We start from the raw sequence: 141362 nt of genomic DNA on the forward strand, positions 1-141362 counted from the left end.
TATATATATATATATTCTTCTTTTCAATTCTTCAAAAATGCCTTTTTAACAATTTATGTGTCTTTTCACATACTTGATGTGAGAATATAGATGGTTTATATTGAACAAATATATATTAAAAAATTGAATTTATAATTATTATACCAAAATTATGGTATAATACTTATTTGAATCAGTAATTTTAATTTGTGCTTTTTTCAATAGGAAAGAAAAAAGTGGTGATAAAATGTATATCCTTTGCGTGAGAATTTAAATTATTTTATTTGGTGGAGATAGCGTGAGAATTAGTTGATGTGAAAAAAGATAGTGGTAATGAATGTGGACAAGGATTCATCGGGACCAGACCATTCATCTACATTGCTCTCTTCTTTCACTATTTTTCTGTCACTTCCACTATGTTACATTTTTGCACCACAAAAACGTCTCAATTTTTTTTATTTCTATTACATTATTTTAATATACATTTTTGGCCCTAGTTAAGATTTTTTAAAATATAAACAACTTTTCTAAGTGAAAAGTGAGACTTGAATCATTTTGTATATAAAAAATGTGTTATGAATGCTCTTAGAAGTAACTGGCAAGACACATTGATTAGTGTGTCAAGTCAATGCAGTCCAATTAATTCCCAAGACATAAGAGTTAGATATTGCCATTTAACTTTAATAATAAAATAATACTAATAATAATGATATTATATATAGTCATTTATGGCGCTGAGGCTTTAATTTCTGATTTTATATATTTTAATGATAGAGATGATACTTTATTTATAGAGTCTTGAAATACTTTTGTTTTTATAAAATCAAATATTAAAATAAAATTTTGGAATATAGAAAATAGAAATAGTCTCGAAGAATAAAGAATAAAGTAAAAGTTGTGTCGTTGTCAAATCAAACAAATAACCAGATATATGTTAATACGATATATTTCCGATCGTAGGAACGAAAAAAAGAAACAAAGTACACGAAAAATAAATGGAGGAGAAGGCGAAGATTATGAAAAAGCTGAGGTGTTTTCTTTTTCTGAAAAAAAGTTCTATAGTCAGTTAATCATTTCAATTCAGAGATGCTTATAAACAATAGGTTCCATTTTTTACTTTATATCTACTCAGCATCACAAAATTATATATATTTTATTTTAAAATAACAAATAATTTAATAAAAATAAATCAAAAATGAAAATATCAGCATTTTATTAAATGATAAATATATACATTATTTCTAAATAATATTTGAAATGTAAGAAAATTGAGAATATTCTGTGTGATAAAATGGTGTAATTTAATATTTGTTATAAAGACTAAGATTATCATCTCAGTAAATACATTATTTTTATTTATTACAAATATTAATTAATGTATTAATGTAGGGCTTTTTCATTAGAAGTATTATTTTAAAACTCAATTTATCCATATAACAGTTTTCTTTTATAAGTTGTCCATTTTCATAATTTTTGTTTTAAAAAATATCTCTAAAAGGTAAGAAAATCTCTATCCATCATACATTACCTATGAAACATGACCAAACATCCTTAGTCATCTGACATCTTTCGAAAATTCAATATCGACTGTTAAATCAAACAACACATAAATAAAAATTCTGATGATGATGCGCCAAAACACCACCACCTGATCTTACCTGTGTTTCGCCTGTTTGAAACAATCACTGAACAAATCAAATCAAAATACTTTTACGCTCTATTTTACTTTTATTTATGTTCCGAATTTACCTTAACTTTTTGTTACTCGATCGAATAATTGTGATGCAGCAAAGAAAATGCAATGCTTTATGCATTATTGGGGACGTTTAGTCCATTCTATTCGGATCAAACATGACTAGTTTCCGGATTTGTAGCTTTATTTTTTCAAAATATAAACGCCGATGACATTTTAAACAATTCAATAAATTACAAAATATACATGCTTACTGAAAGGAATGAATTCCTATCAATAAATGCTTGCACTAAATTAAAATGATCAGATGATAAACTTTTAAACTAGAAAACTTGATCTATATTTGAAATTTAAAATCATCTATTGTGTGTGTTCGTATATATAATATTGTATTAAATTATGCAGTAGAATAGGAACGCCTCATGCCTGGTAATACCAAATGAACTGAAGTGATAATAAAGATCTCTCAGGTTACAGCTGTGTCTCCCATGTCAGCTCAGTACCTAAATTTGGGGGAGTTAAATCTTTTATACAGTATTTTTTCAAAATATATATATGGTAAGTCATGATCTTCAATATGGTAAGTAAAGTGCGATTCCACATGACAGTCCATTTTCAAGAAACTTCAAACTATGGTTAAAATCGAGTATATGACCTCTCTTGCAAAATTGTGTCAAAGACATCTCCTTTTCTATAGGTCCTGATCAAGCGGAACCGAGACAGCATTGGGCATAAATAATCACCGACTCACCGTGGCACGGTGCAGGGACCCTCCCTAAAGAATTCATTTTCTACCGACAATCATACAACACACACTACGACGAATTATCACCATGTTGATGAGTGGCGACAACCTTTTCTCCTAAAAAAGAAAAGGATATAAATATGCAGAGCACAAAGAACGGTCAGAAAAAAAATTCAATTATGAACCAAACACAAGGAATACCTAGCTACATAGTAAGAAGACTGACTAATTGGCACTATGAAATTCTGTACAATAAATAATGTGCTCTTTTGTCTACATCAAATCTCATATGAAATTCTCTGCTTGCAGCAATCCAGGATAGACACACGATATCATCTGTTTCAGAGAGTTGCGAGATGCTTTTAGAAAAGCATGACCCTCCAGTGCTGCACAAGTCATCAAGAAATATTCAGCACAACAGAAGACAAATATTGAAAAAATGACAAGGGCAGTGGAATCAAGCACATGTGCTACAGATGAACGAAGAATAATTTTACCACTAAACAGAGATTTTGCTTCCTTTGAGAAATCCTCCACACGCCCCAATACAGGTCTTATGCGACAAATTTGTAGAACACAAAGTTCCAAGTGCAAGGCCATTTCAAGTATTTGCATCAGTAAGTTGCAAACATCCTGTATTTCTGGAGAGACCTTTTGTTTGTTGGCTTGACAGAGTTCCGTAGTAATGGCAATAGCTTGATCCTGCACCCAAATGAAAGTCAAGCTCAGACAGACATCTAATTATTAGCTTCTAGGATTCAGGCACCCCACAAAGAAACAATCTTTGGCATAAACCAAAGCCTGCTCATCAGTAAATCAAACCATTAACAGTACTTCACATACTTCTAAATTTGTGCATATTATGAACTTGTAAACATTATATACATGGGTTGTTAAGTTCACGGTACCTGTAATCCATGCAAGATTTCTGGCATTGGCAGCTCAGGAAAATGTGCAAGATCAACAAACCCAACCTCCTCAGCCCTTTTAGCAGCACCCTCAGTTTGTAAACAGAGAAACTTTAAAAGAAGAAATCCTATTCTATATACCTGCAGGGCTACAGTATCAGAGAAGCACGTTTTCGGAATAAGATCAGTGCTCTCAGTTGCTTGGCCATTGGTAGAAGCGGTTGAGAAAGAAGAGATCTTTGCTTTTGGCACACATCCAAGTGGGGAAAGAGCAAACCATCCATTTTTGCTACTCACAAAGGAAGGTTTTGAGGAAATTTCAAAATCTTCTTTCAGGGTAGGTGGACATAAAAGTGGGGCATTCCTGCTTGACAATTCACCAAGGCGTTGAGATCCCCTGCTAATGAAGGCTAAAAGATGGATACACTTCTCTCTAAGCTGTCTATCCACATTTCTTATTGCCTTAATCCACGAATTCCAATGTTTTGCTAGCTCACACATGAGCATTAAAGTATGTTCTGTTTCTTTAAGAGTAGCTAAAGATATAAATGCCCTCTGTGCTCGAGGTCTTTTCTTGTCACGATCATCAGAAGGAAAGTCTGGGGCATTTAGAGAATTAAAGATAAAACGAGCTTTCTCTGAAAAAAAGTAAGGTATCATACTATCCACAATAGCAGTTCCAGAAGAACTGTCTCCCAAGGATTTAACAATAGCTGTAACCACAGCTAATCCAAGCCCCCAGATATCCTGGGGTATTACAAACTTCTCGCATGAGCCCCCAAGATTCTCACTAATGCTCGACAAATCCTCACCAGATTCAGCAAATAACACTCTCACAGATGACAAAAAGCCAGAACAATAAAGCATTTCAGCACCTCCTCTAACTCGTGCAAGGGTCAAAAAGAACTTCATTATTACTGGAATAGAAGTTGAACTTCTATCGTGGAGTTTAAGCATAACTACTGGCAATTGGAGATGATTCTGCAGGACAGGTAACCAAGTCCTGGGTGTCAAGAAGCTTCTCAGTATTAAATCCATGACTGACAGGGATAGCATGCAATGATCAGAAGTCATAACGCAGTTGCAAAGAATGGGTAGTAGTCCCAGGGTTGCATTTGAAACCTTTGATAAGTCCTCACCAGAATTGTCCTTGGTTACTACACCTGAATGTGCATTAAGGGAGTTGGACTGTAATACTGAAAGCAGTAATGTGAGTAAAAGTTTCATGATCACATTAACCTCAGAAGGTGCCGGCTTAAGTGAACCCAACACTCTAAGACCCGAACTAGCACATTTCAAAACAAGTAGGGATACATCTAGCGAGAGGCTTTTACTGACAGTTCTAGTCAACTGGAAGATTAGTTCTACTTCACATGCAAGAAAATTGAGAATATCCTCGGAGGCATCAAGAACAGATGATAATATCTCCATGTTAGAAAGGAAAGATTGGCATATATTATCCATGAAAGTGAATGTGAGTTCATCTGAGATCCTCCCTCCAGCAGTAGCCCTCCCTTGTGGCTGCAAGATCATGTGAAAAAGGAAAATTGAACAGAGACAAGCCAAAAACCAAAAGGTCATACATGAAAACTGGAACATCAATGTTTAAATAACTTTTCACGCTAAAATGTTTCCAATGTTCATAGTCAAACTTTCTTTTCCCCCACCCTACGTAACTTAATATTGGGATAAACCCAGGCAAAAACTTCAATGCATATTCATGTTTAATTTTTTTTTTAGTTAAAACAGAAAACATTTCAACCTATAAGAACCATGCATAAACCAACTGCATGTCTCAAACTCAACCATATGGCATCAATAACAGAATAGTTGGGCTAACACATGAATGTTTCAACATTTGTAACTTGCAACTCTAATTTTATTATTCAGACAGGGATATGCAATGAAAGGAAATCAGAAATTTAAATTCTCACATCATGGTTGACAGCCAAAACAGCTATCAGTCCTTTTAATGCAGAAAGCTTTGAACTTGAAAGCAACATGACTGAGTTTGCATCCTGCAGGAAACGTAACATGACTTCTGCAACCTCCTTGGATGTTCTCCAATTGTTACAATCCCACACATCTAATCTCAAATCTTCTCGCAAGTGGGCAAGGTCAAACAAGTATACATTCTTCGTAAACATATTCTTTGTAAAAGCATCTTTATTGAACTGGTGTTGATAGGATCCCAAAAAATTTGATTCGACAAGATACTGAGATAATTCTTTGAACGGTCCAATACCAATTTTTCTCCCTTCAAGCTCTCCTTGCAAATGATAATAGAGGTCACTGAGTATCAATTTCTTTAGTTCCTTACCTTCACTACAAAATTGAGAAAACAACCAGATTGTGGTTGATGGACATTACGTAAGAAAATAAACATTTGTTTGTGTAAGACAAAGTAAATCCAATACATGAACTGTATGGTGGGGAGAAAAAACATGACTTAGACTGAAATTGAAAGTACTGAGCATTTACTAAAAAATGTTGTTACCTTAATTCTCAGTCTCCCAATTCTTTGTGATACAATACAATAATAACGTAAGGTGTCTATTAGTGTTAGATTTCTGTTACCATTTATCCGTTTGATGGGGGAATTAGTTTGTTGGGCTGAGATTATTAGAAAAGTTAGAACACGTTGCCTATAAATAAAACGTAGGGCTGAGGGGGAGAGAATTGGGGTTTACAGGCATTGAGAAAATCCCTTACCCTTTCTAATAAAATATTAGGTTTCTATCATAGAGAAATCAGAGTGTTCTAAATATTAGTTGATTTTCCATGAAAAGGTCATGCATGGCATATGGAAAGCAAAATGAATTGTAATGTTCCATCTTGGACACAAATAATATCTAATTGAAATAAAAGCCCAATAAGTTATGACATGTGAAGTAAAAAATAACACATGGATAAGTCTATATCACCTGTAACCACGTTGTGAATACTGAGACAGCAATTCAGAAAAAGCAGGATGAATGCTCAACTGCAAACATAGGAACGTTTCTATACATTAGAAAATGTTGACAAAATAGTAAACTAAAAACAGAGAGTTCAATGCGTAAATAGAAATTTAGACATGAAATTTTTTACTTTTTTATGTGTAACATATTCGCAATGATTTGCATGACATTAAAGATAAATATATGAATTTGAATACCCTTTACCACATTACAAAGTATATTAGAAGAAATGACTTTCTTAGAAAATTAGAAAAAAAAAGATTAGACATTGAACCTTAGCCAGAATTTCATGAATCTTCTGAAGCAATAACACAGATAAACTTCCAGAGTCGCAAACTGCTAATTTCATCATCACATGAACAGAGAATAAACTGGTGGCGACCTGAAAAATTACATGCGGCAAGTAAATAAAAAAAAGGAAAGAGAAGTTCATAATATATCTATAATTGCATCGCATACAATTAAAAGAATACTTAATGAGTTTTATCTTTTGATTTACGTTATGCAAAAGACCATATTACAGACTGAAAAATAAAATCAGAAAAGAGTGGAAAACCATTGAATGTTGAAAGTATTAACATACATCAGCATGACAAATGCAAGTAATCGAAAAATATATTACAAAATTAACCCAATAATAGAAAATACTATCACACCCATTAATTCAACAAGGGAAAAAACATCAAGCTAACCTTTGCACCATTATATATATCATTATTATATCCATAAGAAGTGTATGACTTTATTAGTTTCTCTAACATGGAATCATTGAACAATGAAGACCAGATTCCATTAAGATCATGAAGATTCGTGGCTTTAGATTTCTCAGTTCTTGTGACATTTTGCTCCTTCTCCTTAGATTCTGCTGCATCCTTCACAGTTGACTCTGCATGAAACAACTTTCTCTGCAAGAATAGTTCATATGCCATGATTCCTAGTATCGAAGACTGACAATGGAAAGTATATGCCAGATTGAAAGCATCTTTTTCTTTCACACTTGTGGGCGAGGAAATTCCACTGCTAGCAATATTTGAGATTGCATTAGCTAAGTGTTCCCAGAACTTTCCATGCCTTCTTAAGGACTCCAAGAGATTGGCATATAGGGGAGCCCCTTGCCATAAGGCAATCATGAAGTTAAGTACACAAAGCAGTATGCGGGGATTGCTGGAGAAAGAAAAATACAGTAAGTAACGTATTCATATTTCAATGAGCATTACAATTGACCAGCAAAAGCACAAGCAATAAGGACGGAAACTAAGCAAAAACAGATAAACAGCCACTCCTTCCCCCCAAAAAAATACACATTAAACAGTTTGAACCTCTTGATCAGATCATCCGCCCTTTCAATATAGTGCACAAGTGCATCAATAAGACTTGGTTTTCTAGAAACTGCATGTATAGGAGAGGTTTCTTCTTTTTGCAGCTTTGCATTACCAATGCTCAAGTGGTCTTTGGTGTTCTCCTCAGGAGCAAATATAGCAACAATGAAAGAAGGCTGCAAAAGGAAAATTCATATAAGACAATGGCGATTGAACACAACTTAATGTGGTGAAAAATTTACCTTGAGACCCCTTCCCCCATAAAATAAAATAAAAACTGAAACAGTTCTGAAATAATAATTTAAATTAGCATTAACTTTACTCAAGGCTTGTGAAGATCTGAAAACACCACATTTGGTGTCAACATTTTCTTTCATGAAACCATTTTGAAAATTTGGAAGAGTTTTTAGTACGAAAGTGTGACTGGCAGATAAAGAAACAAAAATAAAATGAAATTATAATATTAGTAATAAAAAATTAATAAATTTTTAATATGAGAACTCAAACGGTGTATTCATTTCTCCATTAAAATAGAGAAGCAAAACTCGTAGAATCCATTTAGAAATTTACAAAAAGAAATATTGCTGCTGAGATTGTGATAAATTGTAATGAATTCTATGATATAAGCTGACGTTGTGTTAGAATATTTGATTGGTTTTATTATAATTATTTGTTTTTTGTTAGTTGCACATATTTAGGGTAGCTAGAAAAACTCTTGTAGATCGATCTTCTTTCCCTAATTTTGGGAATCTTCCTGTACAATATTGTTATATATATGATAGAACAGGGAGACTCTCAGCTAACAAAGTTTCACACTCAAATCATGTGCTTTTCTATCTGTTTTAAGACTGATTCAAGATTGCCAGAAATTAAAAAAAAAAAAACGAATCAGACTCAGAGCAAGTAACCTTGTAATTTCTCCACAAAATGTGAAAAACAATTCTTTAATCTACTATACAAATTCAAACCTGGTAATGTGCAGCAGAAGTAAACAGATTTACGGTAGCAACAAATAGATCTTCATTTGACACTGATTGCTCCAGAAGTATGTAGCTCAGAGATTGTCTCAAATCCATGATCTAAGACCAATTACAAAAATTACTTAAGCTTAAGAGCTAAAGGAAAAATAAATATGAAGACACCAAACATAACACCCCAAACCTCATTATCAGGAACGAAGCATGAGATTCCATATGAAAATGGTTGAATACAATCTGCTATGGCAAATAACATTGAAATAAACCTAACAGCTCCATATTGGATGGCCTACACAGACAATAAGATGTCAACTGTCAAGCAAAACAATAGAAAATCAGCTATAAACAGGTAAACATCCACTGAAAGGATTGTAAAATAAGTAACAAATAATCTATCCAGAGATATGTAGGACCCGCTGTATTATGCTATCAAATGCACAATGAAGTGCATCCTATTGTCAGCAAGCAAGCCTAAAAAGTTTAGGCAATAAACACAGAAAAGAGAAACAATAAATGGGAAGCCCAAGTGTAAGTCCGTAACTTTAAAAAAGGACAATCAAGCAAATGGACCAATATCAGTTCTTTGATCCGCTAATACTAACAGAACATGTGACTAATTAAGTATATACTGAAGAGCTCACAGATATCTAATGGAAGAAAAGGGAATACAGACAGATGCTCATTATTGTTCAATAAAAACTCTATCACATAATAATGTTAAGAAAGATGTTATGACACTCCAATTTGAGCAAGGAGAATGTTCATACCGGATCTTGAAAGTATGAAATCAGGGACAAAACAGAAGTGACAACGGGGACTGGTTTGGTCGTGCAAGAGAACACTGCTTGGAGAAAAACTGGAAAGTTCAATGAAGTATCCTGGACAACACACTTATTTTCAGTATTTCCATGAAGAAAAGATCACATATATACACAGTAACTAGGAGAGATTTTATAGTGCAAAAACAACGTTTATAAACTTCTATGTATAACAAGAAGAATATGCCATTCCATCAATACGAATGTCTGTAATCCATGCAACTAAAAAAAACCAAGCATATTACAGTATTTTGTGCACCTTAGAAAGTTTGGTCAACATGACGGAAAGAATGTCTAAAACAGAACTTATAGCAAGCTGTAATCCTTCAATTTCCATTGGATCAAAGATGCGGCTTATATGCAATTTCTGTTGAAAAATAAATACTCTTCTCGATTAAACGTAAGAATATGTAAAATAAGCAAACAAATGAATGGAATAATAAACCCAAGAAGTTTTAACATATGTCACCTCCAAAGCATGTGAAGTAGTGCAAACAACTTGGAATAATGTGTTATGGATGGAAGAATCAGAGAATAACACATTGCGTATGATCTCACCCATTTTTCCATAATTAGGCGTTGATGAAATGCATTTTTTCATCAATTCAAGCACCTGCATAGTACCCCAAAGTTTGAAATTAATAACAATGGTTGAGATTTATGCTTTCAATCCTGCATAGTATTCCATTAAATTGTTAAGATTTAATGATTCAACTGGAGTAGAACTATTATTATTAATAAAATTGTTCTTATAATTGAAAATACAAAACAATTTAAAAAAAATATATACCATAATTTTATGATTCTAAAAACTAAAATAAAACATAGATCTCTAAACATTTAAAATACATATAAAAGTTTAAATAAAAAGTTAATCATATTTAAATTAAAATTTCAGTAATATACACAAATATTTAGTAATATTGTTAGCCAACTGCAAGAATCTCGAGATGCAGCTGGGATAGCAATTCATCCAATACAGGAAATGTTTGCATGCTTAGAAATTATTTTAAATTGGAATATAAATTGCACATTTGGAGACACTCTTAGTTTCTAACTATCATGTTTCCTGCATTTATCTTTATTTTCTTGCTCATGCTCAATTGTTTCAGTGATTACCAGTCACTACAAAGAATCTTAGAAGTGTTCCAGTAAAGATTTAATAAAAACCAAGTCGAGAGTTAGGTTACTTCGAACAGAAGTAGGGCATACCTTAAGTGTTATTTTCCATCTAATATGCTTCATCTTGTATTTCCAATATTCGTGATTGACTAGAACATACTGCAAAGAGAATATGATCAACGCCAGCAGATCATCATGCTCTACTCCTGTTTCTACAAGCCGTATGGTGAAGTCCAGCACTACAAGATTCAGACCACAAATAAGACTAGAGAGAAAAAAGATGGAATATACCACATAAGTTGAGAAAATCATGCAAAACCATCAGCTCAGTTGAATTAATCATTTATTGCAAGTCTAAATTAGGATAAATATACATCAAAATATTTTCATAAAGTGCAACTGCACTAGAGTGGATTATAGTCTCTTTACCTTTTCAAGCAACCACTGTAGTAAATTTGCAATACAGTCAAAGCAAAAGGCGTCGAATCTTATCAGAAATGACTATTGTAGCACTAACACTTGCAAAATCAAATAAGTAACCCAAATAAAGTATCCCTAGTGTTGACGAGGCAGACTGTGTACTAAAAAACAGGGAGAAGAAAGAAGAAAGTGAGGTCAACCTGTGCAAAATCAACCTGTAATATAAATAAGAGTGTTCACTCAGGAAAGTGGAGGTCCTTGGTTTTTCTTTAATAAAACTAGATATGCAACGAAATCACCTCACAGAATGCAATCCCATCTGATGCCACCCCAATCTATGACAATCCTCTGAAGCGCATGATATCATATAACCATTAAAAATAAAGAAAATACAAGAAAAAGTGAGAAGACCAGACCTATAACTAAGCAATTGGAACCTATCCCTAAAGAAGTAAGTCTGGAAGACTCTCCCGCCAATAATCGCCCCATATACTAACCCCATAATTAATCAATCTATGTGCACTTTCACTTCCTTACCTAAATATGCAATAAATAACTACATCTGTTGAGAATATGATTAGGTTGAACGTAAATAAGAATATAAGATATATTAAGCAGATATGCAGGGATTTTATTTTATTTTGTCAAATTGATTATCCCATACACAGGAGGATTATAAATGGATGCACAAGAAATTTAGAGACAAACAATTACAAAAAGACAAATATCATCACAACAATAAAGTGGATAAGAAATCAATGTTAGCCATACCTGATATTGCCAAGGGGCAGTCATTACTGTTTTGCTCACAGTCAATTGAAAGCATCCTAGCCAGTTTAGAAGAAAGCAACCATGACCCGCTGAAAAAAAAGACATGAGAACTGGCAGATGTAACTTCACACTTTAAAATTGATAAAAAAAAGAAAAAACACTTTGACACTACTCATCACCAGAAAAATATATGAAAACGTCAAGCCATACAATAAAAGACAAAAAAAGGGCTAATTAGTATATGCATGTTATTTTAAAAATAGGGCTTTACCTTGATAAGCCATTACTGCCTACATTGAACATAGGTGTCTGCAAAGTCATGTCAAACAGGTTTGCATTTAGAGTAGCCACTGCAACGTTAGATGGAGAACTGGATTGGAAAGGAAAAGAGATAGTTAGCCTTTTTCTCAATTACACTATGAATTCAAAAAACAAACATACAGATCAAATATTTTATTAGCACAGTTTGATCTACATGCAGAAAAGAATAAATTAAATTACCAAATCAACATAACGGATAAAATCTTGATACCCATTGACATAAGTGCAGCACCACCGGAATTCAGAGGCAGCTTTTTAATTAAATTGCAAATTATTTCAACCACCCTGTAAAGAAAAGAAAAATATCATTTTAAAAACAAGAGATAAACAGAATATATCAAAAAATTAATCAAGGAAAATACATGCACATAAAGACAACCATTCAAATTGAATAATTTACCAGACCCTCTTTTCAACCTGCTCATTCACCAAACCAACAGCATCAAATTGCAAAGAGTTGCTGATGTCCATCACAGCAAAGCAAATACCCTGCACGCAGTAGGAGAATCATTGACCAGATTTCTTATGCACTCAGGTCAACAGAGGTTCCTGCCATAACTATTAACTGGATTTGCAACAATTATCATGCAGTGGCTGTGTCCTTACAAAGAACCAAATTGAAAATAAATGGTCAATTAAACTTAATAAACTTACAGTATTAAAGGACACCAATCTACTAAGCAGATCAAGTATAAAAGAAACTTCATCCTTGTTATCCAAATACATTTCTTGGGCCAAATGTAAGAGTAATACGAATATTCCAGATGATGAATACTACAAAAAACAAGATTTAGTCAGTGTGAATTCAGAAATAGAGATGATACTGATAAGATAAGTATCCCACTGCAAGTAATAACATAACCTCCAAATTAAAGTAAAAATAAATTATTTGGAGTGCAAAGCACAAGCAACATTTAAAATTTCCACCTAAACAACAATTGAAGGTGCCAATAAAAGGAAAAAGGAAACAACAATTAACGACTGGAACATCATCATTTATTTGATTATCACTGTTGAAATTTTATATTTTTAGATATTGAGGGAGGAAAAGAGAAAAAAAAAACGAAACACTGATTTGATAATGCATTGTTATATTTGGTATATATTAATAAAACCTATAGTACTAAACCCTTCTTTATATTTGACATGTAAGGGTTGTTCCCCACTTAAATACTCTGTTGGTCGTATCTCTTGTAAACTTGAGAATTGAATTTTTTTCCAATACACCCCTTCATGTTCAACATTATAGGGTTTGGTGCACGGACAATAATAAGGTGAGTGAGCTTTTTTTATAAATATAAAATGGCTCAAACACACCACCTTAACAATTTGGATTTAAGTCTAACTCTACCTCACAAAACAAACTTCAAAGGTTAGAATTCTCCCCCACTTATATCCTCTTTTCAAGTACTATCTTTAGTCAACGTAGGACTTGAGTTTTTTCCAATACCCTATTTACAGTAATCAATAATCCCAGCTAATTATGGTAACTAATCGTAAGGCATAAAGAGGAGAAATAAGGAAACTAATATTAAAGCATAACTAAAAGATATGATGAAGTATTTTTCACATATTCTATCAATCACTAAAGAATAATATTTCAGATTGCAAACCAATTACTAAAGAATTTAACGAGAATTTCTATTAGGAACTTTTGGAATGAGTCTCACTTTTATACATAGTCCAATGCAAAGAGGGGACAGAAAAGAAATAATACAACAAGCAATAAAATTTTAAAAATAATAATTCAACTATTTCAACACCAACAAAAAAAGTGAAGAAAATTAATGATTATAAATCTGGGTACAGGAAGCACTGAGAAATGTAAAATACAGCATAGCAAGTTAGTAACAGTATTAGCATAATTCACCTCCCATCGTACAAGGGCAGTATTCTCTCCAACAACTCTCAAGACACGACCACGAGTTCCAGCCGGAATAAAGAAACCTTGAACCCCGGGAACTTGCACTACCTGTTGTGCTTCAACTATCTGTGAATCACCATAAACTTCAAACAAAGATGATATACCAACAGACCTATTTAGAAAGTTATACCTGTAGAAAACATGCATCCATAAGAAAGGCTACCAGGGACTCAAGTAACAAAAGTCTATCTTTGACTTTGAAGGACCAATTGTACTCTAATTCCATTCCAATGAGATAAAAAAAATAACAAGCGTTGTTCATTTACTTACACACACTCCGCAGGCCAAGTTCCTTCACCAAGGGATGACAGGAGTTGAACAAGTTCAGCAGTCCTGAAAGGGAACTCACTCTCTAGGTTGCAAAGAAGAGACCGAATTGGACCATCAATAAAACTTTCCTTGTCCCAAAACTGAATACATAACGATTCCTGAAAGTTAAGGAACACAGTCCTTGAATTAATATATCATCAGTGGGAGATATAATGAAAATTAATGAATGAATATAATGGAGAACAATTATACATCCAAACCTCTCCACGATAAATCTTGCATAGAATGTCCAGTATTAGAGTCGGGTTACCATCATCAGGCTGTAGATTTGTTGAAGCAGAACACATGAGAAACACATAAAGATATCATAAAAATTAACTGCAGACTTTACAACCATACCTGAAGGTTGATTTCATAAGATGCAATGAATGCAGAAATGAATGTCCTCAAAACACTGCGATATCCAGACATTGGGCCCTGAATGGCAGATGAGTGGCAGAAATGAATGGAGGAAATTATTTATGATATAATTTATACAGACAGCATACAGAATTAAGTCTATATACGCCATACCACCAATATCATGCTTAGTTTTCTTTCTATAAACACAATTTAGTTAGTAGAAAGCTTAATGATTCATGAGAGAAAAGAAAGGAATAACTCAAGATTTAAAAAATATCAATCCACTACAACAAGTTATGCTGCTCAAGTTCAAATGACGCACATCATAATCTTTCAAAATGTCACATTCCAGAATTTCAAGACAATAACGCAAGGATCCAGCTTCATAGGCTTGACGGACATAACTAATGTGATCAATCTCCTGGATGCAGACAAAAGAAAAAGGGTCAACTTTGTAATACAAACCTATGAAAGTAAAGAAAAAAATCACATAAAACTTAACCGCATACCATTAGCTCATTGTTTTCATCTTTTTCCAGAAGTGTCAAGAGCAGATAGAGAAATACTGCCCAAGCTAGAACTAGAGGACCAGCTTCATTCATTTCAAAAGCATTGAAAGTAGAAACTAGTGCATCCATCTCTTGGACATCGGTCATGGAAAAAGTAGACACGCCTTTCCTGGGAAATCCAAATTCAGAACAGATTTTACATCATTCAACAAAACATTAATTTAAAAAATCAAGTGTAAAATACAGACTCAATTAACTTTTTGCCATGCTATATAGTTAACAAACTAAGGATACCACACAAGGAATGAAGAATTTGACTGAATACCCATAGCTCCAGACAAAGAATATCACTAGATAAAACGAAATAAATGGAAATGTTCCATATCCAAAGCTTACAAATAAAAATTGGTAAAATTATTGGTAAAATTAACAAATTTTAATAATGATGCATAGCATATAACTTTAATATTCTTAATATCCCAAAAATTAGAAGCTACAAAGAGTCTTAAAGGTGAGAGACACCTGGATTTCACTACAGAACAGAATAGGACAAACTATGTAATTTCTAATGCAGTTGCAGATTGCAAATATACTTGGTTAATGAATAAAATGACATATTTAAGAAAGGTGGTCCAATGAAGAGATTATTTGCCTCGTGATTACTTAGATCACAAGATATTTTCTGTAACAATTTGTTTCAGATTCAAGAAAAAAGCCAGGCAGACCACATTCAGCCAGTCATTGCATCAAAGATGAGGTTTCAGATTATAGCCTTGCAATCTGCAGCACATCCTAGTTTAACCAAACGGTTCACAACATGCTTTTGCTATAACTTCGAAGAACTGGCCACAATATAAATAAATACTAGGCGAACCTATATGGTACTTCATCATGAACCATTTGAAGAATATTCTCCAGGTTCAGTGTTTCAATTAAAATAAGCAGCAGCTGAACTTTAGCATGATAAGACAATTGTTGTGTTTCTGTAGTAATTGCTAGCTTTCCCAAGTTATAATCACCAGCTAAGATCCCCTGAAACAAAAAAAAAAGTATATATATATATAAAAAACAAGGATTTGATTCAAAAACATATCCCAAGTCAAGTCTTAGAAGATATATTATTAAAAGGATTGTTTGTAATTGTATGATCTATACAAACATGAGTGTTCTTTTATATAATGGAGAGATACAATAATAAGGAACAAAATCAATAATGGGAAATATCTGATACATATTCCCCTATCAAATCAAATCATATCTGTAACACTCCTCTCGAGCTCGAAATTATGTATTGTATGAGTCAAATTTGTTACAAATGCCATCAATTTGAGAACTCTGGAGAGACTCAGTGAGCATATCAGTTAGTTGGCGATTGGACCTGACAAAATTGATAATAACAACTTCATACATCAACTTGACACAAGTGTTTGAAGATGATGTGCCAAAGAACTAGCAACACACGGTGATTGTTAGCTGTGCGTTGGGTATTGCAGTGATCAATAGAAAAGGGTGGTTTCAATTGCAAGCATTAGAGGTCCAAGGATGCAGCGACTGCTGGAGAGTAAAAGGTTCGGAGGGCACAGTAACTACTGAAGAGAAAAAATGCTTAGAGTGCATGATGACTACCAAAGGAAAAAAAGTTTAAAGGGTATTAAGAGTGCCGAAGAGAAAAAAAATGCTTATAGAGGGCAGCAACTGCCGAAGAGCAAAATGTGTTGCTACAGGTATTATTTACCCGAGAGAAAATCTGAGTGACAAAGCCACAGAGAAAAATTGCATATAAGAAAAAAGTCATGGCCTAACTGATTAGTGACAAAAGAAAAAATCACAAAAGATGGTACTACTCGAATACCGTCTTACAAAGAGCACACATTTAACTCAATCCTACAAAATTAACTTGTAAGATTAATATTGCCCTTAATAATATACTGTATTTTGGCACAATTTCCGTGAGACTTGGATTTCTTTCCAATACATCTCCTCACGTCCAATACAATTGGATTTGGTATATAACATGGTGAGTGGTCTTTTTTCAATGGATCTAGGATAGACTTTGATAGCATATTGAAATGATTGCTTGCAATTGTGTGATTTGTACGTACATAAGTATTTTCATTTATAATGAAGAAGAGAGACAATAATAAGGATCAAAATCAATATCAAATAATGGGAAATATTTGGTAAGATATTTCCTCGTTAAATCATATAATATTTCCCTTAATGTAATCAATCAGGTTATAATTTTTATACCTTGTAAAGAGAACCAAACTTCTTCCAGATTTCCCCGCTACAGGTACAAAATGAGTCATAATATGCCAGGAAAAGGATGTCTAAAACCAAGTTGTCTTCGATTAGAGTCTCCTCAGCCCACAGTGTAAAAAGCTCAACATCCTTCAAGCATTCCACAATTAACAATAGTTAAGTCATCAAGCAATATATTTTCCAATTATCAATCATATTAGATACAAATCAAAGAAAAAGAAAAATCTCATTAGAGAGTAGAAAAGGACTATTCCAACATCTAGTGTTCGCATGGTCCAGATGAAAATATACAATTACAACATCTCAGAGCTTTGAGACACATAGCACATGAATCCAGAACATGAAAGAATAGTCCAAGAAGGGAATGTGATAGAACAAGACTCACCTATTAATGTTACATCATGCACATAGATTATTGCATTAAAGTTATATAAGGATCACATACAAAATACAAGTCATCTACCCATTTAAATTATGTAATGTAATGGTGCAAATTAAAGAAGACTGGTAAATGGAATCTGAACGTACCATTTGTTCTGGGTAGCTACAGGACAGAAGATTGTCAAAGAATGATATTAATTTACTTTCAAGACCATCATGAAACAATTTTCTTGCCTCCTCCTTCATAGTATTATCTTCAGACACAGGACCATTATGTACTGATGTAGAGTCAAAACCCAAGAAATATCAGCAAGAAGAATGAATTAACATAAAGTATAAATGTTTACTAAACTTGCACAAAATGAATGTGTGATCAGAATAGATAATTAACAAAACAAATACTATAAGTGGCCATAAAAAGAAACATGATACACTTACTAGCATGCATGAGAATCCACCTGATACACTTTAGCAAGCACTGTCGCTCCTTGTAATATTGAATTAACATCTTCATAAAAAGAAAGAAAATAAATAAGAAACATGAACTAAAAAGAAAGCATCACAGAAAAAAAACACTGTGGCAAATATATTTCTAAATGAACTATGTATATCAAATTAGACCTTAGAAAGTTCAGAAGCAGCTAAAATACCAGTACATTTGAACTGTCCAATCTAAAGAAGCAGCCTAGAAACAACCAAGTTTTCAGAGAGACCAGAAAAACAAAGAAAGCAAAAAATATCACTTTAGTATTATTTCTTAAATTACATGCATGGGACCTTAGGAGAAAAGTTTCCTTCCAAAGGATTACCCTTCACAAAGGGTTGGCCTTTCCACAACAGAGCCTTTGCTCTGTGATCAAATCTAAACTCTGAAATGCCTCCCTTGTACCTTGATCCAGCTACTTAAGCCTCTGTGCCTGACTACCTATCCACTAAATAGATTCTGACTATAACTAACTAAACAAACATCCAACCATCTAACTAAATCTGACCCTCTTCTCATTTATTCTTTTGGGTCCTATCATGAACCCACTAATAATAGAAGACAGAAAAGGGAAGAACCTGAAAGGTTTCCAGTTGACAGAAAACAAGCATATCATGTAGTGGGATTAGCTTACAAACTTTATAAATTATATTTAAACGTACTTGTGGTCAATGAGAAACTAAACATTCACCTTTGAGACTGTCATTAAGCCAACTCCACAAGGGCCGCAACTAATGGTAGCTAGGGATGACCACAATTAAGACGTGTTCCAACACTACCCATGCCATCTTAGATAGGCTCTCCAATACCATCTTAGAATTCAGACTTCAATACTAACACAATCCCATAAAACAAACTTGTAAGACCAGGATTTCCCAAGTCTTATAAGAACTACATAGATCATACCTGTAATCAACGTGAGATTTTAACCACCAAAGAGCTGTATCACGGACGCTGACTCTGTGACACTTGACTAAGCCTTACAAGTCAACCCTTCCGTAGGAAGGCCATTTCAACATACCAGTGACCACAATTAAGGCACCTTTCTAACACCTGGAAATTTGACAATGTAGGTGGCCCAACATTGGATGCAACATAAACTCTAATACCATCATAGAATTTGAGTTCATGACCTAACTCAACAAGTTAAAGATTGTCTAAGCCTTATAAAGACTAAAAAGTCAAAATCTTGGCGGCTCCACACTAAGAAACCTAACTCAACCTTTCTAGTCAATTCCTTCATATGACTCTAGTCGCAAGCTTTGGAACCAGTACACCCCTCCTTCAAAATCATTTCTAATATGAAGATTGCAATATAATAGATTTTCTACTGATGATAATCTTCTTAAATGTTGGTTGGTATATGGTTCCTAGATGTCATCATTGTCAAAATCACATTAAAATTGTTGCACATTTCTTTTTTCATTTGTTGTTAACTTCTGGTATTGGCTTTAGTTCATGTGTTCAAGTTCATATTGATCATCAAAACCTAGATTTGGTGTTGCTATGTATTTATACTGCATGGAGCAAACCTGTAAAGATAGTGCTTTAAGATGCTACCACTTGGAGTTTGTGATATAACCTTACAAGCTGATTTTGTGATACTGACTTAACTTTAAAGTCCACTAAGAAATCTAACATCAAAATGTTTGGCATTTTTAAAGAATATGGCAACTCCAAAAAATTGAATCTTGCCCCTTCTGTGACACCTGTTTTGTGGCTATCTCCACCTTGATTTTGGATGAAGTGTAACATTGATGGAGCTGCTCGTGGTGTTCCTGGTCTTACTGCTTGTGGGAGTTTATTTCAAGATAGAGATACTGCCTTTGTTGGTGGTTTCACTCACTACCATTTATCCAGAACTTTTTGGTGTTATTTGAGCTGTTGAAATTGCTGTTGAGAAAGGATGACATGGTCTGTGGATTGAAAGTGACTCTATGTTAGTGGGTCAAGCTATCTCCAATCATCACATTATTCCTTGGCATCTTCAATCTCGGTGGCAGAATATGTTGGGGCTTAGGAATATGAGATTTCATGTATCTCGAATATATAGAGCGGGGAACCGTTGTGCTTACAAACTTGCTTCTTTTGGTGTTAGGCATAGATGTACTATGCGATGGGATCTTATTCCAAATTTTACTAAGTGTGATTTCTAAACCCCCAACCACAAATCTTAAGTCCTGAGCACCAGCTGCCACATAAAAATTAAAAAAAAAAAATTGGAATTCGTCCAACCATGACTTCACAGCTCACATAATCCACTTAAGTTACTTTATTTGAAATTTGTTTGTAAAAACATACTGAATCAGCCAAATCCTTCTTATTATGTACAAAGTATGATCATTCTAGAAATAAGCACTTGACTAATACAGAAATGCAGTAAGGCGATAGAGCAACTGACCATGTGAAGAAACTCCGGAGCCATGGAATCAGCAACTGCATCGTTATGTTTGATGGACCTTTCAACAAAAATGTATGATTGGACCTCGTCTAGTAGCTGAAATAAACAAGAAATGGGAATAGAAAGTCACTTTGAGGTATCAGCATAACTCACCGACAGTGAATAACTGACATTAATAAGTAAATTCCCCATAATACAGATAATGAAAAAACAACACTCGTCCCCACACAGTAGAAACACAAATCAAGGACAAAATCATTTCTGAGACCATAGAATAAACTTTCAAATTTCAATGTCAAAAACATTTCTCTCAGCAATCAAGTAATTTCACCGCATCCTAAACTCTTCACCACTACAAAAACTTCAACAATGAAACTTATGATACAGTATTAGCAATGATCACTAAGCAAACACAAACAAGGAACTAGCTGACCAGTATGGAACTGATCTGTAACGCTTTATCTTTCAGGTGAGGCTGAACAGTGAGCTGGTGAGATCCAATTTTCAACGTTTTTGAATTCAGAGCTTTCTTGGAACTCTGATTGGGCGGTTTGAAGCGCGAGAGTGTATCCACGAACCAGGCATGGTTGTCCTTCAACTTCTTCGCCTAAATAAACATGAAAATGATTCGTGTAAGTTCACAAATTCAGACTCACACAAAGGCACAAATATTATTGAGAGTGTACCAAGTTCGGTGGGAGATCTGAGGACAGAGAGGAATTCTCAAGCTCTGTGAGGAGCACCGTGAATGAGTCCCACCACAAAGAAGCATCGACGGAACTGATATCGGCCATTGTTGGAGGAGAGAACAGCAAAGAAGAAAAGAAGAAAGTTAAACCCTAACACTGCAAGAACACAGCAATGGAAGGGTTTAGTTTAATTTTTTCATTTGATTTTTCGCGCTTTCAATGTTCTCATGGCCTGAACTAAGTCTTCTTATATACCTGGTTTATTGAATCGACAATTGCTTTCTAGACTTAACATTTTTATTTTTAATTCATATTTTTATTTAAATTTAATTATCTACACTTAATTGTATACTTTTTAATAAAATTCGGTTTAAGAATAAAGCAACAAACTTTTAATAATTAAAATAATATGAAAATGTAATTTATTGTTAACTTGTATAACTTAGTAAATAAAAAGATAATTTTTCCTTATTATATATTTGCCTTAAATATAATTTAATTACATTTATATTTTGTCTCAAATTTTCTTCAAATATATATATATAGTTTTGTGCAACGTTGGTTCTTACAAAAATTTAATTGCATGTGTTAGACATTTGATTCTTAAGATTAAGAAATGTTAGTCTATTATTACTAGTTTCCTAGTTTTTAATAGGAAATATTGAAAAAAAAATGTAAATGGTGATAATGATAGTTACCTAAAATAGTAATAAATATTAACATTTTTGTTAGAAATATGTGTTAACATTTTCTTGTAACAATTAAATTATATATGATATATTGTATTAAAATTGATTATCTTTGTAAATTTAGAAGACTAAATCTATTATCAAAATGTAATATAGAGCAAAAGTACAAATTAACAAAATTATGAGAACTAAAAATGTAATTAAATATTACATTTTCTAGTTCGATAAAAAAAAATTACAGTTTTTATTTTATAGGAAATTAAACATTTTTTTTGAAAAAATATTAAACGTAAGACATAATATAATCCTAACGGCATAAATAAATTTTAGATGCAAAAATAATTATAAAAAAACTCCTATTTTTAAAACTAAAACATATAGGTTAATTTTTTGTAAGTAATCATATTTTATATATAGGTTTTATTTGGTATTCTTAAAACAAATGTCGGGATTTTAAAAAGATGGGGAAATTGAAGTAGAAAAACATGTTATTTGACTTTCATTTTGTTTAGTTTGTTTTATGATCGTGAACAAACATATTGTAATGTTTTATAATTTTACATAAATCGTGTTTCAGTGTAAACTTTATATTTCTATCCTTTAATGAATATGTTATATTCAAGAATATCATTTTAGAATATTTGTCACAGATGTCACATTTTAATAAAATTAATGGGGTTTAAAACCAAAAAAAATTACAAGAGTTAATAAATCCCATGAAAGTTTATTTATTGTTAATAAATTTTTCGAATTTTGTTTTCATTTATTTGTTAATTTAAATAGTAAAAAAATGTTTTAAATTTATTTTAATCTCTCAATTTTGATATTTTTTTTCTTCTACGCCTCATTTGAAAATATTATTTACTTTAAAATTTTTAGATAACTTAATTTATTAATATTTATCAATTTTATTTTTTTAATAAATAAATATATGTAATTTAGATTTAATTTATTAATAAAAATAAATACAAATTTTAATATTAATAAACATTTAAAAATTTAAAAGTTAAAAATATATAAACAATATATAATTCTATAAAATTTGAAGAAAATAAAACAAATTTATTAAAAATGATTACCTATATTATTAACAAACATAATAAAATTAAAAAGTATGTTCAAGTAAAAAAAATGTAATACTTCAAAGACTTAAAAATTATATATATATATATATATATATATATATATATATTAATAAATTGTTTTTCACGTAAACATTAAATGATAAATGTCAAATTTAATTTCATACTAAATAAATTTTATTATTAATTTTTTTATAAATATATTTTTTGTTATTTCACATAATTAATAGAAATTAAATAAATTTTTCTAAATGATTTATATATAGCATTTTATATTATTTTTAACATTAGCGATATTTTGATAATCTCATTTTTTTAATTATTAAATTTTTTTTAATATGTCACATCATTTAATTCAATTACAAATTTTCATTCTCTAATCTATTTTAGAATCATCTCCTAATCCTTTAAAAAAAACATCAACTTCATCCTCTAATCATTCTCATCTCTTCCTCTTCCTCCCTTTCTAATCCTTCTTTTCAAGAAAAAGAACCTAAATCTCTCAAATCCTACTAAAATAATTTTAGTTGTAGTGATGTCAATAATTAATATTTTTATTAAGAAAATCCAAATTATACCTCCAGAGAAAATAAAAAATATATAAATAGTATTAATACCTAATATATATATATATATATATATATATATATATATATAATATTTATATGGACATTTGTCTTATCCTTCTCAATTAGTAGAGCACAAGGTGTGTCCATATTTCCTAAATTTGTTACAATTTTGCATTTTAAGACTTTAGTTAGGCAATAAAAAAACATATTAAAGGTTGTGACTATTAAATAATCATATATAAATATACATTCTTATTCTCTGAAAATGACATAATGAAGGTTTAACTATCCCATCACACTGCACTTATCTACACCAGAAATAATTATTGAAGGACAAATAGAATATCTAGGGTTCCCCTAACTTTGCTCATTCAAAACAACACCTTATCACACTCAAATTCAAATAAACATTCCAAACTCGTCGACCAAATGCTCTATTTTGTTTTCTCTATTCTGGCTGATGATTTTCTTCACATCACATCCTTCGGAGGCTTTATTAGCAACAATATAGACTTCCTCAATCCTTGATCATAGGGAAAGCACGTAAAAAAAAAAGACAGAAAAACATGCACGCATTGTAGACCCAAGAGTAATCTAGCTCTGCGTTATAGTTTAAGGATGAGATGAAGATGGGGGAATCGGAGGCCATTTGGGGTGATGGAAAAAGTGCTTTGGAGGGAGTTTGGGAAGAGGTGGAAGTGGCTTGAGTGGAGGAAGTGGGTGTGGCTTAAGTGGAGGAAGAAGTGGATGTGGATGTGGCTTGAGTGGAGGGAGAAGTGGATGCTTTGGTGGGCATGGCTTCTTTGGAACCGGTGGGGGGAGAGGCTTAACCGGTGGTGGAACAGGAGGCTTGACCTTTGGTGGTTTTGGTGGTTTTGGTGGAAGAGGAGGTTTAACCTTTGGAGGGCATGGCTTTGGTGGTTTTGGATGAGGTGGCTCCTTTGGTGGACTTGGTTTTGGTGGTTTTGGGTGAGGCTTGGGAGGTTTTGGATGAGGAGGCTCCTTTGGGGGGCATGGTTTTGGTGGTTTTGGATGAGGCTTAGGTGGTTTTGGATGAGGAGGCTCCTTTGGAGGGGATGGTTTTGGTGGTTTTGGAGGTTCCTTTGGTGGGCATGGTGGAGGCTTAACAACCTTAGGAGGAGGAGAAGGTTCAACAGGTGGAGGAGAATACACAGGTGGAGGAGTATATACCGGCGGAGGAGTATACACCGGTGGAGGATGTTTATGGAAAATCTTCGGTGGAAGCGGTGGAAATACTATCGGAGGAATGGTGATAGGTGGATGAGGAGGAAGCTTAGGAAAGAGAGGGTGGTGCTTCCAGAAGAAAGCCGAAGCACATGTCTCAGAAGAAAACTTGAGTTTTCCAGAAGGACGAAGTGTGTGTTTCTCAACACCTTTTGACTTGATCACAATTTTGGTGCTGAAAGGACCATCATGGGAAGGACAAGGAGCAGCTGAAGCACTAAGCAACTGAGCATAACACTCTTCTTTCAGTTCATCACCTTTCACAATGTCATGTGGAAGAGACACTTTGAAGTTTCCATTTTCGTCAACCTCACCAACCCCTCTCCTTTCAAAGTCCCCACTTTCTGCTTTGCACTCTACTGTTACACGTAGTCCTGTAGGAAAAAAAAAAAAAAAACAATGCACGTTGTTATACTACAAAACTACAAAACCCTACCAAATTTATACTATGCATATATAATGTTTGTGATAATGTACCTGAGAAAGCCTGGCTAGTTTTAATATTTTTGGCATTGCAGTCTGTGCATTCTCCGAGTCCAACTAGCTCCACTGTACTGTGGTCGCCATAGCAGAAGCCTAATACCAGAAATGACAGAGACAACCAGAAGCACAAAAGTGCTCCTTGGCGCCGGGTAGAAACCTGCATGAGGAACTGCAACCACAGTTCCTGATGAGTATAATAACGATAGAGAAAACAATAAGGTACACACTTAGAACTAAGAAGCGATTAAGCTTCTATGGTGAGAAGTGTGAGTATACTGTTTGATTGGAATGCTTAATATATAACCCTCTTGGATGTTATTTCACCGACACTGAAATTAAGAACTTCACATGGGTGCACGGGACCAATATCAGTGGGATCATCAGAGAAAAAGACGATAACGTGCACACACCAGTTTCCATAAACAAATTACTATCTAATTCATTCAATGCATGGTTTCTCAACCGCACAGCCAAACTCGTATCTTTATTTGAAATATCTGTCACAACCTACTCTTAAATGCCACTAATAAATGCGTTTTACGTTACATTGCTAAATGATTGCTGTTTTGACAGAAGAATTCCAATGTTTTCTACTCATGAAAGGATGAAGTTTTTTGCGGACAACAGAAGATTAACGTGAACTACTGAAGTCAACTGTTTCTTTATCTCCGTACCGCACATTCAGAAAATTTTGCAGAAGTTTGATCGTGAAAACTGTGTTGTTCCTGCCACTAGGATAGAAAAAGAATAACATATAACATCATCAACACTTACTCCCGTGGTTCTTCACTTTTGTTGCTGGAATCATCACAGTGAGCCTCTGAATTATCACTTTATATTTTCTTTTACAAATTTATTTAGGCTAACTCATTCATAGAAGACGAGATTTACATCATAACATCATTTTATATATCGAAAATTTGTGTATTTTAAACTTTCAAACATTTTTGTCCTCAAATTATAGATGTATATGGTTTTCTTAATCTAATGACGTTAAATTTTTGTATTTGTTAAGCAATTTCAAAATTAACATTTTCAATTGAAACATGTCAATTTAAATAATTTAAATATAAGGTTAAAACACTTTGACATATTCAACAAATTTTAATTCAATTGGATTAAGAACTAAATCAAGTCTATTCTCAAAATTTGAAGTTCAAATTACATCAAATCAAAGTTTGAGATAATAATGAATTCTAATTTACTATAAAAATTTAAGAATTAAAAAAATATTTATCGCTTCAAATTGTTTCCATGGTTTTGATATAAATTTATAATGACTTTAGTATAAGTTTATAAAAGTAGTTGTTTATATTTATTTAAAATATCAATCGTACAATGAGTAAATATTTTACAACTAAACAAAAGGTGGTTAATAAACACAAAATTAAGTCCAGACCAGAGGAGTTGGATTTTTCTTCATCTCATTAGGAAATTGGGTATCAAGAGATAGTTTAACAGCTATCAACTTTCCACACCGATAAAGACTTCACGAACTTATAAAATTGTTTAAAAATTATAGAAAATATGTATTTTAAAAAACGATTTAAAACTATTAAAATTATTGATTAAAAATATAAGGAAGTGAATATTTATTTAAAAAATATATATGAATATATAGGAGTGTCATTATATATAGTGGGTTTATTTTAAAATTAAAGAGAACATAATTTCAATTCTAGGAAAATGATTTTGAATAGTTAATTAGTATTATTAAACAATATATGCATGTGTATGCCAGATATACATATATAATAAGTGTATAACATTGAAATCTAACTTTTGTTTAATCAAGGTGGCAAAGTTTTGGTCACGATCTTATATTTAATAGCCGTTTTTCCTGTTTTTTAGGGTTCATGTCAATACTCCAAAACATGCACTTCTATCTCTTTCATTGTTTGACGAGGATACGTAATTGATGGTTTTAGGTGCCTATAATTAATTCAATTTGTGTCCAAAACATGGAGATTTCAATCAATTTTAGAAACAAATGTGACATTTTGCTTGTTGCCACCAAATTAAGTATTGTTGGTGGCAATCACTTTTTACAAATAGGCTTGTTAATTTTAGTATCACCTTATTAGTGCCTAATCACATCCTCCAAACATCATCATAAGTATTTTAAATATGAGCATTTAATGATTACAATAAGTGAATGGAGCAATGGCATGTCACAACTTTTCTTTAACGATTATAATTAAAAGAATTGCTAGGCTGTGTGCATATGTTGGTGTGATTAATCGTTATATGAGCGTTTATTATTTAGATTCAACAATAATAAAACTTGAACTAGCATCACCTAATAAAATAATATTATCTTCGATTCATAATATTACCATAATAATTTGATATGAGAAAAAATGAAAATAAAAACATTTAATTAAAAATAATGCAAAAAATAAATTGTTTTGGCACTGTGTTTACTATATTGGAAGATTTGTCTTTAGAATCGAATCCAATATTTTTATATTATTTATTGATTATTTGCAAACCGAAGGAATAAAATATAGTGTTGAAAATTTTATAGAAAATAATTTAAAGGTTTAATTAGTCGGATGATATCTACTATTGTTCGGATATGTTAATTTGATAGTTGTTTTGAAATTTTTTAAAAAGGTGTCAACTAAGTCTCAACTTTTGAAAATATGCATTAATTACATCTCTTTCAGAAAAAAAAAATATATGAACGTCTGGTATTGATATCTAAAATGACTTAATAAATTAAGTATTGATATTTATATTAATATTAAGTGGTAAAAGTCATTAATAAAAGTAATGGCGTTAATATTTTTTGTCTTAAAGTGACTTAATTAAGACACTCCTTCAAAAGTTGAAACTTGATTAACACATATTTAAAAGCAAGTATCAAATTGACACATATGAACGAAAGTGGATATCATCTAACTAATTAAACATGATTTAAAAGAATAGTGTTAAGTTTGAAAATTTTGCCAAACTTGTAGAACTAAATTCTTTACAAATTAAAGCATGCAGGGTGTATAGATTTCATTTTCTAGAAGTCGAAATCTATACCTCTTTATTAAAGTAAAATAATAAAAAAAGAATAACAATTTTAAAAATTTTGTGAATTTATAAATTTCGGTTATTTAGTAAATGAAACATATAGGTAAATAGGTTTCAATTATCTCAACAACCGAAATTTCAAAACTGATACTACATTTTTATATGTTTAATTTGCAAAGCATAATTTAATAAGTTGATTTTGTAGACTTAAATTATCTTCAAATTCGTGTATATATATATATATATATGATTAATATATTTTATTTAAATTAATATTTAGAAAATCTTTAATTTTTTAAATATTTTTTTATATAAATAGGAAAATATATTTAATTTTTATTTAAATTTAAAAAATTAAGATTGAGACAGTGTTAGAATGAATGATAAGTTTATTGATATTATAATCTGAAGTATAACTTTTTTAAAATAAAATAATTTCAAAAAGTTATCTAGTATTATATTTATCTCTAATAAAAGAAGCTTTTTGTTTTTACAGTATTTTGTTATCTACATCTCTCGTTTTTTTTTTCTTGTGTACCTACTTCCTCTGCTTCTTTCTTCTTCTTCTTCTCCATCAAATAGAGTTGTTAATGAACATGTATTCATTTTCAAATAGAATGAAAGAAAAATCAATCAGAATGAAACAGAGTTCATTAAATGTTGATAACGTGGTTGTTTGATCAATAATTTGTATTAAAATATATTCCAAATTTGCATTAATTATTGAAACATATCAATACCTAAGCAATTGCATGGTGGTGAACCATCCATTTTTTTTTCAGTACGGATAAAATTAAATGTTTAATTAGCAAATATTTACCTTTTTTGGCTGGAAATAAAAACAATTGGAGAAAGATTTTTTTTTTACTTTATTTATATCGCTATTATTTGTTGACTTATGTTTTAATTGAGTTGAAGACAAGTAATTTGCTTCCAGGAATCAATTTTGAAAATTCAACTTCAACATTATCCTTAACACGAAAACTGGTTTAGGAAGAAACCCAACAAACTGCATTAAAAAACCATGATTTTTTGTTTCTTCCGCATTGTATTGCATTTTTTTTTTCGAAACCAACGAAGATTTCACCTTTCTTGTTTTTCCAAAATTTCGCGTCATCCAAAATGTCGATTTTATGTTGGATTAAAATCAAAGATGCCAACTTTGAAAGGAGTGTTCTTGCTAACTTATGTTCTACGGTTCCAAAGAGTAAACACAAAATGTACGTAAAACAAAATGAACATTATCTAATAAAAACTCTGCCACATCGCAAAAGTCGTATCATTCCTAACTCAAATCCCTGTTAGTTTAGAAAAAAAAAAAAAAAAAAAAAAAAAACTCAACTTCATTCGAATGTAGAAACGTAAAAAGTCTTAAGCTACAACAGAAAGCTAGATCTTTCAGCCAAAATTTCACAGCTACTTCCTCGTGCTCTCTCAAACTCGAACCTAGTCAGTAACATGATTCTGTATTCCATGGCACAAATCTTGTGTGGCTGAACGTGAGAATTTGCTTATCTACTTCTTCTTCTTTGACTTGCTCGACAGAGATTGAGTAAATGCAGTTCCCTGGGTGTCAAAACAAAGGGCAGAACCATTAGTGTTACATTAAAGGTTAAAGCATCAAACATGAAATCCAACAAGTACAGTACAAGGCATAAGAACAAACCTGTAGCCATTCATCAGTTGAGGCATCTGTAGACCTTGTTCCCACTTCAACTTTTGGAGCCCTCTTTGTTTTCTGAGCAAACATGAATCAGATTATCAGAATTGTGATATCATGTCATATATTGTAGTTAGCAAATAAAACAAGTACAAAGTCTCGGTATAAATCAAAACAAAATAGAGGGTGACGATTTTATGTAGCAAATAACAATGCATCCTTGAAAGCACGTTATTTGAAAAAATAATGATTTTAGTACCTTGGAAAGGTGTTGTATTTGACCATGAATCCATAGCCCCAGAAGGACAAGGAGTGCAGCACCCAGTGTAACAAGAAAAACAGATTCCATGCTAAGAAAACCACCAGCTTCAGCAACTTCAATGGTGCCATTAAAGAAGGTGCTTTGGAATGGATGATCATCTATCTCATAAATAATAGTGCCCACAAGATCAAAATTTCCAGGCTGCATAACAGAAAAAGTATGCATAATGAGTATAATAGTCTCCTGTGATGCTTACTCGTTGAGAAACTAAAAGCATTGACCTTTGAAGCCATAATTATACCTGCATGAACTTACTGACTGCAAATAGATATGGGAAAGTAGCCTGTGCTGAGGCTGGTACAGAACCATTATTGAAACCCTGCAATTAAAACAAAAGATTGAGTTTAAAATATTCATGCAATACCATTTGCTGAATCAGAATAGGTTGGAGTGATACTGATGTAACACTGATGTAATATCATATATAACTGTTTCCTTCACATTGTGAATGTACGAGCAATGAACTATTAACCATAAGTTCCACGTAATTGGTTCATGATAATTCATTGTTCCCAAATACACTTTTAGATGGTTGGCTATGATCTAAACTGACAAAATCATACACATTAACTAATGTTTTATATAGGGAAGAACAGGAACTAAAATAAAAGGAAATGAAAATATCACAAATACATCCCATGCTCCCTTTCAGCATACAAGGATGGAAGAATCAGATCTATGCATCCAATCTTCATACACAAATAAAGCAATCCTTCTCATGCGAAGATTAACAATTCTAGCATTTTTAAACCTAACTTTGTCAATGATTTATCTTCAAATTCTTGTCCAGGCAAACAATACATACTTTATATTTTACAACCCAGACTATTTTCATGAAAATTTGAAATTCTCTTTCTAGAACAAATAATAAATAACATATTTCTATTGTTGATTCTAATTCACTAGAATATTCATCAATTTTTATCGAGCATAACTAATCCTTTACAGTAACACAGGCAGTGTAATCCTTGATCACAAATAAATAACTACGTTTTATTTGGATAGTCAGCAACTTATTACCTGGGTACTAAGATTTTGAACCAGGAGACGGTGATCAAAAGGAAGGTGAATACTAGCCTTGATTGCAATAACATTCAAGCTTGAATCCCCTGTTTCATTCCACACAATGAACAAAAATAAGCTATAATCTACTAATGAACGAATAACGTAACAGAATCACAATACATCAATCAGGAAATAATGTAACAAAATCACACATGAAAGGCTTAGTATCAGTGACAAACACAAGAGTTAAGAATGTTAAGCATCAAATTACAAACTAAAATACAACATTGAGTGTCAAATTTGATTGAATTACCATCATTTTTAACACCAACAAGCAGCTCTGACTCTTCTCCAGCTGTTATCACTACAACATATTACAAGAACAAAGAAATTCAACCCACTATCAAACATAGAATGAATTATGAACCACATTTTGTTTGGTGCACTGAGCAGTATGATTCTTACATCGTGCGCTATTTTTTGGAAATACACTTATTGTATCAATTCCTGGAGCGGAAGAGAAGGTCCCATCACCAAAGTCTTGGGTATCATCACCAACAATGCCAATATCATTTGATTCTTCAATGGTATCCACAGCATCATCGGAGTCTGACTGACACCTAGCAACTAAATAAAGAAAAAAAAAAAAAAACATCAAATCATGGTCGTGCACAAAAGGCATGAAAACATGGGTACCAAACTATTTGAGAGATCCAGTGGGGAAAATAAAACAAATAAAACAATGAATAGCAGAGTGTATACATCGTTCTGCCACTAAAAAAGATACCAATTTTAACATCCAAGTATCATAAGCATCAAAACTTAAAGTGCATAGAACAGAACCAGATTCCACATAAACATTGCATTACAACATCACTTCACCTAGCTTATGTATTCAATTTCAAATCTACCGAAAAAAACACATATTTTCGATAATTGGCTCAATCATTAAAAGAATGTAAATGTCAAGTGTCTGATTGTAAATTGCCCATCACTAAAAAAACAATATTTTCATTATCTCTAACATCAGAGCAAGAATTAAGAGTAAAAACAAACGATTCCAACAAAGATCAGAACCCAGAAGATTCAAAATTTAACAATCCAATAGCAGATCAGAGTTGAAAAGGGGAGCTGGAAAGGGAGTAATTGGGTCGGCAGAAAAAGTAAAAATAGGATCTTTTCACATCAATCCAACCAGAAATCACGATAATTGTGACATGCAAGGCAAGGAAACAAGGATAGAAGGTGAAATAGATCTAGATCTAGAAACAAAAGTGCAGACCTTGGAGAAAAGGGGAAGCGAAGAGGAGAAGGGCGAGAGAGAAAACCAAAAATTTGTGGATGGAGGCCATGGTGGTGTAGGGCTGGAGTTGGTACCAAATTTCAACGTGTGAAATTTCAACCCTGAAACACCAGATTTGTAATTTGTAATGGGGACTTCCAACAACGATGTCGTTTACATGTGGGTCATACTCTATTAGCTTATATGTCTTAAATACTGTTTTTCATTGGTTGTTTCACGTGGCACATGCTGACTCACTTAGTATTTTGTGCCTATGCATAAGATAATTTATCTTTTTTCAATGATTTATTTTATGATATATGGTTAATGATTACTTTATCTAATATTGTGTTGTTCATTTTGTTATTCGTTGAAGTAAAAAATAAATAAATAAGCATCTATTTTTTCAAATTTGAAAAAAGTGATAATTTAGGTTCGTTTATCTTTATATTTTTTTCTAAATCATAGTTGATTTTATTATAATTTTCTAAAACCAATTTTTCATCATTTAATTAGATTTGTAAGTTGTTTAATATTTTAAAATTAAGATATAAACAACTTTTAAAAGCTATTATATTCTAAATTGTTGTTTAGAAAAAATTGCTACAGAAGGAATGTTTATTAATTAATAAAATTAATTTGTATCATTAACTATAATATTTGAATATAGCCACATAATAAAGTACTAATAATTATAGTATTTTTGAAAAGTAAAATCCAATAAATTATAAATATAAATAATTCTTTTATGGTCAATCTTTTTCTTGCTATTTGTTTAATTTTTAAAAAATAAATATATTCAAATAAAAACTATTAACAATTAACAATAGATAACATATAAAAATCACTTAAAGATAATTAAAATACACATATTTATTGCCTACAAACATCTTTTACAAATACTTGTTCAATTTTTATTGGGAATTTTATTAACAAAATATTAACGAATACAATTTCTTTTTTCATTCTTAAAAATATTACATAGTCTAATTTTAATTTCTCTCTACAGTGAAATTTGTGGGATTTTCTTACTTGTGATTTAATTAAAATATTTGTGTATTATTTTTGAATTCAAATATTATGAGAAAATCATATCTTTAAATGTTAGTTAATATGTTATGATAACATTATATCAGCTATTATTTCCTGAATGAATGTCTCGGTTTAATATGTATTAATTAATTAATGTTTTGCAATGGGATGCCTTATAAAATTAGTAAATACCTAAATAACTCTTAGAGATATTATTAGGCTAATTATCAAGTTTTTAGTTGGGTCTTATAATATTTATTTTGCTATGGTGCAAATCCATTTGTTAAAATAGTAGATTAATAACACTGAAATAACCATTGGGTTGAGATGTGATTAGTACTATTCTCTCTTTTAATAATGATAAAGGGGTTGTTAGTTGGTTTGAATTATACTTATATATTTTAAAATTATGATGAACGGCATTTATATCCATAGTATTTTTTTTAATACGAACACTTTTTTTATATTTTTAAAAATATTGGTCATTTACTTTAATATTATATAAAACAATATTAGTGAAATTTAATTAAAAAATTATACAATTACAGCTTACAGCTTTTAAATTTAACAAATCAAGTTGTTTTTATTAATAGAAAAGGAATTATTTAATGGTGACAAAATTGCATTCACTGCTCGTATAAAGATTTTTATATAAAATAAATATTCACATATCTTATATCATAAATAAAACGATCGTTAAACTCTTTATTTTATTTATATTCATACGTGTATTTCTTACAACATATTTATATTTGTAGTATAATATTATTTAAATACAATAATAAGTTAAGAAACTTAATCACACATTTATTTGTATATTAATTTTTTTTTTCAAAAAGATCATTTTTATAAGAGAATCCATGATTGAGTGAGAATATAATATTTATAGACATAGTTAATATATAGTAATTAAATAAATTACTTTTTGCAAAAAGAAATATTAATTTAAGTTTTACTAATAAATTATTTTTGGAAAAAAGAGATAAATATCACTCTATTAAAAGAAAGAAGATAAATGTCACCTATATGAACTTTTTAAAAAACCAGTGAAAGGAAATTATTATTATTTCATTAAAATATAATGAATATATATTTTTTAATTAAAAAAATTGAAAGGTATTTAGGATGTTATTTTTAGGGGTGGCAATGCGGGCCGGCCTGCATAAGGCCCACACAACGCGGGCCGGTCCGTCCCACTCCGCATATTTTATGCGGGCTGAAAACATTGACATGTCCTACATACTCTATGGTCCGCAGGCCCGCGGGCCGGTCCGCTTTTTTTTTTTAAAAAAAAAATTTGTGATAAAACTTTCAATGTTTAAAAATTGGGAAACTTTAAGAAGTTCACAAAATTAAGTAAAGACTTTGGGGAATTAAATGATAAATTGATAATTCAACATTTTCATCATACTCATACTCTGACATACACAATGTATTCTTTAAATTTTAGCACATTAAAAATTACATAGTACGTGTCTTTTCCAGTTATACAAGAATTTGAAACGTTAATGCAATAGTCCATAAAAAAAGTAATTAATATACACAAGTGCAAGTTTTTTTTTTATGAGGCTTGCGGGCCGCGGGCCTGTGGGCTCACAACCCTGGCCTGCCCCGCGTTTTTTCTACGGGCCTGCGGGCCGGGCCTAGGCCTAATTGCCATCCCTAGTTATTCTAATACAAATTTAAATATTTTAATTTGATCTTGATTTTAAGATCTCATTTGTTTTGCATCGGTATCTTTGTAGAATATTGGTTGAGTTTTAAACTTATATTATTATTATTTTCTAACTATTTTAGGGGTAAGGTTTTACCATAATAACTAATTCATCTTAAGCTAAAAATTTTATCACTGTGTGTGATGTTTAAATAATGACTTCAAATCGAGTGAGGGTTCTTTTAATTGTTTATATATAATAAAATACATTGGAGTATTAACATTTCATATTCTTTATTTGTTTTTAACATAGACTAACATATCATCTAGTGTGTATTTGTTCCTTGACAAGCTTTAACAATGGATCTATATAGGATTGGATGAGGGTAGCAAAGATGTTGAACTTTTAAAACGTTAACGAGTAAAGTTCGTCAATCGAGTTTCCTTAATTAATGAATACCTTTTGACTCACCAATTGGCTATGGTGATCGTGACAACGACTCAACATTGATGTTGAAGTATTCATTCATAAATGTGAGATGTTAATAGACTCAACGAGTTTATACTTCAAGATATATTTTCTTCTCTTGCTCAAACAGTCTCCCTAAACAAATCCTTCTACAACAGTGATAATAGTCCATCTTACATCATCAGAACTTTATGACGAAGCTCCATTTGTTCATGCTTAGGTTGAGGCGTTGCTTCATCCTTTGGCGATTCCTCCTTTTTTGATCTTGGAATCCACCACATAATCTTGAGCCTCAACTTTATCCACCTTTCTAACTTTGATGTTTTCATCCTCATTTGGCTTAACCGTTTTTTATGAAACATCACGTGGTCCTAACTAGACTATTTCTTCATAAGGTATTGTACATACTAACACTCTTTTGTAGTATGACCTTAGTTTATATGATACTTGTACCATTTAGTTGGATAAACAAAAATGGGAGATTAGGTTGTGGGAGTTATACTACTTTAAGATTAAACCCCTTTTAGATGATGACGTCTCAACTGGAACACATGAGGGTGTAATTTTCATATTTATTGATGTGCCTTATCGTAAAAGATTGTTTTGTGTTTGGGGTAAATAAAGATGAAGGAACTTTCATCACTTATTTCCTTACATTGGAGTTTCCTTCTATAATGATGTACCATGCTACTTATTTGAAGAGCTTGTTCATGTTGGCATGTGGGACAACGTACATCGTGTTAAGGAATTTCCCTAAAAAGAGTCCTACAAGTAGCATGTACACAATTATCATTAACTATAGGTCGCGGATGTGAACATACACTTTAACAAATTAGCTAAGTATTGTAGAAATGAATCAATATATCCTTGTATGACATTGTGTAAAAATGTTGAGGTGGCTATAAATTGAGTTGTGAATCTTCCAAAGAGAGTGTCAAATGAATTTTTTGAATTTTTGGGCAGAGAATAGTACCATTCTAGGGTTGGTCCCTTGAAAATAGTTAAAAAGAGTTTGTAGTGTGCTCTTAGTTCTTCGGAAAAAAAAAAGAAGAAGTTAACTTGGGTTAAGTATGTCTTAAAGTATTCATTTAGGTCCCATGATCCATCACACTTTTTAATACAATGTCACCTCCACTTTGTTAGATGTTAGGCCTTCATGACCTCTTTATTGAAAGGATGAAAATTAGACAAATATGCTTTTATCGATTCATTCAGCATGGATATTGGAACAACTATAACAAGGTGTTGTTGATCACATGTTCGTGATTCCTTTTATGGCGAGACCCCTCGAGCGTGATTAATAAACTGTCATTGTTGGTTTGTTTAGCATATGTGGATTGATTGTTAGACTAAAGTTGTTGTGTTCATGTCTCAATTACAACCCTTTGCTACTAAGTATTGTGTTGATCGTCCCCATTCTCAATAGGTTTTGCTATTGTGGTTGGATGATATCAAGTGACCTATTTAGTGCATTGAGTTCGGGTCTGCAAGTTCGACTCAAAATAGTGTGTATTATGATATAGGTTAAACATGACAAGTTACTTGTTGAGAGCTTTCAATTTGACCTTAACTCAATCTTGTGCTAGTTTTGCAAGGGTTCCATGACTTTAAATTTGTCATGCATGCTAGTTATTGAATTTTGAAGATTTTCCTCATTTTTTTTGAAGAAAAGTTTTCATATGTGTCTTGAAGGCTCCAATAATCAATGGATCAAGTTAGGATATGATGACAATAACAATGCAACAATTATACTTATAAGTATTATAATACTTTTGATATGAGTTTTACCTAACCTAACAGTGGATGTAAGATACTTTTACTTGAAAGAAGCGTGGTTTTTTTCCAAATGGAAAAAAAAATTATTATAGAAAATTGAATTTGTATAAAATTAATTTCCAAGTTGTTGAGATCGGCTATATATATACTACTTTAAAAAGATTTTCCAATCTTTAAATAAGAATTAAAAGAGTTATTGAATATATAATATAAAAAGTGAATAATAATTTAGTAAGTATATCCTGTTGAATTAATATATATTTTTAGGTTTTTAGATCCTTTTATTAGTTACTTAGTGTTTGAAATTTGTTACGTTATCATTGGATCATAATGTCAATATATTCGAATTGTTCAGATAAATATTGTTATGTATGTTTTTTATTAAATGTAGAGATATAGAAGTATAATAATAATTATTAACACACGTAATAAACAGATTATATATATATATATATATATATATATGTATTTTGTTGATCATAAATTTGGTTTGCCATGTGAATTTTATATGAGCGAGTCTCACTTATATTTGAAAGGTTAAAAACAAGACGGGGAACATTGCAATCCCTACAAAATTCTGTAACCAAACCCAGAATTGCGAAATACATCAACCCTAGGGAATATGCTTATGTGGGTATCTCCACTGTAACACAACCCATTAGGAATAGTAGAATGCAAGCGACATTTACACTAAAAACAATGTCAGTGACTTGCATTTCTGATTAGGAATCGATTCCTTTTTTTTTTCGTCAGGAAGAGACAGCAAGGGAAAGTGAAGAACAGTAGATTTTACCAGTGGATTTAGCAAAATTGTAGATCATCGAACATAGATAACGAGGTAAAATCTCTGATCATACTTTCTCTATCTAGCTATGTTATTTTTTTTTATTATATAACGTTCTTCACATATCCTTTTCTGAATTCCTTCCATGAATTCGAGCTACTCCGTTCTATTTTTCAACCCAATTATGGGTACAGCATTTTTATCTCACTTTGTTGTTTACATAGGATTTTGTCCTGTACTCCTGTTGCAACACTATGCAGTAAATTGATTGTACATTGTGAGGTATTGTTTAAAGGAACAAAGTGACTCAGTGGTTGTGCTTTGTCTTGTAAGAAAAATTAAGTTAAGTTTGTCAATTACTTGTACTGTCTGATAATAATTTCAATGCATCTTGTCATTAAATCATTTTTTAGCTGGTGGCAGTAATGCATGTGGACAATTTTCTGTGTTCCTAGATCCTATTCTTCCTTAAGCAGTAACTGAATAACACTAGTATTGAAATAAATGAAGAAAAGTAAAAGCTCTCGAGAGTTGTTGAACTGGAATGACTCTACAGGAGTATTAGCTACTGAGAATTCAGGTCATACTTATATAAAATTAAGTGCCTATATCCAAACAATGTGTTGAAAACTAAAATACTTGTATTATTTTTGATAATTTTGGTTTTTGTTATTCTGCTAAGCTGAAATCAATGATAGAAACTTTGATTAAACTAAATTTCTGAAACTTATGTATCCTCTGCCAAAGGTCTGAAGTTGAACCAATGGATTGTACAGCTGCAAGAAGGACACAAAAGGCTGACCGAGAAAAGCTAAGGAGGGATCGACTCAATGAACAATTTGTAGCGCTGGGCAACATTTTAGGTAAATCAAATTTCACAATCATCGGTGAAAAAATTGTCAATTTTTTATGTTCGTTGCTTTTCCTGACTTACTACTAAGGATATCCAACTGCCAGATTCTATTTTGTTGAATGACCAAATTAATGATAACTAAACCGTTGTAACCAACAGTGCCCAGATTGTATTTGTTATGGAAGTGTTAGCATCGGTTTGTATATTGTTAATGACTTTAGTTTTGGAATAGAACTGGTTGGATTTTAATTATTTTCAACCACATGTCTCAGAGATTACTTTGGGTTATACATATGGTGATAGTTGTGATAGTTTGGATCTAACGAGTTGTTCCTTAGATATTCCTTAAAATTTATCCATGTGTTTGTCACTTGACGAGAACTGTTAAAACGGTACTTCTACTAAATTACTCTGCCTGTGACGATTCTGAAGTGCAGATCCTGATAGGCCCAAAAATGACAAAGCAACCATTATAGGTGATACCATTCAATTGCTAGAGGACCTTACTTCTCAAGTTAGTAAACTTAAAGATGAATATGCTGCACTAACTGAAGAATCTTGCGAGGTAATATTTTCTCTTCTTGCTTTAATGAATCACCATGATGCTTTTGGAACATAAAATAATCAAGGAAGTAATGATATTTTATTAATTTTCAGTTGGCTCGCGAGAAAATTGATCTTAGAGAAGAAAAGACTTCTCTTAAATCGGATATTGAGAAGTTGAATTGTCAGTATCAGCAACAGCTCAGGACTGTGTCTCCATGGACTGCAATGGATCATTCAGTGATGGTAGTTCCATCATCATATCCATATCCAGTGCCAATGCCAATACCTCCTTCTCCAATTGCTATGCAGCCATACCCCTTCTATGCTAATCAACATTCTGCTATTATCCCTAGCCCTTGTTCAACTTATGTTCCTTGTTTAGTCCCTAATACCCTTGTTGAACAGCAATCCATCCAGCACATAGCCCCACCTCTTCATCCAGGTTTCCAGTCCCACATGTCGGGTAAACAAGACTCCAGAAACAAATGCAAGGAGAGCATGGTTGAAAAACATGAGGATTCAAATGATGTCACTGCAGACCAGACTTACGGGTCTTCTGCAGACCAGGTTAGTGTTGCTTTGCTTTCAAAGAAATGTTGTAACCTATAGGCTATAGCTGTGATAAAAGAGGTATGGATTCAAGTGGTGTTTGTGTTGTGGGTTTTGTAGGACTTGCCATCTGGGAAAATAAAATCTAGCGAATTGTCAAGGAGGCAAAGCAGTTGCGCTGAAGTGAGTTCGTTAGGTAGGTGCTCTTCATCTAGTAGTGTTCAGGAGAGTTCATCAAGTAGTGTAGTTCACGAACACAAAGGCTAGTGAGTGAGAAAGGGAACAATCTGAGTCAAGTGCTTATTTCTTTGGAATTGAAGTCATGATGGGGTTTCTCCGGTGTTTAGCTCCTACTACTGCCCGGAGGTACAAGACCCTTGTTTTCTTGAAAAAAATCACTTCTGACTTCTCTCCGAGACTAGGATTTTATTAAAATTTGGATTAAATACTATATGAATAAGCTTTTCCTTGTGGGTAAAAGCTTGTCAAATCTGGTTTATATACCTATTCTTGTAAAAAATTAAAATTGCAGCCGAAAAACCTTCCAACTTGATTGGTGTGGCTAATGAATGTGTAGGGTTTGTAAATCACTTCACCTCTTGACCTTTGACCGGAAATTGTACTTATATTATGAGAAATGCTAGTTATACACTCTTTCTAATATACTCTGTTATTGTATGAAATTTGATAAAAACACTTAAAATTGTGTTTATACTTAGTTTTTCCTTTATTTTTCTCTCTTAGAAGGAGCATATGGAAAAGTCTTTCCAAAGATGCCTTTGATTCTTCTTAATTTTCAAATGACATTTAATGAAACATTATTAATTTTTGTCATAAATTTTAAAAATAAATACATGTCATGTACAACTCAGTGTAACTATAAATAAGTGATCGTTCTGACTAGTTAATAATGACAAGCTTGTCGAGATGTGGAAAAATTATAAAAATGGTGAGGTGAGATTGATGATCTGATGAGAGAGATAAATATTCAAAGTAATACCATAACAATTTTGTAGAAATACTATTTAAATAGTATAACATCATAAACTACACCGTTGGTGGTGCTATGTGTTAGTTAGACCACGTGGCAGTAAGAGAGTGGCCCCCACTCCGGAGGTATAGAAGTGTTTAAGAGAAATAAATAAATTTAATACAGCTGTTAAGAGACCCGTGGTTATTGTAGATTTATCATGAACAGGTAAACGGCTATCTTTCACCATGATGCATTGAAATGAACTAAGGAGCTATATATTGTAGATTTATTGTGAAGGGAGATCAGCTAATGAGCTAACTTACTATCTTTCAGAGTTGTCATTGGATTCTTGACTGAATCTTGAAATGGTTGTAAACAATAGAACTAATGCCAGCACGCAGAAACACACTTTCTTCACGTTTTCTCTTTTTGATCATTGAGTCAAATTCAAGTGTTTTGCACAGTATTCAAATCTATTTGATGGGTTATGTTTTTTTGTACTAGACTAGAAGTAAAAGCTATTATTGGCTTTTCTTAGGTAAGTGGAAAATTTATCTAGCAGTGTGGCTGAAATGAGAAGATTAGCCTGATCAAATGCTGAGAATAATAAAAGTGTACCCACTGCTACCAGACACAACTGTAATATATATTGTTGCTTGTGATATAACGAAATTCGAATTTGGTCTTTCGTTCCTTTGAAAATAAAAGGACAAGAAATATAAAAACTATATTACAAGAGAGTACATTATCGTTACCAATATTAGAACATTATTGTGCTTCCAGAATGTATGATTTTTGTGTTGTGCTGCTAATGTAAGTATTTTCTGAATACCATCTGTTATAAAAATTTATCCAAATGATTACACTTCATTCTGTTTATGTAACAACGATAAGAAATAAAACAATTAATAACATGATTGATATAAAAACTAAATTTGTAAGCACTTATAGTACAGAGAAAAGAACAGTGGTTTAACAGAAGTTGCACTCAAAGAATATATGCCAAAGCCATTCTGATATCAGAAGCTAAAGAAGCTTATATAAATCCTAGAAGACCACTTAGTGTGCTTATGATATGGTATAGTTCTTCTCTGCAAGTCGCATTGATTGAGAAAAAAAGAGAGAAGAATGGGATGGTTCTACCCTAAGAAAAGTGCAGAATGGAAGCAGGAACTCACATTGACAGAGCAGACTATGGAGACTGCTTCTCTTTCTGTAAATCTTCACTTATTTGTGATATTTGGCATTGTCCTTAGCTTGTTGTGGCTCTCCCATTACACCACCTACAAGTCTCAGCAGAATCACATAGCCCTTTACGTTCAGTTACTCTTGTCTCTTTCGCCCATCCTATTGATACTCTTCTTGCTCTCATATTCCATCTGTGGAAGGCTCAACTTTTGCTTCATGCCTTCGACTGCGGTGTCTCCCTGGAATCTTGCGGCTACTATCGCCACTGTTATCACTTTGTTACTGATCTTTATTTTATTCTAAGTGGTTTTTAGGATCTCTCAGACAAGGAGACAGAAACTCCATATGGTATTACCGCACAACTCAAGTATGAGGAAACTTTTGTCGGAAATTTTATGTTCTTTGTTCATATTCAAGTCATATACTGATAATTTCACTGAACTATTTGCTGATATTCTGTATGTAAATTAATTTGAAGTCCTCTCATTTGTGAAAAAAATGGAATTTGATCTCCATGCAGCAATTCAACGGTTTGTTTTTGCTATCTTTTTCTTGTTCTTTGTGTTGGTAAGATTTATGAAAGCAAGACAAGTTAATTTAGCAGGACATAAAATGAATTGCATTCTTTTTTCATTATGCAGTAACTGGTTATGCATTCCATTTGTTTCTCTCTTCAAATCTCCGGTTGAAGTTGATACGCAATAAAAGGGTAATGTTAAATTCAAATTTACCCAAGCAAAATTTTTTAATTGATTTGAGAGTTTCCATAACTAGTAATGATTAAAAAGAAATTGGTACGAGTAACCAAACTTGTTAAAAAGGTTAAGGAATTTATGAATCGTGACATCGCTTCTGTTTATAGTCAACTTGAACTGCAAATAACGTAACCTTATTCAACAGACTTATCTTTAAACACTGAAAATCTAGATTTCATCTTTGCCATCTTTTAGAAGGGACACATAAAAATGTGAAAACACATTGAACACTTTCATATATTTATACAGGCATCATCACATCTGTATCTACATATTTAAGAATTACAGTACTCAAAGGATTTTTACACTAACTCTTAAGTTAAGAGCAAAAATAAAAAGACAGAAAAGTAAAACCAACCTATGGAGAAAATTTTCAAATCACACAAACCAGCTATTAAGAAAGTTGGATTGGTATCGAGCCATTATGAGCAACACCAGGATCAAAGCAGCCACACCCCATGGAGAGCTTCCTTCTGAAGGGCCCTGGTGGGTTCTCCTGCTACTCCCCCACGAAGCAGAGAACCAATCTGAATTCTCCATAGAAGATAACCAACGAACTATGAGTATTAGCACCACTGGGGTAGCAAATAGTACCCAACCAAATTGTTCTTCAGCAGTTTCAACAACTTCTTCATAGGAAAAGTACCATGAAACGGCAAAGAAGAGGAAGATGAGTGCTAAGATTAACAGAACAGGGTATGGCAGGGGATTCAGAGTGAATCCATCCAAAACAGAAGAGGTTCTGCTTCTGTCATAAGCCATTGAATTGGATGGTCTTTTGGGTATTGGAATTCAGAAGTGAGAAACTTAAAGGACTATTTTTTACTTGTGGAACCAAGTTGTAATAGTTTGATTTTTGGAACTGATTGATAAATAAGATGAACAAAGTGAAGACAAGAGAGGTAGTGTCAGCTGCAGGTACAACAACATGCTGAACAGTTAAGAAAAAGAGTGATAGAATTTACTTAATGAAGAAGGTTTATGCTATTGGCATGCTCCAACATACCATGACAAATATATGCTATTTTTTCAGTTTTTCAATTAATTGATTTTGACCTGATTGGTTGGATTGTAAATGGCCATTATGATGAGCCTTATCCCATTTTGCATGATAAAGGAAGATACCTTTCCGTTAGTGTCAACCACGATCTCACCAAGGAAATTTTAATCAAATAAGTTATACTAAAAATATATTCAAACTAATTTTTTGAAAAGACTGGTTTATATTTAGACATAGTAATTCTTTACAAAAATTAGTGTGACCTTTCTATCTTGTGAAGGAAAACCAGAATACCTTTCTATCATAAAATGGGACAACACTTACATTAACAAGAGCGAGATTAGTGAAAGATATAACAGTTGTTTTTTCTAATGTTATTTGATAAACTATTTTTATTATGATTTCAAGATAATTATATTAAAATTTAATAAAGGTGTCATTCATAATAATTAGTGTAAAATATATTTACATGGTGTAGGTGCATCTTTTAATTATTCTTATAATCAGGTTAGTTTTAGTTTTATTTATTTTACTAACATTAGAGCTTGATGTGAATGATGTTTTCTAAAACCAAAACTAGTGTGAAGTTTTGTAAATTTTGAAATGTAAACACTTTACTACTATTGAGTATGTAAATAAATCATATTTCGGCAAAGTTTTATAATCTGCAACAGTACTTTTTTTTGCACTTTTAACCAGTTTTGCATGGTCCATTTCAATGCTGATACTGATACCACATTAGATTGGACCAGATATACTTATCATCACAAAAAAATAATGGAGCTAGTGTGGGGACATATTAGGTAATGGATGATGAAATAAGCCATTACCTGCTATAAACATACTCACACTTTTTTTCCCATTCATCCCACTCCTCTTGACCCTTTCTCTGTCTATGATCAATTTTTTTAGCAAAATCAACTCTTTCAAGTGTTGCTTGAGATGACATTTTAACACCAATTTCTGGTCTTTTTGGGTTGGATTTTTCTTCTGTACAAAGTTCTAATAGTTGGTTTTTTTTGTTCGAGAGTTAGATTATAAAAACTATGCAAACTGTTTCCTTTTTCACTTACACAGAATGGCCACTTCAGAAATGCTTGAAGATTATTCAATCATAGAAACATTACAATTACTCTGGTAAAGCATCACTGCGTAACATACCATCGTATTACATAAAACATCAGCAAAAGTAAAAATAACATAAAACACAACACCATTCATCGGTTTAAGATTGTTTCACACTTCTGAACACATGTTTTTTTTCTGATGCACCATCTGTAACACTATCTGTAACAGTAGCAGGCATACGTACAGTGACAATACGGTGGTTTGAAAGAAACAACCTTTGTTCTTGAAGTTCCCAACAAGGACAACAGAAGCAGAATGAATACTAGGAGTATTAGTGCGACAAAAGGCGAGGTGTAGTTGGTTTCTTCTTCTTCTTCTGGTTGACCTGAGAAGAGCTTTGGTGCAGACAGAAGAAACAAGGCCAGAACCAAAATCAGAACAACATTGGGAGTACGAGCATCACCATTCCTTGGTTTATAAGTGTAGTAGTAACCCATTGAAGCCCTGAGAAAATAACAGAGAAATGAAGGTTTTTTATGGAAGAAGGGATTCAGAATGATAAAGTCAAAAGGAAGGAAAATATTGTAGTTGGCATTATTTGTCCTCTACACACAATTTGGTACGCATTTAATGTTTTTATAATATCAAATTACGTGAGAATGACGATATTATCATCAACTACCACCTATTCATGATTTTCAATTTCTCACAAACAAACAATTCTGTGAGCATGTTTGGTTTGAAAAGAAAAAGTAGTTCTTTATATCAGATTCAGTTGAACCAAAAAGATCAAATCTGATTTCTGTATGTTCATATGTTTCTTAAGATTTTTGTTTTCATTACTGTAACTTTTTTCAAACCATAGTTGTATACAGTATTTTAAACACGATGTTAGTTGGTTGACTTTAGATGGTAAAATTCTTTAGCTTTTAATTTATGAAATCGACCATATGTGAAAGTGGGTCGTGGCTTTTTCTTTCTGTACCCGTATAATTTCAAAGTGCACCTATATAATTTTCAGAATGGTCATAAGAGTGACTTTCAGATTATCTATTTTAAAAATGATTTTGAAATATGAATTTCTGAAAAGGGTTCCTAGAATAATCTTTTCAAAAAATATATATAAAATACATTTAGCAACAAAAATTCTAAAACACATTAAATGCATTTTAAAATAGGTTTTTCAGAATAAATTTCCAGAATATAAATTTATTGTTTAATAACATTACAAAAAGGTATGTTATGTTTTATATTATATTTAATAATATAAGTATAGCTAATTGATTGCTTTGAAGTGTGGCAAAGATGAAAAGTTCTTAGAGATTACATGAGTTATACTTAAGAACCCACTTTAAAAAAGTGATTTTCTTTTATTTGAAAGTAGAAAAAGAATCAGAATGTAAAATAGAGAATGTCAAGGGAGTGAATTGTTTTTTCAAAGTCAAAATAACATTATCTTTGCATAAATCTCTTAGTGATAATAAAAGCATGCTATAATTATGCTAAATCAACTTTGTGGACGAAAATATAAAAAGAGCATTATCAAATTCATTTTTAAATACAAACACAATTTTAAATATAAATTTATGCTTAAACCATTTAATATTAAGTGCAAATAGGATTTTAAAGTTGTTAGTTTCTGTCATTATTAAAACCCTTTCATATAAATAGAGTGCTCTTGAAGAAATAGTTCAACAATAAATACATCACATATAATATAACCCATTAAAACAACAAAACAGTAGAAAATATAACTTGTTACTATAAAGTTCGGGTGGCCTTGACCCGATCCAAGTTCAGTTAATACAATTAGTTATTATTATTTTTCTGTTATGTTATTATTATATTATTATTATTATGATATATAAATATTAACGGATTTAATGAATGAATTGAACCTTATATACTCACAGGTTTTATTAACTTAAACATCAAAAAGTAGTTTGCAGGTAGGTAAGTAGATCTCCTATAAGAACAAAAATAGTTTAAAAATAATAATTTTGAGACAATTATTCGAATTTATTATACATATATATATTTTGTATATAATCAATATTTTATATTGTTTTTTTTTTTAAAATCATATCCTTAGGGTTTAGGGCACTTGTTGGTGGGTGTTTCTTATGAAATTGTTTTGAGTGGAAACTTTTGGATTGGAGAGAGAAAAGAAAACAAAGAGAAAGAAATATCGATCCATTTGTTTTGTCTCGAGTCTCCGTTGTGGCATTGGGCTATTGTTTACTCTGTTTGTTCCAATCCAACGTTGGTTGTAGTTTAGGCGTGCGTGCGTGCGTGTGTGTTGGGTGTCCAAAAAGTTGAATCAGCGACCCCATGAGACCTCAGAGAACGTCGATCTACGCCGTCACGTCATGGGTGAGGCGACAACCCCCAAAGGTGAAGGCTTTTCTCGCCGTCGTTTCCGGCATGGCGGCTCTTGTCCTCCTCCGCTTTATCGTCCACGATCACGACAATCTCTTTGTTGCTGCTGAGGCTGTCCACTCCCTGGGAATTTCCGTCCTCATCTATAAGCTCATGAAGGAGAAGACTTGTGCTGGTAACACTCATAGTTATTTTTTTCTCTCTTGATCTTTCAACACGTATCTTCTATTTATTTCTATTTGTTAATTGGATAGGGTAGGTTAAGAGTTTCTCCTTTTAACTTATTTTAAATGTCAAAGGGAATGCTCAGAAAATAAATTTTGAAGCTTCAATTTTTTGGGACTGGTTTCTTCTGATTTTAATTTAACCCATCTAGATTTCCTTTGCCAAATTTTTATTGTTTTTTAAGGATTGTTGTTTTCTTTTATCCTTTGCAATTTTCAATTTGTTTTGACAATCTGGTCGGCATTGTTTGGCTGATTTGATTTGTGTGTGTATTTTGGCTTACTCAATTCTATGTGTTGTTGAACATGTTAGAGGTATATATTTCTAATGGTTTTGAATTATGAACAGGGTTATCACTTAAATCCCAGGAATTAACAGCTATATTTTTAGCTGTTAGGCTTTACTGCAGTTTTGTCATGGAATATGATATCCACACCATACTTGATTTCGCTACTTTCATAACCACACTGTGGGTTATATATATGATTCGTTTTAAGCTGAAGGCTAGTTACATGGAGGAGAAGGATAACTTTGCAATATACTATGTGGTAAGCTCCAATGCCTCCCCTACCTATTGTTTCATCCTAAGATTAGAAGCCCACCACCATCTAAAAGATAGTGACATTTTATTAGTTCTTATAGGTGAATCATTTTTTTCTTTTTCTTTATGCCGGAATGGGAAACTTGACCATATTAGTGTTAGAGTTTTATATAGTGTCTTAAGATGGTAGCCGTTTCATAATCACAATTCATTAAGACATTAGCTAGGTGTGGTAGTAGACATTGCTGGTACTGAAAATTATTCTTTCAGTATAATTATTTTCCAATTATTGAAATAGTTGTATTGACGATATGATACCAATGCAAACATCCTTCTGCATGAATAAGAACAGAAAGTCTGGATCTGTAAAGTCATGGGAGAATTGTTTACCGTGACATGATGCATGTGAAGTTAACTTCCTATCACTAGTTTATAATGGCAGTCACGAAGTATGACTTACTACTTGCTCTTATTTTGACAGAGCCAAGTGCCATTGCATCAAATAAAACTGCAGCTGACCATATATTTAGTGTGGCTTTCCTTTTACTCACTCCTTCTGTCTACTTTGAGAGATTTAAAAACCCATTCCCTTTCATATGTTTGTTATTTTGTCTTACATTGCTTGTAGCTTATAAGTTTACCAAGAGTCAGTTTGATGTTCTTTACTTCTGAATTGAACGCAGGTGGTCCCTTGTGCTGTGTTAGCATTGCTTATTCATCCATCAACTTCTCATCATTTATTAAACAGGATTTCCTGGGCATTCTGCGTATATCTGGAAGCTGTCTCAGTCCTGCCCCAGCTGCGGGTCATGCAGAACACCAAGGTGTTATTTCTTAACTTAAAATTCCATCTTCAAGATTTTGTGTATGGAATCTGATTCTCTCTTTTATTTTCATTTTACACTTTCAGATTGTTGAGCCATTCACAGCCCATTACGTATTTGCACTGGGTGTTGCAAGATTCTTGAGCTGTGCACATTGGGTTCTTCAGGTCTGATCATGAAAACTTCAAAATTCATTTTTAAATTTGATGCTCAGTTGTTTTTTGACACATGCTGGTTGTCAGAGTCCCTAGGACAATATTTGTTTTTCGAATGTCTATCTTGTTGAAAGGTCTGAAATTTGAGCATTCCTTTATAAGTTTTAGTTCCTCTTTCATTTTAAATTGTATTAACTAAGACATCTTTCCTCTACCAGAATTTTAACCAGGACATGGGTTCTACCTGTATCTAATTTTCCATTTGAATCAACGTGTTCCGAGTTTCTCAATTAAGTTAAAACCAATTTGATAGCTAACAGTTACTTGATTGCTTGCTGCTGTTATTTTGTTTGTCTCTTTAATGGTATATCTTACTGAATTTTCTAACTGTTGGTCTCCTACTAACTTACTGTTTCTTTCACAGGTATTAGATAGCCGAGGGCATTTGTTGGTAGCCTTAGGGTATGGTTTATGGCCATCAATGGTTCTTATCTCAGAAATTGTCCAGACCTTCATCTTGGCAGATTTCTGTTACTATTATGTCAAAAGGTTGGTTTAGTTTCTGATGCAATTCTTTGTCTCCCAGGCATTCTACAATGCTTTTTGCTCAGTTTTTCAAGATCACTCCAGCATTTCCCTTGTATATTTGACCTCATGATTTTTATTTTTATTTAATTGCAGTGTTTTCGGGGGACAGCTTGTTCTACGTCTACCCTCTGGAGTGGTGTGATTGAAGATATGCTTTGGTGTGAGCTGTCTGTCACACTTATTTTAACATAATCAGGCATTATGGTCGGTTACCCTTGTTAGAGTACATTTTGTGTTGGCTCACTTGTTTGGTTCTTTGGTGGAGTGTAAAGTTGGGGATGAAAGAAAACCAAGTATATTTATTTTAAGTTACTACGGTTATTTATAGTTGGAAGTGCTTTACACAAAGTCTATTTATAGTTGGAAGTGCTTTACACAAAGTCATTTATAGTTGAAAGTGCTTCACACAAAGTCTAAGTACTACGGTATTTATCCTATGTGTGGTTTCGCAATGCACCATAAAAATCAATTTTCGGAAATCATGACTCTACGAAAAGAGTTTTTCGACTTAAGTTCTTCCTACAACATTTTACCACACGCTTTTCTATGTAGAAGGGAAACCATCTGTGCAAACTAAACTAATTTAGCAGAAATTTGCCATTTTCTGAAAGAAACACCTAATCTATTTCTCTAACGGCCCCTCTGAAGTTATTATGTAGCATTCCGATATTTTTTCAATCACTGGACTTATACAAAGTAAAGATGTTCTGATAAATATGTGATTCATTATTGAAGTTTTCCACTTTGATTGAGTCATGTCTCACACAAGTACCTGTGATAATAATAACAGTAAGCATTGGTCGCACTTATGTGACTTTTAAAGCACACAAGTTCCTAGCAAGAATTCCCTCAAATGTAATTCCAGGTCCAAATGCAAGTATCAAACCCCATTCATGATCTCCTCCACCATCTTTTCTAGTTTTGAGACCCTCCTCTATCATATACTCCAGCACATACACAATGGTATTACTGCTAGCATTGCCATAGTCCATGAGAGCCCTTCTACTCGCACTTAGCTTCTCTGGTAACAAATCAAGTCTTTTCTCAATGCGATTCAATATGGCTGGTCCCCCTGGATGAACAGCCCAAAATAGCTCGTTGTACTCCTTATTCTTGAATCCAACAACACTCATCAATTTGTCACAGAATCCTTCAACAGAGTCTTCAATTATCTGAGGAAGTTCCCTTGCAAGCTTGAAGCTTATCCCCTCTTCTGTCAGCCTCCCATCAATTTTCTTCTCAGTGTGTGGCAAAAACTCCTGAACCGCAGTGTGAAGCTCAAAGAGAGGCTTCTCATACTCCAATATTGGGTCCGTGCCAATTATCATGGCAGCAGCACCATCCCCAAAGAGTGCCACCCCCACAAGATCATAGGGTCTATCTGCACTTGGTGGCTTGAACCCAATAATCGTAGTTTCCGAGGTAGCAAGCAGCACCCTACTTCCAGGGTTGTTCTCAGCTATGTCTTTTGCAACACGAAGACCAGCCACACCTCCTGAACAACCAGCAAAATAGAGCATGATTCGTTGAGTATCAGGGCTGAGTCCTAGTCCTTTCGCCAGGTAAAGGTCACCACCTGGTAGTCTTGCCTCACTTGATGACACATAAACCAAGTGTGTTATCTCTGATAATGATCCACCCCAGTTCTTCATGCAAGCTTGTGAAGCCTCAATGGCCATTTCTGTCACTGCCTCGTTACATATCTCTAGCCGCTGCTTCACTGTGGGGATCCCTTCAGAAACAAGTTCTGGATACTTCATCAGTATTTCCTCCGACATAACCACGTACCTTGTTTTCACTGTCGTTGTTTTGCCTGTTTATACCACATTAAGCCAAAGTCAGTGTCCCAGTTTGAAAGGGTAACAGGTGGTGGAAATAAAGAGTGCACAAACTCTGGTGAAAACTTGAAATTTTGATTCTCTACTAGATTTTACTGAACTTAAAATGTATTAAAAAGATTTTTAAAGTACAATATAGGGTATCTTTTATGTTAAGCAGATGACAACACAAAAATCCAACAGAGAAGTAGAGAATCTGGACTCGAAAACTTGTATGTACTTACAAAGTCTAGTGAGCTTCTGCTTAAGCTCAGGATTGTCACAGTTTGTGCTTCTGAAATATCCATCAACTAAATATTCTTGCATGACAAGCTGAGGAGGGAAAGCCTTGCCAAGAGCTAATATGGTAGCCTTCCCAGGGTTGATCCCTTGCTTTGTAACATCTTTCCAAATACCTTCTTCTCCCATATTTCTTCTTAGGTGGTGATATATATCAGATGCATGTAATTTCTTGTACCTAGAGAAAACAGAATCAGTCGTATATATATACATATAATCTTCCAAGCATGTCTATGACGTTGTGGCGTGACAAGTTTGTATTAGGTGAGACATGATGCACACAACTTTTGTTATATGCATGAAATGTTGGTTAGTTAGGAGGCAAGTCGTTCATGGAGATCATATTGTATTATAGTTGATGGGAAGATGTTGAGGATTTGTTTTTGAGTTGAAGTTAGATTAAGCACACGAATTGCAGCAACCATCAACAATCTTAATGTACTTCAACTATCATCACTAAGGTGGTCAACTTAATTACCTGATAAGAAAAATCCCCAACAACAATATTCAACCGTCCAACATAATTCAAAAGTGTTGTTCGTGTTTCGACGTCATGGTCAATCACCATATCCAAATCCGAGGTATCTTTAGGGTTGCACGGATTTCAAATATGTTCGAGATATCATTTTATATATGATTAATTATCTGATATAAGATATTGTTCTCTTTAAAATTTATGTCAAAATTTTTTCATTAAAAAGTTTAAGTATTGAGTGTACCGAAACACCTACCAATCTTATATTTTAGTAGGTTTAATAGTATTTTTTGTTCATTTATTTATAACAATGATTTATTATTTTTCCTCTATTTATTTTTGACTTAATATGATTCTATATTCAATATAATTTCTATATTCTAACGTCGTTTAGAATTCATATATATTAGATTATTCATTTTTATTTTTTTTTACTAGTTTAAGAGGTAAGATAAGATGGGAAAAAATAGTGTTAATGTTATTTATCGGAAGTAATTCATATTAAGTATAAACAAATAAAGAAATCATATCAAGGGAAAAAAAATCAAATCATTATTACATATATAAAGAACAACAAATACTATTAAGTCATTTTAATATATCATTAAGAAATACTGAGTCATTTTAATATATCATTTGAAGTACTATAAACATCAATTATGTTAAAATATTGTAACGTAAAAGGCTCAATAGTTATTTTATCGTTGGTAAAAAATAGAGCGTAAATTTATATATATTTTTTTTACAAATGAAGGAATGAACTACGTGTAATAATTAATAATTTCTACAATTGTGTTTTTAGGAGAATAACATAATCCTATCTTGCAAAAGAAAAATATCATTCATGTCATTTATAATTAAATGTACTAAATATTCATATGAGAGTATTCTTAATTGTATATGGTACTTTGTATAACTTGTATAATCTTTGTTGGAGTATTTAAATTTCGATAAACATGTCTTAATAATAGCACAAACACATTTCCAAGGAATGTGCATTCAAGTTACTCTAATTTTAATTCAAATAGACGCGATGTGATTTCAAAATATATTCGTATTAGAGAAATAAATTGTAATTTACATAAGAAAAATTTTGCTATATTAGATTTAATAATATAAGGAATTTTTTTTTTTTATATATAAGGAAACGATGTTGGTAACCACCAATTGATGGCCCACCAAATTGGGCCCACTTGAAACATCGTTCATTGCATTTCCGTTGAGAATTTTTCAACGTAAGAAAATGCTGAGAAATCTCCGATCCCGGCGTCGTCCCCGTCGCGGGGTGTTCCTGTGCGTCGTCGTTTCGGGTCTCCTTCTGTTGGTGTGCGTCTCCGTCTCCCTCCTCGTTCGCCGCGCCACCCTCTCCCACCCTTCCCGCCATGTCAATTTCGACTCCCTCCTCTCCGACTCCGTCAACGACGACTTCATCGCCGGCGAGGAAACCATCGACACCATCGACGCTCTCGACGTGGTGGAGGAAGAGCCGGAGGACGCCATAGACGCCGACGCCGACGACGACGAGCCTCTGGATCGGAACTCCGGCGTGTCCGGGTACTTCTTCAATCACGCGGAGGGCGTGATCCGTCGGGCCATCAGCAAGAGCTCATTCATGGAAGACGACGACGAGGGGCCCTTTGTGGACCCGGAGGATGGCGGCAAGACCGTGTTTGGGTCCGATGACGTGGCGGTGGAGGAGAAGGTGCGGTCGAAGGTGTTGCAGGTGAAGGGCGTTGAGGACGCGCTTTTGTTGAAGGGCATGGGAAGAAGGGTTTCACCGTTAAGAGAAGGTTGGGGCGATTGGTTCGATAAAAAAAGTGATTTTTTGAGGAAGGATAAGATGTTAAGGTCGAGTTTGGAGGGATTGAATCCTCTTCGTAATCCCATTATTCAAGACCCTGATGCTGTTGGTGTCACCGGTATCACCAAAGCTGATAAAATTATCAGGAATTTCATGTTGCATGACGTTAAGACCAGGAAAATCACTCACCAATCCAATTTTTAACTCTTTCATTCCTCTCAAATTATGTACAATCATCGCTTCCACTCATATCTTTTCTTTCTTCTTAGTCCTTAGTTCAACCAGGTTGTGTTATTGCATGCATTAATGTGATAATTGATGTCAGAATTTAACTTTTCAATTTATTACCTATCTGTTGAAGATCACAGGTTCTCGTTGAATTAACTAAAAGTTCAAATTTTGAAATACCATGACAAAATGCTTGTTCTAGTCTGATATAAAGAAAATGAGGGTGCAAATTTGGCTATCAGTTTTTTGTTTTTGAACTTCTATATAGATTCATTCGTTATTGCATCTGTCATAGTCCTTTTGGTAAGAGTCTTCTCATTTTCCAGAACATAAGAAATAAAATCAAAACAGAATTTCTCTGTTTGATAGTGTTCTGCTTCAGTTGTATTGTTGTTATAGATCAGAAAAAAAAAAAAGTTGGATAAGCATTTCGTTCCAAAATCATGCATAATAGCTCGGTGATTGCAGAGGATAACTGATCCTGTCAAGACTTATCTTTTCAGTATATACCTAAAATATGCCCTCTAAATACAATGCAGAAGCTTTGATCATAACTTCGTAAAAAAGAAACAAGCCAGAAAGCAGCAATAACTACAAGAATAATACCAATGTTTTTTCAGAATGTCCATTTTAAATAGAGTCTTGATATTATGGCAATGTTATTCTACATATTCACGAATACTGGTCAACTTTTGAATATTTCAATTACTGGAATTTGCATAAAGCTCCAAAACTTGGCTTTGTTCACAGCGAAGAAGTTGTGGAGAACTAGAAAGAAGTGAGCTCAAACCTATCCATGTCTTAGACATTCACGCAGACACACATTATTATTCCACCAAACCATTATGCAGTAGTCACTGTGATATATATATATATATATTGGTGACACTTAAGACGAATTAACGCCATAACTTATTTTGGCACTATAGGTCTCTATAAATAGCACTTTGTTCGCAGTTTCAATCACAAACACCCTTATGATTAAGGTGGCTAATTAATATGCTTTGTAAAAATAGTTTCTACAACTAGAATCCAGCCACCCCTTTGTTCTTGAAACCCTGGAAACATGGACTCAGCTAATTCCCATGTAGTAGCTGTTAAACCACTTTCCAGATCTGTTCATACTAACAAACCACTCACTTCGTTGTTCAAGAAATCTGTAAGGCGAAAGTGTTATGCTTTCACCGGAGCACATGAGATTTTCAGACCAGAGGTAATTATGTTCTTCTTATTAAATCCTCTAATGTTGGACTATTCCCAACATTAACGATAATAAAAATTCAGTTTCCTTGTTTCAGATGTGGAAAGCAGCTTTAACAGAATTAACAGCAACTGCATCTCTAATGTTCACCTTGACGACTTCCATTGTTTCATGCTTGGACTCACACGGGACGGATCCTAAGCTTCTTGTTCCCTTTGCAGTTTTCATGATAGTGTTTCTGTTCCTACTGGTCACAGTTCCTCTCTCCGGGGGCCACATGAGTCCCGTTTTCACATTCATCGGTGCTTTGAAGGGTGTTGTCACTCTCACCCGTGCTCTCATCTACGTCTTAGCACAAATCATTGGCTCAATAATTGGTTTCTTCATACTAAAATGCGTCATAGACCCCAAATTAGCCTACACATATTCCTTGGGAGGTTGTGCCATTGATGGACAAAAAGTGAGTTTTGGCATTAAGCCACAGAACGCTTTGCTTGTGGAATTCGCATGCACATTTGTGGTACTCTTTGTGGGTGTCACATTGGCGTTTGACAAGAAAAGGTCTAGGGCGTTGGGCTTGCCAATGGTGTGTTTGGTGGTGGCAGGGGCCACGGCACTCGCAGTGTTTGTGTCCATAACTGTAACTGGGCGGGCCGGGTATGCTGGTGTGGGCCTCAACCCAGCAAGATGCTTGGGCCCGGCATTGCTTCATGGAGGGCCACTCTGGCATGGGCATTGGGTTTTCTGGCTTGGGCCTTTCTTGGCATGCATGGTGTATTATCTTCTGTCTATGAACCTGCCAAAGGAGGATTTGGTTTGGCTTGAGGAAGAACATGATGTTTTTGATACTTCTTTCTCAAAGAATCTGCCAGAACAATGCAATGCAGGGTTCCAACTCCAAGTCTGAAACAAAATATATTTTGGCTGGTCAATTTGGTTTGACACAACCAACATTCAAACCATGGCAAGTTTTTGTTGTCGTATTTGGAGTGAAGAAATTAAGGAGCTGTATAAAATGATTATTTCAGTTCATGTTTTTGGTGTTTATCTTAATCCTTTACTCTGAATGTTTGCTCCAACTATTTATCTGAGAGAATGTGAAAAGGTTTAAAATATTAAAACTCTCCACAGATACAACGAAAAAGCTTATGGCGTTATGGAATAAACCTTTTGATCCGAGGAAAAGTAAAAAACCAGAGAGTCCCAGTGACAGAGGTGTTTCGTTTGCAGAATCAAAGAATAGTTTGAAAATGTTAGTGGAACAGTTATTGCGTGTCCTTATTTATAACTGTGACCATTCAATTTCAATTCTCGTTCTGGCTCAAACGATGAAACATCTTTATTTGGAAATATTCATTTAAAGATAATTGGGTTCTTCATCGCTTCTGGTAACTTTTGTGCCCGTTTATTAATATACTTATTCCACTCAGAATGACTTATTCGACTCCTTTATCTTTTCATCCACACACACCGCATTTATACTTCCCCTCATCGTTTTCAGAGCACTCCATCATTTTATCTTCCATCCTTGTACCAGTTTTCCTCTCCCACCCATACTATGTGTCTTCTTTCTCTCACCATAACCTAAAATGAAAAAAAAAAAAAAAAATCAGTGGAAATTATTTTTAATCTTTGGTGAAAGATGCCATGAAAGCGATTCCACAATGATTGCGTTTGGCAGACTCAGTGATAAATAGAACGCAGATATCACATAATAGATACATAAAATTCGCAAGTAGTTGAAATGAACGACCAATTTTCAATGCCCGTTAATGGTGGTGGTGGTGACACAAAGCCTAGGGGTCTGGTTCATGACAAGTTTTCAGACTCCAAATTTCTTACCTTCATCGGTGCCCATGAAATTTTCACAGTGGAGGTTTTCGAATTCGTGTCTCCAATTATCATTTTTATGTGCTTTTTTCAGTAATATATACCGAGCGGCAATAACATGCTTTTAATTCCTTTTTTCAGACGTGGAAAGCAGCTTTGGTAGAGTTAATTGCAACTGGTGCACTAATGTTCACTCTAACCAGTTGCACTGTTGCATGTTTGGAATCACACGAGTCCAATCCCAAGCTTCTTATTCCCTTTGCAGTGTTCATCATAGTGTTCGTGTTTTTAATTGTGATAGTTCCTCTATCCGGGGGTCATATGAACCCTATTTTCACATTCGTCGCTGCTCTAAAGGGTATTGTCACCCTTTCTCGTGCTGTCCTTTACGTCGTAGCACAGTGCATTGGCTCAACAATTGGTTTCTTTGTACTGAAGAGTGTGATGGAGCCAGAATTAGCACAAACATATTCATTGGGAGGTTGTGCAATTGGTGACAAAGGACAAGGTTCTTCGATAAAGCCGCATGATGCTTTGTTGTTGGAATTCTCTTGCACACTTCTGGTACTCTTTGTTGGTATCACGCTCGCATTTGATAAGAAAAGGTGCAAGGAATTGGGCTTTCCAATGGTGTGTCTCGTGGTAGCAGCATCCCTCGCACTCGCAGTTTTTCTGTCCTTAACGGTAACAGGGAGGCCCGGTTATGCAGGCGCGGGCCTGAACCCGGCAAGATGTTTGGGCTCGGCGTTACTTCACGGAGGCCCACTATGGAATGGGCATTGGATTTTCTGGGCCGGGCCTTTCTTGGCCTGCATAATCTATTACAGTGTCTCCATTAGCCTACCAAAGAAGGGTTTGGATTGGGTGGATGGAGAATATGATATCTTGAACCTGGCTATGGGTTTTTGTGGAACCATCCCTAACAATGCCGTTTTAAACGATCTTCCATGACTCTCACGAAATAAAGCGAAAGATACAAATTTGAACAATGCTTCATTCACAATGTTTGATAATGTATGCAGCATATCATTATAGTAAAATAATCCTACTTGAGAGTAATCATTTATGGTTTGTATATTTTCGAGATTCATAAATAGCTCCACATGAAAAAACACAAGTTATGGGAGTAATGATAATTTACATAAATAAAATTTTTATTATATATTTGATGGTTGTTCATTTAGCCGTGAATAATATGTTAAACACGTACGTACAGCTAGGGTGCAGTTTCACTAGAGGATGGTTGAAGAAGTGTAGAAGATGAGTCTAGAGGCTCGTGCACCACTGAATTTGAAGAAACCGATATGGGACTTCCCTCCAACTGCAACATAATGCTCCCCAGTATTTCAGTTAAAACTTTCTTGAACTCCTCTTCTTTCACCATCTTCGCTTCATCTGCATTCACCATCTTAAACACTTCACCAATAACCTTATCCATCTGCACAACCAAACACCTCAATGTTTCAATAAATGGCCAAGGAACCACCTTAGTAAATCCGAAATAAAAAAGAAATTGAAGATAAGTGTTGACACCATATATATATATATATATACCTCTTCAATTGCACCAAGGGGAGGTAAACCAGCGGATGGAGCCACAATGTCCAGTGCCACCCGTAGATACTCTTTTGACATCTTTCCATTTCGATCTTTAGGCAAAGTCTCTAGAGCTGAGTTCAAAGTCTGCAACATATGTGTTCAATATAAGGAGGTTGAAGAAGAGAAGAGAGAAAATACTAATAGAAGATATATTACAAAAAGCTTAGACCTTGTCCAATTCAAACTTGTTGGATAGTAGTCTCTTAACACCACTTCCATCAAAGGTGTTCTCACTGTGAGCAACTATGACTGGTTGCTCCTTAAGACGATTCGCCACAGCCAATGCCACTACCTTAAATTCCTTTAAAAATGTCTCCTGAGAAACAGGCTTATCCAAACCAGATCTATCTTGAGACAGCAGTGCCGGTTCTACAATGTTGCTTAAAACCTAAACCGGCAAAAAACATGAGAAACTGTTTTGGTCGTGTTTGAAAAAAAGCAAACATGTTACATTTGTAAAGAAAGTCAACGACATCTGTGTAAATTGGTTACCCAAGAATCTGCTATAGGAGGAATTCCTTGTTCCACCGTGAGCTTGCCAAGAGCTTCAATTATATGGTCATGCAGTGATCTGTTAGGGGATTCAATCTGAGAGAATATAGACACCATTTCTGCTTCATAAGCTGAACCGTTAACAAATTCCAGAAGATCTTCCCCATCAATGCGAAGTATCACAATTGGGTCACGCTTCAGTCCAGCAGCCATACCCAAGAGAATATCAGAGAGAACCTCTTTGAACTCGGTTTTGCTCACTTTTTCCTGCTTCCCATGAGTGAATTCATTCAACACCTACACAACAGATAATTCTCCATGTCAATTCTTGTTTCTTGATTGGTTCAAACATATTGGACAATCAAAGTCCTGTCACACAAACATAATTAATCCTTTAAAGCAAATAATAAAGAGAAAATTAATCCATTTAATCCTCACCACGTCACGTTCTTTTAGAACCAAATGCTACTTTTATTTTGTTTTGTCTTCTTGTGACTTTATAAATTTATTGATTGGCCTTCTTTAGTAGGTAGGTGAGAACGCTTTAACCCTAAAGAAAACCTTTGGCTGTCCCCACGAAAACATTGCCTTCTGTTTCTGGATGCAGCTATTGTGATTTATCATTGACTAGAATAATAGCAGTTTGACTTTTTGCACTACAAAGTCCAACTCAAAACTTTCTACCACTATTATTTATTAGTAGTCTTAAATTCAAGTGTATTTTAAGTTTAAATACATATTTTATTTAAAGCTGAAATGTCAAAATGGCAGCTTATTCTACCACATTCCTCGTTAGATTCCTCCTCACACAGAGATAAGAAAATGAGCACAAAAAGTTAAGTGGAGCAGAGAAATCAATTGCAAGTTTGCAATCAAAAGACAAGTAGTCCCACAGGACCGACCATTTTATCATATTGAAGGATATGTCCAAATTGTGATAAACAGATTAGGATGGTTCTGGGACCTACTAGAAGTCAAGATTTTGACAAAAAACTTGCTCCATAATTGCCCGAAAAGGATATGTATCCCAAGCAACATGTTATATTTTCCAGAATAAAAAAAGATGGCAGAAAACCTAATTGTAAAAATCAATTAAGGTCTGCCTCTCCATCAACGTCCGAAGCATTGAAAGCACATTAAAAATGTTGCAAATGCGCCAAAGACATTGGATAAAAACAAAGCTTAAAGCCCTAAACCACAAACGAACAATATTTTAATATGGCTAAAACAACAGACATTGGAACCCAAACAAATCAGATGAAGATACAATGATGTCACAAAGAGGATACATGAGTCAATTATATATTCCCCCTTGGACACCACCAATAATAATTTATCACAAAGGCAATTCACGATGATACTACCAAAACTACAGCCACGGAAAAAGTTTCATCCCTATACGCCACATTATTTCCTCAGCAACAACAGTTTTCTGAATCTTACCTTTTATTCTAGCAGAAACTGAGTTTTTCTTTTCTTTTTTGGTTTATTCGTAATTGAAATAATCGCGTGGTAAAAACTCAAATAGAAGCAATAACAAACTTTCTCTTCCACATGAAGCAGAACATAAATTTCAAGTCGAAGAAGCTGACATGCTCACAGCATTGGCAAAACTCCAAGGCGGTTATAACAGACAGGAACATAAGCGAATTAAGGAAGATATATAACAGTAGCTAGTGTTGTAGAGACACAAAATTGGTTAGAAAACAACCTCGTATTTAAGAAAGGGAAAAAAGAGAAACCTCGGAGTAGATGTGATCAGAATCAGGATTGGTGCCGTGAGGAGGGAGGCCGAGAGCAGCACCTATGTCAGCAACAGCAGGTTGGAGCTCTTTGACAGAGAGTTTGCCATCTCTGTCTATGTCTAATTGTTGGAACTTATTGTCGACGAAGGTGGTGAAAACCTGGTCGTTTCCAACCAACTCCATAATATTGGAACCGTCTAGAACCTGTCCGTTTCCACCACTTTTCTTCCTCCCCAGCTTCCCACTACCTCTCTCCATTCTTTCTCCCTTCAACGCTTCTCCCTTTTTTCTTGTGACTCTTGTGACTCCCTCGCTCCTCTCGTGACTCCCACACCGCCAAAAGCAACTTCTCTTCCCTTTTCTATCTTTCTCTCTTTCTCTCTATGCTCTTCCCTACTCCTACTACTACTACCTCTCTGTCATCTTCTTTCCAATTCTCCTTTATTTATTCACTCTTCTCACCTAAATTATTTTATTTTATTTTATAATTATCACTCTAATTACCGTAATGTTTTTTTAATATTAGAAATTTAATTAACTTGTGAACTAAAATTATACATTGAAATAATTTTATTGATAAAATAATAAATGTAATAATGATAAGGATGTAGAATCATGCATATCTATGTGAAATACGAAGCGTGAAATGTTTGTGGAGATAGCCACGTGTTTCTCCGAGTGAATATACACATGCCCTTTAAAAGGGTTTTCATGATTGGTTGGGGAGTGCTAATTTTTTATTTTCTGTTTTTGTGTTCTTCTTTACGATTTTTAAAAATTCATTCTAATGATATTATTCTTGATAAACTATCACTTAAATTTAAATTATCAAACACGTAATAACAATAATATTTATCTTAAAATCTTAAAATAATAATAATAATTTAAGAAATGATGGGGTGGGAGGGGTACACGTGGAGCGGTTGGGGTCTCCTCAAGTGCCACCGAACCACTAATGTCCAAACATAATCTAACCATTTGGAGGTAAGGTTTGGTGGCTTTGTGTATTTATGGATTGTTCTTTTCTCATCAACCTTATTCTTTTCTTCTTCCAATGCAACTTCATTTTTTTTCTTTCAAATGCACCGTATATTTAGTGTACAAGTATACTAATATATACTACTTTTATTATCTAGTATATTTAATATATATGCAAATATACTAATAATATTAATATTAACAATTCATATTATTATGTCATCTCTAACATGTAAAGTGAACTGAATGCATGTAACTTACTAAATTAAAGAAAGTATGATAAGACTTTATAAGAATTAAAAGACTCTGTCAATGAATGTGTTACACTTAGCCCAACTTAGATAAATTCATAGAAACACTAACATAAATACACTCTTAGTTAGGAACATGAGAATAAAGCTAATATAGAAAGAAAGAAGTGTGTTATGAAATATCAAATAGAAGGCACTATAAAAAGATGTTTCTATTGTAATTGTTGGACGGTGAGGTTGGTCAAATAAGCACCCTAAATTTGTGACTAACTTAGCCACCTATTCCAAGTGTTTATTTATTAGATGTTTCCTAAAGGTAAAATGTGTAATAAATTGCATTAAACTCTTATTTATTTATTTATTTTCACCGGTTCAAATATACCATCTTTGTTTTCTAAGACATGGTGGAACATAACCCATTATCATTAATCATACTGGAATATGCAAATATAAGCACAACATTACCATGAATCCAATAGAAAATATAATGTGCACTAATTTAGATTATTTTAATATATCATTTAAGAGCATCATGGTAAATAACAATAAATTTGACTTTCGATCCTAATTCTTTTTGTACACTTTATGGCTTTCCACCACACATCTAATCAAAGCTAACCCAAAGTGGTCCAAAATAGCCCAGATTTGAAAGGAGGAGATATTACATTATTACTTCACTTTCACAAGAGTAGAATTAGTGGTTGTGGATTCAGAGAGCTACTCAGAGAGTCAGACAATTTGCTCTGATTGCTTCTTATACAAGCAGTATTTCATATCTAAAGATGGTATTTTGTAAGCATGAACTCTTCAAAACTGGTTCTGCACACTCACGGGCCCAATAGTTGACTTTATACAACAAATCCATGATAACATTGATATGTTTAGATAAGCATGTGTGATCTCAAGATGTAATTAAAATATGCTATTCTAATAATTTAGCTTTTGAAATATGCATTAAGGAGCCGAAATGTCTGAAAATCGATAACCATCCATTGAAAAACTACATCAAAATAAGGAAAGAGCGCCGAATGCTGTTTTATGTGCATCTTCACAACATCTTTCGGATAAAATGTTTAAAAATGACTAATGTTAAGTAGTCTTTGTATATAATACAAACGTAATAATTTGTATATTTGTTTTCTACTTAAAGAGAATATTTCGAGACAAGGCATTCGTTTGGTGTTGTTTCGACCTGACTAAATTTTATTTAATGTTATAGGAAGTGGGAGAGCAAGGGTACATAAAAACATGTGTAATGCTGAATCTGGAATGGGTTATGCAGTCCTGAACACTACTTAGAATTTGGAAATTATAAAAGCCTACCTCTAGAAATTTACTTGGGAGGAAACATTTTGAACTAACAATCCATTGGCATGATTTTTTAACATAAGCCTTTCTCATACTGCCTAAGAATATACAAAAATTAGACCCTCATGTACAGGGAGCAGGACCAAGGACTTCAGCCAGATCCACATTAAGACAAGATGATTGATGAAAGTCATACTAATTGTAGAACTCAGTCTCTTTCTGGAGCATCACCCGAAGCTCTTCTTGCACTGAGGTTTCCGGCATAAGACCAAACTCTCTCAAACTCAGATTTGGCCAACTTGTCTGCACCCTCCTTAGGAGCAGTTCTCTTCATATCATGTATCCTTGCAGGACTACACGGGCTCCCAGTAACAGGAGAGGAGGAACAAAACGTTGGTGTTGCAAATGGGGAGGCATATGGTGTGTGTTGAATTGAGAAGGGACTAGGAGAGAACCTCTTCTGGATGGGCATGCCACCAAAACCTCCCCTGCTGAACAGTGAGAGAGAATCTGCAGCCGCACATCGCTTTATACTATCATCTACATAAAGGACATCATCAATCCTGGCCATAATGTTAAAGGCCAAGCTCTCCATCACTCGTGAATAACTTTCAAGAATAGACTGTCCCACATCCTGCAATGGAAAAAACAAATCCACACAAACTTAGATTTTTTTACCAAGCCACCCTTCTCCAAACACAAACAAAATCCTTAGTAATTGTGCACTAATCACAAACCATCTGTAACACCAGAGTGCGTAACATAGGTCACTTGTACATATAGTTTCTATTCAATATGGACAAGTTCATACACCAGAAAATGCTACGATAAATCATCAATGTGGACCATGAAATTGAGAAAGCACAAGTTTGTATATTGCACGGCAATACAATGCATTTAATCTCAATAAATCCTTAACATTATTCCCTCACTAATTACTTCAGCAAAGAAAACCTAATAGTTCTCTAGACCATTGTCAGGACATGGAATGGTTGTTCAGATTTCTGAATGCCAACTGGCTCTGACAGTAGAAGTTCTCAATCAGATGCACTTAAAAATACGCCAGGTGGCCAATGCATTGAGAAGAAACTTAGCTAGCTTTAACATATATTCCAATCATGGTCACACCTTGTAGATGAACAGAACAATCATGAGTTCGATTCAAACTAATGATTAAGGGGAAAAAGTAGCATACCTTATTATATTGAATTTTGGCCATATCGAGTGCAGTCTGAGGGAGCCCTGGAAATCGGTGTTTCAAGCTTTCTAGAAGTGTCTCTGCCCGTTGTGCAAGAAAATGATTCTTGTTCTTTTCACTGTCGGCGACAAGTCCCTTCACCTTTCCACCCCAAGACCGTCTGGCTTTTGCTGAACTTAGATGTTTCTTATGGTCCTTCAGCCTCCATACATGTATGGCAGCCTCAATTCTATTAGCTATATCCAGAGTGTGGTGCTCTGACGAAAGATCCAAACAATCAAGGAGACATTCAGGTGAGAACTGGTCTGCGGTTATATATCGATAAATTATATCGCCCAGACAAGCCTTTCCATTCTGCATTTATAGTTGCACAAGAGAACACACAGACAATTCAGTCTTCAGTACGTTCTAGCCTACTTTAAAGTAACAGGAGTCCCAACTACATATGAAGACATTACTAAATTCCAACCTTTTCTTTACTTGAACCATGATTTTAGCACTCAAAAACTATACATTTCACAAAATCATAAGCTAGTGAAACTCACACATGCATTGCCAACTAATAGCATGATACTCACCACAGTCATAACTTAACAAATATAGAAAGCAGCACAGGGCATGATTACTTACCTTGGGCAAGGACTCTACATATGCGCCGGGAATTTCCATTTCAGCAATCACAGAAGTATTAATTGCGACAGCAGCTTTTAGTATCTGATTAGTGCAATCCCTGCATTGCTGCAACCTTTTTCTATTTTCCTCGGACAAACCAGTTGGGGGTAACTTGGGAGAGGGAAGCCACCATTTCTCCTCCTGCCTAACCGATGGTCTACCGTATGCATCACAATCCTTGGCTTCTCCCAGTATGATTCCCCGGTCAACATACCAAAATTGCGTATCATGAAACCCGTCAAGCATACCCAGCAGCATACCATCAAGTTTTTTCAGAGCTGGAAGATTGATATACAAATCCGAGCGAGGACGCGTCGCCATCACCTCATAGGTTCCGCCTCCAGGAAACTGCTGCACAGATGGCACCAGCTCCACAATAGAATCACTCACACACAGCAGCCATTCCATTTCCCTACGCCACATTGCTTTCTTTTGTGGTGCCAGCGGCTCCAATCTCCACAGTTCGCCAAACACAGTTGCTGCAGTTACCATTAAAAGACACATTTCACAAACCTTATCCTATAAACACACACCGGACACTTGGATTTCATATAAACGCCCGACTAACTACTTACCAAGTTTAACTCATTAATTAATTTCAGCCTAAATCAATTCATTTAAAACATCTCACTACTTTCTTCTTATGGTAAAATTTATCGAAGGCATTGAACAAATCAATTAACACATGGCATGACAGAGTCACTAACCAGATAGATTAGTTATAGCATTGGAGATAGCAAGCGCAGTGCACACCCCCTTTCCACCACCAGACATGTCTTCTCCGAGAAGCAGCTTCGCGAACCTCTCCTTCATCATTTCCACTTCTGCAAAAAAGAAAAGCAATCGCTCTTCATAATCCACACTCTCTTTCTTTTCACTCTCAATCAAAAGATAAAGTAATTCCCGAAGAAGGGAAAAGAGGATTACCAGACAGATCAAGGTCGCGCTTGTGATCCCAAACGACGACGTCCTTGCCGCCAATAACGGGAAGCATTACCTGTGCCGGAGGGAAGTTGAAGTGAGAGGCGACAGGACGCGGCGAGAGGTTGGCCGAGCTGGAAGCTCCCTCGGCGTCGAAGCGGCGGGCGGAGAAACTCCCGCAGCTCTCAGACTCGCTGACGTCAGCGCTGAGGCTGTAGCTGCCGCAGCGGTCGCTCTGCTGGTCGGAACCGTCTTCAGACGAAACGCTCCCCATGGTTCTCCGGAAATCTCACTCAGATCTCAGGCACATTGGTTTGACAGAATAGCAGCGCAGTGGAGCGTGTTGGCAACAGTGAAAAAAATGGTAAAGGAGAAAATAAAAGTGAAGAAGCAGTGGGGGACAGGGTGGGTTAACTCGCAACGTTCTCTTTCAACCTCACTGTGCGAGAGATAGTGCAGAAGTGAGTAGAGGTGGTGGTAGTGATGATTTGATAGGAGGCAAAAGCAAGAAAAAGAGACGCCGTTTGCAGAGAGTGTCTTTCCGTTACACCACGGTTAAGTTAAGCACCCGACAAGGTCCTTTTCCCTGGGGCCCACTTCTCTACGTTCGGTTTCCATTCCACCATGTAAATTTCAATGACGTGGCGTCCTCTGGTTGGATACCGTTGGAGCGAGAAAACCGTTGATCCTGAATCACGATGAGAAACGAAACTCCACCTGCAAAACATTACCAAACGGCGGTTATCTATGCATAGGGATATGTGTGGGCAATGTTAATCTGTGCGCAATCTCATCTTCAATTCAATAAATTCCACAACCGTATTATCATATTATTATCGCAATATTTTAACCTGTTCTAATGTGATGATAGTGGGTCCCGATGTAAAAAGGGTCCATGGTAAAAACATGGCATGGCGCAGACAATTCTGACATAGTGTGTAGCCAAAGTATTCCGGTTTTGATCACGTTAACTTTTGTTTGTTTGTTTTATTACAGATTAGAAATGCATTGCAATTTGCATAGCCTTTTTTGTGGGTGGTGCTACTGTTGTACAGTGCGGTAATGTGTTTGGTACAGAAGAGGAAACCCAATCACGCGTCGTCGTAACCTGAGGCAGCACAAATCTTTTGCGTCACGGAAATCATCAGAGGGTGGTGAGTGCCTACCTTTTTTCATTTACTTTCTTCCTACTCAGTTAGTAGCCGTTGATTTCAGTCCACGCCCACACTCGTAGAACCTACTGCATCAACTGCTTATTCGATTTTTAGTTCTATAATATGAAACATGTGTACCAATTTCAATGTCAATGTCAAGGTTGTCTTAAAACATTACGTGTCGATCTGATGTGAACAATGTTGAACGATGAAACAATTAAATGAAATATGAAGAGATGTCATAAGACCAGAGAGAACTTGAAATTTTAATTCTGATGTACTCTTGGACTCCCAAATAATGCGTAGACATTATTGTAGTGTTATTGTTTGTGTGTACATCCTAGACAATATTATAAAGTGAATTTGAGAGATTAAGTTCAATCAAATTTGAACATGGCCAGTTTGAAAAAATAATTTATAGTAACGTGTACGCATTGTTCCGTATTTTCAAGCCAATGCAATGGACTTAAGCTTCTTCTTTACATAATTTATAACTCTATGGACCATACTGAATAATCTTGAGCATTACTTGGCTTTAGTTGTTATAATTTTTAAATGGTAGACACAAGTCCGTGAATAGAAGCCAATAATAGGATCACACATAAATTATCAAAACCAATTTCAAAATTGAGATTTTTTTTTTCTTGAATATTTCTGAAATCATATTAGAAAAAAGAGAATTTACTTCATTAATTTTAAATATTTTTTACTTAAATACATCAATTAATTAAGAGTATCTTTTTTAAAAATAAATAATGTATTACTCAATTATTTCTCTAAAAATGTCTTACAAAAAGAGGAACGAGGTCATGTTTTTCAGTTATTAAGTATTGGAAAGTGTATTTCTCTGTTTCAGAAACTTCAAATTCCAATAAACGCCCACACGAAGTCTTCTATACAAAAGGCACTTTTCAAGGAAATAGTAAACCCTAATAAAATGGGCTGTTCTTATTTTTATTACAGGCTGCTTGACTAAATTACTTCTTTTGGATCATAATTTGGACTTCAGTTTCGTGGGCTTATGAGAGCATTTTGCTTCCTGCACCTCTATTAGAGCGTGGGCTTATTATACTGAAATTTTAGAAGAACTTTGTCTTCATCGATCACTTGTAATACCCGGTTGAAAACCCTAAAACGTTTCAATCTAGACACTGACACTTCAAATTACACAGAGAGAGTGCATGCAGATTAAACTGATTCATGTATTAAAACAAGAGATTCACCGATACATGTGAGAAATTTATTTGTTTAAAAAATAAATCAATGGTGACAATTCAATTATTACAATACATGATGGTGCTTAAGTATCCATACAAAGAAATGGTGAAGAAATTTGCAAAGAATGGGACCAAGTGAGTCCCTAAGTTAATGACAGACATCATAGGTGTTTGAGATTGAATAATTTGATTCCCATGGAGATTCTCATCTACTTGTTCTTCCTGCTGCTTTGCCACAAAGAAGAGCATTTTTGGGAATTGGGTATTCATCCCTGATGGATCCAACTGGTGAATACACTCGCAGATAAAATTGTTGTCCAAGATACTGTCGTGCCCAGAATTCACTCCTCACATTCCACATACCCACATTATCCAGTGCCATGTAAATTGCAGTCCATGACTTGGGATACACCTGTAATACAATGTTTTTTCAGAATTTTACTTATTGGTTTCTGAATATGGTAATGGAAAAAAGACCAACCAAATTCGGTTAAGTACCAAGTTACTAACCTGTGTTGTGCACCTTGACACTGCATCTCTGAGGTTGTACTCGTTTCGACTTTGAGGTGTCCACACACCACCATCCATTCTGAATCAGAATAAAGGCCACGTTAAAATTTCAGTGATATGGAGTGCACTTTTTAAAGTGAGAGTGATGATGGATATGAAAATGTGAGAACTTACCCTACAACCCAGAAGGAGTATCCGTCAATGTGCCAGCTCTGGACGATGTTCTCGTTGTTCTGAAACACGATCTCAACGAAGGCCCGAAAATCAGCACCCATGACTGAGGTGTCAAGATACATGGGTTTACGAGAAGGGCTATCGGGAATGCTTCCTACTTTGAAAACCCCACCAATCTTGAAGTAATCCGCGAGCTTCAAAGGAGTGTCAGCTGCTACGAATGATACACTGTTCACTGCATATCTCTGTTTCTTGTTCACTTGTGCTGCTGAACTCGACAATGTAATTGTCCTACTGATATTAATCAAACCATAATGGTAGGAGCCTTGAGGATTTGGCCTTGGTCCACTTGCTGTTAAGTTTGTCCTACAAATCGCAAAAGTTGAATGTGAGAATTGGATATGTGCATTGTGGTAATAAATGAAACATACATGTAACAGATTGATACCAGTTTTTCGATTAGATTCGATATGAAACTTAGGACACGAAGAAATTAAGTACCTGATTGAACGAGCTTGTTGGATGGACCAATCAATCTGATCGGTTGGGCCACCAGGGATTGTGCCAGAAACGGATTGCTGGGAGTTACTGTAGTGAAGGATGGCGGTGCTTGTGATGATTTTGTCAGTGAAACGAGTGGACACGGCAATGTAGTAGTCTTTGGGAGCTTGATCAGCTGTGATAAGCACAGAATAAGACTGTCCCACATGAACATCTAACGAGGAATACTTGGTTTGGATGGTGTGAGTTCCCTCAACTTCCACCAACGTCATGGTGTGGCCTTCAATCCTAAAGTTCAGAGAGTTTTCAAGTCCAACATTTGATATTCTAAGCCTGTATGTCTTCCCTGTTGTCCACGGTAAAACAAGCATCATCGTACAAAATTCAACAACCTCAAACAAAACAACAATTGTAAGGGAAAACAAATAGGCATGCATACCTTGTTCCACTGTGAATGTTGTGCCGTTTGGACGACCGTTGATAAGAACGGCCTGAGGCAATGGGAGTCTGTGTCCAAAATCTAGAACACTTTGAAGTGTCTGAGATCATCAAAAATGTAAAATCATGTAAGCAGATGAGGATGAGAAAAGAAAAAGGAAATTTTTTTGAGAGCAATGTGATTGATGATTATTACCTTGTGATTGATTTGGTACCAATCACCAATAAGAAGACTGAAATCACCAGCTGGGTCAGGAAATGGGACAGGGATTCTTGGTCTGCTGAGGATTTTGATTGCACCAAAACCACCAGCTGCTTTATGAAAAGCAAGAGATGGGAAATAGAAGAAACTCCCAATTTGATCTTTGACTTGAAGTGTGTATGTGAAGTTCTGCCCTGGAGGGATTGGGCATGTGGTTCCATAAACTCCATCTTGATAAGAATTTCTCCTTTGTTGAACACCATTCCTGTTCAATTCACCATACGAATAAGTATATTTTGTAACTATAGGTCACTCAAATAAAATTTCTAAAGAAAATAAAATCTTTGGGTTTAAGGAAGGGTAGAGGCCCATTAATAATGGGCCTTACTCGTGAAGAGTTATACTAGGAGGCAGAACATTATGACTTAAGGGCCTGACTCGTGAATTATAGATGTGGGCTTGTAGTTGAATGGGTCTGGTCCGTGACAATACTTAAAGGGCCGAACTGATCGGTGAGAGAGACATTTATTAAGTCCGTGTTTTGTTTTGTTTTGTTTAGATCTGTCAGTGTGAACTCTTTTCATCAATGAAAACAAAAAGAAATATGGACTTGCTCTTAAAATATACAAAAGTAATTCAAATTCTATCACTTCACAAGTTTGCTCGCTTTCAAAAAGTGCTGAAATAAAAATAATAATTAAAGAACAACCGAAATAAAAAATAGTTTAAACTTTTATTTATTTAAAAGAAAATGATTGCATAACTCTTTTCCCAAGTCATTCCATTCATGAAATTGTCATAAAAAACAAAATTCATAAAAATGAGCTCAGAAACTCAAATAAGTAATAATTAAACATAAATACACCTTAATTATTACTCTTCTAATTCTAGATTCATCCAAACCTGAATACCTTCTTCCCTAACCAAACAAATGGATGGAGTTTCAAAAACACGCGTTTTTCCAAACAAGGTAAATCGGAACAAGACATTTAGGATTTTTTACGAAGCACGCAATGCTTTGGTTAGAAAGTGCACCACTCTGCCAGTTGGATTACGCTTTGATAAGAAGTGGCCTTGTTTTTCACAAAACCTTTTGTTGAATGAACTACATTTGTAACATTCTATGTTTTTTAAGAAAACACATTGAAATTTAAAAAAAAAAAAACAAAAAAGGAGAAGGAAAGTTACCAAGATAGAAGAAACGGCTCGGTCAAGTTATTGCGTACGTTGATGATCAAATTGTCATTGGTAACAGAGTAGATTTCAGGGCCTGGGAATTGGCCATTGATCAAAATACCCTGCAAGTGCAACAACACATATTCCAACCAAACATTAAGAACGAGAAAACACAACAAAAATATAACCAAACGAAAAAACTATTTAATTGTTAATAACCTGCTGTTTAACTCCTAGAGGATAAATGTCACCGTAGGTAACGGTCCAGTCGAAGAATCTATAAGGATCTTCCGCAGCAACGAAAACCAATTCCAAAAGCAGCAAAATGGAACAGAAACTTGATAAAGCACGTAGTTTATTCATGTCGAAGACAGAGTAGGAAAATGGCTTATGAAAGAGTGAGAGAGAGAGAGAGAGAGAAAGTGTATGTATGTTATGATTGAAGTAGCAAGAAACAGAACTGGTGTTGTATTTATAACATAAGAGGACAACAAGAGTTAAGGTAAGTAAAGTATTTTAACATTTTTTGTGTAATACGAAAATGAAAAGTGGTAGCGAATAGAAATGGTTGTTGGATTGGCACGAGTGAAAACGGTGAGAAAAGGGAAGAAGAAAGTTTGGCGGTGAATGCGTGTGGTTATATTATTATTATTGAGTTAGCATTTTGCAGTGAGGAATGAGCGATGTCGAAGCTGTATAAGAGTGTGTTCGGCCGCGAATTCTGACGTGACACGCGCTATTCTAATCATAATTAAATTTCCCCAAACAATGATATTTGTACGCGGAAACAATTATAGTACCTTTTGTCGTTTCTGGGACATTCTATGTAACTTGTTTGGGTGCTGGAGTTATAAGGAATAAGAATTGGAACCGAATAAGCAAAATGGGACCCTGCAAAATCACAATAATGTACACTCCTTTATCTCTATGAATCAAAGTTTTCATTATTGTTGACTCTCTCATGACACCCTGGTGGATTTGACTATTAGGTGTATTATTTATATTTACTCGTATATATATACACAAAATAATTCAATTATTTTCAAACGCTTTATTATTTGGTTTCATACATGGTTTTATGTAATATGTATGGTTAGTTTCAAATGAGTCACATGCAAATATTGCCCGTTTCTCATGCTCCAACATTGACAATTGATGTGTGAGTTGACGTAGTTTATTGTTGTTATTATTTTCTTTGTTAGGAGTCATGACATTTGAATGATAAATCAATTAGAAAGTTTTATTTTCCACCTTGATTGAAGCGTATGAGCTGGTGCAAGGAAAACCAAGTGTGATTGTGTGTGTGCATATACGTAACCATGATGGCTTCTCGAATATTGAAATTTCCGCAATTAGTTTTATATTTGGTTTACTTTAGATTTGGTTCTCATTGTTTTATCGGTATGAAATTTTAGTTTCGATTAGAATTTTAACAGCTCATTTGTTTTTACGGTTTTTAGAAATTTAATGACTTTTCTGTCTAACATCAGCATCTTATGTTATGTTATAACATACATAGTTACGACTAAGGAACACGTTAATATTAAAGGAAAGAAAAAAAACAAAAATTATTTAATGTTAGGAAAATTTTAAACTAAACCTGTAATTCATAACTTCCAAAATCAAAAATTAAATTACACATTCGCAGTGAATTTATAAAAAAAAAAAAAAAAACGGATTCATGTCTTATTTTTCTCTCCGATGTTTAGTACTCAGAAGAACAACAAGAAAGAAAAAAAAAGGCCCAACCAAGTATTAGAGCAAAGCCCGAATAGAAGAGAAAAAAATACAGTGCACCATGTGGGTTTAACAATGGGCCCTTATTTGGGAATTGAATTATACATTATTTTCTTATTGATGAATAACAATGACACTCACAATGTCCAATTTCTTCCGTTTTTGGAATATATTTTTTTATTATATTCTGAAAATAAATTATTTAAAAGAAATGTAATTTTGCATTTGAAAACTTCTAAATCATCTTCAAAATATCAACTCTAAAATAGAGGTTTTGTTCGTAAGAACAACTTTACGTAGGAAATTTCAAGCAAATCACGTTTTCACTTATGTCAAATAAGATTCTATAAAATTACTGAATTTTCTTTTTTCATTATCAAAAAAATACCACGTCCAATATTCTGCGAAGTTTCATAGACACTATAAAGTGAAAATTTTCTTTTAATTTAAGGTTCGTAAGTTTTCAATATCTAAAAATCTTCCATAAATTAATGAGTTTAAAACAAACCTGGTAAGATTTTTTTTTTCCAGCTTTCTTGATGATCTATTGCACAAAAATTGCTCCAAGAGAAGTGACAAATTTTTATGAAGCATGTTGGAGAAACATGAGGAACCACAAAAATTAGTGGCTAGAGTTTTTTTCAATTTATTGGTGTAAAATAATTCAGGGAAAGAAATTGTGCAGAAAAAAAGAAAGAAAAGATTGTCCAGTTTGGCAGTTATGATTTGTGGAGATCCAATGGCAGCCACAACATGGATGTGGTTCCTTATCCAGTAAGTTCCCCAAACAAGCCCCATTTCACTCCACCACTGTCACTCCACATGTTCAACTTCAACCCTTTCAAACACACACAGCAAAAGCATTACCAGATTATTAATGGAAGCTATTTTCGTTCCCAAACCAGCTTCTCATTCTCACTTCAAAACTAAATTTTCTCCAAACCCCAAACACGTCCTTAAACAACAACCATTTCTCCACGTCCGCCAAAACCCCACGCGCTTCCGCCTCGTCACCGCCGCACTCCAAAACCAACAAGAAGCAGCAGCAGCAGCTTTCAAAGACACCGAAGACGAGTCCTATGGTGAAGTCAAAGGCATCATCGGCAGCAGAGCCCTCGACGCCGCCGCTGGAATGGAGTACCTCATCGAGTGGAAAGACGGCCACGCGCCGTCGTGGGTTCCGGCAGACTTCATCGCAAAAGACGTCGTCGCGGAGTACGAAACCCCGTGGTGGACCGCCGCGAAGAAGGCGGATGAGCCCGCGCTGAGGAACATCCTCGAATCCGGCGACGGCCGTGATGTCGACGCTGTGGACGCGGAAGGTCGCACCGCGCTGCTCTTCGTAGCGGGACTTGGCTCCGAACCGTGCGTGAAGCTGCTGGCGGAAGCCGGCGCAAACCTGGACCACCGCGACCGCAGCGGTGGTCTCGCTGCGCTGCACATGGCGGCGGGGTACGTGAGGCCCGGCGTGGCGAAGGTGCTGCTGGATCTCGGCGCGGATCCTGAGGTGGCGGATGACCGTGGAAGAACGGCGTTGGATCTGGCGCGGGAGATTCTGAAGGCGACGCCGAAGGGGAATCCGATGCAGTTCGGGCGCAGGATTGGACTTGAGGGAGTGGTTAGGGTTTTGGAAGGGGCTGTGTTCGAGTACGCGGAGGTGGAGGAGATTCTTGAACGGAGAGGGAAGGGAGAGAATTTGGAGTACCTTGTGCGGTGGAAGGACGGTGGTGCGAATGATTGGGTGAAGGCGAAGTTTGTGGCGGAGGATCTTGTCAGAGACTACGAGGCCGGGCTTGAATACGCCGTGGCCGAGGCTGTGCTTGCGAAAAGGGTCGCGGATGAAGGGACGCCCGAGTTTTTAGTTAAATGGGCCGATTTGGATGAGCCCACTTGGGAGCCCCAGGAGAATGTGGACCCTGACCTTGTGAAAGCGTTCGAGGAAACCAACAACCAGGCCCAGCCCAGCAGTAATGGGCCTGCTGTCGTTGTTTCCACTCAAGATAACCCGTAATTATTTTTTGTGTGTGTTATGTTATGACTAGGATCAGCACTGTTACACATTTTCGGGAGCTCGTTAATAATTATTTTGTGCCAATTCAAGTGAACGGCTAGAAAAATCTAAATCAAATTCTATACAAATTTTCCTCGCGGCATCATCGTACTATGTTATATGAATACTATTATTTTTATCTCTACCAATATAATTTAGTATCAATAGGTTGTTGATAAGACTGAGGATAAAACAACTTTAAAACAAGAATGAATAAAAGTATATATATATCCAAATGTGGTGATTACTTACCATTATTATAAATGAGAATGTTATGCAACGTAAAGCTATTAATAATAAACAGGAAGAATTGTTTAGTATTTGAAAACAATGGTTAATAATAATAGATTAATTTTTTTAGTAAGACAATAGGTACTAAATGGAACAGTATAGCATTCCAAAAGAAGAGTTGAAAATAATGATTACACATGGATGTAAAAGGAAGATAGAAAGGAGTTAAGAAGGTATATTGAATGGTTACGCAATTAAAGAAAGTGATGTGATGTTTTTGAGCTGAATTTCCTTTTGGATGCACAGATATTTTGGTGCAGTGAAGAGCTATGAATGTTCATATAGAAATCTTGTTTCTTGGTCGTTTTCACAGCTAATACCCCTATCAACTACTTTCATGCTTCATACAAACCAATCAATAAACGTGGTTTTGTGGTAATTTCTGTAAAAATATGTTGATGGAAACAAAATAAGAGTTTAACTATATAATGTAATACATGTGTGGTTTCAATTTCGAAACACTTAAAATCAATTCATAATAATAAATTATTTAAAAACATCCAAAATTAATTTTTAAAATCAATTGTAGACAGAAAATACACATAAAAAAAATCATTTTTTTTAACTTCTTTATCGATCAAAATTGATTTTTTTACATCAAATAGAATAATTTTTCGAAGTGTTTCCAAACACATTACTAGAAATCAAAATCTAAAGTTTAAATATTTCTTCTTTTTCTTTATTTTTTGATATCACTTTTAAAAATAAAATCGTAATGAAACATAAACTTCAAAACGAATAAGACTTCAGGCATATCAAATCTTTCCTATACAATTATATCTAATAATACAATTTAAGTAAATTATAAAATTAATTCAACCCAATTCTTCGCAAATCCATTTTGGTCCGTCTTCACACACCTCTCTCAAATAAATATTAAAAGTTAAAAAAATATTAGATTTTAGATCGAAAGAAAAATATTTATTTATGTAATATAAAATATAATGTTATTTGTTTTATTTTCTTATTATAAATTGTTAAATATTGTATATGTATTATAGATAAAATAGATTTATATATACAAATAAATGTAAATCTTATTTTTAGAACTCTATTTGTAAAAATTGACTAAATTTATAATTCATTTCTTATGATGATGGTATGAAAATTGTCTAAATTGTATTGTAATAAAATTTATTGTCTGTAGATCATGTTATTTATTATTGAGCTACTATTAGACCATCATAATGTCTGTCTAGTATTAAGTTTGAGATTTATATTTGAACGTGTTAGTAGTATGAGTATGTTGATAGATACAATCAAAATGCCCATGTAAAGATAAATTTGTTGAAGATTATACATCAATTTAATATAACAAAAATTTATAATATACAAATTAATATAACACGGACTTTATGCAAGTTGATTTTGTAAAATTAAAATCCACATTTTAAGATGAATTTCCTCTGAAAACATCCGTCACGGCTTGGCACCTTGGTCTCTCTTTTTTGTAGGCTTTTCACTTCAAAAACAAACAACTCATAATCTTCTGAACTGAATAAACAAACTATGGGCCAAGTTTGTCGAATATCTCGCTCAGCGAGGGAAGACACCAAAACCAAAAAGATCAGTTGGAACCATATTTTCTATCATAAAAGGCTTAATTAAGTGTGCACGATCTTCTTTTATCGATCTAAAAAATTTAGGACTTGGAATTTCAAATAAAATATAAGGCAATTGCGTCGTTGACAGAAAGCGCGTGGTACCAAATTGGTGCCACAATTCCAACACACTACAATGCCGGCCCAAAACCAGAAGGCAGCAGTTAGACTTTGGTGATGTTATTTAATGCATCAAATTCAAAACATTCAAGACAATGGCCCCACACTCCCATTCTTATCTCAACTATTCAAACCTTCAAATCAACCCTTCTTAACTTTTCAAGGATGTTTGGTTTTCTGCTTCCATTGTCGCGGATCAACAACCTGATTCAGCGTAAACAGTAAGCTACCGGCAAAAAAACAACACTCACCACATCAAGGTAACAAAAGATGTTTTAAATAAAAATATGTTAAAATACATTGATTTATTAAATATTGAAATTTAAATTAAATTAATTTATTATTTTAATAAATGTGGAGTCAATAATTAAATAATTCTATTCGGTTAGTGTTATGTTATATAAAAACTAAAAGCTTCGGTGGTAGTAGTTTAGTTTGCAGTGGCAGAGAGAGAGAGAAGAGAGAAGAAGATGGGTGGAAGAATGCACACGAAATCGGACTCGGAGGTAACCAGCAACAGCATGGAGCAATCGTCGCCGGCGCGTTCCCCTCCGCGGCGGCCACTGTACTACGTTCAGAGCCCTTCCAACCACGACGTTGAGAAAATGTCCTACGGTTCAAGCCCCATGGGTTCACCGCACCACCATTTCCACTACCTCTCTTCCCCCATTCACCACTCTCGAGAATCCTCCACTTCCCGCTTCTCCGCCTCCCTCAAAAACCCTCGCAACTTTTCTTCCAACTGGAAGAAGCTCCACCCCCACCCCCAGCACGACGCCGATCACGACGACGACGCCGATGACGGCGACGACCTCGACCGCTCCTCCCGCAACCTCCGCTTGTACTTCTGCTTCTTCCTCCTCTTTCTCATGCTTTTCACACTCTTCTCCGTCATCCTCTGGGGCGCCAGCAAGAGCTACAAGCCCAGACTCATCGTCAAGGTAACATAACATAACATCTTGCGAGTTCACTCCGAGTCGGTCTTCCCCGACTCGGTTTCATTACAAAATTTAATTAGTGATATCATTTTTATTTATTACCATGTATGCGTGCCTCGCTCAAACACAGAATTCTAGCTTTGTTCTGTTTTGGGTAGCACGGTGCAATGATTAATTTCTAAGAATGTAGCGCACGGTGGGGCCTGTTTCTGATTTGATTCCTTGATCTATTTTCTTCTTTCTTATGTCTGTGATGATGGTATTTGTTTGTTTTATGTGGGGAAGTTAACCTAAACTAAAGTAATAATGTTGTGAAACAACAACAGAGTATGGTGTTCGAGAACTTGAATGTTCAGTCGGGGAACGATGGAAGTGGCGTACCAACTGATATGTTGTCGCTGAACTCAACGGTCAGAATTGTGTACAGAAACCCTGCGACTTTCTTCGGCGTTCACGTCACTTCCACGCCTCTTCAGCTTAGCTATTACCAGCTTGCAATAGCCTCTGGCCAGGTTTCTCTTTCTGTGCTTCAAATTTTAAATTAAGAAAAAAAAAAGTGCTGCTTTTGTGTTCATGATTTCACCTTTTACTTAGTTTGATGCATAAAGGTTTGAAAAAAAAAATGCATGGGGGTGTGTGATTGTGGGAAATTCAATTTCATTGGGCCTCTTTATTGGGCAGTGTACAAAAGCTGCTATAACCCTACATCATCCTACTTGTGGGGACCCACAAAACAGAATTTTTTCTATTAAAATGGATGATTCTTTTTATGACTATTATTCAATACGCACAGAGGCTTTATTGCTCTTTGCAAATCCGCAGAAGTCACACCGTACCTCTCACGTGACTCTCACAGAAATCATTACAATATATTTTTGGATTACAATTAGATTTCCGGATCCCACAGACATTCATTCCGGGTATCCGTTGCACCCGACACGCTTCAACGTTAATAATCTCTTCTACCACTGTGATAAATAAATTAACCGTTAATTCTACATTTATCTGATTGGGTTCATATAACAGATGCGTAAGTTCTACCAGTCCAGAAAGAGTGAGCGAAAGCTGAGAGTGGTGGTGTTGGGACACCAGATTCCTCTGTATGGCGGCGTGTCGGTTCTCGGAAACACTAAGGAGCATTTGGAGAGTGTTGCGTTGCCGCTGAATCTGACGTTCACGGTGAGATCGAGGGCTTTCATCTTGGGGAGGTTAGTGAAGTCTAAATTCTATCGAAGAGTGAGATGTTCTGTGACATTGCATGGCAACAAACTCGGAAAACCTCTGAATTTAACCGATTCATGTGTCTACAAGTGATGTGTTGTGTTACTATGTCCCCCCTTATCGCGGATTCTTGCTCTCTCCATTTATCATCACTTGTAAAGGTTGCTGCTCGTACATTTTTGGCTCCTTGTTTTTAGCTTTTTGTTACCCATGTTGTAGAAGAACGAACCCCTCCATTTCTCTCCGTAAATATCTGAACGCCAATATTAATATTGATGTAATATGTGTTCCTTTTCGTGTCTTTTCTCTTCCTGGTCCTGCGCAATTCTAGCTGCCAAAAACCCTAACTTGTCTATTTAATCCAGCTACTATCTCGTACATTTCTTTTTAAAATAAGCAAAATCAAAAATGGAGTATAAGATATTCTTCTACACTCACTATAGGTAAAAGGAGTCAAATACATTTGTCAAAAAATTTACATTATTTTTGTTCAATTTTGGAGGGACAGAAACAGAATTTTTGTAGAGATGTGTCTGAAATGTTTAAAATTTTAGAAGAATGCAAAAAAAAAACATATTTAACCATATATAAGAGTATAAAACTGGGTCAGGAATAACGTATCCTTTGTTGTATGGTAGTGATTCTGAATCATTGAGTCCACCACTCAAGAGCGAACTTTTTCATTTTCATTTCAATAGACTCTTGATTTGTCACCATAAAACTATGTTTGTAACACTTAAAAAGTTTGGTATTTTAGGGCATCTTTTCTCTAATAATTCCTTTTTTATCGTTATAAACCTAAAAGCTTAACGAATTCTTATATTATTTTTGGTCCTTTCTTCGAATATTGAAGTGTTTATCGAATTTAATTATAGAACAATCCGATTTTTATCTTCGAATATGTAAAAACATTATCGAAATCGCATATTCCATGTCTATTTCTTATTTAAATTGTTCGTTGAAACAATACAATTATTTGAAAGTTTAATTTTCTTATTTCACTTTATCTTTTAACCTTTATTCGAATATCTTGAAATTGGATGAATAACGCGTGGAAGTAAACCACTTCAATTATCTAGAGAGGATAAGGTAAACTAACTTTACTTGTTATTATTTTTTTTATTATTTGCTAACTTTTTCTCCTTTTCTTAATTTGCCAAAAAAGGTTCGATACTTATCAGACAACTTATCAAAATTATACTTTGTGTTCAAGGATAAAAGCATATATCATAAAAAACACAACTTGTAAAATTTAAAGTGTTAAAAACTATTTTCACGTACAATTCTAATAGTGTTGTCCGGAAAAACTTATATGCTAAAAAGAAAAAGATATGGGCCCAAGGCCCAACATGACAAAATAGCTTGGTCCGTGTTACGAAGAACATATATACTCTTCTATACTTTTATATTTTGTGACGATATCTAAAGTGATATAATAAAAGTGAGTTAACAATTCTTTCCCATTTTATTTCAATTTTGGACCGAAAAGTAATGTTATTCTTGCATTAGTAATGTAATTAAAAACAAACTCTTACATAATTTTTCTATAATAAATGTTGTTTTCTCTCTTCCTTTTTTTTTTCTTCTTTATATTGTATAAAGTTTAATTAGTTGTATGGTATCAAACTAATACATCTAAATAAAAGTAGGTATTATCTGACTAATTAAACCTATTGTATAATTTACGTCATTTCTTGAATGAGTAATGTGGTACTAGAGCCCAGTGGCGGAACTTGGACTAAAATTGTAAGGGGGCCAAATTAGATTTGTTATATATAATTTTTTTAGAAGAAAAACTATTCATTTTTTTCTCTTCATTTCCTCTTCTTATAACAAACACATATAATAGTAGAATTCAAAAAAATATTACTATCATTCGCTATTATATCATGATATCAATTCATGAATACCATTTTAGATAAGGCATTCGTATCTCGTCAATTTGATTTGGTGGTATTGTCAAATTTGATGTCGTTTTTCCCAGATCACGTTCTATTGAATTGTTAAATTCATTATATGTAACTCTGATAACTTTAGAGATTTGTTTTATATTGTCTTAAATTCTTGGTTCTTATTAAATTTTTCAAGCTTAGTTAACGTAATTGCATTTCTTTTTCATCTTCATCACAAACCTTCCTCTTTGAAAAAAAGGAATCAATTTTTTTACTTTTTATCATAATCTTTCTAATATAAATTTATCACCTCTTACCTATTTAGAAAAAATAAAATTTATATTCACAAATCACAATGCAAAACATAACAAAACTCATACTACTTTAATTAAATAAGCAATACTGTATAAATTCAAAACTTAAAAAAAATTACCATAGTAGCGAAAAACACAAAATCCCTAAATTTCATAATTAAGGATTTTAATAATTTAGGAAAAATTATAATTAGGGTTCATACCAATTTCATAAAAGAATCCCTAAAATCATAATTAGGGGTTATATTAATTTGGAATGAACTTAATTTGGAAGAAACATCCTACAAACAATCATAAACTAACATACATAAATCATAATAAGATATTAACCTTGATTTGTGATAGATCATGCAAGAATGTATACATGAATCTAAATCTATGTGTTTCCAACCTCTATTTCCCAACCTTTGTATTTATCTATCTTCACAAACTTTCATGATAATTTACATTATGAAAAGATCTTATAGTAAGAAAAAAATCCTAATCTCTTTTATAAATTAATGTCTCAATTAAATTTTTTATTTTATCTTTTATTATAATTTTCTATAATATAATTTTAATATAAATAATATATAATATAATTTTAAAAAATGTATAAATATATATAAGAAAAATTCAAAAAAAAAATGGGAAGGCGTGACTCCCCTGTCACATCCTAGTTCCGCCAGCCCCCGTAACACCCAACCACCTTCCCAAGAAAGATAGGAGAGAAAAAGACAGAATGCACCATTAAAGGAGACCACAAGTTAAAAAAAAAAAAAAGAGAGAGAGAGAAAAGACGACGTAAAGAATAGCAAAAAAGCACCAAAGTGACAAAATTTTCTCGCGGCCAAAGCAAAAAAAAAGGAGGTTCTGCATTTTCGCAGCCACCCATGAAAAAGGTTGAAAAGATAAAGGAAAGGATTGGGATAGTGGAAGATAAATGTAAGATATTGAACACAAATGCGAATAACGTGTTGAGAAGAAAATGTAATACATGTTCGGAAAAGAAACACACCCAAAAAAAAGTCTTCTACGGAACACATAAATATTAAGGTGGTTGGTTTGTCATCAAATATAAGATTATTAAAATTGTACCTCAAAAATAAGTTTATAGGATCTTTATATATAAGATAAGAATAATTAATGCATATGTAACTCGAGATATAATTAATTGCATTACATACACGTTTTTTTATTTGTGTTTGTATGTTAACGCGTTGATTAGGTTGGTAGTGACCTCTAGTGTAATATAATATACACAAAAACAGTTTATGCCATTATTAAAAACCTCAAATTCCAACTATCACTCAATTTATTCCTTTTAGTCTTATTACGGTGTTTACTTTTTAATTCACTTAACTCTTTCTCTTAATTAATTGTATTTTCTTCATTTTTAGTTTTGGTTTCTTTTCTTATCTACTACAATAAAACTTGCTTTAGACAACAACATAAAATTGTGGGTTAAACTACAAAAATTGTGAACTAAAATTTAGACAATAATTTTTAGACGTAGTCTAGGTGAACATAGTTGTAGTTAATATGTCACGATTTTCAGTACGACAACAATTTTAAAAATGTTGCTTAAAACCCTAAAAAAAGATCACAATTTTGATGTATTATTTTTCAAAACTTTACATTTTCAACAATGTGAGTTCTTGACTTTTTCAGTCTAAAATAAAAGGACGGAGGAACTTCAAATTTTTTCATTTTTCAAATTATTGTCTAAAAAATTGTTGTTTTATTATATTTAGACAACATTATTTTACATGTGATGTCGTTTAGTGTTGTGTAAAATATTTTTGTAATGTCGTTTGTATTTTTTCTTCTCTAATATTCTTTATTGTTGGTAAAAAATAAAACTACCAAATATCAGCAATTCTTAAACCATTCTTAATTTTTTTTCAATAAAAAAATAATTATACGTTCACTGAAAAAGACTTGCCAAGTGAGTCATATATACCTCTCTTCTCTCTCTATCTCTTTGTTTTTTTTTTATTAGGAACAGATCCGTGATTGCATCATGAATGTGACTAAATACATTGATTAACTCATTAATTAATTGTTTCACTTTCCGGTAACTTCCATTATGTAATGGGTTCACCAAGAATCTAGAAACATGCATCTTTTGACTTATTTTAGTTAGTTTCATTTATTTTGAATTTTGAATTGATTTTATTTTCGACAATAAACTATTCACATTTCGAAAACCTACTCTCTCTTTTTTCCTTCTTTTACACAACTTCTTACCAACTCCTTTAAATAACAATAAAAAATTTAAAATAAGAGAATAATATACATAATTATATCCACTATTGGAGGAACTAGGCTATGATTATATTTAGGGTTGAAAATAAATTAGTGGTAATTAGTTGGTAACAGCTTCTAGCTTCTGCCAGTCGCCAATGGAGAAGAGTAGTGTTAAGGTCTGAAAAAGTTCGCATTTAAGCCTTTGTCAGCAAGAGTCCTTGCGGCTGCAGCTAACAGAAGAACACTGAGAAGCAACCCTAAGAACCCGAGCGCAGCGTTGAACCACCAAACAAAACCTCTTGGTCGAGGCTTCTTCAGCGATAGAAACATGAAACAGGGGTATGAATACGTGATTGGCACCAGGGTGATGCTTCCAATTAGTGCTGATAGGCTTGGAAGGAACGGGAATGTGACAGCGATGAAAAATGTCAATCCCCCGAAAAATAATCGTATGCATGTTCTCGCCAATCTTGAACATTTCTCATTCCTTATGCTCGTGAATCTGATCTCAAGGTTGTCGAAAACCGGCATCGCATAGATTTGGTAGCTGCTCAAACAATGTATTATCACCAGAACGTATATTGCTCCCATGGAGAATTTCGTTAGCTGCTTCCTGTGAAATTGCGGAAACGAATACAATAATCCACCCTCGTTTATCTGAAACATGTATGCACGTAAATTGGTTAATCAGTTGAATAAAACAACATGCGTAATCTGGAATATTGGTCGGTTTCTCGTAGTCTTGCCTGGTTTCCATAGGCCCAGAATCCGGCAATTGCAAGAGGAAAGACACACATGGAGATTAGAACATATGACATACTCACTCCTCTGCGCATTGGTTTTTTGGATGTTCGTTCGAAATCTGAAGGCAGTGTCCCCTGCAAAAACCAAAATCCAAAACACAACTCTTAGATTATGCTGTCCCATGCATGCTTATTGAAGTGTTTGAGAAATTGGAAAACTTGCCTGTATCTCGAGCAGAACATTATGACCTCTGTAAGCTAGCACGATGATTCCAACTGCATTGAGAACGTCGCTGATCTTAGCCACCGCAGTGGATTCTTGCGACAGGGTTGAGGTATAGGACACGTTGTTGGGCCTACCCTTCTTAACAGAGAGAACCCAAAAGAGGGTGCAGTAAGAGATGGCGGTAACGGCTCCGACGAGAGAAACCATGGCCATGGAGTTGAGGTTCGGCAACTGTGCAACGAGAATGGCGGCACAGGTAAAGACCAAGAACCACTCTGCCCCCGTAAGCGCGTGGGCACTGCAAGTGTTTCCATTATCATTGTCACAAAGTGTCTTGAATAACAGTTTCAGTGTCCCACCGCCGGTGATGATAAGCATGACGCATGTTCCTCCTGAAAGATACATCACTGGGAATAGCGCTGCCACTTTCCCTAACCTTTTACCTACAGAAATATATTCAAAGTTAGCCACGTCTAAGATGAAACTCCACGTGTCTTTGAATAAACATTTGTTGTGTTTTCCAACTGTTGAAAAGCTTGCGTGGTAATGAATAATCAATCCTACAAGACTAAGAGTAATGCCACGTGTGAACTTTAAGACAGGTAACTAGATGTTCTTAATTTATTTGTAAATTGAAGATTTTAAATGTAGGGAAAAATTGATGGATACTATAGAAAAAACAGTTTTTTTTGTATGATATGGGTTGAATATTAGGTTTGAAAACCAAAAAAAAACAATCTTTTATGTGGAATGAAACAAAAGGTGATTGGATGTATAACAGTTTCGTACTAGTAATAAAGTATTATTGGAGTCCCTTAATAATGTAAGCACCAACCGATGTTGATGGCTTTGCGTAGAAAAATACAAACTGATGATGGGGATATGGTGCCAATCATAGTGGAGGCTTTATCTCAAAGTGTGTATCAATGAAAAGATTGTAGCGTGAAGGCCTAATTTTAATCGTGGTTGTGGAAGAAGAATGGAAAAAAGTGCAGAAAGCAGTTTTGGAAAAAGAGGTATTCATGTGAAGATCTGGTGTAAGTTGAATTTGGAGAAGAGAGAAGTTGTTGTTACCGAATGCAGCCATGGCGAGGAAGAGGTATCTGCTGTGACGAATCCCAGGGACGGATTCGTGAAGCTGAATAAGAAGAAATATGCTATAGAGCTGCCAAAAGAATGCCACTGTCAAACATACTGTGCCCCACACCCTGCACGTACATAAAAAAAATCTATGATATGTAACAACGCATGAATCATGTACATCGTAGACCTAACCTAAGACTTTCGTGTTGACTAAGGTTGGTTTTGCATGTTGATAAGTCAACCTTCATAGTCTTTCGATGGTGAAGGTTGGTTAATTAAGAGGAGGTTTCAAAGAGGTATTGACCCTGGTTGCAGGTACATGCATGTGTTGTTTTCCTTATACCTACCAACCTAAATCTATTATGAATCTTCAACAAATAGAAGAAAAATCTCGTAATGAAACGTTGATCACTGGCATACATACACTTGACACAAACGTGTACAACACTACAACTTTGAAATGGACTGCAAATTTTTAACTCTTCTCTGCTGCAATGGATTCGATGTTTTTATATATGGTATGAGATTTAAAAGATGAACAGTGATGGGGTTGAAAAAGGTGGTTAAAGATTGGATATTTATGATTAAAGAAGTTTGAAACGGTGGTTGAAAATTGCAGGCATGACGTACCAACCAAGAGTGGCAAAAGCAACGGGAAGCATGAGAGCCTGGAAGCCGATATTAGAGTTAAGAACATGGAAGGCTGCAGAAAAGGCATTTCCATTTCTTGATTCGGTGATCGGAAGCCACGCGTCTTTGGGGTGTTGTTCTTGATTCTGTGATGGATGAGATTCTTCTGAGGGAGATGATGAATCAGTTGGTGTGAGTGGATCAATGAGGATGAACAGAGGAGAGAGTGGGGGTTTCAAACTCGCATCTGAGAAATTCAGAAGAGCTATTTCTGATCTGAAATATTCAGCTTCACCCACTTCTCCCATGTTTCTGATGGCAATGAGTTATTTGGTAATGATATATATCATTAACAGCTACGAAGAAAGAACAGTGTTATGAGAAGAGATTGAAGCTTCTTTTGTTTCTGAAGTTCCAAAAGAAGAAAGGAAAACGAAGTTGCTTTTTAACTTTGAAGGAGGAAGCACAAGAAACTACGAACTCTTTTATAATATGGATTGAAGAGTTTCCATACGCGTGGATTCCACTCTAAGCACTGACATCACGGTGCTGATCTCACTACCTGACCTTCTCACAAGACCACTCTACGTAATCTAAACACAGGTTTGGAAATCGTTCTACTAAGTTTGGAGATGAATTTGAGAATCACAAGAAAAGTGGAAGATAGTATTTCTTTTTCCTATTAAAGAAAAGTCTCTTTTTATAGATTGCAGTAACTTTGAAAGATTAATTCTCAATTTGAATTTGTTATTTAATCAAATATCAATAGCTAAATATTTTGTTGGTTTCTTAACTTTCGATGAAAATTGAAATTAATCTCTCCTTAAAATTTGGGGTTAATTTAGTCGTTGAATTTTATAAATGCGTGAATTTAATCATTTTAACTACATTTTATTGAGTTTATTTGACATTTCAAATTTATTTCATTATATCATTTCAGTAACATTGAAGTGAAATGTGTCAAAAAAATATTAAAAACTCATGTTATTATATATGAAACGCATTTAAAACATAACATAAACTTAACAAACTTCGATTAAAATGACTAAATTTAAACATTTCTAAATATGAATGACTAAATTCGTCCAAAATTTGAAAAAATAACTAATTCAAATTTCTATTAAAAGTTAAGGGACCAAAAACATATTTAACCCATTTAAAAAAATACCAATTGTTAGGTCTATCGAGAGGAGATTAACTGAAAAAATACAACACCGATCAAATTTGAACTCAATCACGTATAAAAAATTGATATCATCCATAATCCAAAATCTTACAATAATATATTTATGAGTATTGATATTGATACTTCACTGTACTTCACGTTCTCATTTCTATTAAATATGGAAATTAAACGGACTTGAATCCTGAACACCAATATTAAACTATAGGTAGTCTCTTTTTACGACAACATAAATTTTTGTTACCTAAAATTCATAAAAAAAAAAGTCCATGCTTGTTCTATTAGTTTCAAATATTAAACAGATATTTTTCAAAAGTTTTAGGCAGGTTTGAATTAAAAGTTTGGTCAATGTAAATATAAGTTGAATTGGAAATCTTAAAAATGTTAGTTTTAGTTGGCATTGGTGTGAATGAAATGACTGGGATGTATGGTTCAATTTTCCTTGACGAGGAGAAGCTACCAAACGAGTTCCATGTTTAGATTTTTCAATTCCATCGCGGCTGCCATATATAATATTAAGTAAACAAATAGAAAGTCATCGGAAACTAAGAGAAAGAAGACTTTTGCGTGACCTACGCATTTCTTTGTCGGTTGCCATGTGTAACTACACTCATGTATTTATTACACAGATTTTTCTAATTTTTACTTCAAATAAATTATGAGAAAATTTGCAATTTTTATAAAAAAAAAAAATGGTACAAGAGTGTTTATAAGTTTAGACAGATTATATCAAATGATTTGTAGCTTTTCTCAAAAGAATCATACAGTTTAACTTTTTACTGACAATAACAATATTTTGATAAATATTGATGATGTAGATTTTGAAATGTAGAATAATGTTAAATTTATTGTATATTTGGACTTCAATTTTATTTTTTTGTTGAGTAAAATTGTAGTAGATTTTAAAGTGTTGAATTACGTTAATTTATTATTAAATTTATTGTGTGGTTGTACTTTAATTGTATTCTCTTATTTATAGATTATTAGTTTAGTGTGCGATTTCCGACCACCGTATCAAATCTAAGATTTTGTAAATAATTTATATGAACATAATTAATCATGTTGTCCTCTCGAAGAGATCAGTATTGATTATTTTATTTATTTATGTATTTGTTTATGATAGATCATAAATAAATTAGTATCCACGTGAAGGTTGGTTGTCATTGTTAAATATAATCGATAAAAGTTTTCATTTTTAATATCAAATAATTTATGGATATAAATCTTGATTAGAAATAAAATAATTTTAAAATATATAAATAATTACGAATTTTATTTTATAAGACAATTTTATATTACTAAGTTAGATTATATATGAAAGTTATAATATATTTTAAAATTTATTAAAAAACTATTGAAAAAAACAAAACTTTAATTATTAAAAAAAAATCTTAGATTTGATTTGATTGAAAACTTTTGCATGACCTATGTATAAACTATGTGTGACTAAAGTAATGTGGATCTTTAAACGAGTAGGCATATACGCCAAGACGAAGAACCTTCAACCTAATTTGACAACTAGTTTTAACAAATAAAATATTATATCAAAGTAATACTAATAAAATTTAAATAAATTATTAAAATAAAATAATAGTTGTGGTTTGGAAATAAAAGAAAAAAGATCTAAAGGAATTATTATTCTAAACCACAAACTCAATAAATTATTTGATAAATAAGAATTAATAGAAAAATATATAAGTACACATATATATTTTATCATGTAGATAAAAGTTTTATTTTCAAAAGGAATATAATAATTTAATATTCTTAAAATAATTAATTTTTATAATTTTTCATTTTTTAAAATTGTACGGTACTTTTTTTATTTGAAAAAGTTATTATTATATATATATATATAAGTTGATTTGATAAGTATTACCTGATAGTACATGGAATTTTTATTTGAAAAAGTAAACGATTGTTACATTGAATTTTTAGAATTTGTATTATGTGTAATTTTGATATAGTATTATATAATTGAAACATTTATCATCGCAATATAAGATGTTAAACAGTTATTAAGATTTAAATAACTTTCAAGTCTTTTATAATTTAAGTGTTTTAAATTGATTTCTTTTTACATTTTCTTATTAAATATTCAAAAAATATATATATATTTTTAGTTGATTTTTTACTATTTAATTTTTCTGTTAATCTAATTTGATGGTGTGACTGTTTTCTTATTTCACCGTCTTATTTGTCACATGTTAAAATTATGAGATTATATATTTGTATAAAATATATTTGTATTATTTTAATTAAGAATATATTTGATAACAAAGAGGTTCCTATAATGATATTAGAAAAGACCTCTCAAATATCATAATTTAATAATATTATAATTTCTCAGTACGTATTTAGTTTGAATAGTCTAACTTAATAAAAGTATATATTCTTCTTCTTTTTTATGTCAAAAGTTAATTTTATTTCCACCATAATTTATTTCCACGTCTTGTCTTCCTTTACGATTCACATTAAATTAAACAGATTCACGAATATTCTTATTGTGATTTAAATTGTATTATTAAAAAAAAAACTTATTTGTGAATTTTGTTGGTTGTCAACAGAAACAATCTTATAATATTAACTAAGGTGCTTTCATTTGGAATAAATAATAAAAGTTAGAGTAGTACAACATGATGCATTTATTAGGACAACAAAAAAAAATGATGTATTTATTAGGATAACCAATTAATATATTTATTGAACAGATTATTGTAATATATTCTTTAATAGTTTAATTTCATCAAACCCTATTTTGGTTTATTGGTCATGTGCTAGTGCCACATGAATTATGAGTGTAGGAATGTTTATTCTAATTTGATCACTTATCTCCTCTCTATTATAAAAGCAACAAATACACTTAAATTAATTAAATATCTAATCATGTGCTTTAACATCATTAAGGATCCTTAATTATGTGGTAGTTGCAATAATTAATCTAATTTGATTTGACCAAAGATAATAAAAAATGGGTGGTGAGAAGAAGTTTCTTTGATATTTTTAATGACTGTATAAAATTAATTAATAAGTTAATCAATCCATCAATCATATACATCTTAGAGATGAATGAAATGTGAGTATACAATTGTTCCAACAAACTCATTTTCTTTGTCGTGTTCACTTTTTGAATCTCATATCGTGTCTGGTTTAGATTTTTTATCTTTTCTACACTAAGAAAGGAAACTAAAACTCTCACGACGGTTGGTGAGGTGTTTGGTCTCGTGCATGTTGCTTTCATCTTTTCACCCAATTGCTTAACCAAACCTTTTATATTTTAAAATGAAATAGGATTTTCACTAGTATTAGAAATGATTAATTAATTAATTAGTGTAATTATTTCACTAAAGTTTATATATAATTTCTGTTCTTTTGAGTGAAATTTGAAATTATTATTTTTACCTAATTTAGTTTCTCAGTTGTAAATTTAATATTTTTAATTATTTTTGTTAAATTTATTTCACGTTTTAAACACATTTTGTGATAGTATTTAAGTTGTTTATATTGTTTGACATGTTCGTTTCAATTTTAGTCGAGAAACATATTTAAAACAAAACTTTAATCAAATTAAGTTTCTTAACTTTATTAAAGATATCTAAAGTTAGTTTTTTAAACTAAATTTTATTAAATTTATATGATATTTTAAATACGTTTTGTGATAATATTTGAATTATTTATATTTTTTTATTTTAATGTTAATTAAAAAATGTATTTGAAACATTAAATAAATTCAATAAAATTTAATTAAAATAACTAAATTTATATATTTTTAAAGATAAAAAATTAAACTTATCTAAAGTTTTAAAATAAAATAATTTTCTCTTAAAATAAAGTTAAAAAAATATTTAGTAGCTGATACAATTGGTCATAAGATAATAAGATACATTTGTCGAAAAAAAGTGGACACTCAGTCTGTTCCAATTGTGGTTAGTGGGAAACAGTGACAATGCACAAAGAAGAATGCAAAGTGGATAAAAAAAAGAGTATATGAAATACAAGTAGATAATATTTTATATATGTTACATTTTTTACATTTTTTACTGTATTAAATATATAACATAAAAAATACAAAGTAATTAGTAATTATTTAATTAAGTTAAAAATCAAATATTACTCTTTACAAATATACTTTAAACTAATATGAAATTAATGGAAAATAACTCCAAGTGAAAGTCATGTTTCGGAAGGAATAACTATGGCGTACAGGTAATTCATTTTATATATTGATTTTAAAGCAAAAGTGAAAGGAATGTCGTATTTAAGTATTGAAATTAACTTCACAATAAATAACAAACTTTTACTATGTACAATTTCTTAAATACATGATCATGTGTTTTAATTAATCTACAAATTGAAAAAGAATCCAGATTTTCAACTGGAATTTGTGTACTGTGTTTTATTCTTAGGATTAAAAATACATTATATTATTATTTTAAATATTTTTAGGATTTGGTCGTATAATTTTAATTTAATTATAAGTTTATTTTGTCCATTTCTATTATAAGTTTTAGTTTTCTCAGGGCTTTGAATTCGAAAAAAATAAAATAAATAAAAAATATTGTAAAACATACCAATATTGGGATATCAAGGTTTCGACCTTTCTTTGATATGATCCATTATTTATCGTAACAACTAAATCTTATCTAACTCGTGTTGCTAGCCAAATGAAATTTAGTTCAACTGTTATACCACAAAAAATGTTTAGTGGTGTCTAAAGTCTAAAAGAAATATCATGCTCTTTTGAAATAATTTATCCTGAAATTTGAAATATTATATAATAGATTTTATAATGATATGATAAAATATTCTTCAGCATTCCATCACATGAAATCAATATAATCTTATTTTCTTGATAAATTTTGTATTTAACACTACTGTATAAATAATAAAAAATTATTATCTTAGAAGTGGGTTTTAAGCCTAACTCAATCCCACAAAACCGGTTTGTAAAGTGAGGTTTGCACCTCACTAATATATTATGAAATAACATTATCTCTAGTTGATGCAGGACTTCCAACACACCCATCACGCCAAGGTATATTTATCTCGTGTGTGGGACAAGAGATTAGTGGGTGGTCCGTTTAGCGACCCGATATTGAGTGAAACAAAATATTCAAGAAAGTTCGTTAGGATATGCTCTAATTTTAATCTGATACCATGTTAGAGCATGCCGAATAATAAATAATTTTGTAATCAATAACCAAATAAAAAAGTTAAATACAATTTATATTCAAATAAAATAAAAAAAATATATTGAAAGCCTAAACACAAAAATTACATAAGGTCACGTCTCCTATTAAATTAGAATTTTGAATATAAATTAAATGTAAAACAGGTTTTTTTTTTTTCTGTACCAACCCAATATATGAATTGTAGAGATATTATTTATGATGTAAGAGAGATAAATGTAATAGATATGATATTGTATCTGATAGCACAATACGTTATTGAATATCACATTTGTATCGAGAAGTATACGATATTTAAAAAAAATATATTGTTATATTAATTTAAATTTAAATTATATATATTAGAATTATTAATATTAAAAATTAAAAATTATTACTATTATAAAATTATTATTATTTTATCAATTAAATACTCTTTTAATAAATAGTAATAAAATATCTTAAAATGCCAAAAAATATATATATATAATTCAAATCGAAGTAAATAAAATGGCAAGAATATAATTTGAATGTAAAACATAATTTTTTTTTTCTATGCCAACCTAATATTTGATTTGTAGAGAAATAATAACTATGGTGGAGAATTTTACAAATGACATGGTCAAGGAAAAGCATTATCGTGTGGGCGTGTCACATCTACAAACCCATCTTCCTGATATCATAATTACATCCATTACTTTTTTCTGGACACGTCTAACCATACGCCAATGGAACATTTTTGTGGATTGCCAACACAAATGAAAAGTAACATTAAAGTTTTTTTTTTTCCTAAAGGTTGTTAACAAAGAGGATTATTAAAATTTGGGTTGTCGTTTTTAAGGGTGCCTATGAATTAGATGAAAGATTTAACTGTAAAAATGAATAGATTCGAGAGAAAAGATGGTCAAAATGAGATTGTTTTAATAAATAAAATATTATAATTGGTTATTAATTAATTAATTAGAATCTAATTTGTAAATGATAAGTTTATATTTTTTTTACGTGGATTATCTATAATAATATATAAAAAATTTCAAAATATCAATTTTACCTTTTAAGATATAATTATTTATTAAATTTTTGAAAATTAATCTTTATTTTTATAATTTTTTTTATAAAATCGTCTATATATGTTCTTCTTTTTTATTCTATTTATCCATGGTTATTCTCTCATCTTTTCTAATATGTTTTGTTTTATTTTTAATAAGTATAATTTTATTTTATATATTAACTTAATAACATTACATTATCATCACCTACAAATATAATATCACATATATTTAAAAAATGTGTATTTAACTTTTATAATATCACTAGCTTGTGTGTACGCTAGTGATTAAGATAATAGAGTTATGAACCTTTATATTTATATAATATTTAATTTTGTCTATTTTATTAAAGATAAAACTTTTTGACTTACACTTGGATTATTTTTAACAAAAAATCAATTTTGTTGGTAGGAAAAATTTTGACGTTAATGTTTAGTGATCAATTTTATGTAGTAACTAAAATTTTAATAAGTAAATTTTAAAAATCAATTATAATATTTTATTTATAATTCTGACTCTTTTACTAACCAATATTTCTATATTGTGAATTAGTACTTAAATTTATCATTATAGTAACTAACAAACTTTTGACAAATAAAATTGATTATTAAAGAAACATTTTCTTGTAATATATATATATATATATATATATATATATATATATATATATATATTCGAAAACAATATCTATTATAATTTTTAATCGGTTAAAAATAATAAAAACTATACTAGGAGCTCTTAAACTGAACGGATCAATTTATATAATATGTATATAAAGACAATTGGTTGAGATTCTTGAAGTGATAACCAAGTTATAATGGGAAACACATAATAATTAATTAAATTTACTTTTGGTGTTTGGGAATGGAATATGTGTATAAGTTCACTTCATTTCCTTTCGGTAAAAGATTTTCTATTATTGTGTTTGGGTGGAGAATTTGACCCTTATTATTTCAGATACGTTATGTCTATGTATTTTGTTCAGAATTGATAATTTTTATAATTATTACCATTTAAAAACCCATATTTTGTTAATAACAGTAATTAATATTGAAAGATAACTCTGAGTTATAAATTGACAGTAATTTTCTTAAGAAATGTCAAATTATCATTCTCCTTTGACTTTACTCTTTTTCCTTTCAGTTAAACATTAGAAAATGTTATAGTATCGTATCTTATTTAATATATTTAAAAAAAATTAAGACACATAAAAAAATATATCTTAAAGCAACCTGAATTTTTAATAACAAAATGATAAAGGAGAAGAACAAAGTTAATAACATCACTGCTTTCTCAATCAAGTTTATTTCTCCAACAGTGTTTTCAACTCAAGTTTCCATTAACGGAAGTTTTTCAATATAATACTTGAACTTATATTCTCTACAAGGTATTTTTAGTATTCAACATTTTTATTTTATCAATAAATTTTAGTTATTAATTTTTGTTAACGAAAAAATTAAACACACAATTTCTCCCACTTTTCTTTCTAAAATTATTAAAGTAATCTTATTTTTCTAACTTGTTAGTAGAAGGGATAGAACCACCATCTTTTTTTCTTTTTCTTTCCATCCAAAATAATACCCACCCGAAAAAAATAAAATAAAAATTGTTAACAAAACAAAATAACGTGAAAGATAGAAAATGTTTGAGCACACAACAATACATTTATCACAATTTTTAACAATAGACAAATGAATAAATTATATAATAAGATTTAGTTAAAAAAAAATTAATCCTCTAAACCTTACCCTTTTACAAATACACTCCATAAATTTTGTTTTATTTTTGCTCAAATTCAAACTTTTTTCTATATATCGAGATTTCTTGAGCTATAATTTTGCTATAATTAATCCTTAAAACTTAACTTGGAGATCTAAAATTCTAATTTTATTATGACTATGTAAGTTATTTTTTATGAACATTTTTTCAAACAACTTTTGAATTAAATATTCTTTTACTAAATTATTTTTATTATTATCATTATTAATATGAATGTCACTACACCTATTGATCTATTTAAATCAAAGTTGTTGGAACAAATATTTTAAAAAGATAAAAAATTATAAAAGTAACTATAACAAAATTAAAATATATGCTATATATTTTATAAAAATATATAAAATCCAAATATATATTCAAATAAATTAAAGTTTAATGTATGTATTTAAAAGTATGATAAATTTTGAGTGAGAATTAAAATATGGAATGCTTATTCATAAAAAAAAAAGTTTAAAGTGTTTTTAACTCATATCACCTCTCAATTGTTGGTTTTTAGTGATGTGATGTGATAATCTAAAAATAATTAAAAAAATAAATTTTTAAAAAATAATCAAAATATTATTATTCTTAAAAATAATGATATAAAAACTTCATATTTGAATTACACAAACTATCTAGAGAAAAAGTGTATGCACGCACTCCAATCTCCTCTAATTTGGGTGAAACACCACTAATATTTTTTGTTCACTTTTAAGTTGTTGATTCTGATTTTTATTCTTCAATGTTTTGTTGGAAAATGAAATTGGCTTTGTTTTATTAAGAACCATTGTAATCATTTCCACCACAAAACCACCCACCAAAAAAGTATCTTTGGGCTGCCTACAAATTTTTCCAATTTAGCTTTAGTATAAACCACGCGAACCAAACCCACCATCATAGTATATACTTTCAAAATACCATTTTCAATATTTAAATTATTAATATGAATAAATCTTAAATTAAAGCGCTTAAATTTGTAAGTTATTATTACGACATTAAATACTCAATATTATACTTAAGATTGATAATGATAACCAAATGAAGTATTTTGTTTTTCTTGTTCAATTCGTTTTAGCCAATATATTATGTTTGATCAATGTCTGCTTGCTCAAATAATTAATCAATGAATTGAACTTCTAAAGTATTTCTGATAATATCATTATGTCTGTATGTAGAGATATTATGAAAAGGTGTAGAAAGAATAAAAAATATAACTTAAAAATATAAATCAGTCTTGACAAAAAGAAAATAAAAAGTGATCCAAGGACACTAGTTGAAAAAGGTATCTAACATTATTTAATTTGAATATGAAAAGAATATAAAAGTGTTTTGGTATAAGATTATGCTAAATCAAAAAAAAAAAAAAAAATTAGAATAAGTGTTTACGAATATGTTACTTCAACATGTAAATTCAAGTCAGAAAGTGTACAAATATACTTTTGAACTACTTTTCTATTAAGATATCAAATTCTAAAAATATAATTCTTTATCTTTTTTAGGAATTTAGAATTTTTACTGATTTTTTTGTGATGCGTCTCTACTATTATTCAATAATATACTGATTATCATTAATTTTGATATTTTAAAATATATTAAAAAAATATTTAAAATATCAACATAATAAATTCTTAATACTCAACAGAAAACAACACTGAAAAAATCAGTAAAAAATCTAAACTTCTTTTTTAGATATATAATTGTCCTATATTTCATTATTCTCTAGTTATAACGATACAAAATGTAATACAATTTTTTTTTATGCAGTAATAAATTATTTAACATAATTAATGTTTTGCATAATAATATACATTTTTTTATAATATATTTTATATAAAACATTGGTAGTTGAATTTTAGAAACCAATTAAACGACCAATTATAATTTTTTTATTCATAATAGTAATTATTCTAATAACCAGTCATTTTTATTTCGTAAATTTATATTTAAATTAGTCATTATCAACTTTTGGTTACTCAAATTAATTGTTAATTGTTAATGAGACATTTTTTTATACTGTGTTTAATTTTTCATTATGTCTTTGTTTTATTTACAAGAAATCACATTATAATTACTTTCTATAATTTTAACTTTTACACTTTTTCATTTGTATTATTTGATATTTAAATTACTTTGTTCTTTGATCCTTTCATGAATGTTAATTATATGCAAATTATAAATACAAAAAATTTAAAATCCTTATCTTATATAATTTTTCTTTAATTTCATGATTTATGTATAATTAAAATATATGAAACAGACAAAATAGGATATCTCAATAGAAAATATTTAAATTTGTTGCATACTGGGGGTTTGAAACTACAAGTAATACTAGGGTTTGAAATTCCACTCGTACTGGAGATTTGAAATCCCTATTGGAGATTTAAAACCCCTCTAAAAATTTTCGATAATCTATCAGTGATACTAATTCTTCCAAAGGAACCTCAAACCACGGGTAAAGTTATTATTGGGGTTAAAACCCAAAAATTTAAATATAACCACAATTATAAATTATTATTTTGTAGTGAGAACTATTAAAGAATATATATATATATATATATATATATATATAATTTGAACAAAAATAAATGATTTTTGACAAAATGAAAAAATAAACGAGTTATTTAAGGACACCAGTTAAAAAAATATATGTAACACTATTTAATTTGAATGTGAAAAGAATATAAAAGTGCTTTGGTACAGGGTTATGCTAAACCGAAAAATAAAGAATTTAGAATGAGTGTTTCAAACTTGATGTTATTTCAAGTCACAGAATCTAATGTTAAAACTTATCTTTGAACTACTATTTACTTATATCCGGTAACTGTTGTATGATAGTACACAATCTCTAATCTTGAACTGATTTTGACATAAAGACTAAATTTGGTACACCAGCATACAAAAATTATTTTTGTACAGTAATAAATTTAACATAATTTTTGTGTAATATATACAGTTATTCGTTTTGGTACGACATTAATTACGACTAAATACAGTTATATTGCAATAGAATCGTTTTCGAATTATCAATGTGTAATTCGTTTATTGATACATCTGTCAATAGCAAAATGAATTCAAAGAATAGGTTACAATAAAAAAAAGAAAAAGAAAAGAAGTGAACTTTGCAAATGAGTGGTTCAGTTCAGTAGCTGCAAAGCAAGTGTTGGTTGGTGGGTTCACGATGAAGATCAAAGGACGATTGGCATCGAACGGTAGCTATGAACATCAACACAGCTTCTTCCACATCCTTAGTCACGTTTCTCTGGATCAACGTTATCACGTACTCTATTAACGCCCCTTCACAAGGCAACGTTAAAGGCACGTTGCTACAAAGACCAAACTCTTCTTCTGCCAACTTGAAAAGCTCTCTGAAAATCTTGTTTTTCAGATACAGTAAGGGAAGCACGAAGCGCTTCTTATCAATGCTGTAAACAACAAAGTGACCCTTTTCAGCCTTCGTCCACACGCTGCAACCTTCTGCTGATGCTGCATTTTCATGAGTCTTCGGCCACAGAAGTCTCTTCCTTTGGTAATTAGTGATCTCTTTCTGCAACTTCCAAGCCATTTGGATGATCTTTTTTGAACTAATCATTCTTGCAATTTAGCTTCTACAATATAAGATACGAGAATCTAAGGATTCGTTGATTGTTTATATAGTCACAGATTCACAGACAAATTCTTGAAATGTAGCAGAATAGTAAGTTACAAGGGTGCATGCATGGATGCATGGAGTTATATAACATACATGTCCCAAATTTATTTGTGATGTATGCAATATCTGTGACTGGCCACTTGCGACATGGTTTATTGGATTGGAGAAAGGACAGAGTGGTGGGCAAGAAGGAGAGAAAAAATGAACATTATTGTGTTTATTTGGGAGAAGTGTGTACAAATGGTGGAGCATGTGGTTATGACTTTGATTGTGAAATTTGTAGGTATTCGCCGACTTATGGACAAGTGAGAGTGCAAGGAAACGGGGCATGTTGGATCTTAATTCTTTTCTGAACTGTCTCGCACAACATTTTCATGGCTAAATCAAATGCATTTACTTTCGACTACTTTTTCCAACTTTCACTGCATCAGAACTTTAACACAATAGTTCGAGACACTCACGTTGCTCAAATAATTGTACAACATTAGTGTCCACTTGTTTTCTGTGTCGGAGATATGTGTATTTGTGAATCCTGTTTTGGGGGCAACCAAATTAACCAATTTTACTTCGTTTCTATATGGTTATGGAAAAAACTTAGCTCATTTTAGTTCTGTGTAATGTTAAATCTTATAACTAATATCAGAATCAAAGGAACGTAAAGTTCTGGTTTCAGTTCTGTATAACATCAAGGTATATGATTTTTTTAGTTTGTTTTAGTTTGTTTAATTTGAAGTGTTTTGCGTATACGTCGGATTTATAAATCTAAATTCGTTTAATTTTTACAATTCCTATTATCGAAGGTATTTACAGAGATAACTATAAGAGTCTGTATTTTACCGTCATGGCTAGAATTCATATTGACATATTTTTTTTCTTATATACTAATGTATCAATTTGTTAAAGTTTATCATCAAATTAATGTATGATCAACTAACGTAGGTTTTTTCGGCTTGATCAATAGTTGTCTGAAGTTTGATCGGTAAAGAATTAATTATGTTGGAATACCCAAACATTGATATTTCTAATCTGTACAAAATAAATCGTTATGCCAAATTATATTGAAACATACCATGTGGTTTTCTTATTTGTCTTATATGTAGAATTATAGTAAAAATGAACGGTGTGGAAGTAGACCTTTTTATAGACCTATATCGTATGGCTGTAACCTTAAGACTGGAAAAAAGCGAAGAGAGGAAGCTCTGAAGCATATTCTGGAAATTGTTCTTCAAATCTTGGATTCGGTATCATATATAATTTACAAAACTGGTTCTGAAGCATCAGAGAAAGTAATGGAGATTCTACAAGACTTCAATATCTATATCTGTAATTTTAATTTTGTATACACAAATATATCAAAACGGCTTCAGAAGCCATAAATAATCATACGCGAAGAAGAAGAAGAAGATGATGATGATGATGCCAAGTGGTGACACGTAACCATTGAAGTGATCAAAGCCTTCTCAACCTCTTCGGGAACGTGTTCCCGAATCAACGAGATTACGTACTCCAAGAAGATGCTATCACAAGGCAACGTAATGGGTCCATTAGATGGTAAACCGAACTCCTCTTCAGACCAATTCAGAAGCTCTTTGAAGACGTTGGTGGTGAGGTACTTCAAGGGAACCACGAATCGCTTATGATCGACGCTATAAACGACGAAGTGACCCTTGTTTGGTGCTGAAGAATGAAGATTATGGTGCCTTGGGTATGAAATTCTCTTGCGTTTTCCCGCAGCCATTTTCTGCCACTTTCTTGCCATTTCAATGAGCCTCTTTGCACTTATCATGATGTAGAAATTCTGTAAGGTTGTGTTGTGTTGTTGAATTGAATTTGATCTCGCAGGTTCTGGTATTTATATTCACGAAACCAGACAGCAGCATATGCTAGTGTTGTGCTGATATGGTGCATGGCCACGTGTCGTAATGTTGGAACCACATAACATGAATTGGGCTTGTTGCTGATTATATATGTTTGGTCTACGACACATAATATTGATGATCATTTAATCCTAAACAAACTTCCCACAAAAAACTACATGCTACTATGCTACATCGTTTTCATAGTAGAAGGTACACGAACCGTAAATTAAAGTTTTGGATAAAACCCTAAAACTAAGGTAACATGAGTTTTGTGAGATGCATGAATGTGAACAAAAAACAAAAAAGTAAAACAGTTACAGGTGTATCAAGTGTTTAATACATGAAATGTTTTGTCTAGCATTGATGAGTGTAGAGGGCTAATTGTTTACATAAAGGGAGGCACATACACACAACTTGGATGATGATTGTGGCACAACTTTTTTTTCCCACGCAACATATTCTCACAATGGAAGACAAAGTTTAATGTTTCAGACTCTGATATGTATATACACATTATTAAAAGAGCTTTATTTTACATCTAAACTAAATTTTATCATTGTATATAACGTTCTGGATGAGATCGGGTTTTGGATAAGAATCTTGGATAATATGAGGATATGATTATATGTGGAATAAAATATTTTTTTTCCTCAAAAATCCCATTTCAAATATATATAAAAAGGGAGGTGTAGAGGTCTTTCTAAACCTGAAGAGACGTTTTCTAAAACGATCATCAAATAATTAGATTAAATAAAGCAACTTTATAAATATTTTGATATTTATATATGTGCGTTCTTATAATTGATAAAAAAAATAACTCTTCTCTATTGATAATTAAAACGCAATCCTTATCACTTTTTTTTAAGAAACTTGATGGAATTTACTTAATTATTTATTTTAATTGATTGTGTTGTTACTTTAAATAACATCTGAAATTAAAATTAACAAGTCATCATTACAATAAAATATGTTTTACTGTTATATTTATTTTTGGTATTAGCAACGAATAACAATTTCACTTATTACAATTTTGTTTATTTTATTGCATTAAATTTTCTACTTTAATACCGAATAAAAAAATAATTTCTTTAGCTCATTCCGGAACACTTACTAACCAAACTAATCTACTAAGGTGGACATCAAATAACTTGTTGAAAGGAGAGTTTAATTTATTTTTTTAACAAAAAAGGAATAAAAATTATATTAATATAAATGGCAAAACAATAGCATGTTGAGTATCGGACAGAATCATTACGGCATTTATACTGTCCCCCGATATTATAAACAAGAAAAATTATATTATTATTTCTATTTTTTACTCTCATATTTTACTCTTTATATAATTTAGTGTAAATCATTGATTTTTTTTTTAAAATAATATAATAATTAATGACCATATTATCAAGAAGTAAAAGATAAAAGTCAAATAATAGCTATCATAGTATCATTGTCTTATATAAACTGTCCTATATAAACGATATGTTTACATGAATAGAAAATACCATGCAAGGTCCAAGTTTGAAGCTTGATTTCTGCATAAAAAAATCCAGTATCTAAAGACATTAAAGCTACACATAAACTGATTATGTTACTTCATAATAAAAATATTATCGAATATCATAGTTGTTTGGATAAAAGCATAAGAATATTTCAAATATTTTAGAGATTCTTCTGATATAACCAAATTACAGCAAACCAAACAACTTTCCATAAAAATATAGTTTGGGATGACATGTAACCAACCCCTTGAAATGTCGAAACAGTTGTCATTTTCGGTTGCAAAGGCACTTCAATTCTACACCAATTCAAACATAATACCCATATTTTAGTTTAAGTTCGAAGAAAATGTTTGGTTGACTCCATTCTTTCGTTACAAGGTGCTCACAACAACATCGTATACTGTTGAGATTTTTAGAGTTTTTGAAAATATGAGAGATATGAAATATATGAGAGATATATGTGATATGTTATACGGAGCAACATATTTTTATATTTTATTGATATACTCTATATATAGAACAAAATATAACAAATATCAAGTATAAAATATTTAGAATATCTCACTCCTAATCTAAAATAATAACAAATTTCTAAAACTGACACATATCTCTAAAACTGAAATATTTTCTAAAAACTAATTTAAATAAAAAAGATATTAAGTAATATTCTCAACATATACCAAATTTGTGTTCATGTATCTCGGGTATTAGAGTCAATATCTTAATACTTAAAACTGAAATAAAATATAATAGTGAATAATACTATAACATTAATTCCAAATATTTTGATGAGAACAATAGAACACAAATTTGTATAAAAATTTGAAAAAAGGGGAGAACAAGAAGAGTCAAACATTTTAGAAATTGGTTGAGTAAATTATGTTGATTGAGCCACAATGAAGCTTTTACTATTAGAAAAATTCACTAAGCCAATAAATTTAACTAAAATAACCTTGAAGGGAAATTAAAGATGAAAATAAAAAACACTTTTGAAAATTCATTCAATAAAAATAAGTGAAAGAGAATTTGTACAGAAATTGTATTTTTGAAAATTGAATGATGTAAATAGGTTTCTAAAAGAAAAGAAAATTAGTATAAAGAACTAGGTGTACGAAAAAATAAACAAGAAAAAGATGAATCTTTCTCAAGTCTCTCATAATTTTCATTTTAGTTTATTTTCTTATCATCACAAATTTTTGTCTTCTCTTTAGTTGAGATTTAATGTAGATTAATTATCAAATATTGTCCCTAATAATTAAGTCTCACTTATTTTTGTGATGTGTTTAAAATTTTTCTATTATTAATACTTAATATATTTGGAAAATCATTATTTGTTTATAGATATATAATCTGAAATTCTGAATTGTGTAATCCAAATAACTACTTGTTACATGATTCAGAAATATAATTAAACTACACAACAACGAAATCTTACATTTTCCTTTTTTTATTAGTTTCAAGAGAGGTATAATTAAAATTTTAGAAGTAAAGGAGTACAGAAAGAAAACATGGGGTGCAGAAAGAAAACATAGGGTGCAAGAAGAAATTCCCATCTCCTTTAATCGGTAACCATTATAAAACATTTGGGCTAACCGATCTTATAAGAGGATTGGGGTTATTTGTAGTGGATTAGAAAAAATCATTATAATAAAAAGATATATCATTGTAATTTTGGTTTTTTATCTTATGGTACCCGACTTTTATCATGACCAAAAAAATTTCACAGATGATGAAAAATAAATTAATCTAACAACGTATAAATAGAAAATACGAAACATATTAGTTATGATTTAATAAGCTTTTTGGTTTTTATGTTATGATGAGTTTTTAATTTATTCTTAATATTTTTAATTAAAAAATTCTTTATTTTTTTCACAACATATTAATTATCGTACTTATGAAAAAAAAATGCAACTTTGGTAAGATTCGAATTTTCCATTTCATATGCGCTTATTCATATTTTTTTATATATATTTTAATTGATAAATATTTTTTTTTCATTCATATCTTTTTATGGGTAGATTCAGTTTAGGGTTTAATTAAACCAAAATTAAGATGTGCTTGTGAAATTGTCATTCATTCCACTCATGCACGATTTGGACTATGATTATGAAATCAAACACCACTTATTTATATGTGATTATGAAATTAGATGTAGCACTGCAACAAACAATAATGAAACGATTGTGATGAATTATTATAACATTAAAGCCTAATACAATTTTGATTGAAAATTTCATATATATCTTCTTAAAATTATGTGCGAAGCTTGATAAATAAAAATGATTGTAAAATTTTGCTATGTAAAACAATATTAAAATGTCATCAGTCGATATAATTTTTTATTCCATGTTTTTTTTCTTTTTTGGTTCTATGTGTTTTTTTTAATTTATTGTTATTTTTTTTCTACACTTTTTTTTTTCAATTATATGAGCTTTCATATTGTCATGCAATATAAATATGATTGACTACCTAAAAGTTAAACTCATTGGTATTTTAAGTATGTTTCAAATAAATTAAATTAAACATTTTAACTATTTTTCTATTGACAAAATCAAACCCATTTCATTAATCATACGAGTTAGTTTAGATTGAGTTATTTATTAAACTCTTTAATTATCATAATATTCCAACCCACGTAATTGTTAATTCAACAAGTTAAGAGATATTACACAAAGTTAACTTGTTGGATTGGTCTTTTTTTTATATTTATTTTTATAGTATTGTTTTATTGATGCATTGTGATATGAAATTTCATGTATTTGACATCATTTTGGTACTTTTTACATTACATGTATTCAATTTGTTAAGATAGATTTTGTAAATAATTTGGTCATATAAATTTATTTTAGATTTGTTTACCATAGAACACAATTTTCTTTTTTATAAAAGTGCAAACGTCATGGTTCAATTTTTCAAACAAATATGGATTGAAATATTAATCTAGTATCCATTTTTATTCGGTTTTACAATTCAATCCTAATTCCTAATATTTTTTATTGTTTAATAATGTTTTAATTTTGTTCAATTAGTTTTTTTAATATTGTTTAAATAATTAATAGACAATCATGTGTGAGTTTGTAGTTTTATTTTTTATTTTAATTTTTTATTTAAAAATATTTATGTGATAATAGTAGTGTCACATATTAATATCTTTTATTTAATTTGATTTACATATTTGTTATTTTTGTTTAATTTAATTTTAATTTTAAGTCTTTTTATATCTTGTTTTTTCTTTTATTTTTCTTAGAGTTATTTTATACTTAGCCAAAACAGGTTGTGTTTCTACACAAATTTAAATATTAGGTAAGAACTCAAATACGATTTAAAAATTTACTTAGATTAAAATTGAGAAAATTAAAAGATATATATAATAAATAAATAAATATGCAACCACGTTATTTCAAGATAAATTAGTGGATTCATGTAAAGATAAATTATTAAACTTATGTTCCATTCAATTTCATATTCAATTTATATATTTTTTAAATTATATTTATATATTATTTATTTTAAGTTTATATTATGAAATTATAATAAAAGATAAAATAAATAAATTTAATGGAGACATTGATTTATAAAAGAGATTAAATTTGTTTTTTCTCGTTATAAGATCTTTCCACCATGTAAATTATGATGAAAGTGTGTGAAGATAAATAAATACAAAGAGATAGATTGGGAAATAGAGGTTGGAAAATACATAAATTTATATTGAAGGTATACATTATTGCATGATCTCTCGGATCAAGGTTATTATTTTACTATGATTTATGTATGCTAAATTTATGATTCTTTTTAGAATGTTTATTCCAAATTAATAAAATCATAATTATGATTTTAGGGATTCTTTTATGAAATTGGTATGAACCCTAATTATAATTTTCCCCATATTATTATAATCCTTAATTGTGAAATTTAGGGATTTTGTGTTTTTTTGTTGTCTATGGTAATTTTTTTTTTAAGTTTTGAACTCATACGTGTTGTTTATTTAATTAAAGTGGTATGAGTTTTGTTATGTTTTGCATTGTGATAATTGTGATTTGTGAAAATAAATTTTATTTTTTTCAGATAGGCGAGAGATGATAAATTTATATTAGAAAGATTATGATAAAAAGTAAAAAAAATTGATTCTTTTTTTTTAAAGAGGTAGGTTTGTGATAAAGATAAAAAAGGTGCATTTACAGTAACTAAACTTGAGAAATTTCATGAGAACTAAGAATTCAAGAAAATAAAAAACAAATATCTAAAATTCTTAGAGTTATAATATATTGAATTTAAAAATTCATTACAACGCGAGAAAAACGGCCTCAAATTTGACAATACCACAAAATCAAATTGATAAGGTACGAAGGACTTATCTAAAATGGTGTTCATGGTTTGGTATCATGAAATAATAACATGATATAATAGTGAATGATAGTAATATTTTTTTTGAATTCTACTATTATGTGTACTTATTTTAAACCGAGGAAATGAAGAGAAAAGATGAAAAGTTTTTTTTCTAATTAAAAAAAATTATATATAACAAATCTATTTGGTTTCCTACATTTTTTGTCTAAGTTCCACCACTGATGCCAATTGTTTTAACATAGAAGAAAATTTTAAAACCAAAGAAAGTAAGAAAGCTAATTTCTGAAGTAGTTATAATAGATAATTTTTGTTTGTTCATGTTATGAATATTTGATATCACAGTAACGAGAAATTAGTTCACTGTCGATAAAAGAAAAAAAAAACAATATATTAAATAGATGTTTTATCTACAAATGACGTTTCAACCTTTAGGAAGTAATTACTGGGATATAAAAATAAAAGTTGATTTTGAACTATTATCTTTTACAGAATAACTAATAAGGTCCAAGAATGCGATATTTTTTAGTTGTGTGGTCAATCATAATCACTGTTGAGAGAATATATTTAAGTGATTTAATCACTTTTAAATGATAATTTTAATCATTTTCTAAAATAACTTACTTTTAAGATATTTTAATTACATTTTGAATATAACAGGTTAAATTAGATTTAAAATTAAAATTGTGAATTAAAACTTGGTGAATGGAGTGTGAGTTGTAAACTTTGTTCCTAAATTCCCACTCACGAACAACCCAACAACAATCATTTCCCATCCCCACCTTCTTAAAACCTTCGTTTTTTTTTTGTCTTCGGGAAGGCTCTACGCGGAAACCTTTTAAAACAAAATCAACCAAGACACATTACCTCGTTTTCTGTTCTTTCCTCATTTGTTTTTGTTTTTAAAAAATAATGTTTTAATAATTAATTTTTGACCATTTTTCTTTACAAACTTATATTATATTTTTAAGTAGTTTTTCATTTTCATTATTTTATATTTTAAAACTATTTAAAAAATATTATCTCGGATGATTATCATATAAAGTTATAAAAAAAATAGTTGTAAAGTATCATTGTCACTTTTTTTTCTTCACATACTATCTTTATTCTCACCTCTCAATGATGGACAGCTGTAATAGACTTTATAGCCACCCAAGGTGTTGATTGTTCCATTCACAATGTGTGATTAATAAGCCTTGACTATGGCCACTTAGGTTACCAAACCTAATTAATTTGTTAGTTGACTAATTAAACCATTTCATTATTTATCTTCTTTTGTTAAATGATGAACTAAGTTCTAAATCTTTTATAAATTTATACACTTTTAATTAAGTCTATATTAATTCTTTTGGATATTAGATATTAAAAGCTTTCCTATTTTGTTTAATTTTTTCCATTAATTAAGATTGTGATCGATATCTTTTTCCGTCTTTTTGTTGTTTTCTCCATAGTAAAACAAAACGGTAGGTTCTTTCTTATTGATATATATGGAACAATAATAAAACAAAATCTAATTATATCACTTAATTAACGAAAGAATAAAATAACAAATATTTAATTATATCCTTGAATCATCCAAACTTAGATGACTTATCCCGCACTAAGAGGAAAGGAAAAATTTTAGATTCTTTGTACTAATTTAGTATTTCTTTTGTGATGAGCCACTAATGTGTCTTTAAGTGTAACATAGCATCCATTAATTACACTCTTGTAACGTATCATCTATTAATTTGCGTTTGATTTGTAACCTTCAATTAATTATAAAACAGTAACTAATGTATGAAAATGAGTGTAATGAGACCACAGTAAAAGAAAACCGGCGGAAATTCTGAACAAAGGGAGAAAATTTTGGCACCAAAAACATTATGATACCTCGTAATCAATCGAGGTCCATCTCCATCTATAGTAACTGCTAAAAAGAAAGAAAAGAACAAGTTGTAACAGTCACCAACAACACAACAGCTGTTTAGTACTGGAGTACAGATTTTTTAATGATTTTTCCGACATTTTCTTTATTAAATATTAAAAATACACAGTATTTATATTTTAAATATTTTTTTAATATATTTTAAAATATTAAAATTAATAATAATTAATGTATTATAAGAATACAGTAAAAAGAAAAAACAGCACAGAAAAACTAACAGATAATCTAAATTGTTAGAATTTGACGCGTAGAGATATGTTGAGTCGGTGAGTGCGGTCCGAAAGTGGCCCAATTCGGTTTCTTTGTGCAGCCGCGTTAAATCAGTGCGTGTCTCTTTTCCAGGATGACAATGAGACGGACCAATTTCGCTATTATCTCTTTTTAAAGAAAATGTTTATCTTTATTTTCGTACTTTAATTTAATAAATATCAAGATTTTATTTTATCTCCTTTCTTATCGAATAAAAGATATATACTTGTACCGCATTTATACTCGTATTGTTATTGTTTCAAATTAAAATTAATTAATTTTTATATAATAATAAAAACTTATGAAATAAAAAATATAATATTATTAAATATTCGGTTCAATTTAAATGTTTAAATTAAAAATATTTTTAAATGTTTATTTAGTTCAATTTTTTAAATTTAAATGAAATTTGTTTTTTTATATACTACTAAAAGTTATATTGCATCACTCGACAAAATCATACAAAAAACAAAAATTAAACTAATAATAATAAAATTTTAATATAGATTTTTACCTTTCGATCTTCGATATATATTAGATGGTGATTGAAAAGATGTATGGTGATTACATTAAATTATTATATTACAGTGAATAAAGTTATTTATAAAATTATAATAATAAAATTAAACATATGATAATGAATTAAAAAATAAAAATAATTATATAAAAAATATAAAATTGTTTTATATTACAAAAATAAACAACAAATAAAATTATCAAAATTTGTGTCTTAGAATTTTAATAATTTAAACGGACATGGAGATAATAAGTATTTTAATAATTTAAATGGACACGGAAATATGACGAGAACAAGTATTATAACAGGTATGGGGATGAAGACGCGTAAGAAATGTACATCATTATTCCTATCTTCTTACCCAAATAAAAAAGTTCAATATTTTTCGCACTTATACCATTTAATGCGAGAATTCTCTGTCAAATGTATACGAATTCTAATAATAACAATGAAGACAAGTTTATTTATCTTCTCTACCTCTTTCATCTCTATAGGTTTTTCAAATAATTGAACACATAATACCAATTAAGTATGATATAAAAGTTTAATATTATTTTTATTTAAAATTTTAAGACTTAACTTTTACATGAAATTCAAATTATTAACCAAAATTGTAAGAAAATAAATTTAAAGTGTTCCGTATTTATATTATATTTAACATTTAAAGTTAAACCGAAATTACGGAGATATTTGTTCATTATCATATGTTCAGTAATTTCATATTAGAAATTAAAGTGCAAGACGATTTAAATAATTTTTGTTTCTCTTATCTTTAGAGAAAACTTTAAAAACAAAAATGTGATGAAATACATTTTAAAATAAACAATATTTCGAATGTATATCGATGTACAATACCGATAATAAGATTCTAGGATGAACCATTAATCCTTTAAATCGTCCATTAGAGTGAGTTGGCGGAACAATATTCATTCTTATCTGTTACCGAAGCCCTTTTGGAAAATGCTGACCTGTCACCAATTTGTCGTATTCCTCAGAAACCTTCCCTATATATATATACCTACCTTCTTCCCCTTCCTTTCTCAACAAACCACTTCTACTTTCTAAGTCATCTCAGAAGAACAATTAAAAATCCAACACATTGCACACTGTAACACAAACACACATGGCTTTCCTTCTTCTCTTTCTCCTCTCCCTTCTCTCTTCTTCTGTCACTGCCTGCGATCGCTGCCTGCATCAATCCAAGGCTTCCTTTTTCACCAAAGACTCTGTTCTTTCATGTAACCACCACATTCATTCATTCATCTATTCATTAGTTTTGTAATCGCCTTCAATTTCCATCTCTAACTAGGCCAAATACAATGATTTATGATGTGAATTTTGTCTATGAATCAGCTGGGGCATGTGGGTATGGGTCTCAGGCACTGGACTTAAGTGGTGGAAACATCGCAGCTGGTGTGGCCTCTCTCTTCAAAAATGGAGCCGGTTGTGGTGCCTGCTTTCAGGTCTGTAAACAAATCACAAACACCATGAACACCCAAATTTTATTCATCAACTATTACTGTCATAACCAATGTCATGTAATTAATTAACAATTTTCTTCTGTGATTATTGGATGGCATGTTACAGGTAAGATGCAAGAACCCAAGTGTTTGCAGCAAACAGGGCACCAGAGTGGTGTTGACCGATCTTAATCAAAACAATCAAACCGACTTTGTACTCAGCAGCAGAGCTTTCTTAAGCATGGCCGAGAAGGGGAAGGGCAAAGAAATATCGAAACTTGGCATTGTTGACATTGAATACAAAAGGTAGGTTTAAATCATTTCAGTCTCAGATAAAGTTTCATCCTTTTTCCCTTTTCCTTCTCCCTTGCTTTGCCAGTGGTTTTTCCCTGTCCCCACTCCCCACCTACCGGCCCACCCACCACCTCGTTGTGGACCAACCTTTTAATATTATGAATCATGTGCCACTGTAATGACATGACAGTAACGGTCTAATGTGTTTTTTACGTATAATAATAATGTGCAGAGTACCTTGTGTTTACAAGAATCAGAATTTGGCGGTCCGCGTAGAAGAAACAAGCAAGAAGGCAGATTATTTAGCAGTTAAATTCTTGTACCAAGGAGGTCAAACAGAGATTGTGAGCGTTGATGTGGCTCAGGTGTGTTTTGTTTTCAGACACGAAACATCGTTAGTGTTTTGTTTGTCTGATTGAATGAAATTTTGTTAACGTTGGTTGCGATTTTGATTATTATTAGGTGGGGTCTGCGAATTGGAGCTTCTTGAGCAGAAACCACGGAGCGGTGTGGGACACGAGTAGGGTACCGAGAGGTGCATTGCAGTTTCGTTTTGTGGTAACAGCAGGGTATGATGGGAAGTGGATTTGGGCGAAGAAGGTGCTACCTGCTGATTGGAAAAACGGTGTCGCATATGATTCTGGGGTTCAGATAACAGACATTGCACAAGAGGGTTGTTTCCCCTGTGATGATTCAAGCTGGTGATGATTCGTTGCAACTCTTAATAACCTACCAACACATACACACATACTGTAGTCTAGTTTCATAGACCAAATTATTATACTGAGAAATCATGGAGTAGCTTAATTCAATCAAATTTCACAGCATTCTTTTTTCTATACTCTCTCTGCTTCTTCACTTTCTATTCTACTCTTTCTTCTGTTCTTGCTGTAAGTTGAAGTTAACCAAAATGATGATTTTTCTTTTTCTTTTTTCGTTCTTTTGGAATATGCGATTTACATTTTGGCAGCGTCTTTTTAGATGAACATCAGAGGTATTATTATTCTTGAAAAAACGCGTTAAAACTAAGTTTTCTTTTAACCTTCTTAGAGGCCTTGAAATCTCCATTGCAATGGTTCGATGCCACTCTGCTTATAGCAATATGAAATGATCTTCGTATAGGAAAATTAGTGAGAGACCTTGGAACGCGCAAAACTATCAATGCGTAAATTTGGAAACAAAAATCACCTGAGTAAAAACATAATTGTTCTAAGTTACCTTTCAATTTCAGTCACTTTCATCTTTTCCTTCTTAATAAGTTCTGGTAACTTTTCTATATAAAATCCAGATGTATTGTTCAGAGAATACGATTTATCGCACACTTTTTTCTGTTTTCTGGGTTTCATTTATTCAGTTTTGTGTACAAAACAATAACTTTTGTGAAATCAGCGGCGAGAAAAAAAAAAAAACAAAATGTATAATGCAGGGGAAACTGGATCAGTCCATCTTGCATTTGATACACAAAAAGTGGGTCGTATTAGTCCGTTTCGCATAAGAAAACGGGTTAATTTCTCTTACCTGTTCCTCACAATATTATGTCTACGAGTTTGTGAATCATCGTGATCCACATAACAAATTATTTGTTTTTGTATTTTTGTTCTTCTGTAAAATATTAGAGTTTGTGATCTTAATAATTTTATTTTTATTTAATCAAATTAATATAAATAATTAATTATATAAATACATTTATTAAAATAAGTAATATTTATAATTTTATAATTTTTAATGTATATATATTAAAAATAGAAATGAGTTTGAATTAAACTAAAACAAGAGAATAAATATAAATGTAGGAGCTAGTTTTGCACTATAAAAACAATGAGTTGTTTTAAGGAAAATAAACGTGAATGATCAGGTTTCTTATAATAAACACTTAATATCAATAAGAATGGAGTTCAACTATATAAAACTTACACACCATTTTTAATTCAAAATTTTAAGATAATAAATTTATATGTATTTGTCTTCATGTAGTGTTATACTTTTTACTTTTAATCGATACGAAATTTATACTCACCTAAATTCCTATCAGAAACAACGCCATGAAGATAGAAGAAATGTATGAGAACTTTCGTGTCTAAAAAGAAGATTGAAAGCCCCCGACACGACGCGTCAAAAATCCAGAAAGATGAAGAAGAAGCAGCTTGGATTATGAGTTCCAACGATAAGAAAAAACAGATATTCGAAAGATGAGATGATAAGAAAACCTCCCCCACACGTTTTTCATTAAAATCAAATGCCACACACGATACTACATCAGGTGATGAAAAAAAATGTGGTAAAAATTAATACTCAAACTATTATTTTCGTAGAATAAATTAGTAAATAACTACTTATGATAGACATTCATCATTTTTAAACATCCTATCACTGTCTATCAATTTTCTCTTACTCTTTTCTATCACATCATAACACTAATAATTTTTTTTTTCTGTTTATAAGAGTTATTTGGGTGCTATTTAATATTTTGAGCGTGTTTCTATCTTAGTTAATGTAGCATATTTAAGGAGTTTCTTGACCAACTTATTATGTGAAAGAAGGACAACTATATAATACTTTAAGGCCTATAAAGAGTGATTGGAACACTCCCTTCGCTATTAGATAAAAGGTGTTTTAGTGGCAAAATGTTTTATAGTTGTTTCCAACAAGAACTTTTTAATAGTTGTTAAAGGCCGTTCAACTTATGTTTCATTATTAATGTTGTTTCTATTGATACATGTATATAATTGGTGATAATATGTTTAAGGATAATGATATTTTGACTTTTTTTTATTTATTTACTTTTAATCCATCATTTTGATTACTCCTAAATAATCTATTTTTTATTTTTTTTAGTGGTGTAATATAATGATCTAAAGATGATTGAAGTGGTGGGTCAAAATATCAATATGCTATATCTTAATGGATGTGTCTTGGTTCACACTTAAACTTCACCTTAAATTAAGTTTGTACTATGTAAGAAATTATTTTATGTGTTTATTTGTATGTGGGAAAATATCAAGTATATGTGAATTAAAATTCTAAAGTGTTAATAAAAATTTAAATTAGGATAGGTTTAGAAAATTTTAATATATGTTTGGTAGGGGGTGTAGATAGTAATTCTGGATTTGAACTTAAAGGTGGGCTTTGTTAGGTTAGCTGAAAATTATAAAAGAAGGTTAAGGAGAGGGTGATCTTTGTACATTAGGGGTGTTGTTGGAATATTTTCCTATCTTTCTCATATTCAGAACGAAAACTAGAATCATCATGTTTTTTCCCTATATTTTCTCTTCTTCCTTCTTTCCGCCATAGAAACATGTTCGATACTGCAGTGATTCTTTAGAATAAAATTTTATTTGAATTGTGCTATATATATATATATATATATATATATAGAATTCGTTGGTGTTCTATTCTCGACATAATTGAGATGAAAATATCACGTAATTTTCCCAAACTTGAAAAATTGTCAAATTTTAGTCTAGAGAATTGGATCTAGAAGATATGGATGGATGCGGACCAAATTTCGTTTAATATTTAATTTTTATTGTTGTTTTTTTTTTCGTTTATTTCTTAGAAAATACATACAAATATGGATTTTTATTTTCTAGTGCTAGATAAAGAGAGTCAATGAGTCAGTCAACTCTTGTTTTGTTGCAACAATTATGGGGTTGAAGTGACATATTTTAAAGTTGTGTGTATATATAGTCTCGACCACCTATGAATGCTTAACTTTGTTGTAATTACTTCTTTTACATTTACCATCGATCTTAAAGTTAGAATATTTTAAATTAACGTTATGTTAGATGTTGCAATAAATTTTGCTATTTTATTATGCTTTGTTATTATAAGAAAATTAATTTAAATAAATAAATACAAAATATGAAACATCTCCCTAAATTCATCATAAAACTTATATTTCACAAAAAATATAGACAAATCATATATATTATAAAAAAATCTAAATAAATACATAAAATTTAAATATTAAACATGGTTTTCTATGAATAAAAGTTAAATTAATTAACTTATCATTAGAATAATTTACCTTAAGAAAAAACGAGAAATTTTGAATTATACATGTTTACAAAAACACAAACATTAAGGTTATTTTCATTTAAAACTTAAAAAAAACCTAATGTTGTTCCAAGAAACCATAATAAATTAAAGTAAATCTTTGAAAACTATCTCTCCAAACATGCTCAAAAGTATAAATAATCCTCATAACTCTACATAAATAGAAGTTTTTCTATAAAAAAAGCTACCCCAAATTCACCCTCAAGTTAAATCAGGATTACTCTTAGTTACACCATCAACATTCATCTTAAATAAATTATCTTATAGAACTTGTCATGTTACATTCTTAAAAGAAACCACCATATATTCTTCCTAGTTTTAATAATGAAAAATTTTAGCACAAAAAAAAAAATACAATATTATTCATTTACTTATTAGATTTATTCTAAGTCATACACACCAATTCCTTAATTTGGAAAACATCAAAAATAAAAACAATTAGATCTTGAAATTTACTATGACTTCATATCCTCAAAAACATGTAAATAATCACAATAATGTTAACCACTTTAAGAAAAAAATTACAAAGAGATTTCAGAAGCTTTTAAATCCAAAGAAAAACTACAAATCTTAACAAATTTCACACAACCATCCTCACAATCACAAAGAAATAGAATAATGAAAGAACAAATAAGAGAAAAATTCAACATTATATTAAAAAAAAACACATTCAACATAAAACAATTTTCTTTTTTGAACCTCCAAATGAATATGTAAGCATCATTCAACAACATATAAAGAATTAGAATTTTAGCTTGTGCACAACATTCAACCAAATCAAGTTTGTCGATTTTACATGTTTTATACTATAAGAGTAAAAAAAATTAACAGCTTCTTATAAGTTAACAATAATTTGTAGTTGACATTCTATTAATTTGTTAAGATTATCATAATTTTCTTCTGCTACTAAATTTATCTTTATTATGCACATAGCTGGCTAGCTCAATTTGCGCCTGATTCATAGCTTTGGATATATTGTCTCAATTATGGCCACAATCAAACAAAACTGTGTGTATCGTTTATTTTACATTCTAACATCATTTTAATAAATAAATAAATTATTTATATTTATTTATAATTACACAATGATGTTATTCATTTATATCTATCTTTAGTTGTATATTTGTCATATTTATTTATTTATAGTTATAGATATTTATCCTATTTATTTTATCATCTATATTTAGGAAAATGATTTTCTCCTCACAAGATCGTATATTTTTATTTTTGTTTTCTTTTATTAATTAACTTCATTTTCTCCTCACAAGATCTTACACTTCATCTTGACCCATGTCGGTACGATTATATTCCATTAATGGAAATTTCAATGCCAAATAACTTTTATCAATCATTTACTAATTTATCAATTTCTATTCTCAGAAGCTGCATCGTGCTAATTTTCAGTACTTTATACATACTACTCACAAAATAATTAATACACAAATAAAAAAAATTCCCGTCTTTATAGGATAATATTTTTCACTTATTCAAATTATAAATTCATTAGTAGTTTTATATGGAAGATCAAATTTCGTTATATAATCTTCATTAAATATTATATAATTCAATATCTTCCTGTTGAAGAATGTTTTTTTTCAAACTCATTTTTCAGATTAAAAATTATATGTACAAAATTTTATATTATTGTAAAATTGATTGATACCATGTTTACATTATTTGATGAGTTTATTATGAGTATATAACCTTTTATTTCATTGGTTTTGATGTTTGTATATCATACAATCCCGGGAACAATTTAACGTGGAACAACTTTTTCTTTATAAATAAAAGCTCAATAAAGAGTTTAACTTCTGTCTTTTGCAAAGGTAATTACGTTTGTTGTGTCACTGAAACTCACCACTAAATATTGAAAAGTGAACTTATCCACAAATAATTTCAAGAAGAAAAGTGAAAAAAAAAAAGGAGACTGTTCTATAAATTAAACTTGACTTATGCAAAAAGTTAAAATAAGAATTTACATAGGCTTTAAAAGGGAATTTCTACAAATCAAATTCTAAAATTTATTGTGTTTTATTTCCTAAAAATGTTTAAAAGAAGTTTACGTCATTATCGCAATGTAAAAAAATAAAAAATAAAAAAGGTCCCCTTTTAAACAATTATCCCGTGCAAGGATTATAACGGGTAGTAGCTATCTGCCCTTGGTATGTATAGCTTTTTATTTATGTTTGTTGCAACTCGTGGGTATCCACTATAATAAAGAAAATCATGGAAATACTCACTTATATCTACCAGTATTTCGGAAATAAAAAACCGCTTTAATAAAGAAAAATTAGACTCTAACAACTAAATTTTAACATTTTTTTCTTATAACTTGAGTTATATTTTTAGACTTTTTTTTTATATTTTAAAAACTCAGATAAAAAAAATGTCAAAATTTAGTTATTATAATATCATTATCTTTTAATAAAATTATAAATTTTAAAATTATGTTGTACCCTATATTCATTAAACAAAAATACTAAAAAATGTTAACTAAAATAAACTGAACTATTTATTTTCATGTATTCGGTGTCTTCATTTTATTTTAAGAGTCAAGATTATTTCGTTCCTTTTCCAATTCTTCAAAACACATCTTAAGAATAAAATTGTGATGAAATTTCAAACTTCAAAAAGTGGTTAATATCTCAAATATGATGATCAACTATAACAATGTTATTTGACAAATTTCGAATCGGAACATTGATTTTGTATGTGAAAAATTAAAATGATCTCCCTTATTCTTCTTCATTAGGAATGAACCCTAATTATGACAAAATTTCATACTCTAAAATAAATAGTATTTAATACTAATTGATTCTAACAATATTACTCAATTGGATTTGAGATAGGAATACTGTTAAATGTACTTGTTTTGTTAAAAATATACGAATTTAATTAACCATAAAAAACTTAAAATAGAAAAAAGAAAATAATGAATTGAATTATAAGTTATAATTTGATGTGGGAAAGCACACTAATGGCAGTGAATTTGATGTAGGTTTTTGGAATTGATGAGCACACGAAATTTCCTTTCCCATTAAGAAATGGAACTCGTATTCGTATGTTTGTGGTATATATTAAAAAGAAGCAGCAGCAGATCGAAAGCACATGTTTTTGGCTTCCACTTGTAATTTCTCTCAAACATAATAACAACATAGTAAAGTCACGTAAGCACTGTCTGTCGATGTTTATTTATTTATTTATTTATTAATCACGATTCAATCATTTTCTGGGCCCTGCATGCGACAAACTGAAAATTTATCTTTTTGGGAAAACGAGAAAAAGAGACAGATATTGGAGAAAATTCGAGGAAAGAGCATGGGAAGTTGCTTTTTGATGACACAACAAATTTGTAAGACTTTGATTTGGTAAAGGTATTAGCATAAACGATTCAAGAAGGAATGAACAGTCTTTGAGCGAGTTCAGAGATCTGAGTTTAATTATATAAAACATTAATATTATTTTTAACCAAAATTCATAAAATAATAAATTTTTAATTTTTAATTTTATATAATACTCTATTTTCTTATTTTTAATCAATATAAATTTAAACTCATATTTAGATTCTTAATCCGTATTTCATCTGATCATCATCATTTACTTGTGGTGGAGAGACCTATTTATGCTATTGGGTCTTCGCACAAGACTTCCAAGTCAAACCCAAAATCATATCCATTAAAAACTATTTTTCTATTTTTGTTTATATTGTTATTATTTTAATGTTTGTGTAAAGAGAAAGTGTGTGTGACTTGAAAGGAAGTAATGAAAGTAATGTTGAGGACGCGGAGATGCTTTTGAATTGACAATCAAATCCTTGGAAAATAAAATTAATCAACTACTTTCCATTATTTCTATCTAATCCCTCTCAAAGACTTCTGCAATATAGACAAATTGGCCTCAAAACAAATTAATCATTAACTCTGCAATAAACAAATTGCAATTTGTCCATTACTTTATTACACTATTAAAACATTAAATAGATTTTATCTTATGTAAAATTAAAATTTGTTTTTATTTAAAATTTTAATATATTTTTGCCTTCAAATTTTAAAAATTAAAAGATATAATTATTCTAATTTAATAATGATAATTTTTTAAATGTTAAACAATATTTTAAGTTGATATTTGAGTTATAATGGGTTAAATAAGTTTAAAACTAAAACGTTATTCTGAAACATATTTTTTATATAAAATTTTTTCAATGTGGTTGGATCGTAAAAAATATATTTATTTATTTTTAAAATTTTATAACTAAACTGTATTAAAGTCTAGATAAGAAAAAACAGTTAATTTTACTTCAAAATTTATAAACTAAAAATATATTTAATTTTTTTATTTAATGTATCTTCTTTAAGTTACCTACTACTTTATCATCAATAATCCCAATGGTGAAAAGAAATTATGTACTTAATGTTTATCCTATGGGTAATGTAAGTGTTAGTTATTCCATTTGGTTCAGAGTTTACTAAATTAAATATAGGATTGAGTGCAAATTGTTTTAATTTGTCGTGATTTTTACATTATATTAGTTTAATGTTTTATGATTTACTTTAATAGATTTTTATGTGTTTCACTATAAAATTATTAATTGTTTCTTTAAATATTAAAATTGTTAAATAAAAGAACTATAATAATTTATTTTATAACTATTATCATCTTCATAAGTTTAGCTTATTATATTCATACATAAATTACTTAACTCTATAGCTTAAAACCAAAAAAAAAATATGCAAATTCATTATTGTGTTTTAATAAATATAAACATAATCAAATGAAATGAAACTATAAAATATTTTTTCAACGAACATATTGACGTATTCATTAATTTTTAGTTAACTCAAAACAATAATTTAGTTTGATAATTGATTTCCTTTTTAACTGAACCAAATGAAACCGTCAACAAAACTTTCTCGAATGCTTTTGGTTAGACATTTTTTATTAACAAAAATTTTAAAGTAATAAATTTGTGTTGTTGTCGTTTCTAAATCATGAGAGTTAATAAAAAATATAAGTAATAAAAACATACTCTCTTTTTTTAATAATTATGGACAACATACAGGTTAGAGAGAAAATGTACAATGATTGCGTATAATTAAGATTAATCAACACATTTGAATATGATTAATGAACAGAAATAAGTTCTAAATCAAGGGTTAAAAAAACTTTTATTCCCATATACGGTGTCAATAATTTAATTTTAAATTCATATTGAGATAATATAGTCATAGTTAATCATCACATTTAAAATATTATTCACTTTGTCGCATGAAACTTCTCTCATGATTTTTTTCTCAAAGAGATATAAATTTAAAGATAGTATATTTATATTTTCTTTAACGTAAACCTCTAAAATTATTGGTATGTTAGAATAATTTTTATTTTCTAAAATAAATAATATTTGTTACTTTTAAATTCCATATATTTTCTAATCATATGGTTCAGAGTGAAAAATATTAATGAGTATAATTAAGGAAATAAAAATTTTTAGATTAAGATAACATAAATGAGATAGTTATATTTTTATTTTATTTTGTTCGCCCAATAATTTTATTTTAATATTGTACTTTCATTAAAAATAATATATATTTAGATAAATAATATGAATGGAAAAGCATTATTTAAGCTAAATTTTTTGTATAAATATATAATTGTTTGGAAATTATAATTTGTTAAAAACCATTAAATTTTATACGAGGTTAAGATGATTTGAAATATAAACTCGATGCTCCCAAAATTTGTGGAATCTATTGTATGTCCAAAAAGTTTATGAAACAAGGTTTTTTGTAGTAGATCTTTCATGAAGATAAAATTGCATCCGGTAAATGCGATCACATGCATATTACGATTAAAACTTATTTGTCTCATAGCTGAAAAAAAAACACTAGGTAGGTGCTCCCACATGTGCTGAATACCAAGTCAAATGGGGTTTAAATTTATATGTAATTGTGATATAAAATCATTTTTTTTCCATGCGACTTAAGAGAAATCTAACCAATAATTTAATCCAGAATTTTACATTAATAAAAATAATTACCAATTTAGTTTAAACCATAATTAAATATATAAATTCATTAACTCATTGTTCATTCAAAAAATTTAATATATAGTTAAATTCATATTAAGTTAATTCCATCAATTATATATCAGTCGGAGAAGCACTAGCACATATAACATAAAACAAACTTTGAAAAAGTTACGTTTAATTTAAAAAACAAATATAAATCATAAATTATTGGAGTGGTCGCTTGACCTCGATTCCTAAACGAGGTAGGACTTATTAGATGTACCGGAACAAGCTCACCCATTAATGTTCCGATTCCGATTCAAATTCCGTATGATTTTGTTCTTAAAAGGTAACTCAGAATGTGGATAGAAGTAAGATTATTTAAACTTTGCTTGACCTCAACTCCTAAACGATGTAAGACTTACCGAAACATAAAATAACATCATTAGTAAAAATAATAATAAATCCAATTCTTCACAATTTAATACCAACACAATTCTCAAGGGTATTTATCCATCAAAGATCAAAATTATAAAAATACATCCAATATCACCTCATATAATGTATAGGTATATAACTTAGAGTTTTCAATTTAACATTAATTATAGTCATGAACTTTAATTAATTTCCCTTTATCTCATAATAGTATGTTCTTTGAGACTATTGCACTAAAAACAAAATAAAGTTAGAGAAGTCATAATTTCTCTTAAAAAACTCATTTACAAACCAAACGATATTACTAATATCGTACACTAAAATTAATCTTTATCTGTTAGATCCCACATTTCATGACTTTCGCTCTAATTTTTTCTTCATCAACAAATGAGAGATGTGTGTGTGAAAGTATAATTGATTATCATTATAACCTACGTGGGTTCACACGTTTAAATGGAAGGGAAATGTTTAATAATGTATTTTATTATTCGATCTATCATTCTTATTCTTTATGTATTTGTTATTATAATTTTTGTACACTTTATCACCAATTCTTTAAATATGTAACAATTGCGGACCGCCTCGTGAAATAAACTTTTACTGGTACCAAAATTTGGTTTTATCTCCTTTAAAAAAAATACATTTGACGTATTAATATGCGATTACACATTTAACAATTACAAAGAGCATCTAGAAAGTAAAAAAAAAAAATATTATGATAATATATATAAAATTTTAAGCGATGAAGTTACAAAATCAAGTAATTAGACTGTAAAATATGTAATTAAACTAAAAATAATAATATTAATACGTGTCATTTATATTAAATAATTTTATTATTTTTATTATATAACTTATTATTGTTTTTGTACAAATGTTGAATACTACATTGAAAAAAAATGCAAGTTTTATATTACTAAAAAATTACCATCACAATGCAGTATAAAGTGAGAGACAAAAAAATGTTATTATAAAGTTGAATTGGATCCAAAATCGTATTCTACAATAATATTAGAGGTTAATTAATATATATTTTTTAAAATTATCACTTACCAAATTCTTAATTTTTTCCTTCTAAACTTAATATATAATGAATTTTATATCGCTTAAAAGTTAAAATCAACTACCGTTTAAATATTTTTTTCTCCTTTAAGAGTGTCAATGTTTTGATCTGATTCAAATTTGTCCGATAATCATTGTGCGTTTCCATGATAGTATTTAAACTGCACAGCGCCTTGGAAGGAAGGTGGAGAAAGATAAGAACGCTTCAATACATGTCGTATATACGTATATTGTATGCAGATGAAAGGACCGAATGGTTAATGTCATTGATAAGTTTGGACGATTTCCATTGGCAATTAGTCTGGTATTATGTTTCCAACTTCCCAGGCAAAATCTATGTAAGAGACTCATTATTCTTCTTTCACAATTTCGATTCCACCCTTTAATTTCCTTTCAACTTTCAAAAACATGCTATGGGTTCATTATACCTTCAACTTTGAAGTCACACCAAAGAATCAAAATTTTGAGATCACTCACAACTATTCAAGCTCCTATTGGTATTTGAGACCAAGACGTTTAACAAGTCAAAATACGTAATCACTATTAATGAATTGAGTCAAGTAATAAACTACCACATAAATTAAAAAAAAAAAAAACTAACTATTTTTACTGCAATACATATATTAAATATCTCACATCAATTAAAATAATCAGATAAATTTACATAAATGTGAATCTCACAATATAAACCAGTTAATTAGCATTATATCTAGCTTTGGAATTACACTGATAAACAAAATAAGATTATGTACGTATGTAGATACGAGGAACTTTCCAGAGATTGGAGTTGAGTTAGCAAATTTTGTTATGTTCTATTTCGAAGTCGTTGCATGTTAGTACGTATTTGGTATAACTTGAATACTCTTTTAACCTCTCACACATAAACTTGCAATTAAACAAAATTAAAAAAAAATGGTGAATTAGCATGAGGAATTTCCGGGTAAAATTTCAGAAGCGAAAGAAAAAAACAGGTCAAGCCATAACATATTAACATGTAACATCTGTCCCCACATCACAGTTTAGTCTCTGCAGACTTTTTGTCAAGCCGCGTGGGTCCCACCACATAAATCTCATAATAATCTGCAGAGTCGCAATTACAAGTCCATATTCCTTCAAGATTTCTTACACAGACTTTTGTGCCCTAAATGCCTCCACGACCAAGTCATACCCCAAAACCTTATTAGTAATATTTATCACATAATAATAAATAAATAAACTAAACTTGAAAACAAAATGCAAAAACATAGTTAAAGCAACAGTTGTGAAATCAACCATTGCTTATAAATACCCTCCATCACATTCATTTAAGTGTATCAACCAAAATATAACCTCTGCTTTAAACAAAAAAAGTGGGTGAAGTTCCACTGCACTAGCTTAACACTAACGTAGTCACAAAGGAAGCAAATTGATGATATGGCCACCATGGAAGACATGAGCATGAGTGTGGAAACTGCACTTCCTGGCTTCCGATTCCACCCCACAGAGGAAGAGCTTCTCGATTTCTATCTTAAGAACATGGTTGTCGGAAAGAAACTCCGGTACGACGTTATCGGTTTCCTCAACATCTATCACCATGATCCCTGGGACTTACCTGGTAATCATCCTTTTAATTACTTCATTAAAATCACATGCCATTAACACGTGACAGAGAATCTTGACAACGTTCAATTGTTACATGACATACATGTAGATTTGGCTAAGGTTGGGGAGAGAGAATGGTACTTCTTCGTGCCGAGGGACAAGAAGCACGGAAGCGGAGGACGGCCGAACCGGACCACCGAGAAAGGGTTCTGGAAAGCGACCGGTTCGGACCGGAAAATAGTGACTCTGTCTGATCCGAAACGCATCATCGGGTTAAGGAAGACCCTGGTTTTCTACATGGGAAGAGCTCCCAGCGGACGCAAAACCGATTGGGTGATGAATGAGTACCGTTTACCCGACAACTGCAAACTACCCAAGGTACTTCATTTTTGTTCATCCCTTTGATCCACCATGGAAAAGTTTTGATTTTGACGTGACCCATATGAATATTTTTGAATTGGGTACAGGAAATAGTGTTGTGCAAGATATATCGAAAGGCAACATCGTTGAAAGTGTTGGAGGAAAGGGCAGAGAGAGAGATGAAGCAAATGGTGGGTTCCCCTGCTTCTCCTCCTTCTTCGACGGACACCATGTCCTTCGGCAGTCCACAGGAAGAGGCGAACGTGTCCTTGCCTCTGCCCTTGTTGCAGCATGTTCTTAAGAAAGAGTCTGAATCTGAAGAAATAATGGGGTGTGTAGTGCCTAAACAAGAAAAAACAAGCACCCAATTGGGTTTGAAGGACAATAACAACAACAACAAGGGTAGCAGTTGTGGGACATCTTCCCTACAAATGCCCTTCGGGAAGGACAATCTTCCGGACCTGCAACTTCCGATGTTAACAGATTGGACCCAAGATACCTTCTGGGCTCAGTTGAACAGTCCATGGCTCCAAAACTTAACTCCTTCCAACATCTTAAACTTCTACTGACTCCACACAGAATCTATCAACTGCAACTGCAACTTCAAGTCAATTACTTATTATTATTATTATTATTATTATTTATTTTGGAATGTATATGCAGTTAGTTAATTAATTAATCAATTAAGATCGTATTTAGCTCAATTAACTCCACAGCTTTTTCCTGCATATACGTCTTTTCCTCCACTTCTGCAGTTTGTCAAACCTTAACCCCTTCTTTCATCGTTGAATCTTCAAGTCGATTTTCAGTGTTCACCCTTTTGGAGATTTGTTTTGATGTTTGATCATTCTACTCTGTTTTGGCTCAAGAACATTTGATATAATAATAATAATTGTGGATCATTTTTTTTTATTATGTGTTTTTCGGACCTTGTTTCCGAAAGTCATTTTGGAACAATATAATTTTGGAATTGAAGTCATTGATCTACAACTAAACTAAACTCAAAAATACAAGTTGAGGATGTGGTGTAAATTTTGTTGGAGTATTTCAAATTAGTTTCGAGAAGAGTGGCATAAAAAAGGAAAATTGGAATTAGACGTGGATATGCCTGATGCATTCATTTAGATGCCAAGTTAAGTTTGGTCATATTTTATTTTTTTCATAATATTATTTTATTTTTCTTCTCTTGTTATATATTATTATATTTAATATGTGAAAAATGGACTAGGGTAGTTACCCTCCTCACCCGTTGCATTCATTGATTGAAAATTTGTCCAAGAGTAGTACTAAAACATTTCTTTAGTAGGTGTGTTTTCAGAATTTTATAAATGTATACAAATATATATATATATATATATATATATATATATATATATATATATATATATATATATATATATATATATATGAAAGTTTGATAAAAAATATAAATGTAAAAAAATGTAATTTGATCCTGGAATGAATGTATATCAAGAATGTGAACTACTCTATTGACAGAGTACCTATTAAATTATTTATAACCCACAAATATCAATAGAAATAAGTTTTTTTTTTTTTTTATCATCACTTAACATAAATACCATGCTTATGACATTTTTTACAATCATTCTCGAAGTTTCAATGGCAAAAGAAAAAAAAAACATTTTTAAAAGAAAAGAGTTGAATACGACTATTTTGTTTACCTGTTGTTGAATTAAATATTTATATCAATTCAAAGATAAAACTAATATTAATAAAATTGATATTTTTTTTCTTAATCTGGAAGTTTGATGGATATTTTGCGGGAATTTATAATAAAATACAATTAAATAGGAATTCAATCTGCATATTTAATTGATATTACTTTCAATTTAAGTTTCTTTACAAAAAACTACAAACCTTCATAAATTCTTTTTGGCAAAAACTAATATTTTTCTAGTAAAAATTGAAAACATTGTCATAGAACTTTTTTGACAAAATTGTAAACCTTCTAATATAATTTTTCTCAATAAAATTATAGACACTCAATGACACATAACTATTTAAGTCAAATCATACATTTAAAAGACCTATAAAGTTAGGGTAACCGCTTCCAAATCAAATATTCATTTTTGTAATACATTTTTTCTATTCCCTTATACTCAATAGGAGACTTTTGTGAACACCCACCCATTCGAGAACCAACACATCTCCCTTCATAAAAAGCCTCAAATTTTTTAAATAAACATCACACACATTGTCGATCGATATGCTCGAACCACTCTTGCCACTATTGAACTGTACAGATTCATTAACGACGATAATTTTTTTTTATCACCAATCCTTACCACCTTACACATCAAACTCATTGTGAACAACTTTCACATCATTGTTTCTAATAATTTGATATCATAATTGAGACTCACGAAATAGAAATTTAATCTTTTCAAATGAAAACATATCCACAAATAAGTACAAAAGCTTAAATAAAAATATACAAAAAATTTAAAGTAATTTAATACTGAATGTTTAATATCTAAAAATATTCAACAAAGTTTATTACTCAACTTGCAATTTTTGTGACAAAAACTACCAACTTTCATATATATTTTTGCTTGCAAAAACTGCAAACTTTCATATATCTCTTTTCTAGCAAAAATTGCAAACAACTCATGGGGTTTGTTTTTTTTTTTCTTTGCAAAAATTATAAACTACAATTTTCCTACAAAAAAAATGTAAACCTTTTCATACAATCTTTTTACCAAAGTTCTAAGTCGGATAATTTTTTAAATAGAATTGTAAACTTCCAATAACACACAATTTCCAAATTTTCTATATATCCAGAAAAACTATTGAGTTTTGATGATGACTCTCAATTCAATTTCTATTTTTCATATATTATTCAATATAAAAATTTAATAAATACGTAATCAACAGTTATGTTCAAACATTAATTATAGACAATGGTTTTTGTTTTAATACCATTATAAACACGTGAAAGAGATGCATATATATATATATATATATATATATATATATATATATATATACACTATGATGAGTCCAGTTGTGATTTAATAAAAATATAAAGACTTATTGGTTATTATTATGGGAAGTGATAATAAAATAAAATAAAGATAAAGATAAAATAAAAATCAACTTGATGGACGCTGGTTTATAAAAAGGAATTGGGATTCTGTCTCTGGTCATAAGGTTCTTTTCACAGTAATCCATCAAGAACGTGTGAGAATAGAAAGAAAGGCAAAGAGATAGATTGAGAAACGGTGATTGAAGAGCACACAAGATTACAAAATTGAAGAACGCATATTCATAGGATCTCCCATGAATCAAGGTTAATGCTCTATTATGTTTTATCGAGTGAGAATCATAACTCTTAAAGATCCTTAATTAAGTTTTACATGTGGTATCAGAGCAATGTTGTAAGATTTATGATTCTCCTTATTTTGATGAACCCTAATTATATAATTTAGGGGTTTTACCTTTTTTCGCTGCTGCGTACGTAAAAGTGAATATGCACCTCATGATTGAATTGAAAGTTGCGTGTTACAAAGACTAAACGAGCATGAATTGGTTTTTGGTGGAAACTGTTACCGCATAATTTAACTGCAAATAGTAAAGCTTCTGAATAATATGTGCATAATTCGAAAGTGTTTTCTTATGAATTGGTTTTGATGTGGATCTTAAACCGCAAGTGCATGGTTGCAAGCTTTTTATTAGATTTGATTGGTATTTGATTTCGTGTGCGGTTATATTTCTACCAATAACAGGTCTTTTAGTTGTATTCAATAACAATAATGCTATTGGATTAAGTTCGTGCATTATGTCAATTATAATTAATGTTTCAATTTTATTTTGTCATTATATATCAAAAGGTTTGGAATTGAAAAATATTTCACTTTACGAGCTTTAATCGCGTGAATTGAAATTATGGTTTTCGATTTTATTTATGGCACATAATATTTTATGTGAATAATGTATATTTGTTATTGTTAAATTAAAATTAATGAGGATGCTACATAAAGTTTATAGCAATTAAATGTGTATTTATTTATTTGAAATCAATTATGATAAATTTTGTTAGTCACCAAAGTGGCCAAAATTTTAAAGTTTATATGATTTCAAATTATTAATGTTTTTATTTTAATTACCCATAGTATAGATGCTAAATTATGAATAATTAAATTTATGGGTTAATTGAAATTCATTAATTATAAGACATTTAAGGATCGCCCAAAGGTTGATTAATTGTTCTCATAATTAATGAACATGATTGTAGATAATTTTGTATGCGTCACTAGTTTTATTTATATACCCAAAGATAGTAGGTGATTCTAGTTGATGCATATTTTAATTATCAACAACGTTATAATATGATTAACATCATTATGTTTATGGTTTGTATATTATTGGATCTCCCAAAGGAGAACATTAATATGCATAGAATGATTGTTTATATCTGAATCTGTTTTTACGTTTAGTTTTATGACTCAAAGCATTAATGTTAGGCATGTGTTAATTGCAGTCTCTGTTCCGGTATCTTTACACTCGCATGCTTCGTCTGTTCCAGTCTTTAATGGGTTGAATTTCCCTGACTGGAGTGAGCAAGTCCAATTTCACTTAGGTGTGTTGGATCTTGATCTAGCTCTTTTAGTTGAAAAGTCGGCTGCTATCACGGATGCTAGTAGCAATGAAGAGAAAGCCCATTACAAAGCTTGGGCAAGATCAAACAGACTTAGCTTAATGTTTACGAGAATGAGCATAGCAAGCAATATAAAGTCAGCTCTTCCCAAAACTGATGACGCAAAAGAATTTATGAAATTTGTGGAAGAGCGCTCCCAAACTGCTGATAAGTCTCTCGCTGGGACACTGATGAGTACGTTGACCACTATGAAGTTTGACGGTTCGCGTACTATGCATGAGCATGTGATCGAGATGACAAATATCGCAGCAAGACTTAAGTCTTTAGGAATGGCAGTGGATGAAGGTTTTCTCGTGCAGTTCATTCTGAACTCATTACCGTCTGAGTATGGTCCGTTCCAGATGAACTATAACACCATGAAAGACAAGTGGAATGTGCATGAGTTGCACAGTATGCTAGTTCAAGAGGAGACCCGACTGAAGAACTTAGGAAGCCACTTTATTCAGTATGTGAAGAATCAAGGAGCTGTTGGAAAGAAAGTTGCTAAAAAACATGGAAAGGGTAAAGGACCACTAAAGATTGATGAGTCCTTAACCAAAATCCAGAAGAAAAATGACAAATGTCATTTCTGCGGGAAGTCTGGACATTTCCAGAAGGACTGCATAAAGCGTAAGGCTTGGTTCGAAAAGAAAGGTGAGCATAATGCTTACGTATGTTTTGAATCAAACTTAACTGAAGTTCCCCATAATACGTGGTGAATTGATTCTGGATGTACGACTCATGTTTCTAATGTGATGCAAGGATTTCTTACAACCCGAACCATAAACCCAAATGAGAAGTTTGTCTTCATGGGCAATAAAGAGAAAGTTCCAGTGGAAGCGGTCGGGACTTATCGTCTAATCCTCGACACTGGATATCACTTAGACCTTATGGATACTTTTTATGTACCTAGTATCACTAGGAATTTAATTTCTTTGTCTAAGCTTGATATTGCTGGATATTCTTTTAAGTTTGGGAATGGTTGTTTCAGTTTATTTAAGCGTACTTTTATGATTGGATCTGGTACACTTTATGATGGTTTATATAAATTGAATTTGGATAATTTATATGCTGAAACTCTTATGACTTTGCATCACAATGTTGGCACTAAACGTAGTTTAGTGGATGAACGATCTGCTTACTTGTGGCATAAACGTTTGGGACATATTTTCAAAGAAAGAATGCAAAGATTAGTAAAGAATGAAATCCTTCCGGATTTAGATTTTGCTGATCTGAATGTGTGTGTGGATTGTATTAAAGGCAAACAAACTAAACACACAAAGAAAGGAGCCACGAGAAGCACTCAGCTTCTTGAAATCATACACACCGATATATATGGTCCGTTTGATGTAAATTCTTTCAATAAAGAGAAGTACTTCATCACCTTTATTGATGATTTTTCGCGTTATGGACATGTCTATCTACTGCATGAGAAATCTCAGTCAGTAAATGCCTTGGAAGTTTATATAAATGAAGTGGAAAGGCAATTAGACAGAAAGGTGAAAATCGTAAGGTCTGATAGAGGTGGTGAGTATTATGGAAGATATGATGAAAATGGACAACACCCTGGTCCGTTCGCTAAGTTCCTTGAGAAACGTGGTATTTGTGCTCAATACACAATGTCAGGCACACCACAACAAAATGGTGTATCAGAAAGGCATAATCGAACCTTAATGGATATGGTTAGGAGTATGTTAAGTAATTTATGTTTACCTGTATCATTGTGGATGTATGCTTTAAAGACTGCCATGTATTTGTTGAACAGGGTTCCTAGTAAAGCTGTTCAAAAGACTCCTTTTGAGTTATGGGCGAATAGGAAACCCAGTTTGAGACACCTACATGTTTGGGGTTGTTAGGCAGAAGTAAGAATATACAATCCGCAAGAAAAGAAACTGGATGAAAGAACAATCAGTGGATTTTTCATTGGTTATCCAGAAAAATCAAAAGGGTATATGTTTTACTGTCCTACCCATAGTACAAGAATCGTTGAAACTGGAAATGCTCGGTTCATTGAAAATGGTGAAACCAGTGGGAGTGAAGCTTCACGAAATGTAGAGATTAAGGAAGTTAGAGTACAAGTTCCTATAACTAGTACTTCTTTATCAAGAGTTGTTGTTCCACATGTTGTAGAAACTCACAACAATCAAGAAGAACAACAAATTAATGATCTCGAGGTTAATAATGAACCGATAGTAGAACAACCACAAGAAATAGTATTAAGAAGATCTCACAGAGATAGAAAGTATGCTATTTCGAATGACTATGTGGTTTATCTACAAGAGTCAGAAAATGACTTAAGTATTGATAATGATCCAATTTCTTTTTCAGAAGCCATTAATGGTGATAATTCTGATAAGTGGTTAGATGCCATGAAAGATGAGCTTAAATCAATGGCACATAATGACGTATGGGACCTTGTGGAATTGCCAGTAGGATGCAAGAGAGTTGGGTGTAAATGGGTTTTTAAGACTAAGTGTGACTCTCAAGGCAATATTGAACGTTACAAGGCCCGTCTTGTTGCCAAAGGTTTTACTCAGAAAGATGGCATTGACTATAAGAAAACATTTTCGCCTATTTCTAAGAAAGATTCTTTTAGAATTATCATGGCATTAGTAGCTCATTATGATCTTGAGTTGCATCAAATGGATGTTAAAACTGCTTTTCTGAATGGGGATTTAGAAGAGGATGTCTATATGGACCAACCGGTGGGGTTCGCTGAAGAAGGAAAGGAGCACATGGTGTGTAAACTTAAGAGATCGATATATGGACTTAAACAAGCTTCTCGGCAATGGTATCTTAAGTTCAATGATACTATTGTGTCCTTTGGATTTAAAGAAAACACCGTTGATCAGTGTATATATCTGAAGGTCAATGGGAGTAAGTTTATATTTCTGATTCTGTATGTTGATGATATCTTGCTTGCGACTAATGATCTTGGTCTATTAAGTGAGACTAAGAGGTTTCTCTCTAATAACTTTGAAATGAAAGATATGGGTGAGGCATACTATGTGATAGGAATAGAAATATTCCGTGACAGATCACAAGGATTGTTAGGTTTGTCTCAGAATGCATATATTAATAAAGTTTTAGAGAGATTCAGAATGGATAAATGTTCAGCATCTCTTGTTCCAATACAGAAAGGAGACAAGTTTAGTCTCATGCAATGTCCAAAGAATGATTTGGAACAGAAACAGATGGAAAATATCCCTTATGCATCTGTTGTTGGGAGTTTGATGTATGCTCAAACCTGTACGAGGCCAGATATTAGCTTTGCAGTTGGTATGCTTGGTAGATACCAAAGTAATCCAAGTTTGTAGCATTGGAAAGCTGCAAAGAAAGTTTTAAGATACCTACAAGGAACAAAGAATCACATGCTTACTTATAGAAAATTTGATCATCTTGAGGTGATAGGTTATACAGATTCAAACTTTGCCGGCTGTGTGAATACAAGAAAGTCTACATTTGGTTATGTGTATCTTTTAGCCGGATGAGCGATTTCATGGAAAAGTGTGAAGCAGTCTGTCATTGCTGCATCCACCATGGAAGCTGAATTTGTGGCATGCTTTGAGGCCACAGTTCAGGCTAATTGGTTGCGGAACTTTATTTCAAGACTTGGAGTAGTCGACAGTATTTCCAAGCCGCTGAAAATTTATTGTGATAATTCCACAACAGTCTTCTTTTCTAAAAACGACAAGTACTCTAAAGGTGCTAAACATATGGAGTTGAAATACTTTGCCGTTAAAGAAGAAGTTCAGAAACGTAAAGTGTTAATAGAACATATTAGTACAGATCTTATGATTGTTGACCTTTTAACAAAAGGGTTACCACCCAAATTGTATGCTGGTCATGTAAAGAATATGGGCATTATGTCTACTAGTGAATGTTGAATGTTAATGTTTTGAATGTTTATGTGACACTCTGAGCTCCCTAATGTATAAATTTCTGAAATCTGTGTTTTCTTCTTTATGTTTATGCATGCAAATTATGATGAAGAAAACAAATTATGTTATGTTATTGCTTTGTAAAATGACATTATGTTTGAACCTATTATGGACTTCTCGTTTTTAAGGTCATATTAAGGACAAAGGGATGATATAGTAGTACATGGAAGGGATCATGTCGATCAAATGATGTGTGACCGCCATGACTCTTATTATTTATGTATCTTTAATTATGAATAATGATGGAACCAAAATTTATGCAAGGTCTTTTATTGCGCATTATGTTTATGTATTAAATCACATAATGTTATGACATCATGTGAGTCAAGTGGGAGAATGTTAGAATTAATTGATGAATTAATTCTATTAGTAACTCATTTGAAATATTATGATGGGCCCAATTGTGATTTAATAAGAATATAAAGACTTATTGGTTATTATTATGGGAAGTGATAATAAAATAAAATAAAGATAAAGATAAAATAAAAACCAACTTGATGGACGTTGGTTTATAAAAAGGAATTGGGGTTCTGTCTCTGGTCATAAGGTTCTTCTCACAATAACCCATCAAGAACTTGTGAGAAGAGAAAGAAAGACAAAGAGATAGATTGGGAAACGGTGATTGAAGAGCACACATGATTACAAAATTGAAGAACGCATATTCATAGGATCTCCCATGGATCAAGGTTAGTGTTATATTATGTTTTATCGAGTGAGAATCATAACTCTTAAAGATCCTTAATTAAGTTTTACGGATTTACAAATTCTATATAACTTATATCATTATAAGTGATCCTTAAAAAAATATATTGTGATTAATCGTAATTTGGTATGATTTTTTGTGAACTCAATAATTTCAAAGTTCCGTACGCAGAACGTTGATTCGAAGATTGGTGTCACATGCGTCATGCACAAAAGAGAGCACGACTTGGTCTCTTGATTGAAGATATTGAATTGTTCAAACGTGGAATTTCTATTTTCAGTTTGTATTTGATTGAAAATATATAAAAATGAAAAACAAAAAAACAAAAGAAAAATTACAATTAACATGATTTATTCTCTATTGTGTCTATTTTGTCCCATTACAGAGAATTTTGGAGGAGAAAAAGTGACTATACACTTTAAACCATGTAAATTGAATAACATGTTCATTTTATTTTCTTCCCCCTCACTTTATGATTTAGGACTTGGAAAACTCTTCTTTCCTTTTTCTTTTCTTAAAACACCTTTTTTAATCAATATGATCACATGCAACATTTGATTTTTTTTAATTGACATTTATATCAGCGTTATATATTTTTTTTTAGTAAGAATTAGCCTTAAAAAATATAGAATTCCAAACTTTTAATGACCTCACTAATGATTATGGTAATAATTTACACAACCATGTTTTCAAAACTTAAACAAACGCAACTTAGAATGCATCTTAATTCAACTAACGTAATTTATTTAACTAGTTTATAAATTTGTTTAGAAAAATAGAGATTTCGGGATAGAAGTTTATCTAACTAACTTATAATGTTTTAATTTGAGAAGCATTTGACACTTACGTATATATTCATTCACATTATTCATCACACTAATCATTTTAATTAAATATGTTGTGCTTAGATAAAAATAACAAAGAGTATTAAATTGACTAAAGAAGTAAAATTAAAACTACCAAAAATATTATTAAAGTCATATAAATGCTACACTGCAGTATTTTTAAAATAAACATTTTATGCTTAGACAAAGATAACTAAAACTTAAAATTAAATAAAAACTAAAAAAAATACCAGTACAAACTTTATTAAAAAAACATATAAACATGCATTAGACAATTTAAATATATCTAGTTTAATAATATAGTCTAATACATTATCCACCATGATTTTTTTTAACTATAAATAAGTTCATCAATTTTTTGTATCAACATAGACATAACGTATAACATATATGGTTCATCTTATTATTGCTTTTAGTTAACCGTTCATCATAATTTGAAAATAGAAAAGCTAAAAAAAACAACTTTTTACTCTCCCCTTGCTCTTTTTTTTTTTTCAATTATTTGGTTAATATAACCATGTTAATATATCTTAAAATGTCACAACCTCATGATCACATGAATCATTGTGATGTTACGAGAATGTTTTTATATATGACGTTATAAAAAATTAGATGTCATCATTAATCATTAAAGGTAGATGTTAATGGAAAATTAAAATAAAATATGATAATATATTTGCATATATAGATTAAAAAAACATATAGAGACTAAAAAAAGTCACATTCATATAGGGATAAAAACAAAATGTTGTATATATAATATGTTATATTAACACAAAGGAAGATGAAAACAAAACAAAACAAAAAAAAATTGCAAGACTACAAAGTTATTTAAAAAAATCAACTTAGCATTAGAACATAGGATGGAGCTAATTTGAAAAAAGCCAAAACGAAGGTGCAAATTAAGAAAAAGTTGATAGGAAACGCAGGTTTGTCCTTTTTATGAGAATTGTTAGCAGAAATAGACAAAATGTGTGGCTGCAATGTGTTGTCAGAAATTGATGTTTTCGACTCCTTAGGATGTTCTGTGAATGTGTTGGAATTGAGAGCGATGCTTGGACATGTTCCTCCATAATTATTCACTTTAACAACAGATCAATGAATCAGAGTAAAAGGGACCAAGACTACGTAAATAATACTGCAATTTGACTCATTGAATTCAAACATAAGTTTTAGTAAAGAAGAAAATGCAGAACCACAACTCATAAAATTATCCTCACCCATCTGTGGAACAATTCAAATACCCTTAATCAAGATAATAATGTTCTTTAAATATTTCATCGTAGGCTTAATCTTGAGGTTTATATATATAAATTAAAAAACATGTGTTATAAAATTAACTCGTGCATCATCCACAAAGGTAAAATGGGTCTGTAATAAGGTAAAATCTGGGGCATTGTCATTCTCTAGAGATCCTGCAGAAGAAGCCCAATCGTTTATTATGTTTGTGACATTGTTTTTATGTTTGGAGTTTTTTATTTTGATTTTGACTTGTAGTTGAGAGAGTCATTTTCTTGTTCAGGTGGGCTAGTTATGGGCCATTTTATAAGTTAGCATTATTTGTTGGGCCTAGAATAGGGTTGTCTTACTCTTTGGACTGGATCTAACTGGGGTTAAAAGAGTGAGATAAGAAGAGAAAAAAAAAAAACGAAATCTATAATTAGGTTATTTATTTCACAGGAAAAATAAAAAATAAAAATAAAACAGTGGTATATACAGAATGAATAACAGCACAGAGAGATAATTTTATGGAACAAAAAGGGTAGTTATCTATATTTTTTTTAGAAAATATTGAGTTAAAGCAATAACGGAAGCTAGCTATTCACATAATCTGTAATCTATTATTCAGACCTTAAATAAGAAAATACTTAAAATAATATAAAAGGGTCATGAACCTTCTACCATATCTCAATAGAAAGTCAAAGTGTTTTCTCATATATCTCTATTTTTTATTACCAAGAGGAAGAAAATCCCTAAAAAAAATATCACATTGAAAGAGTATATCCAAACCTCTGAGTACAAACAAAGCTTAAGTTTAATGTTTTTTTTTTTTTTTTCATTTGTGTCAAATCAAATTCCTTTCTATTTTTTGTTTTCACAAATTTAGATACAATCCTTTTGTTTAATATTAACTTTAATTGTCATTTTCCTCAAACAATTCAAATCGAACTCTTCTTCTTTCGAACTACAAATCAGGCTTTGATCTTATAAAATGATACTCCTACACTTGTCGGTGTCCCACCATTAATAAAGAACTATATTCTTGTATATTTAAATCAATAACTACTTCACATAAACAAGATACTCATACACACTTCATATCTATTAAGAACACAAATTCACACTAAAGAATAACCTTCCTTGAGATTTCACAAAAACGACATTGAGCCATTAACATCAAGAGGATCGAAGATTAAAGAGGACTTCACAGGGATATCTTGCACATCACAGAGTGTACTTTGTTTCGCACTGATAGTGCTGAATAAATGGTCACTGATACAGTTTGTAAGTGAAGTATGGCTATGGCTGGACGTGCAATTGGACTTTATCTGAGGTGTGGCTTAAAATGTGTGATGTTGATTTTCTTCGAAAATTGACAAAGTAATTATGAATAGTAAAGAAAAAAAGGACCAACTTTCGGAGAAATATAAGATGTAAAGGTGGATTTAAGGATGTGATGGATATGACACATAATCATAACATATGTTTGGAGCAACTTTTTATAATAATTGTGATGCTTTAGTACTAGAATTAAATCCAGTCACGTGAAATTAAGATTGATTTCACCCAGACCTAATTAAATTATCTGCTACATTTATTTCTAAAAAGGGTTAAACCCATCTCAGACAAGTTATGTATTGTCACTTTTAAGACTGTTTTAAGTTAGAAGGAGGTTTTCATAAATGAAATCCAATATTGCAATATTATGTGTGCAACCTCGAAATCAAGTTTTACTAAAAGAAGTAAGAATTCATTAAAGTAGGAGGGGAAATAAGAAAAAAAGTAGGGTCCAGGAAGAACGTGGAGAGATGAAATGTGAGTGAGTTGAGGAGAGTGATGAGGAAATTGAGTAAATTGAGTGGTGGATGAAGAGAAGCAGAAATATTCTTTTGCTTAGAGTAGGGTCTGTTCTGTTTCCCTAGCCACATCCCCATCCCTCTGCTATGCATTCAATTGTTGGATCCAAATTTTCCACGGAACCATTAGACGTGGATCAAACGTCATTCCCTCTTAATTCAACTGCTGCTATCATTACTAATTCAACCTAAAACCATACCCTCCATCTTCTCAAACGTCACAAACAAAAAGGACCCATCTTTGGTATTGGTATTGCCAACCTCACCATTATGATTATTATTCTTATTATACACAACGCTCCATCACTTCCCACCCCATACCATAATATACATTACAAAATATTACATACCCTCTTCCATTCCCATCTAATAGGAGAAGCACCCAACCCTAACAATTGCATCCCTGGCTTCTCCTCCTTGGAGTCCGAATCAATTAAACAATTGATAGAAATAAATTAATAAATATTTAATATAAGGAACGAATTCCAAAACCATACTTGATGCTTGCAATGATTGATCACTTTGAATTCAGTAACTTAGGAAGAGATTATCCTCTCTGCTGGCCAGCCATGTCCGTCGTTGGATGGGAGTGTTGGAGCAGAAGAGATAAAAGAAGAATCATGGAAGGAACCAATCAACGGTGGTTGCTTCCTCAGAAGAACAATAGGGGTGTTGAATTGGAATCAATCAGGGTAAGTAATCAAATCAGAGGGTTGCCAAGCAGAGGCAATCAACAGAGAGAGGTCCTTCCAACCAAGCTTCAAGGAACCATTCTCTTCAACCAGCGTATAACCTCTCCAAGGGAACATTCCCAGCAACAAACTGGCTTGTGCGGCAGGGTTTCCCCGGAGTGAAACGGGCCGAAACCCGGCCCGTTTCAGCTCTTCCGCCCACCGCTCCACCTTAACCTCTCCGGTCCTCTTGGGCCCGCCCACGGCCACGATGTTCCTGATCTCGCAGCCCAAAAGCTGCTGCTCCACCGTGTGCCTCTCAAGGCTGTCCGCACCCAAACCATCCCCGAGCGCGTCGAACAACGCGCTGTAATAATGCAAGGCTTCCACGAACCGCGCGAGGAAGCTTCCGGCGTGGCTTAGGTCCTGCTCGACGGTCGTGATCAGTTTAGGTCTAAGCTGAGTCAGCAATCTCAACGTCCCTAAATCGCTCCCGGTTATGTCATACAAACAATGATGCATCCAGTGCACCACGATCGCCTCGCTAGCTCGAACGCCGAGTTGACTCAGTTCCGTCACGCTTCCGATTTTCCCCTCCACCGGGTGAAACTCAAACGGTAGCCCGAGCGAGCTCGCGAAATCCGCGAGTCTCCGGCCGGTGGAGTCGAGGAGCTCGGACGAAGATCCGAATCCGGTGATTCTCATGGAGCGGATCTTCTTCGAGCGAGAGGCGAGGATGTGGAACAATCCCGGCCACTGGAGACCTTGCATGATATCGAGGTCGATGATATGGACGCGATCCTCCCCTTCCAGGGCCTGGAAGATAGCCTGGTTCGCGGTGAAGTGAGAGAACTTCACCAGCGGCGAGACCGAGTTGTAGGACTGGAAGGCGTTGAAGATTCGCTGCGACTGCGTTAGGGTTACAGATTTCGCAGTGAGCGGAGAGTACGAGCCGAGGCAGGAGCTGACCACACGCGCCTGCAGCGCCTGCGCGAAGTACGCCCCGACGCGCTCCGGCGAGGTTCCGAACGGCGACGAGAGCTCAGCGATCTCCGGGAGGAGGTCGTTGGCGAAGTCGAGTTTATCCATGGCAACACACTCGGCGCATTGGAGGAGGAGGCCAAGGAGTTTGAGGCCGGTGGACTCGCCGGCGTGAGACTGCGGATCGAACGCCTGGTCTTCCTCGGTGGCTGTATCGGCGGAGAAGTTGGTCCGCTTGAAAGAAGGCTGATCGGCGGCAGAATCTGCGGTGTCAACGGGTCGCTTGGTTTTCATGTCGTTAGGGTTGGAAGTGCGGGGGGATCGCGGGACCAAGCTTTGAAGCATGATCGGTGGAGAGCGAGAGAGAATCGAAAGCTTTGGAGGAAACTTTTGGGGGAAAAGTGACAAAACTGAGAGGGAAAGACAAGGAAAGTTTTAGCAGATAGGTAGAGGGTGTGTCAGAAAATGAGTGCCAGAATTCTAGAGAGAGAAACCCATGATCTTAGAGAGAGAAAGTGATAAAAGGAGACAGAAAGGGTGATAACTTTGCAGGCACAAAAGTTAGTTTGGGTTGGGTATTATGTAATGTTATCCTCTTCGGGTGTTCCGTTTTGTTTTCAATCTGTCTTTACCTCCGTTTTATATCCTTAATCCTGCTCATTAATTATTGCGTCTCGCTAATCATGGAGCTT

General features: G+C 31.9%; 21 protein-coding genes across 27 annotated transcripts in view; 9 read left to right on the forward strand and 12 right to left on the reverse strand.

Moving 5' to 3' along the window:
* Positions 1–2345: 2345 nt before the first annotated feature.
* Positions 2346–21574, reverse strand: LOC114168941. 3 transcript variants are annotated; one of them, XR_003600793.1, is made up of 33 exons: positions 21353–21574; positions 21100–21273; positions 20667–20762; positions 18220–18289; positions 17929–18059; positions 17389–17529; positions 16013–16170; positions 15139–15307; positions 14952–15050; positions 14627–14704; positions 14488–14547; positions 14228–14385; positions 13904–14087; positions 12688–12807; positions 12434–12522; positions 12214–12318; positions 11984–12082; positions 11713–11801; positions 10612–10760; positions 9869–10012; positions 9659–9766; positions 9349–9459; positions 8766–8870; positions 8573–8683; positions 7605–7780; positions 6978–7449; positions 6560–6667; positions 6250–6308; positions 5260–5650; positions 3326–4846; positions 2915–3119; positions 2619–2803; positions 2346–2534 (listed from the first exon to the last, which is right to left on the reverse strand). XR_003600793.1 is itself a non-coding variant. In XM_028053926.1 (32 exons), exons 1-32 carry the CDS (start codon positions 21458–21460, stop codon positions 2703–2705), a joined length of 5889 nt encoding a protein of 1962 aa, XP_027909727.1. In that variant the 5' UTR covers positions 21461–21574; the 3' UTR covers positions 2398–2702. The 3 variants fall into 3 exon arrangements, 2 of the variants coding, with proteins under 2 accessions (XP_027909727.1, XP_027909728.1); XM_028053926.1 differs by having other exon boundaries at positions 2398–2803; XM_028053927.1 differs by lacking the exons at positions 20667–20762; positions 21100–21273; positions 21353–21574 and adding an exon at positions 19975–20257 and having other exon boundaries at positions 2398–2803.
* Positions 21575–23901: 2327 nt separating this feature from the next.
* LOC114168747 (proline-rich protein 4-like) lies at positions 23902–25707 on the reverse strand. The gene is made up of 2 exons (XM_028053661.1): positions 25418–25707; positions 23902–25314 (listed from the first exon to the last, which is right to left on the reverse strand). The coding sequence occupies exons 1-2, from the start codon at positions 25584–25586 to the stop codon at positions 24308–24310; spliced, it is 1176 nt and encodes a 391-aa protein (XP_027909462.1). The 5' UTR covers positions 25587–25707; the 3' UTR covers positions 23902–24307.
* Positions 25708–29666: 3959 nt separating this feature from the next.
* LOC114168464 (translocon-associated protein subunit alpha) lies at positions 29667–32886 on the reverse strand. The gene is made up of 8 exons (XM_028053288.1): positions 32717–32886; positions 31900–32061; positions 31748–31798; positions 31450–31538; positions 30671–30748; positions 30367–30570; positions 30114–30185; positions 29667–30013 (listed from the first exon to the last, which is right to left on the reverse strand). Exons 1-8 carry the CDS (start codon positions 32784–32786, stop codon positions 29963–29965), a joined length of 777 nt encoding a protein of 258 aa, XP_027909089.1. The 5' UTR covers positions 32787–32886; the 3' UTR covers positions 29667–29962.
* Positions 32887–38151: 5265 nt separating this feature from the next.
* On the forward strand, positions 38152–41042 carry LOC114168706 (transcription factor bHLH121-like). Of its 2 annotated transcripts, XM_028053614.1 has the most exons (6): positions 38152–38277; positions 38401–38485; positions 39179–39294; positions 39722–39849; positions 39942–40397; positions 40500–41042. In XM_028053614.1, the coding sequence occupies exons 3-6, from the start codon at positions 39195–39197 to the stop codon at positions 40644–40646; spliced, it is 831 nt and encodes a 276-aa protein (XP_027909415.1). In that variant the 5' UTR covers positions 38152–38277; positions 38401–38485; positions 39179–39194; the 3' UTR covers positions 40647–41042. The 2 variants fall into 2 exon arrangements, with proteins under 2 accessions (XP_027909415.1, XP_027909416.1); XM_028053615.1 differs by lacking the exons at positions 38152–38277; positions 38401–38485 and adding an exon at positions 38792–39011.
* Positions 41043–43506: 2464 nt separating this feature from the next.
* On the reverse strand, positions 43507–44287 carry LOC114168709. The gene has a single exon (XM_028053618.1). It carries the CDS (start codon positions 44055–44057, stop codon positions 43674–43676), a length of 384 nt encoding a protein of 127 aa, XP_027909419.1. The 5' UTR covers positions 44058–44287; the 3' UTR covers positions 43507–43673.
* A 3185-nt stretch (positions 44288–47472) lies between these two features.
* Positions 47473–50428, forward strand: LOC114168707 (putative ER lumen protein-retaining receptor C28H8.4). Its single transcript, XM_028053616.1, has 6 exons — positions 47473–47917; positions 48316–48515; positions 49192–49332; positions 49419–49499; positions 49912–50036; positions 50169–50428. Exons 1-6 carry the CDS (start codon positions 47695–47697, stop codon positions 50215–50217), a joined length of 819 nt encoding a protein of 272 aa, XP_027909417.1. The 5' UTR covers positions 47473–47694; the 3' UTR covers positions 50218–50428.
* A 19-nt stretch (positions 50429–50447) lies between these two features.
* Positions 50448–52767, reverse strand: LOC114168705 (type III polyketide synthase B). The gene is made up of 2 exons (XM_028053613.1): positions 52138–52767; positions 50448–51888 (listed from the first exon to the last, which is right to left on the reverse strand). The coding sequence occupies exons 1-2, from the start codon at positions 52403–52405 to the stop codon at positions 50882–50884; spliced, it is 1275 nt and encodes a 424-aa protein (XP_027909414.1). The 5' UTR covers positions 52406–52767; the 3' UTR covers positions 50448–50881.
* A 1057-nt stretch (positions 52768–53824) lies between these two features.
* On the forward strand, positions 53825–54808 carry LOC114169288 (uncharacterized protein At4g19900-like). The gene has a single exon (XM_028054369.1). The coding sequence runs from the start codon at positions 53911–53913 to the stop codon at positions 54670–54672; it is 762 nt and encodes a 253-aa protein (XP_027910170.1). The 5' UTR covers positions 53825–53910; the 3' UTR covers positions 54673–54808.
* Positions 54809–54980: 172 nt separating this feature from the next.
* LOC114169286 (probable aquaporin TIP1-2) lies at positions 54981–57142 on the forward strand. The gene is made up of 2 exons (XM_028054367.1): positions 54981–55909; positions 55995–57142. The coding sequence occupies exons 1-2, from the start codon at positions 55763–55765 to the stop codon at positions 56802–56804; spliced, it is 957 nt and encodes a 318-aa protein (XP_027910168.1). The 5' UTR covers positions 54981–55762; the 3' UTR covers positions 56805–57142.
* Positions 57143–57188: 46 nt separating this feature from the next.
* Positions 57189–61989, reverse strand: LOC114169285. Of its 3 annotated transcripts, none has more exons than XM_028054365.1 (6): positions 61561–61989; positions 59819–60115; positions 59496–59714; positions 59282–59410; positions 58942–59165; positions 57189–57481 (listed from the first exon to the last, which is right to left on the reverse strand). In XM_028054365.1, the coding sequence occupies exons 1-5, from the start codon at positions 61819–61821 to the stop codon at positions 58944–58946; spliced, it is 1128 nt and encodes a 375-aa protein (XP_027910166.1). In that variant the 5' UTR covers positions 61822–61989; the 3' UTR covers positions 57189–57481; positions 58942–58943. The 3 variants fall into 3 exon arrangements, with proteins under 3 accessions (XP_027910166.1, XP_027910167.1, XP_027910165.1); XM_028054366.1 differs by having other exon boundaries at positions 58938–59165; XM_028054364.1 differs by lacking the exon at positions 57189–57481 and having other exon boundaries at positions 58733–59165.
* Positions 57490–58891, forward strand: LOC114169287 (probable aquaporin TIP1-2). Its single transcript, XM_028054368.1, has 2 exons — positions 57490–57773; positions 57869–58891. Exons 1-2 carry the CDS (start codon positions 57642–57644, stop codon positions 58676–58678), a joined length of 942 nt encoding a protein of 313 aa, XP_027910169.1. The 5' UTR covers positions 57490–57641; the 3' UTR covers positions 58679–58891.
* Positions 61990–63967: 1978 nt separating the features above from the next.
* LOC114169768 (rop guanine nucleotide exchange factor 1) lies at positions 63968–67377 on the reverse strand. Its single transcript, XM_028055065.1, has 5 exons — positions 66898–67377; positions 66678–66794; positions 65929–66449; positions 65296–65652; positions 63968–64734 (listed from the first exon to the last, which is right to left on the reverse strand). Exons 1-5 carry the CDS (start codon positions 67163–67165, stop codon positions 64309–64311), a joined length of 1689 nt encoding a protein of 562 aa, XP_027910866.1. The 5' UTR covers positions 67166–67377; the 3' UTR covers positions 63968–64308.
* A 1873-nt stretch (positions 67378–69250) lies between these two features.
* Positions 69251–72795, reverse strand: LOC114169983 (L-ascorbate oxidase homolog). The gene is made up of 8 exons (XM_028055409.1): positions 72483–72795; positions 72276–72385; positions 71082–71352; positions 70887–70986; positions 70448–70793; positions 69947–70312; positions 69773–69851; positions 69251–69674 (listed from the first exon to the last, which is right to left on the reverse strand). Exons 1-8 carry the CDS (start codon positions 72624–72626, stop codon positions 69468–69470), a joined length of 1623 nt encoding a protein of 540 aa, XP_027911210.1. The 5' UTR covers positions 72627–72795; the 3' UTR covers positions 69251–69467.
* Positions 72796–74522: 1727 nt separating this feature from the next.
* LOC114170685 (signal recognition particle 43 kDa protein, chloroplastic) lies at positions 74523–76156 on the forward strand. Its single transcript, XM_028056213.1, has one exon. The coding sequence runs from the start codon at positions 74878–74880 to the stop codon at positions 76009–76011; it is 1134 nt and encodes a 377-aa protein (XP_027912014.1). The 5' UTR covers positions 74523–74877; the 3' UTR covers positions 76012–76156.
* Positions 76157–78167: 2011 nt separating this feature from the next.
* LOC114168714 lies at positions 78168–80522 on the forward strand. Of its 2 annotated transcripts, none has more exons than XM_028053622.1 (4): positions 78168–78322; positions 78492–79003; positions 79327–79512; positions 80027–80522. In XM_028053622.1, exons 2-4 carry the CDS (start codon positions 78533–78535, stop codon positions 80312–80314), a joined length of 945 nt encoding a protein of 314 aa, XP_027909423.1. In that variant the 5' UTR covers positions 78168–78322; positions 78492–78532; the 3' UTR covers positions 80315–80522. The 2 variants fall into 2 exon arrangements, with proteins under 2 accessions (XP_027909423.1, XP_027909424.1); XM_028053623.1 differs by having other exon boundaries at positions 78497–79003.
* A 4085-nt stretch (positions 80523–84607) lies between these two features.
* LOC114170607 (lysine histidine transporter-like 8) lies at positions 84608–87826 on the reverse strand. Its single transcript, XM_028056121.1, has 5 exons — positions 87339–87826; positions 86700–86833; positions 85623–86068; positions 85403–85534; positions 84608–85313 (listed from the first exon to the last, which is right to left on the reverse strand). Exons 1-5 carry the CDS (start codon positions 87644–87646, stop codon positions 84828–84830), a joined length of 1506 nt encoding a protein of 501 aa, XP_027911922.1. The 5' UTR covers positions 87647–87826; the 3' UTR covers positions 84608–84827.
* Positions 87827–99635: 11809 nt separating this feature from the next.
* Positions 99636–100058, reverse strand: LOC114170427 (auxin-responsive protein SAUR64-like). Its single transcript, XM_028055903.1, has one exon. It carries the CDS (start codon positions 100056–100058, stop codon positions 99636–99638), a length of 423 nt encoding a protein of 140 aa, XP_027911704.1.
* A 1296-nt stretch (positions 100059–101354) lies between these two features.
* LOC114168143 (auxin-responsive protein SAUR68-like) lies at positions 101355–101963 on the reverse strand. The gene has a single exon (XM_028052877.1). It carries the CDS (start codon positions 101929–101931, stop codon positions 101509–101511), a length of 423 nt encoding a protein of 140 aa, XP_027908678.1. The 5' UTR covers positions 101932–101963; the 3' UTR covers positions 101355–101508.
* A 9527-nt stretch (positions 101964–111490) lies between these two features.
* Positions 111491–113138, forward strand: LOC114170733 (expansin-like A2). Its single transcript, XM_028056282.1, has 5 exons — positions 111491–111781; positions 111897–112006; positions 112131–112309; positions 112530–112662; positions 112760–113138. The coding sequence occupies exons 1-5, from the start codon at positions 111667–111669 to the stop codon at positions 113000–113002; spliced, it is 780 nt and encodes a 259-aa protein (XP_027912083.1). The 5' UTR covers positions 111491–111666; the 3' UTR covers positions 113003–113138.
* A 12105-nt stretch (positions 113139–125243) lies between these two features.
* LOC114168448 (NAC domain-containing protein 22) lies at positions 125244–126705 on the forward strand. The gene is made up of 3 exons (XM_028053262.1): positions 125244–125448; positions 125545–125813; positions 125903–126705. The coding sequence occupies exons 1-3, from the start codon at positions 125268–125270 to the stop codon at positions 126362–126364; spliced, it is 912 nt and encodes a 303-aa protein (XP_027909063.1). The 5' UTR covers positions 125244–125267; the 3' UTR covers positions 126365–126705.
* A 12185-nt stretch (positions 126706–138890) lies between these two features.
* LOC114170539 (scarecrow-like protein 23) overlaps positions 138891–141362 on the reverse strand; it is a 2501-nt gene continuing 29 nt past the window's right edge. Inside the window, exon 1 of the mRNA XM_028056037.1 lies at positions 138891–141362. This exon is cut by the window's right edge and continues 29 nt beyond it. Within this exon, the coding sequence (XP_027911838.1) occupies positions 139702–141015 (1314 nt within the window). The 5' untranslated portion in view covers positions 141016–141362 and the 3' untranslated portion in view covers positions 138891–139701.

The sequence above is a fragment of the Vigna unguiculata genome, chromosome 11 (genome assembly GCF_004118075.2).
Source record: "Vigna unguiculata cultivar IT97K-499-35 chromosome 11, ASM411807v1, whole genome shotgun sequence".
Classification (NCBI taxonomy): domain Eukaryota; kingdom Viridiplantae; phylum Streptophyta; class Magnoliopsida; order Fabales; family Fabaceae; genus Vigna; species Vigna unguiculata.

Coding starts and splice junctions, on each gene's coding strand:
- LOC114168941 (XM_028053926.1), bottom strand. CDS start 21,460: ATGGCCGATATCAGTTCCGTCGATGCTTCTTTGTGGTGGGACTCATTC. Junction 15,308..16,012: donor CATGATGAAGTACCATATAG/GTTCGCCTAGTA, acceptor TGGATTTCCCAG/GAAAGGCGTGTCTACTTTTT. Junction 8,684..8,765: donor GCTTCGTTCCTGATAATGAG/GTTTGGGGTGTT, acceptor AATTGGTCTTAG/ATCATGGATTTGAGACAATC.
- LOC114168747 (XM_028053661.1), bottom strand. CDS start 25,586: ATGCAGGTTTCTACCCGGCGCCAAGGAGCACTTTTGTGCTTCTGGTTG. Junction 25,315..25,417: donor AACTAGCCAGGCTTTCTCAG/GTACATTATCAC, acceptor TTTTTCCTACAG/GACTACGTGTAACAGTAGAG.
- LOC114168464 (XM_028053288.1), bottom strand. CDS start 32,786: ATGGCCTCCATCCACAAATTTTTGGTTTTCTCTCTCGCCCTTCTCCTC. Junction 31,799..31,899: donor TCCAAAAAATAGCGCACGAT/GTAAGAATCATA, acceptor AATATGTTGTAG/TGATAACAGCTGGAGAAGAG. Junction 30,186..30,366: donor AAATACAACACCTTTCCAAG/GTACTAAAATCA, acceptor ATGTTTGCTCAG/AAAACAAAGAGGGCTCCAAA.
- LOC114168706 (XM_028053614.1), top strand. CDS start 39,195: ATGGATTGTACAGCTGCAAGAAGGACACAAAAGGCTGACCGAGAAAAG. Junction 39,295..39,721: donor AGCGCTGGGCAACATTTTAG/GTAAATCAAATT, acceptor TCTGAAGTGCAG/ATCCTGATAGGCCCAAAAAT. Junction 39,850..39,941: donor TAACTGAAGAATCTTGCGAG/GTAATATTTTCT, acceptor ATTAATTTTCAG/TTGGCTCGCGAGAAAATTGA.
- LOC114168709 (XM_028053618.1), bottom strand. CDS start 44,057: ATGGCTTATGACAGAAGCAGAACCTCTTCTGTTTTGGATGGATTCACT.
- LOC114168707 (XM_028053616.1), top strand. CDS start 47,695: ATGAGACCTCAGAGAACGTCGATCTACGCCGTCACGTCATGGGTGAGG. Junction 49,500..49,911: donor GTGCACATTGGGTTCTTCAG/GTCTGATCATGA, acceptor TTTCTTTCACAG/GTATTAGATAGCCGAGGGCA. Junction 50,037..50,168: donor TGTTACTATTATGTCAAAAG/GTTGGTTTAGTT, acceptor ATTTAATTGCAG/TGTTTTCGGGGGACAGCTTG.
- LOC114168705 (XM_028053613.1), bottom strand. CDS start 52,405: ATGTATATATATACGACTGATTCTGTTTTCTCTAGGTACAAGAAATTA. Junction 51,889..52,137: donor GCAGAAGCTCACTAGACTTT/GTAAGTACATAC, acceptor TGGTATAAACAG/GCAAAACAACGACAGTGAAA.
- LOC114169288 (XM_028054369.1), top strand. CDS start 53,911: ATGCTGAGAAATCTCCGATCCCGGCGTCGTCCCCGTCGCGGGGTGTTC.
- LOC114169286 (XM_028054367.1), top strand. CDS start 55,763: ATGGACTCAGCTAATTCCCATGTAGTAGCTGTTAAACCACTTTCCAGA. Junction 55,910..55,994: donor ATGAGATTTTCAGACCAGAG/GTAATTATGTTC, acceptor TCCTTGTTTCAG/ATGTGGAAAGCAGCTTTAAC.
- LOC114169287 (XM_028054368.1), top strand. CDS start 57,642: ATGAACGACCAATTTTCAATGCCCGTTAATGGTGGTGGTGGTGACACA. Junction 57,774..57,868: donor ATGAAATTTTCACAGTGGAG/GTTTTCGAATTC, acceptor TCCTTTTTTCAG/ACGTGGAAAGCAGCTTTGGT.
- LOC114169285 (XM_028054365.1), bottom strand. CDS start 61,821: ATGGAGAGAGGTAGTGGGAAGCTGGGGAGGAAGAAAAGTGGTGGAAAC. Junction 60,116..61,560: donor CTGATCACATCTACTCCGAG/GTTTCTCTTTTT, acceptor TCTGTTGTGTAG/GTGTTGAATGAATTCACTCA. Junction 59,411..59,495: donor ACAAGTTTGAATTGGACAAG/GTCTAAGCTTTT, acceptor CATATGTTGCAG/ACTTTGAACTCAGCTCTAGA.
- LOC114169768 (XM_028055065.1), bottom strand. CDS start 67,165: ATGGGGAGCGTTTCGTCTGAAGACGGTTCCGACCAGCAGAGCGACCGC. Junction 66,450..66,677: donor TGCTATAACTAATCTATCTG/GTTAGTGACTCT, acceptor TGGTAACTGCAG/CAACTGTGTTTGGCGAACTG. Junction 64,735..65,295: donor CCAAAATTCAATATAATAAG/GTATGCTACTTT, acceptor TTTCCATTGCAG/GATGTGGGACAGTCTATTCT.
- LOC114169983 (XM_028055409.1), bottom strand. CDS start 72,626: ATGAATAAACTACGTGCTTTATCAAGTTTCTGTTCCATTTTGCTGCTT. Junction 70,794..70,886: donor AACATTCACAGTGGAACAAG/GTATGCATGCCT, acceptor CGTGGACAACAG/GGAAGACATACAGGCTTAGA. Junction 69,852..69,946: donor TACTCCTTCTGGGTTGTAGG/GTAAGTTCTCAC, acceptor ATTCTGATTCAG/AATGGATGGTGGTGTGTGGA.
- LOC114170685 (XM_028056213.1), top strand. CDS start 74,878: ATGGAAGCTATTTTCGTTCCCAAACCAGCTTCTCATTCTCACTTCAAA.
- LOC114168714 (XM_028053622.1), top strand. CDS start 78,533: ATGGGTGGAAGAATGCACACGAAATCGGACTCGGAGGTAACCAGCAAC. Junction 79,004..79,326: donor AGCCCAGACTCATCGTCAAG/GTAACATAACAT, acceptor AAACAACAACAG/AGTATGGTGTTCGAGAACTT. Junction 79,513..80,026: donor TTGCAATAGCCTCTGGCCAG/GTTTCTCTTTCT, acceptor TTCATATAACAG/ATGCGTAAGTTCTACCAGTC.
- LOC114170607 (XM_028056121.1), bottom strand. CDS start 87,646: ATGGGAGAAGTGGGTGAAGCTGAATATTTCAGATCAGAAATAGCTCTT. Junction 86,834..87,338: donor GCTTTTGCCACTCTTGGTTG/GTACGTCATGCC, acceptor ATGTACGTGCAG/GGTGTGGGGCACAGTATGTT. Junction 86,069..86,699: donor CCTCGCCATGGCTGCATTCG/GTAACAACAACT, acceptor ATATTTCTGTAG/GTAAAAGGTTAGGGAAAGTG.
- LOC114170427 (XM_028055903.1), bottom strand. CDS start 100,058: ATGGCTTGGAAGTTGCAGAAAGAGATCACTAATTACCAAAGGAAGAGA.
- LOC114168143 (XM_028052877.1), bottom strand. CDS start 101,931: ATGATAAGTGCAAAGAGGCTCATTGAAATGGCAAGAAAGTGGCAGAAA.
- LOC114170733 (XM_028056282.1), top strand. CDS start 111,667: ATGGCTTTCCTTCTTCTCTTTCTCCTCTCCCTTCTCTCTTCTTCTGTC. Junction 111,782..111,896: donor CAAAGACTCTGTTCTTTCAT/GTAACCACCACA, acceptor TCTATGAATCAG/CTGGGGCATGTGGGTATGGG. Junction 112,663..112,759: donor TGAGCGTTGATGTGGCTCAG/GTGTGTTTTGTT, acceptor GATTATTATTAG/GTGGGGTCTGCGAATTGGAG.
- LOC114168448 (XM_028053262.1), top strand. CDS start 125,268: ATGGCCACCATGGAAGACATGAGCATGAGTGTGGAAACTGCACTTCCT. Junction 125,449..125,544: donor TGATCCCTGGGACTTACCTG/GTAATCATCCTT, acceptor ACATACATGTAG/ATTTGGCTAAGGTTGGGGAG. Junction 125,814..125,902: donor ACAACTGCAAACTACCCAAG/GTACTTCATTTT, acceptor AATTGGGTACAG/GAAATAGTGTTGTGCAAGAT.